This window comes from Emys orbicularis, chromosome 7 (genome assembly GCF_028017835.1).
Source record: "Emys orbicularis isolate rEmyOrb1 chromosome 7, rEmyOrb1.hap1, whole genome shotgun sequence".
Classification (NCBI taxonomy): domain Eukaryota; kingdom Metazoa; phylum Chordata; order Testudines; family Emydidae; genus Emys; species Emys orbicularis.
In genome coordinates, this window is record NC_088689.1 from 122,943,811 (window position 1) to 123,087,290 (window position 143,480).

At 41.8% G+C, this 143,480-nt stretch overlaps 5 protein-coding genes across 7 annotated transcripts; 4 read left to right on the plus strand and 1 right to left on the minus strand.

Moving 5' to 3' along the window:
* Positions 1-6,111: 6,111 nt before the first annotated feature.
* Positions 6,112-14,340, plus strand: LMOD3 (leiomodin 3). 2 transcript variants are annotated; one of them, XM_065408419.1, is made up of 3 exons: positions 6,112-6,496; positions 9,029-10,323; positions 14,314-14,340. In XM_065408419.1, the coding sequence occupies exons 1-3, from the start codon at positions 6,112-6,114 to the stop codon at positions 14,338-14,340; spliced, it is 1,707 nt and encodes a 568-aa protein (XP_065264491.1). The 2 variants fall into 2 exon arrangements, with proteins under 2 accessions (XP_065264491.1, XP_065264490.1); XM_065408418.1 differs by having other exon boundaries at positions 6,112-6,402; positions 8,869-10,323.
* Positions 14,341-18,774: 4,434 nt separating this feature from the next.
* ARL6IP5 (ADP ribosylation factor like GTPase 6 interacting protein 5) lies at positions 18,775-34,239 on the minus strand. Its single transcript, XM_065407160.1, has 3 exons — positions 34,033-34,239; positions 21,126-21,343; positions 18,775-20,730 (listed from the first exon to the last, which is right to left on the minus strand). Exons 1-3 carry the CDS (start codon positions 34,206-34,208, stop codon positions 20,558-20,560), a joined length of 567 nt encoding a protein of 188 aa, XP_065263232.1. The 5' UTR covers positions 34,209-34,239; the 3' UTR covers positions 18,775-20,557.
* A 1,134-nt stretch (positions 34,240-35,373) lies between these two features.
* On the plus strand, positions 35,374-61,190 carry UBA3 (ubiquitin like modifier activating enzyme 3). The gene is made up of 18 exons (XM_065407384.1): positions 35,374-35,405; positions 35,520-35,561; positions 38,854-38,974; positions 40,835-40,915; positions 43,392-43,474; positions 45,216-45,296; positions 47,251-47,294; positions 47,577-47,641; positions 53,873-54,028; positions 54,154-54,256; positions 56,034-56,147; positions 56,428-56,481; positions 56,970-57,006; positions 57,082-57,163; positions 58,427-58,527; positions 58,662-58,725; positions 58,816-58,870; positions 59,754-61,190. The coding sequence occupies exons 1-18, from the start codon at positions 35,386-35,388 to the stop codon at positions 59,840-59,842; spliced, it is 1,392 nt and encodes a 463-aa protein (XP_065263456.1). The 5' UTR covers positions 35,374-35,385; the 3' UTR covers positions 59,843-61,190.
* A 914-nt stretch (positions 61,191-62,104) lies between these two features.
* On the plus strand, positions 62,105-98,951 carry TMF1 (TATA element modulatory factor 1). 2 transcript variants are annotated; one of them, XR_010561537.1, is made up of 17 exons: positions 62,105-62,270; positions 66,673-67,916; positions 70,877-70,980; positions 72,082-72,208; positions 78,248-78,353; positions 81,907-82,049; positions 85,257-85,423; positions 85,630-85,786; positions 86,430-86,522; positions 89,248-89,404; positions 90,390-90,582; positions 92,462-92,531; positions 92,616-92,708; positions 94,117-94,236; positions 94,937-95,083; positions 95,189-95,405; positions 96,130-96,186. XR_010561537.1 is itself a non-coding variant. In XM_065407848.1 (17 exons), the coding sequence occupies exons 1-17, from the start codon at positions 62,129-62,131 to the stop codon at positions 98,233-98,235; spliced, it is 3,333 nt and encodes a 1,110-aa protein (XP_065263920.1). In that variant the 5' UTR covers positions 62,105-62,128; the 3' UTR covers positions 98,236-98,951. The 2 variants fall into 2 exon arrangements, 1 of the variants encoding a protein (XP_065263920.1); XM_065407848.1 differs by lacking the exon at positions 95,189-95,405 and adding an exon at positions 98,092-98,951 and having other exon boundaries at positions 96,130-96,255.
* A 10,461-nt stretch (positions 98,952-109,412) lies between these two features.
* On the plus strand, positions 109,413-134,049 carry EOGT (EGF domain specific O-linked N-acetylglucosamine transferase). The gene is made up of 15 exons (XM_065408345.1): positions 109,413-109,622; positions 112,778-112,878; positions 114,265-114,373; positions 115,166-115,260; positions 117,108-117,212; positions 118,826-118,932; positions 120,273-120,376; positions 124,826-124,918; positions 126,167-126,238; positions 126,415-126,501; positions 127,956-128,024; positions 131,237-131,298; positions 132,447-132,566; positions 133,424-133,526; positions 133,903-134,049. The coding sequence occupies exons 1-15, from the start codon at positions 109,413-109,415 to the stop codon at positions 134,047-134,049; spliced, it is 1,584 nt and encodes a 527-aa protein (XP_065264417.1).
* The last annotated feature ends 9,431 nt before the right edge of the window (positions 134,050-143,480 follow it).

Genomic DNA, 143,480 nt, shown 5'->3' on the forward strand with positions numbered 1-143,480 from the left:
TCCATGGCTCAGATGAGACTGTTGGATCGAAACACAATGGCAGTTATCTTGGCATTCTAGAGCTAATTGCTAAGTTCGACCCTTTCTTAGCTCAGCACATCAATGAACTTGCAAATCGTGGAAAAGGCCATACATCATATCTATCAAAAACTATTTGTGATGAATTAATTGCACTGCTGGCAAAGAAGATGCTATCAGATCAAAGATATGGGATATTTTTCAGCATCCATCGACTCAACACCGGAGGTGTCCCAAGTAGATCAGCTGACTGTCATATTGCGTTATGTGCTACCCAGCCGACCAGTTGAGCATTTCATTACCTTCATAAACATCACCAGCCACACAGGGGAGAAACTTGCCTGTTACCTTTAGTGTACTGACAAATTTTTCGCCTAACATTTCAAGTTCCGAAGTCAGTGAAGGGATCAAATGTCTGTGTCAGAAGTAATTTTTTTGCAATATGTCATTCATACTGAGGCCTTTTCCCTCCCATTAGCCTTACGCCCTTCATAACTTTTATCCCGCCCTGGCTGCAGATCAGGGAAATATAAGAGGATGACTAACACTTTATTTACCGTCAAGAAATCAGCCGGAGATTTGCAACTGGTGACCGGATAACTTCCGTGACGCAAACAGCATTGTTTAAGAGAATCCCATGACAACTCCAGAACACAGATGATTTATTTGATAACATCAGGAAACCATTTACAGACTACATTATAGACAGTGTTTGCTGGGTTTAGAACTTGTAGACTAGACACATTGACATGTGGGTCTGATGTTGTGCTCACTGAGGCATAATAAATTATAAGGCTGCCTCTTGAAATACCAAAGGGGTGACAAGATCCCTTGTATTCGTAGCCTCTTTTTATTTTATTTTTCCTTTGCCTTTTGTTTCTTGATACTTTTACTTTTTGTCATTTCTACTCATGTCACTGAACTAGTTCAGGGATTATATTGGATTTAAGGCCATTTAACGGAGATTAACAGGTAGTCAAACATTCTGCATGACACGTTTGTCATTGTTATAAAATTCACCAAAGACTTAGGGCCGAATGAATTAAATTGGGGTTACACCATTGACTTTAACAGGACCTGGATTTGGTGCTTAATGTGAAATATGCCTGAAGGGCACAAATTGCTTGGAGATTGGATGTGAGTGAAGCGTACACTGATCTGGCATTCAGTGGTTGTGGAAACATGCATGGGGGACAGGTATCATAGGCCAGGGGAGGCTAAGCCTCCCCTAACCCAGGTCGTGGCCCCGCCCACACTCTGCATTGAGCCCCTGCCCTGGCTCCCCCTCTCCCTAGAAGCCGGCGGGGGCTCAGCTTGGGCCAGCAGCCTGGAGCTCGGGGCTTGGGCCAGCCGGCGGCATGGAGGGCTTGGCAACTGGGGCTGCCATCTGGAGGCCCGGGGTGGTTTGGCCGAGGCTCCTCTGGCCATGGTGGGGGGGCCTATGGGCTCTGGCAGGTGAGGGTGGTGGTGGATGGGGCCTCAGGTGGAAGCAGCTACAGGAATGTTTAAGATAAAGCATGGGGCATATATTCTACCCAGCATCTGGAAGGAAGGGTTTCTGGAAGGCAAGGTTCATGGCACAAGCTATCAGACCTGGAGGGAGGCGATAAGCGCTGTTGCCTTGCTAAGAAAGCAAGGTCTGGATCATGGGAGAAGGCCATGTTCCCAAGGAGCACACTGCCCAAAGTGGCCCAGGACTGTGCAGCCATTTTTCACCAGTGAAATACAATCACTCACCCGCCTCTTGGAGTGCCCCAGAGAGGCAGGATGGATGGGTGTGGGGAAGTAGCTGCCTTGCCCTCTGCACAAGTTGGGGGCGCGGAGACAGGGACCACGGGGAAGCCTGGAGAAGCCAGCAGGGATAAGAGAAGTGGAGGGAGCAGAGGAACTTGTTTGGGGAGTGGCACAGTGGCAGGTCAGCCCGAGCAGGAACTTCTCCATCCGGCCCTTACTTCCTGTTAACCTTTCTGCTCCCATCCCCCAGCCTGCTCCCTTCAGTTCCCCACTCTCCCGGTTTGCGTGTGTCTCCCTTCTGCTCCTCACCCTCCTGCCCGAGTCACAGGAACAGCCAGCTGGCAGTGGGGGCACTGAGAGCAGAGGAGATGCAGTCTCCCTGCCCTCTGTGTTGCTGCCCTGTGCACAATGGCTGGGAAGAGTATTACAGGAAAAGTCCTCTCCACTCCCCGCATCCCTGCTCTGGGCTGGAGAATCCCAAAGGGCTGCAGGAATGTGTGCGGGGAGGGGCAAATGCAGTGAGTGTCAAAACTTGCCCAGTGCCTGGCACTTGGCAGCCTCGCCAGAGATCACTCTGCCAACAGGGTCCAGAACTGAAGTCGAACGTGAGAGCACTCGGTCCGGCTTTAGGACTTGGATTGTTGTTGAGTTTCCAGGAGAACCAGGAACATTGTGAAGTGAGAGAACCCCTGGAATAAAACCATGGGAAAGTTAGGGTATGTCTACACTGGCACTTGGTCGGCAAAACTTTTGTCGTTCAGGGGTGTTAAAAAATACCGCACACCCCGAACGACAAAAGTTTTACCGACGAAAAGTGCCAGGTGTGAACAGCGCTTTGTCGGCAGGAGTGCTCTGCTGCTCATGGGGGGTGGAAGTTTTTTGTCGGCAGGAGAGCTCTCTCCTGCTGACAAACAGTAGCTACACTACTACTACAAGCTACACTTGCGTCTGATGAAGTGGGCATTCACCCACGAAAGCTTATGCTCCAATACCTCTGTTAGTCTTAAAGGTGCCACAGGACCCTCAGTAGCTACACTGTGTGCCTTTTAGCGAGCGGCACATCTGTAGGGGCACAGCTGTGTCGCTAAAAGCCTCATAGTATAGCCATAGCCTTAAAGTAGTGCTGTGCCTTGGAGCGTCAACTCTGGAGTCAACTGAAGCTGTTGGGGCTGCCCTGGCCTCCTCTTTACCTCATAAATGAGTAAATGCCACTCATTACATTTTTTTATTAAAGCTAATGTTAAAAAAAAATTATATAATACATAGGTTAAGAAAAGAGTGTCTGTACATCTGGGTATAGTGCTTAGATTAGCCATAAATACAAAGTCAGTTTTTTAAAAGTCATATGATACATAGAGTACATAATCAGCAATAACCCAAATTTAGGTGAATAGATTTAACAATACAGTTTAGATATTAGAATCTGAATACCGGGGTACATCACTCATGAAAAGTTGTGCAGAGAGTTGGTTGTGGAAAGCAAAATATATCAATGAGTGGAGATTGTCCCTCAGTAATTGAGAATTAGGTTGGTTGTCCATTTAGAAAATATAATCCATGAGGAAAGTATTTCAGTTACTTTCCTGACTGCGCTTCTCATCGGCACTCCAGCTCATCCCTCCTGATACTGCCAATGTCCAGTGATGTGTTCTATGTAGATGTCCCTCGACCACCTGATGGCATCTGACACCATGAGTTGCCGCATCAGCCGAGCGTAGCATTGACCGATTCCGTATTCTCTCAGCACGCGCTCGTTACTGGGATCCCATGTGCCCAAGGCTCCAACGATCAGCGCGTGTGTCTGAACCTGGTAACCCTTTGCTCTCAAGGTTTCAGCCAGAGGGGCGTATTTCTCCACCTTTCGAGCTCGGGCATCGTGGAAGGCCGGGGTCCTGTTCTCGAAGGGCACTGTGACGTCCACCATGATGATCTTCTTCCGGTCCTCGTCGGTGATGACGATGTCCGGTTGCAGTTGGCTGTCGGTTCCGGGGATGGCAGAGTTAACGGCAACCTTCCCCATGGGTGGCAGGATGGCTCTGGCCAGGCGATCTTGGATGGCGTTGTGTCGTAGCTGCCAAGCTCTCGAATGGGGCTTGCAGCTACATAGGACATGGGGTAGCATATCGTTGGCGTAGCCACACTTCCTGCATCGCTTGTCCCAATTCCCGTGCCAGACGGCTCTTCTACACTCACTAAATGCCAAATTAGTCTAAGTCACACGACTTACTCCCATTGTCTATCTTACGCTACTGTGTACGTCGCTGCCAAATTTATCCCAGAGATTCCCAAGGAGGTTTCACCCACTTATTCCAGGCTGCCGGTGGCCCACCCTAATCATATGATGGAAAAAATAAAACTTTTCAAGATAGACAGTTAGTTGAAAATAATTCCTAACCAGGTTCCCATGTCCAGAGGCAGAGCCCAGATTCTGACCTGACATATCTTGTGTGAGCACACTGCAGTCCAGAAGGCTGGCAGAGATTCTGATCTAAGATGGTTTGATAGTGAATTGGAAGGAGACAGGAAATGGTGGTAATAATTGAGGATTTCCCAGTCATTCACGGATACTTGGTAACAAGGAAATTCAGTGGAATGTTGTTGTTTTCTTTTGGTGCACTATTGCCTAGACGGATGCAAATACAGTACTTATTAGGTCTCAGAAAACTAATTATAGTCATAGATATGCAGCAGATTAGTGCACTGCTTCTTAGCTGTGAACCTCTTGTGAGACAGGTTAACTTCTACCAATATATTGTGTATTACAGACCCAGCTAGCTCCTTACACATGCACAGTAGAATGTTAAATAGGGTCTTATTTTTGGATCTGTAATCTCAGTGCATTGTAAAATACCTATAATCACAAGTAATGCTCTATATTTAATAAGCAGGAACAGTATACACAAGATACTCTTTCTGGGGGGAAAAAATTTGAGAACATTTGTCTACTGGGATACAAACCCAGAAAGACAAAAGTCTCTTTAGCTTTCTTCAACACACAAGGTGTAGGGGAAATCTAAATCAAGACTAAAGCTTCATGATGGTGTTCAATATATGTGGTAAATAGGCCCAATAGTTTGTTTTAAACTTGCACGACATCCCTAGTTGTAAACAATAACCACAATATCCTAACATTAGCCACTGGGTGTGAAAATGATATGGTAAACTCAAGGAGAAACACTACTGGTGAATTTCACCCATGACTACACAAGGACTTATGTCCCACTCCTAGGATGAGGCTTATTATGTGGTAAAGAGGCCTTATGAATAAAGAATTTACAGAGGTAACATTCACTACATACCTGGTTCTTTAGATTCAGGTTGTTATTAGTACCTAGGATCCCTTGTCATGGCCCAGGACCCTGGTAGTAGTAACAAGTGCACCTTATTATGATATATGGACCATGGTCCATCTCATCCAGTTTGCTGTCTCCAGCAGTGGCCTGTACCAGAGTTTCAGGGGAAGTGTACAGAACAGGGCATTTATGGAGTGATCCATCCCTGTCTTCTACTCCTGGCTTCTGGTAGTCAGAGGTTCAGTGTTGCCCTAAGCATGGGGTTGACCTTGATGAACCTATCCTCCATGAAATTATCCAGTTTTTTTTAACCCAATTATATTTTTGGCCATCACGATATCCCACGGCAATGAGTTCCACTGGTTAGTTGTGCGTTCTGTGAAAAAATACTTCCTCTTGTTTGTATTAAACTTGCTGGCTATTCATTTCATTGGGACGCTTGGTTTTTGTATTGTGTGAAAAGATAAATAATACTTCTCTATTCACTTTCTCCACACTACACGATTTTATAGACTTCTATCATATCCCCTCTTCGTTGTCTCTTTTCTAAACTGAACACCCCTAATCTTTTTCGTTTCTTGTCACATGGGAGCACTTCCATACCTTTAATTGTCTTTGTTGCCCTTCTCTGAACCTTTTCCAGTTCCAAGAAAACTTGTGTGTTGGCTCTCTGCACAAATGTGAATTTAATCCTGTATATATAGCAGATTTATCAATATGATGAGATTTAAAAGTCATCCTCTGAAGGGAATCCTCTAGAAAACTATCATCTTCTCTATTACTCAATGAGAGACATACCGGCTGTACTGAAATGTCAGAAGGGTTTGCACAGCTGACAAGTTGCTGAAAACGGAGCATGGCAGCATCTCCATAAATTCTCTTTATCCAGCCAAGTGCAGCAGCTTAATATAGACTTAGTAAAAGCTTTAGTTCCACTGTCTCTCTCACACACTGAGATCCAGCACTGCCACGGGCCACGACAAAAACATGAATGTGGGGATTTAACAGCGTGTAATACCATTAGTAGCACAGCGTTTTATAAATTGTTTTCTGCAGGTTTAAAAAAATGTCTGAATTCAGCCAAAATTCTGACCAGGAAGTCAGAATCGAGGACATTGATGAAGATGAAATCTTAGGAAACTTATCCCCTGAAGAGCTGAGGGAGCTCCAATGTGAAATGGAAGTCATGGCTCCAGATCCAAGAGTCCCAGTTGGAATGATACAGAAAGATCAGACTGAAAAACCTCCAACGGGAAACTTTGACCACAGATCTCTTGTTGATTACCTGTATTGGCAGAAGGCATCAAGACGCATGCTAGAGGATGAGAGAGTTCCCGTCAACCTCTTGCCATCTGAGGTAATAAGCGAGAATCACAACTGTTTATTATGCATCTGCTATAAGACTTATTGTAAGAGTATATTGCCAAAGATCAGGGCCTTCATAACAATAGGTTTGATGCTTTTGTCTTCCTCTCTGTCAGTTCCTTCTACAAATTAAAGCACAGTATAGTGTATGAATTTAAACTCAGTCAAATCTTGTTTCAAAATTCTCTATAACTATAGGATGTAACTTGAAAGATTACCCCAAGGTTTTTATTTTTACTTTTTGCCCTAAATTGTTAACTAAATTTTCAAATGTAAGAAAATGACGTTTTTATTTCATCAAAACCTCTGACTGAAAAAAACACCATATGAAAGCAAATCACAAAATAGAAGTCAAGCTTTTTATTTTGCCATAATATATATAAGAATATATATATTGGCTAGTGTGATTTTCCCTTATAACCTTAATATAATTAGAAGGGCTTAATAAACTCTAAAATTAGATCATAATAATAGTAATAATTAATATAACAATGTCACATTGAAAATGTTTGTCTTTTGGACTATGAGTTACAGTCACTAGTGACTATGAGCCCAAACTTCATGGGCCAAATACTCAGCAGATGTAAATCAGCCAAGTTAATGGAACTGGGGATCCAGTTGTATGTCTTATGGTGGGCTCTGATTCAAGAGTCCAATCCTATTCAGCAATGCACTTAAGCACATTCCTAAGTCCCCTTGACTTAAAGTTAAGCACGTACTTAAATATTTTGCTGAATTGGGGCCATAGTCTTTATGCAGGCCAAACTCCCACTGAATACAAGGGGAGATGTGCCAGCGTAAATACATCTGCATTAGGACCTGTAGGAATTTTAAATGACTCAAGGGAGAAACAGTGTGCGACTTTTTACCATCAGTCCAACCTTATATAATATGGTTGTATTCTAGTATGTCAGTACTGTATATCCCTGAATTCCAGTAAAATTTGTAGTGTCCCAGTAGCTGTTTACAAAGAAGATAAGCTGTCACTTGATCATTGTTGGCCTTTAACAGGTTCATATATAAATGTGCTTCCTTTTATACTTTGGGATGTTGAAAGTTGTTGGGGTTTCTTTAACCTCTATTGTACAAAATCTAGATGGGCCTGGATATAGTTTGGATCCAGATTTGAACTATTCCAAAGTTGGGAGTTGTGTGGTTCATTCCCAGTTCTGTGTCAAGTGAAATCCATACGAAAACTCCGAGGGCTTCATTAATACAGCAAACAGATGTGATTTATTTATATTTCAGCATCCCCTCCTTTGTCACTTCAGAACTTGACAAATAGCAACCTCCACTGGTACAAAGGAGAAGTGCAGTTAAGTGTCACTGTGGTCCCAATCCTGGTCTCAGTGGGGCAGGACCACCACCACCATCTGCATCCCTTACTCTTGTACATACAAAGGGCCTGATCCTGCATTCCTTATTTATAGATAAACTCTCACTGGAGTCCATGGGAGTTTTTGCTTGCTAATAGCAAGCTGCAGACAAAGTAAAATGGGTCCTAAGTAGTAAAATCCAGTTCTTACCCATCATGAGGAAGGGACAAGAAAATTAAATTGTACCTGAAATAGACCTTCAGGGAAAGTGGCTAACCTTCCTGGCAGGAACAGAGCAGATGCCAATATGATGTTATTACTGATGCTAAGAGCACAGCCCTTGCATCAAGCAGTGTTCAGAAACCACTTTCCCGCTGCAGAACACAAAAGCAATTGAACTAATATTCACCTACATCCTCAGTGATGCCCCCTTAATGCTAATGCTCTACACAAAAGCCCAAACTCCTAAGGCTTGAACACTAATACAGGGCCGCCCGGGGGGAGGGGGGCCAAGTGGAGCAATTTGCCCCGGGCCCCTCAGGGGCCCCCACGAGAATATAGCATTCTATAATATTGCAACTTTTTTTTATGGACGGGGCCCCCAAAATTGCTTTGCCCCAGGCCCCCTGAATCCTCTGGGTGGCCCTGCACTAATCATTCTACCCGTTACTATGATGTTCTCCTCTTTGATCTTCATTAGACTGAGCCACAGAGCCAATAGCTAGAAATGTATCTCCAGTTTTTTGCTACATGAAAAACAAAGGTTTCCTAGAAATGCGATAGACAACCCATTGTTATATCAGAGACAATTAGGGCTGATCTACCATTGATGTCAATAGAAAGATTTCTCATGACATCAATAGACTTTAGATCAGGAATGTGAAAGAAGTTATTGGCATTCTTGGAAAGTTTATATGAGAGATTGCTGTATAACAGTATTTAAGTAAGGAATTATTGTTCATTCACACTTAGGCCAGAAGTACAATGAACATTGTTTCTTTTTTCTAAAAGCATTCTCTTATATATGATGTGAGGAAAAACAGATATGTTAAATCCATTTGCTATATTTTTATTTCAGCGCATAATAAATGTCACAAAACCATTTTAAATTATTTCAGCTATTAGCATTTTGTCTTCTTTAGAGAAACGTTGCAGAGAAGTTTGAAGAAAATACTGGGGATATGGACAATATTGCTAAGCAAAAAATGGCACAAGATACTACAGAAGCAGACCGAAAAGAAACATATTACAAAAACGAACATGTCGAACAGGCCAAGCCTGGTTCAGCTCAACAATCGGGAGAAACAAATGAAGAGAGAAGCTATAAAGAGACAGAAGATGAGGAAGATGATGAGGAGGACGAGGAGGAAGATGATGATGACGAGGAGGAAGATGATGATGATGACGAGGAGGAGGAGGATGACGATGATGAAGAGGAGGAGGAGGAAGATGATGAAGAAGAATCAAGAATGAAGAAGCCATATGGAGACAAAAACAGCAACAGTGATCAGGTAACTAAGAAGCCATGTACAAAATCAGGGGAAAATCCAGAAAACCAAGAAAACCATGAGAAGAAAGTATCAAAACTACAAATTCCAAAGAAGTTAGCTGTAGATACTAGTTTTATTAAGTTAAGTGCAAGACCTTCAGGAAACCAAACCAATTTAGATGAGAGCTTGCAGAAGGTCCGGAAAAATGATCCAGATGTGAAGGAACTCAACCTGAACAACATTGAAAACATCCCAAAGGAAATGCTGGTGGACTTTGTGAATGCCATGAAAAAAAACAAGCATGTAAAAACATTTAGTTTAGCCAATGTGGGAGCTGATGATAATGTAGCTTTTGCTGTGGCCAACATGTTACGTGAAAACAGGAGCATCACTACTCTAAATATTGATTCAAATTTTATTTCAGGCAAGGGAATCGTTGCTATAATGAGATGTCTGCAGTATAATGAGACGTTAACCGAACTGCGTTTTCACAATCAGAGGAACATGTTGGGCCATCAAGCTGAAATGGAAATTGCCAGGCTTCTGAAAGCCAACCCTAAGCTGCTGAAGATGGGCTATCACTTTGAACTTCCAGGCCCCAGAATGGTTGTTACCAATCTGCTCAGCAGAAATCTTGACAGACAAAGGCAAAAAAGGCAGGAGGAGCAAAAACAGCAGCAATTAAAACAGCAGAGAGAGTTAATAGCCATGTTAGAAAATGGACTAGGGTTGCCTCCTGGGATGTGGGAAATGCTAGGGGGACCAATGCCTGATTCAAGGATGTATAGCTCAATACAAGCCCCCAAGCCGCCACCTGTCCCTAAAACTATGCCCATGAGCAGGAAAAATGAACATGCAAGAAAGCCAGACCCTGAAGAACAGAGCAGTGAGGAACCTGCCTCCTTCAAAACGGTCAAACTCAAGAGAACTCAGCGCAAGCCCACTATACCAGAATACGTGGAACCAGCTGAAAAAACAAGTATCAAAGATGTGATCAAGACTCTTAAACCAGTTCCAAAAAAACGACCACCTCCTCTGGTTCAGATAACCCCAAGAGAAAAGCTCTTAAATGACATTCGTCAGAGTAACGTCGCTTATCTTAAACCGGTAAGTGTTTATGAAACAGAATGGTAGCAACAGGGAAATATTTCCATCTCTGTAATTTAATGCAAATCAAATCTAATATTCTATTTTAAGGGCTTCCACAAAAGCATCTACAAAAATTGTGGGCATATTCATTTTCAGGCATATAAACATGTTTATTGTATGCAAGTTGGCATTTTTGTGAACAGATTTTGAGCATTAGTCACGTGTTCTATATGCACAAATGCAGACTTTTGCACAGGCAAATTAATACAACTGCAAATTTTGCAGGTGCAATTATTAATGCCTGGTGAAGATTTGGCTGCTATGCTTTCTGGATAGATTCATCATCATTTTAAAATTAAGTACATTTATGTTATGGAATTTTGATAAAGGGTTTGTTAGTTGCCTCCTGGGCCATTGTGAGCTGTTAGATGAATTCAGACTTTAATTCACACGTTACATTGCAATAATGACCAACCACAGTTTTACTTCAAATGTGGTGAATATTAAGCCCAACTTACAGTCCTTATATAGGAAAAGCTCCCACTGAGTGTTCTTTGAACAAGGATGGCAAGACCCACACCATTATCTGCCCATAGAGTGAGATTTCATGCCTAATTTCAGCTCATAACTAGACAAATCATAAGCCCCTCTAAATAGCAGTCAGTGAAATGGTACCACTGACGCAAAGTCCTAAAGGGAGATTTCAAACCTCTGTATGCCCACAATCATAAAGGTAAAAGAAAAGGACTCAACTCAATAGATAAGCAAAAAAATTAGAAGTGTAAGTGTAAGTGTGTGTGTGTGTGTGTGTGTGTGTGTGTGTAAATCTGTTTCTTTTAGGGTGCAAATAGTTGCAGGAATGATTTATTACTAATCCTCCAAACATTATACAGGGTCCTTAACAATTTATGGTCAATCCTATGAGGTTCTGAGCCCCATAATAATACTTATCTAGCACTTTTCATCCATAGAACTCAAAGCCCCTTACAAAGTGAGTATCATTATCCCCATTTCACAGATGGGGAAAGTGAGGCACAGGGAGATGAAGTGACTTGCCCAAAGATTACCCAGCAAACCAGTGGAAAGGCCAGGAACTGAACCTAGGTCTACTTAGTCACCTGTTCAGTGCCCTCGCCTTAACATAAGAACATAATAATGGCCATACTGGGTCAGACGAAAGGTCCATCTAGCCCAGTATCCTATCTTCCGACAGTGGCCAATACCAGGTGCCCCAAAGGGAATGAACAGAACAGGTAGTCATCAAGTGATCCGTCTCCTGTCACCCATTCCCAACTTCTGGCAAACAGGCTAGGGACACCATCCCTGGCCATCCTGGCTAATAGCTATTGATGGACCTATCCTCCATGAATTTATCTTGTTCTTTTTTGAACCCTGTTATAGTCTTGGCCTTCACAACATCCTCTGGCAAGGAGTTCCACAGGTTGACTGTGCATTGTGTGAAGAAATACTTCCTTTTAAACCTGCTGCCTATTAATTTCATTTGGTGGCCCCTAGTTCTTGTGTTATGAGAAGGAGTAAATAACACTTCCTTATTTACTTTCTCCACACCAGTCATTATTTTATAGCCCTCTATCATATCCCCCCTTAGTCGTCTCTTTTCCAAGCTGAAAAGTTCCAGTCATATTAATCTCTCCTCATACAGCAGCCGTTCCATACTCCTAATCATTTTTGTTGCCCTTTTCTGAACCTTTTCCAAGTCCAATATATCTTTTCTGAGATGTGGCGAACACATCTGCACGCAGTATTCAAGATGTGGGCGTACCATGGATTTATATAGAGACAATATGATATTTTCTATCTTATTATCTATCCCTTTCTTAATGATTCCCAACATTCTGTTAGCTTATTTTGACTGCCGCTGCACATTGAGTGGATGTTTTCAGATAACTATCCCCAATGACTCCAAGATCTCTTTCTTGAGTGGTCACAGCTGATTTAGAGCCCATCATTTGATATGTATAGTTGGGATTATGTTTTCCAATGTGCATTACTTTGCATTTATCAACATTGAATTTCATCTTCTATTTTGTTGCCCAGTCACCCAGTTTTGAGAGATCCTTTTGTAGCTCTTTGCAGTCTGCCTGGGATTTAACTATCTTAAGTAGTTTTGTATCATCTGCAAATTTTGCCACCTCACTGTTTACCTCTTTTTCCAGATCATTTATGAATACGTTGACTAGAACTGGGCCCAGTACAGACCCCTGGGGGACACCACTATTTACCTCTCTCCATTCTGAAAACTGACCATTTATTCCTAGCCTTAGTCCCCTGCCTTCCCATAACTCCCTCTCCAAATGACACAGAGAACAGGGGCTCAGTAACTTACAAGACGAGACATAAATGAACTCCCATCGATATGATTTGGAGTTATGGAGGCTCAGCATCTCACTCACTGAAGCCTTTAATGCACACCTGTAGGGAAAGTTCTTATGGGGCTTTTACCACTCAGAAGATCTCATGAGAGACTGTGCTCTTGTTTTAGTGGGGAGAGGAGTAAATTTGTTTGTTTGTTTTACTGCAACTCTTCCTTACTTTGTTTGAGATTATCATGATATTACAAATGGTGTGTTTCACTCTATGCATCTGAAGAAGTGAGCTGTAGCCCACGAAAGCTTATGCTGAAATAAATTTGTTAGTCTCTAAGGTGCCACAAGTACTCCTGTTCTTTTTGTGTGACTATAGTGACTGGACTTGGTCCTGTTCCCATTTAAGTCAATGGCAAAATTCTTGGCAACAATCAGAGTAGGATCTGGGTCTGTTATGCATTTTTACAAAATATGGGGCAAAATTATGAAAAGGACTAATGATTTTGGATGCTTCCATTTTTGTGTGTCCAACTTGAAATACTTTAAGGGGTCTGATTTTCAGAAAGTGGTGAGCCCTCAACCTCGGAAAACCAGGCCTCTTTCAGAAGACTCAGATTGGGCACTCAAAATCATGGCCATAGTGTTTAACATTCTGTTCTTCTAGGATCTAATAGTGACCCCGTAGCTCTTACGAAAGTGATCAGGCCCATTAAATTCTGTGAAAATCATCATCCAAATGGAATTGCTTGTGTGATTAAGGAATACTCCCATGAGCAAGAGTGTGGAGGATCCAGTCTAAAAAGTAAATTGCCAAAAGATGCCATTCCAATTTCTCAAGTAATTGACACCTGCTTCATAACTTCCTTTGAATTTTTTTCAATGTATTAATTTTTTTAAATTACAGGCCATATTTTGGTCCCATTTACATTTGTACAAACTCACGATATTCAGTGGAATTACACAGGCATAACTGAGACAAGAATTTGGCCTGACATGTTAAAGAAGATGAGCGGTCTTAAAATGACACCTGCCTGTAAATTCAAAGTTAATGCTGCCACGATGTCCCTAACTCACATCACTGGGGTATTTTTATTATTATTACTACTACTACAGTGGCAAGGATTATTTAAAGACTAATTTAGCTGCAAAGAAAGACAGTCTTCAGGACTTCTGACCTTTTACATTGGTGTATAAGTGTTGTATCTTGGATCCGGTCATGCTGTCTAGTACGGCTCACAATGGATTAGAAGTAAAATATCCGCAGTGGACAGGTCACTGGACTTGCATTCAAGGCACATAGACGCTGCCAGTGACTCACTGTGTGATCTTGGCACATCACTTAAACCCTCTCCAGAGTCTCTCTTTCCCCATCTGTCATATGTGGGATAAGAATGCCTCCTCACCTTGTAGAGCACTATGAAATCTATGGGATCTCTATCTGGGCTAAGTGGTGTTATTGATGGCTACTTGATTTATCAAGCAATAACCAACAGCTCTGTGAATTCTAAGAGACAACAATGTGCCAAGAATGTCTTAACCATTATAGCCATAGAATTTCCTGTTACATTTTCAGTACTTTGATGTTACTGTCTAATTATAATAAGCACACTTATTTTTGGAGAAAAGAGGGCAAAGCCAGTTTTTCCTGCTATTAACGTGTCTTCTTATTGGTCTTGTACAGGTGCCAGTGCCAAAAGAGCTAGAGTAAAACACCAGATTCCCCTGAAGGAAACAACTTGAAATAAAGACTATTCAAGTTTCACTTACAATTGTTTCAAAGGATGCTTTCTTCAGAAGCTAAGTGGTAGATACGAACATGTGGGAACAATGCTTGTAATATGCATCTGTTTATACGATGATGAAAAAGGGTGGAATGGAACAAGTCAATGCTAAAAGGATTTCCATCAGCTATCAAGTAACAATGATGCCCTGGTATAATCTCTGTCTGCCAGTTGGATTCTAGTCTCCAGTTTGTCCAGAGGTATTTGCCCAGCAGCTGCAACAACTTAACAGGTTTTACAGATTCAGTCAGTGAACTCTATTGCTTATATGGTACTTTCTGCTGTTAAATTCTCCTGCAACACATAGTGTCCTATTGTGACTTTCCTTCTTTACACACACAACTTTCTTTTTTCACACTGCTGTATGCCACTGCTTTTTTTATTAAGTACACATGTGATTTCTATCTACACAACTTATATTTTCAGTCCAGAAATTATTTTCGTTTTTAGACTGAGGAAACAAACAAACAAAAGAGCAAAAATGCCCTGTCTAGGAGAGAGCACAGTGTGCATTTCTTCCAAAACAAACTGCAGTAGTTCTGAGAACAAAATGGCTGCCATCTCTGCAAACAGGCAGAGTTCTTAGAAACTTAAAGGCACAGTACACAAGAAAAAAAAGAAAGTCATAACAGTTTCAAACTTCATACTCCATAGAATGTGTTCTGGCAAGTATTCTATCTGGTTAGCATTTAAAACATGAAGCCATGAGCTGTTTTGGGAGCTGTGTGATCATTATTCCCCTGGCAGATTCTCTCTGTCCTTGCTATAACCCTGAACTGTTTTGCCACCCGCATGCTTCAGACCACACATTGCAGTCACCTTCTGAGAATAGAACTGGACTGTTTCAGATGTCCCTCAATACTACTGATGAACTGGCCAGAGTTGCTGCTACTGAGTATTGTTGGGCCCTTGCCCTTTTCCCTCTGCTTGGGTCTCAAACTGCCTGCCAGTTTGAGGAAGGAACTGAATGTCTCGCTTGTATGGCGATGGCAGTGCAGAGCTCTAGCTGGAGGTAACGGCACTTGCCCATCCTTGCACCAGTTAATGGTTTTGAAATATTCTGATGGGGAAAAATGCTTTAAATGGTCAAAGTGACAAGCCTTGATTCTGTACCATCCAAACCCAGCCCAAGCACCCACAGAATGTGCCCAGGAAAGGAGAGGTTATTTCTGGTGTTGGGGAAAGTCTCTATCCCAAAGCGTGTGAAATCCTCCTCAGTTCCTCTTATCTTTAATGAATCTCTTTTCTGGATGCTTTCCCTTTGCTACCAGGCATGCTGTTGTCTTCCCCCTACTTCAGTCTGTTCGTACCAGTCTATCCCCTCACACTGCTTGATTCCTATCTGCCAACTCTCCTTTTGCTCCCCACAAAACTTCACTCCACGCAAACCAGCCTCACCAAGTCCATTAATGGCCTACTCTGCGTCTAATAGCTAAGACACAAGGCTGTGTCTTGCTCTTTTTTCCCTTCTTGGTCTGCCTATTACTGCTGCTCAGTTCCTTCTCTTCTTGTCTGAATGTCCTTGGCCATCCCAATAATCTGACCTCTTCTTTCTGCAGCTCCTTTGGTTGCGCCTCATCCTTCCCTTCTCACTCAATATGATCACCAAGGCTCTAAAAAATCTTCTGCCAGCCAGCTCGCATTTCTCTTACACGATCAATGCTTCCTTCCCAAACCTCTTTTCTCCCACTCACAGCTTCATATCCTACTGCTCCCACATAGGGAACAGTTGCCTTCTTCATGCCAATCAACCCTCTCCTTTCAAATCCACCCTTCCACCTTTGTTCACGTCCCCTCCCTGTACCTTAACTGAGCTGCTGTCTGATTCCCTTTAAGGCTCTTTGAGGGTGGGGGACATGCATGCAGGGAACTTGATTTACTGTTTGTAAGGTACTGTATGAATTTACAGCACACTAAGGAATTTTTTAAACTATGATTCAACATTGCTTGTGCAAATGTTGAGAGGAAAACATAGTTTTACTGTATTTCTCATGTACAGCTGTCAAATGAAGAGAATAACCTAGGTGGGATGTGCCAGTGTTGTAGTCTCTCTCTTTCAATTGAAAGACTAGCAGAAAAAGAAGCATGGTCAGGCAGAGGTGGGAAGAGCCAAAGCAGCTTTGAGCCACTCTTATTCAGCCCCATTCCCAGAGGCGATTCAGGACTCACCCTAAACTGAGCAGCTTTTCAAGGGTCCGTCTGGAGGGAAGCGTGTGCCTTGACCATAACTCCTAGTGCTTAGGTATCGTTGCCAGCCAGAGAGGGTGTGAGGGATGGCAGAGCTGGTGGAGTGACCCTATGCCATCAGCCGATCCCTACATGAAGGGAATGCTCCCAGAGCCCGTTAAGCTGATTTTATGGCTGATCATTCTAGTGAATCAGACCCATAATGGTCATGTAAAATTTTCAGTGCGCTCCTACTGTCTACACTGTGTAGTAACAAAGAGGGGGAAGCAAATGAGCGATAGGAGCCGCTCTGCACTCTCACAACCGGGAAGGGTGTCTAAGTGTTTGGAAGAAAATATGGCAACCCCATCCCTTCCTCTGAGGGAAGGCAAAGCAAGCAAAAGCCCATCACTACTTTATGTATAATCATAGGTGGGACCATATGCTAATATGGCACACAGACCACACTCAGGCAGGAACTGGCAGCATAGATGAAAGATGCAGAAGGGAACTATATGGAGAAGAGACTGGAACATGCTATTCTCAGTGGCATCAGCACAACCCTTGCCTGTGATTGCAAGACAGTTCAGAGGGTGTGTGGCTAAAGGAAAGGTAGGTGGAGTCTAGGAAAGTGCCACACAAAAATGGTGCCTTCTGAAAAGGCACAAAGGCTGTTCAGAGCCATCAGATCCTACTGTAAGAGAGAGATGGGATCTTTTCCTACTGCACATTCCTCACCCCTTCAGAAAGAATGCAAAAGCAAACACCAGGAGGCATACAGCACTACCCCCATTCAAGCCCTGCTCCACTGGAGGACTGGTTTGTTTCAGCGTAGGGACTCACTTACCATTAAAGTTTATCCAGACTGGACTGAGCCTCATGGTATGAAGATCATCTAGTAGCACCTTGTAGGTTTCTGTAGTTAGTGTGGTCATGTCTGGTGTCATGCCAGTCACAGGGTTCAGGTCTGAATGGTGGTTTTGGGGATGCGTATCACATCACCATCCTTTTTCTTCAATGAGTTACATCCATTACCACATCTACTACTTGTTGTCTCCTACCTCAACCCTAATGAGATTGCACTACTTTTTCCACCACTTATACCTCTGCGGACTCCTTATTTTCAATAGGGTTGGAAAAAGGGAACTGAGCTTATCTCCCACACTTTTCTGATAGCCACTTATAGTTCCTGCCAACCATATTTGGGTGGGGTATAGCTTCTTCTAAAAATCCAACAATGCATGCCCCACTCTTGCCTTGTGTCCTCCTTTAAGGGCCTAATGGCTTCTGCTAAGGCCAGAAATAGAATCAAACTTTGATAAGGGGTTGCTCTAGGCTTTGTGCCCCACCCCCTACAAAACCCAGTAGCAGATATTAACTGGAATTATTGTTATTGTAAAGGTACAGCCTGTTATCTTGTATAGGAAGGTGTCCCCATTTGCTTCAATTTCCTTTGAGGACATAGCAGTTTACCTCTTTCTCTATTGCAGAAGCTTTTGTTCAGACGACAAAAAAAAAAAAAAAATCAAATCAGGCTTCCCCCCTCTGACACAGAGTACTGATTTACTCCCACTTGGTTTGGAGTTTTGCGGAGGGTTTTTTGTTGTTTAAGTTGAGAGGTGAAGGCAGAAATCTTCTACTTTAGATGTGGCTTGAAGGGAGAATTTTAGTTTGGTGGGGCTAGAAACTGAAAATTATTCACAGAAGGTAGCTGTGTTCTGGTAACTGGTCTGTACATGCACTTTGGAGTTTTTGTGCAATTTGGCACGCTACAAAGCTGGGTTTTCTTTGTTTGTTAAACCAAATTTTCCAGTGTTCAGATGTCTGACTTTAAAAAACAAACAACAAAAAACCCAAACCCTACCCCGCCCAGTTTGGTAAGCATACCATTTTTCAAAGTAGTCCAAGAAGCAGCCCTCCCTACCCTCCTCCACCCAGAAAACCACTCACCCAAAAGGATACAGATATCCAATGACTCACTATGGCATGTTCCAAATCCATTCCCTTTCTAAAAGGAAAGAAGACCCACAGTGCATTGTGTTGTGCTTTTGTTATATGTAAAGTAGTGACCATAGTTCAAAAAACAAAAAAGTTTGTCACTTAAGCTGCATCGTGTTATTGTAGAGTAGTGTGATCTTGATTAAAGCTCACTTTTCTGCATTAGGATTAGTTTAAAAAGAAATAAATGCACTCAGTTTTATCAATTGTTAAAGTTTATTCTTCATAACTCATTTTTAAAATTCTACAGTGTAACCATATATTCATGAAGTCATAGGCTAGTATCTCTTCTGTAAGTGTAGCAAGAACTACTCATCAAAAGCTAAGACAAGGTACTACAATAAAGGAGCAGGGCATTGCTTCTTACCCTGGAATATACACGTAAAGACAAACTTCCAATAAATACTGATCACTCTGGAACATTTGCATGGAATGAGGTGTTCAGACTCCTAAACAATTCATTTTGAAGAGACACCGTATGTGTGCACACGCACATGTCTATATACATGAACTTTGAAGAGGTTTTTGGGTATCTGCTATACCTGCCATGTAAATCAAGTCAGTTACAGATAAATACTTCATAAAAAGGAGGAGAGATGCAAGAGTGCTAGTTACACACTATGTTAATCTGCATACGTTTTTCCATGCATATGGTTTAGGTAGCACAGACTGCAGTCAAGCTGAAGTTTACTGAAGAGATTTGTAACAAGAGCTCTTGAAAGTAATTGCTTACATGAATTTGGAAATGGTTCTAAGAATATGCAATTTATTGTTTTTATTTATAAGTCTGAAATCTAGTCTTATTTCCCCTGAACAGAGCCACAAGTGGAATAAGTTAGCAAAATGTATGTTTTAGCCAGTGTCGTCTTTAAACTGGAAGAGAGTCAGACCACAATTTGGACAATGAGGCAAGTCCTAAAATCTCAAGTGACAGTTTTGTTTTTCAAAAAACAGAACTCCAAATAAGAGAGTGTCCTAGCTATTCTTACAGTCCAGTTTTGTTTTTTTAAGCATAAAAAAAAAAAAAAAGAAATCAACCACAAAACCCCACACCTTATAAGTGTGAAATCGTGGCTCTCTTGAAGTCAATGGCAAAACAAAAAACAAAACAAAAAACAAAAAACAAAAAACCACCCAACTTCCATGGACTTCAAGAGAGCCACGATTTCACAGAGACATTTAAGGCTCATAATAACCTTCAGAGACACATGTGCCTCTCCTATGGAATTCAGTCGAATTTGCATAGGTGTATTGCGGGCAGAGCTGGACAAGGGTGCTATATAGTTTACATATGTTGCCCATTTAGACTTTGATCTCCTGCTATAAGAAAATATTACATTTTGTGAACAGACTAGGAGTGTGTGAAGTGACTTGTGCGCTCTAGTCAATGTATTCTTTCCATTTGCTACTTCAGATAAGATGGCTTGAATATAACCCACTTGAAAAGGTAAGTTAAGATGACACCCCCCTAGAGGGTCTTTTAGGGAAGTCGGGGGAGGGGGAGGAAATGAAAAAAAAAAAAAAAAAAAGTATTGGCAGAGCATTCAGCCAATCCTGACTTTGACAGATTTTTGTCTGGTGACATTGTTAGCCAACCAGTAGAGCACTAAACAGTCCCCCCACCCCATACCATCCCTCTAATGAAGTGCATTATAAATACTTAGACATGACACTGGCTACCAAGAACAGGTTCAGAGGCTGCAATTCATGTTTGTTTCTCCCCCACCTCCCCTGCCAGAAAACAAGTGCTTTAAACCATTACACACATATGCACTAACAGGAAGACATTTTATCATATTATAGAAAGGTGACTCTCTCCTCCCCAGTCTTAGAGGAGCCCTGAATAACTTTGTATACCTGTATCTTGCCATTGTCAATCTGTACAGTACGTGCATCTCACAGACAAATTGAAAGCAAGCTTTGACAAGAGTAAATAGCAACTAAATTCCTGCAACAGATAAGAGCCATATTATGTGCCCCTTATTCCTTCACTTTAGCGATGTAATCAGCCAGTTTGTTGATGTTCTCTTCCTGCTGATCAAGGGCATCAAGTACTATGCCCATAGGGGTCTTCTTCAAACCTATTACTTCCATTTTATTCTCCAGCTTGTTCTTTATGCTCCGAAGCCTCAGAGACGCATGGATAAATATCACTAAGAACAGAAATACATGTTTGTTAACTGACATGCCCCCATTTAATACCTAGCTCTTTAGTGCCCCTCATCTGGCACTTTGAAGGACTCTGTAAATGAGCTGACATCCAAAAGTAGGAAGTCTAACACGTATGTACTGATATGGTCTGCTTAAGAAAACAAGTAAGTATATGTCCTACCTCCAATATAGTTTATTGTTCTTAAAAGGAAAACTATAGATTCCTTCAAGTTTCACTTGCTAGCAGCCTTGAAAGTCAGTTGTAGAAGATTTGTTTTGGGACAATTTTTAAAACCTCAAATTTCATATATTAAGTGAAGCCAAATGTTAATTCAGAGTGAAGAGACTTGAGCTTTTAGTTCTAGCCCTGGGAAGTGGGGAGAAAAGCTATACTTACACAGTAGAGGAAATGTTATCCCAAATATGAACACCATGACACCTCCAAAATAGGATATCAAGAAGTAACTAGACAGCAGGATGGCTACCACAAACACAGTTGGGTACTGCTTCTTGAACTTGCGAAGGATGTCTTTGTTGTGTGATGCCCACACAAAACCTGTGAACACCAGCACTACTACGGTGCCACCAAGGATCATGTTCAGTGGGCTCAGAAATCTAGGGAGAAAGGGAAGGAAAAGTGTTTGAGCAACATCTTCATTTTATAACATAGGAGTTACACATTCAATTTGAGTGTCTCACTATTACACGAGTAGGAAGATAGAGACAGTTGACAAGGCTTATGCTTCAGTGCCTCAAAACCCTTATCAGCCAGCTTCTGGCATTCACATGTCGTGCTTTGTTAGCCACAACGTTGTCATGCAGAGACCGTAAGCCACTGGTAAGTGAAGCACTGAATTAGTATTGTTCTCATGTGTATTTACACACACTATTCTCCCCTGCCCTGGTTTTTGGAGGAGTTCAGTACTCATGAAAGCAAGGAACTCACATCTGGCTAAAGAGTCCTGACAGGAATCACCCTCAGCACATTTAAACACGACCACCCATTTCACTCCTGGGCCTTTCCTGAGCAGCATCTGACAGTCATGCCAGATTGTATGATGGCCTGGTGCTGGTCTTCTCCATTTGTGGCTTAAAACTGGATCTAACCTAGTCTTCAGGAGGTGAGAACGCTAGTGATTACCCACTGTACTGCCTTGAGCTTCAGATAAGGTTCGGGCCAGGATGTTTCATTTACATTTCCCCCCCCACTATATTCTGCAGAATGGTACTTTAGAATACAAATAGAAATCAAATCTTCAGAAATAGTAAATGTAAGAGAGAAGAGATGCAGAGATATCACACGAGTCAAAAATCAGGACAGTCTGTATCCCTATGTAGGGCACTTACTTTCATCAGCGTGACAGGTGCAAACTGCAGGTAGAAGGTGTGTCTCAGGGTCAGAAGGAACTAGGGTCTAGGACAGAGTTGATGGACCTATGCTCCATGAGCCATTTATACTTTTGGCCTTCACCACATCCCCTGGGAATGAGTTCCACAGGTTGGCTGTGCATTGCGTGAAGAAGAAGTACTTCCTTGTGTTTGTTTTAAGCCCATCGTTAAGAACAGTTCTGTTCTTATGACCAAGATGATCCCGATTTGCCACTGTCAAAGGGGGTTCGACCCTACTATAGGGATTCCAGTATTTCAGGCTATAGTTCATCTCAGACATAACCAGATGCAACACTAAAGCTAAGTGAGCTGCTCACACTTACATCAGCAGTAAGCTTGGCTCATCCCCTTGGACCACTGCTGTAGCATATGGTAGCATTTATAGTCTGTCCTTAACATCCAACAAAAACGAAGAGCCGTTTCATACACATTATCTAGTTACACTGGCAGCATTTGTATCCACTACTCTGACACAGGGTTCTGTAGGAAAGGGGAAAACTAATCACTTTTGTTTGAAACAACTCGCCTCCAGTTTCCTCTGTAGATCAGCTGTCCCAACAAGGATGGGACAACTGGATTGAAAATAAAAACCCAAGTTAGCTACCCACCTGCTCCGGTTATTCATGTCTGAGCTCCAGCATGGCACACAGGAACTCTGATAGGGCAGGCCTGTTTGCAATATTTGAGTCATTTGTCTTGCAGTCAGCCACAGACTATATTTAGTTTAAAACAGTCTCTTAAGCTTCCAGGCTGGAAAAAGTGACCAGCGTTACTCCAGGCAGAAGTTATTTTAAATCTGTGCTCTGCTGCAGCAGGATTTCTGATCGGACTACACTAGTAATGCTAATATATGTTTCAGAACCACAGTGCTTGTATTTTTTTTTAATTTTTTTTTTTTTTTTTTTTAAGTCTAAATACACTTCCTTTCCCCCTCCACCAGGGGAATTAACCTTGTTAACTCCTATTAAACAGAGCAGGTCATTTCTCATAGTTCGCCAGTAGCCTGTCACTAGATTTGGGTGCAGAAGATAGAGCCTTGTCCCTAGTTAAACATTTGTAGCAAAGTTGATATATTCCACTTCAACATTCACAGGCTTTTATTTATTTTTCCACTTTAGGAGTTGGGGGTTTGTATAAATCACTTCTGCCCAAACATTAAATGGAAGAATATTTTTCTCCCTATTGACAGGTAGTTCATACCAAATCTCTACTTTAAAAAACATGTCAAGTTGTATTCTAGGGAGTTTGTACAGTTGAACTTCCTCAGCTACAGAGGCACAGCTGCCAGTGATCCCACAAGACAGCTTTCCCAAGGAAAGAGTTAATCTGAAGTACATGCTTTCTGAAGTGGGATGAATTGCAAAGAGTACAAAGAAGCTGTGAGTGTAAGTATCAAATGAGATCATTCCGAACCACATAAAGGCAGATTAGTAGTAATGCTGTCCAAAGAACATGAATATTCATGTTGTGAGCCATGTGGTTCAGATTCCCCAACACTACTGAATTCAATTTGGATGTTCTGTTTTATGCCATTGTCCCCTATAACATCACTGAAAGCCATTTGCATTATGCAGTACTGCTTCCTGCTCCCAAGTGCTACAACAGGATCATGCTCACAAGAAATAAAGGCCATCAGAGAGAAGGAGTCAAATGGTGGCATATTTCACAAAGGCTGCATTCTGCTACCTGAGCGCGTAAATCAGACTTGTGATCACTTTCTAAATATCTGCTATATTTAATGCACACCCTGATTTAAGCAAGGATGGAACAAATGATCAGGACAATCCTAGTTTTCCAGGTAGAATATTTTGCCTCTGAACTTGTGAACAGTTAGGTTTTCACCTTAGTCCAAAATATCAGAGTAAGTGACGGAGGGTCCTGTTACAGATCGTGTATGCAAACAGAGTGCAGTGGAACTGCAGTTAAACCTAGGTATTGAGTTTTGGAGCATAGGTTTGAGTTCTTTGCAGCATTTATCCAATACCAGTGATTGGTTAATATGTATTCTTTGAGATTACTTCCTCCCAACCCAAAGTAGAATAATTAGTTAAGTAGATTGTGAACTTCAGAATTGCTTTCCGAAGGGCCAGATTTTTCTCTTTTACATCATTGTAAACCGAAGCATCTCCTCTGATGTCAGGGCTATCTAAGAAAATCATCAGAATCTGTCTCCGGGATGAGCTACACCTGTCTGTCTGTCGAATGGAAGCAGCATGCTAGAGGAGTATCACACCCTAACACTCACTTGCGCAGCCCATGCGCTGCTGAATGCTAGGGAGTGAATTAGGGCCCAGTACAGCAGTTCATTGTTAAGGTAACGAGAGAGAGAGAGACACACACACACACTAGAGCACCCAGTATTGCATGCTTTTGTGCTTGTATCTAAGAATAGGAGTTATATTGACCCACATGCAATCTCTTAAAACTGTGTCCTGGAAGTTCCCCTTCAACAGCACAGTAAGTACCGTTGTGGCCTTGCTTATATCTGAGCACAGTCTGATAGTGACTTCCCAGCCCTCATGTTTGAAGCCTAGATTGAAGTCTTTCAAAACTTGTAAGGAGATACTTATCTAGTCTCTGCATCTCATCACTTTCTAAATACCGTTCTCCTTCAGAGGTTTATTAGGCATCTGATAGGACAGCAGCACTGTGGCAATGAGTTTTAGGTTGCTCAGACAGCTTGAACAACAAAAGCTTGGGAAGAAGGCAACAACTAATTTCTCTGTGGGAAACAAGAACTAAGTCAGGAATAATAGTGTCAAGAGGAAGCATAAAGAGCCCAGAACCAACAGCATGCCAAGTGGATGCTGTATTGCTTTCTGGGATGAAGGAGGAGTGAGCCAGAGGTCTCGGTCCGGCAGAGAATGGAACAAATCAGTAGGGAAAAGCCAGCCATCTAGAGATGGAATTTCTCTGTAGTCTCATGATTACAGCAAGTACCCCTCTGCCTCCTTTCTGAGACACCATTTGCTTTCATGCAAAGGTACAGTAAGACAATGCAAGAAAAAGGTCCATTCCCAGATCGGTTAATATTTGTGCCGTCAGGCTGGTAGGCCTGATTGGGTGAAGGGCAAGGAAGGAAGTCAAGCACTATTCCGAGGGAGCACCGGGGGGGGCTCTGTCTGCCTCTCAGAACTTGCTGGATTACTATGAAGCGTGGCCTTATTGAATCCAGACCTATAGGTGGAAAGTTTGTAGTTACAGTGGTGTTGGAGGAGCTGCCCAGCTACTTGCAGCTCCTCCAAGACACATCTGACCAGTGAGATGATGTTAAGAGGAGGTACTGAGTTGTTGAAATCTGAATTCTAAGACAGATGGCTTGCAGTTACCATCACAGGCTACAGGTTAGGTTTTCCTAAGGCTACACATATAATCCAAGGTCTGTTTATATTTTAGAGACACCATGCTACCTCTCATCTTGGTAGCACATTTTCCATAATGGCCTGGTCGAGGGTGTGAATCAACATACAAAAAAAGTGAAGGTGATGAGTTGCATGGAGAGGGGATAGCCCAGCTGGCTCGTTTTTCAGCAGCTAAGAATTCAAATAGTCCTTTTGTACGAAGAGCTGGCACTAGGCATAAGCAGATTAAGCAATTGCTTAGGGCCCCCCCATTAATTATTAGTATGTGTTGGGGGGCAAAAATATTCCTGCTGACAGCCCCCAATGGGCTAGCACCAGCACGGTTTGTAAATGAAGGATGGCAGACAGTGCTCCAGTGAGTTTGCTCTTTTACATGACTCTAGGCAGAGGACAGTTCAAGAGGTGGCACTCTGTCAAGCTATTAAAGTAGGGATGCTTTAAGAACAGAGCTAGATTGAGCCTGTGCTTTATTTAGCAGCTGTCACATCTGTCAGCTTGTTTTGCTTTGCATGTGACCTTACTTCAGGAAAGTCTCTATTAAAACACTGGCAGAACCTTTGTTTCTTATTGTGTAGCAGAGCTTTTTGCTGACTGCCTCGTGACTGACTAGGCTCACCCTCAACACAATATATTCATTTAGAGGGAATACATATCAAAGATATGCACCCTTTCTCTAGAGGCCCAAGAAAGTTATGCCGGAGTTCCCCCCCACGCCCACATTCCAGTAAATGAGCAGGCATAGTGTTGCTTTACTCACTTATAAGTTATTTCAAGAGAGCACAGATCAAATTCTGCCCTCAGTTACATCTATGCAATCTCACTGAAGCCAGTACAGTTTGCATAGGTTTAACTGATGGCAGAATTTAGTCCTGTACATTTAAGCAAGTGGGACTGCCAGGTGTTCGACTGGAACGCCCGGTCAAAAAAGGGACCCTGGCAGCTCGTCCTTAAAAGTCCAGTCGACAGCGCAGCAGGGCCGGCAGGCTCCCTGCCTGCCTTGACTCCACGTGGCTCCCAGAAGCAGCGGCATGTACCCCCTCTGGCTCCTTAGGTGTAGGGGCAGCTAGGGGTCTCCATGAGCTGCCCCTGCCCCAAGCACCGGCTCTGCAGCTCCCATTGGCAGGAACCGCAGCTAATGGGAACTGCAGGGGTGGCGCCTGAGGCTGGGGCAGCATGCGGCTGCTTGAGGTAAGCGCTGCCCAGAGCCTGCACCCCTAGCCTCCCTTCCCCCCCCAACCCGCTGCCCCAGCCCTGATCTCCCTCCTGAAAAGAAGAGAAGAGGAGAATGCAGGTAAAAATCACAACGTGAGGCTGTAGGTAAGCAGACTATTAAGCCATATCAGAACAGAGAGGTAAGGTGGGTGAGGTAATATCTTTTCTTGGACCAGCTTCTGTTGGTGAGCAAGACATGTTTTCAAGCTACACAGAGCTCTTTGTTGGGTCTGGGAATTTGGGAAATGTACTAAGATGAAAACAAATATTCTAACTTCTTATGCTAAAGTATGTGCTGTTTGATCTTGTATTTAGCTGTGACACTTAATACATTTCTCAGATCTGACGAAGAGCTCTATGTAGCTGGAAAACTTGTCTCTCACACAAACAGAAGCTGGTCCACTAAAAAAAGATATTACCTTACCCACCTTCTCTAATATCCTGGAACCCACACAGCTACTACAACAGAACAGACAGCTGTTGACTTACACTGCAGATGGGGGGCTCTGGAATCCCCAGCTCATTTTACACTACCAAATTTTATAACAATTTTTACATGGTGTGAAGGCTCTAGTAGCTAAAATTTAAGTCTTTGATGTGCATGACAAAGGAGTTCCAAAATACTGTGCAAGTTTAACTGAATACGCAGTGATTTGACTTTTACTAAAGCAGCATCAGTAAGGCATAGAAACCTATTAGGCAAGATTTCTTTCTCCTGCCAGAGTGGGAGTCTCCCACTAGGATGCAGGGATGATCTAGGTCAGGGGTCGGCAACCTTTCAGAAGTCTTCATTTATTCACTCAAATTTAAGGTTTTGAGTGCCAGTAATACATTTTAACGTTTTTAAGAGTCTTTCTACAAGTCTATAATAGATTACATACAACAATAGTTTATGCAAGTAAATAGGGTTTTAAAATGTTTAAGAAGCTTCATTTAAAAATTAAATTAAAATGCAGAGCTCACCGGACTGGTGGCCAGGACCCGGGCAGTGAGAGTGCCACTGAAAATCAGCTCGCGTGCTGCCTTTGGCATGCGTGCCATAGGTTGCCTACCCCTGGTCTAGGTATATTTGGTTCTCCCTCAGCGCACAGGGATGGAAGAAATGACCTCTTTGGAGGTCCCTTCCCAGCCCTATATTTCTATGACTCTGATCAGAATAAAACTAACACCGTACAATCTTCATGATAGGACAGATCTATAGTTGAATGTTTAAGAAGATATTTTTAGATCTTTGGGGGGGGGGGGTTAGGTGCTGTACAAACAGACCAAAAAACAATGGGGCCCTGTAACTCCTGCTGAAATACAAATTAATAACAAAGGCACAAAGGACAGTTAAGCACCCAATTCCTATTGATTTTTGGAGCCCTAATCAGATATTAAATATCTTAGAATAGCTACAAGGCTTCAGTGGGAGAGAGATTCTTAATATGGAGCTATATTGCTGTGTAAGTCCAGCCTTGAAAAAAAATCAAGTTACTGTATACAATGTGTTTTAACACAAAGCAGCACAGCACTGTGATTCATTCCCACTGGCACTTTTATTGTATACGTAAGCAACTACAATAGCCAAGAAATGTTAGCTTCTAGTTGCTGGATTCACAGTTTTCTACTTAGTCCTGGGGGGGCCTCACACATGAAGGATTCCCCCCGCCCCCCCCCCGCCCCATGCAGTGTTGTTGTAGCCATGTTGGTCCCAGGATTTTTCTTTTTAAATGTCACACAGGAAGTGTGCACATAATAGGCTGATTACTTAGTGGCCTTTATACTTTGCCATCTGGGACTACTACACAGAGGGATAGCTTTTATGGGGTAAGATTAGTGTTCATATGGTATAGTACCATATGAAGGTTCTCTATTCAACTAGGGGGAAGCTATACAGAGGTAATATTGCAATTTTACACTGTGTGCTCAGCATAAGGGATACAATAGATGCAGCTCCTTATCCCAGGTAGAGGTATCCTGTACTTACTTGAGGTTTCAGAGTGGTAGCCGTGTTAGTCGGTATCAGCAAAAACAACAAGGAGTCCTTGTGGCACCTTAGAGACTAACAAATTTATTTGGGCATAAGCTTTCGTGGGCTATAACCCACTTCATCAGATGCATGGAGTGAAAAATAAAGTAGGAAGGTATAAATATACAGCACATGAAAAGATGGGAGTTGCCTTACCAAGTGGTAACGAGGCCAATTCAATCAGGGTGAATGTGGCCCATTCCCAACAGTTGACAAGTTGGAGTGTAAAAAGCAAGAGTGTCCTGTGGCACCTTTAAGACTAACAGATTCTATTGGAGCTTATGCTCCAATTCAAGGAGTGAATATCAACAGAGGGAAAATTACTTTTTGTCGTCACCCAGCCACTCCCAGTCTTTATTTAGGCCTAATTTGATGGTGTCCAGTTTGCAAATTAATTCCAGTTCTGCAGTTTCTTGTTGAAGTCTGTGTTTGAAGTTTTTTTGTTGAAGAATGGCCACTTAAGTCTGTTATTGAGTGTCCAGGGAGATTGAAGTGCTCTCCTACTGGTTTTTGAATGTTACAATTCTTGATGTCTGATTTGTGTCCATTTAGTCTTTTGCGTAGAGACTGTCCAGTTTGGCCAATGTACATGGCAGAGGGGCATTGCTGGCACATGACATATATAACATTGGTAGATGTGCAGGTGAACGAGCCCCTTATGGTGTGGCTGATGTGGTTAGTTCCTATGATGGTGTCCCTTGAATAGATATGTGGGCAGAGTTGGCAACGGGGTTTGTTTCAGGGATTGGTTCCTTGGTTAGTGTTTCTGTTGTGTGGTGTGTAGTTGCTGGGGAGTATTTGCTTCAGGTAGTGGGTGTGTCTGTAAGCAAGGACTGGCCTGTCTCCCAAGGTCTGACACTGAGGGATCGTCCTCTAGGATAGGTTGTAGATCCCTGATGATGTGCTGGAGAAGTTTTAGTAGGGGGCTGTAGGTGAGGGCTAATGGCATTCTGTTACTTTCTTGTTGGGCCCGTCCTGTAGTAGGTGGCTTCTGGCTCTGTCAATCGGTTTCTTCACTTGCCCAGATGGGTATTGTAGTTTTAAGAATGCTTGATAGAGATCCTGTAGGTGTTTGTCTCTGTCTGAGGGATTGGAGCAAATGCCGTTGTATCTTAGGGCTTGGCTTGTATGCCCAAATAAATTTGTTAGTCTCGAAGGTGCCACAAGGACTCCTCATTGTTTTCACTTCAGGCTGGAAATCCAATGAGTTTCCATCTTATTGTCAGATTCAATTTACAACCATAAAAAGAGAAAGAGAGGGTTTTTATGGTTTTACTAGCAATGTGTAAGATATTAGGAATTGCGTAATGCTGATCATGTTGCCCAACACCATCATGACCACAACTGCCAAATTATTCCAGTATAGAGTGTAGAAATCATACAGCCCAGGGTTACAGACACACCCAGCTTGAATGAGATTAGTTAGGCTACTCTAAAACAGAGTTGACCATGGGGCAAATTTAGCCCTGTTGAGTGTAAGAATTTGGCACACTGCAATGGACTTTTTGCAGAATCCTGTTACTGCGGCCTTATAAAAGCTCTTGTGCAAGTTAAACCTCATCTTCAACAGGGTTTTCTAGAAGATGTAGAGCCATGATACAGCACTGGATTGCTGCCCAGTGAACAGTTAAGCATGGAGAATTTAGACAAATGACTAAGTTATGATTTATCAGCAGAGCTTTCTTTAGTTTTCCCACTCAGTGCACTCAGTATTTGAATTGAATTGGTGAAGTCAGCCACAATATGTGCCACATTAAAAAGGGCTGCTTTATGTAATGCACACCCAGAAGTATGGACTTTTGTTTTCCCATTAGGACTTGTTCTTTGCTAAAATGAGAGAGTTTTCCTATTCCATTCAATGGTGGCAGGATCAGCACTCCTAGTATGCAAAGTCTTCACACAGTATGGCACATAACTCAGGAGCAAGATCTCAGACTCCAAATGTGCCTTATCCTGGTGTTTTCACTTCAGGAATTATTTTTGAAAACTAAAACATCAGAACAGTTAATGTTATGGATCTGTCCACCATGCCTGCTGGGGTTTTTATTGGCAGATTCAACACACACACAGCTGGAAGAAGTGGGTAATATTTTTCCCGCCCTCAGTTACAGGTAGATAATCCTTATTCTAGAACAGGGATTCTCAAACTGGGGATCGGGACCCCTCTGGGGATCATGAGGTTATTACATGGGGGGGGGGTCACAAGCCATCAATCTCCACCCCAAATCCCGCTTTGACTCCAGCATTTATAATGGTGTTAAATATATAAAAAAAGTGTTTTTAATTTATAAGGGGGTGGGGGGGGGGTGAGAGAAACGCACTCAGAAACTTGCTATGTGAAAGGGGTCACCAGTACAAAAGTTTGAGAGCCACTGTTCTAGATTGAGGATTTGAGTATTGTATATCTGGTAGGGAAATGATTGAGGAGACCAAACAGGTTCAAGTTGTGGTGGCAACAACAGTTTTATAGTGCTTTTGAGATCCTTGGCTGAAAAGTACATTATGACTAATGGGTTATCTGCCTTTCAGAACTGAACATTAGCTAGCAACCTGAGGTAAAGAACTAACACCTGGCCAAGACACAAAGTTGCACTGATTTACCCAACAGTGAGACATCGCACTAGTCTAAACTAAAACTACTTGTCTATTCTAGACATGCAAGAATGCTGACAGTTAAGGGCAGACTAAAGTGATGTAAGCCAGTGCAACTTGTGTGTTTAAAGCAGCACCAAGTAGCCTGCTCAAGGTGACAGAGCTGGGAAAACAACCCAGGAGTCCTGCCTACCAGTTCCATGTTCTAATCATTTGGCCATACAACACCCCTATACTCCCAGTTACCAGCAGCCTTCAAGCTTAGAGCAGGTAGAAGAAAAAGATATTTTATTCCATGCTGCCAGTTCCATAGCTAGTATGCAAAGTAAAAATATCACCCACTTATGAAGACTACTTCACCTCTCAAAGTTCATTGATGCCAATTGAAAAAGTGTGTTGTTGACTTTCAGGGGGCTTCAGATTAGGCCATATGTGTTAATGGCCTCAAGAAGTCTGACTGGATGTAGGTTCTTTGCTTTAGCAAGTTTTCATACTGGTTTAATGTTTTAAAATGAACTATCTGGCATCTTTACAACATGCTATATAAACAAGATGGTGCCCTGGCTCATAGGCTTAAAGACAGACCTGATTCAGAGAAAACACAATTCACTATTTAAGTTCTCTGGATTCAGATAAGTGTTGCTACTTTACCTGCCTGGACATAATTGCAAATGGTTTGGTTGGTAGATTAAGAGGCCCCCCACCCCCATTATCACTACTTTCTGCATCTGCTTCTAAAACACCTTAACTCAAATCTTACAGCAATACTCTAGAGCAGTGGTTCCCAAACTTTAACCACCTGTGAACCCCTTTCACTAAAATGTCAAGTCTCATGAACCCCCTCCTAAAAATGAATATTTCCAGGGATTTTCTCCCTGACTTGAGTATAAATTATAAAAGCAGTGATCTTGGAAATATAAAATTTGTTTTATTACATTATTTATTATTAATTATTATTATTATTAATCAATCATTGCAGTATTTTTATTACATTATGAAAACGGCAACACTTCCAAGATCTCACTTTCGTAGATTGTATCACTTTGAATAAGCCTGTTATACGACAAGGCTCTTATGTTTCATCAAAGAGTATCAGATGTGAAACAGCATGAAGGTATTTAAGAAGCCAACTCAAAAAGTTCCTCCTACACAAGCATTCAGGTCTTGAAGAGTCCAGGCAAACACCACATATTATAACAAAGCCTAAACTTGTTTTTAAAATTATTATGAAGAACAATACTAGCTGCCTATTTAATTTTAAAAACAGCAAAAAATATCCACCTCCCTTTCCATTTCTTATAAGGAGTCTTGAAGTTTTAATCTCCTCAGTATGATAGATATGCTTGCTTTGATCTGCTTAGCTCTTGGAAGTCCAGGGGCTCCGGGCTGCTGGCCCTGTGGTGCCTGGAGTCTCTAAGGACAGCTATGTCCGCCATTAGGGAATTTTTTCCTGAGAACCCTCTATAACATTTCACAAACCCCTGTTTGGGAACCACTGCTCTAGAGGGAGCCACACCAGATCCCCATTAGAAAGGGGTTAAATTTTTAGTCTCCATACATTCTCCAGGAGCAGAAGCGCTCTATGGTGCAGTTGTGCTCAGAGAGTACACCAATACCCAAATGAGACCCCATGTGCAAAACAATCCTGCTCTTATCATTGGACTTCCGGCACTGATTGCTTCAGGGACTGATCCTGCTCCCCCTCAACAGACCTGGAGCCCTATCCTGACCTCAGACACAACAGACGCAATACCATGACTGAACAAAATTGGTCCCCTGCAGTTTATGAAAACACACACACAAAACCCATCAATAGCCAACCATGCACCCCTTTCACTTTCTAAATTCTAACTTGCCGGATTCTGCCCTATGGCTGGTAAACCTTTAAGCAGAAAGCACATCACTGCAGAGGAAGTGGTTTTATTTTTAAAAAGAAAAGCAGAGTTATGAAGAAAACACCACATCCAGTTCATAAAGTCAGTGTTGTTGTTTAAGACTGAGCAAGACATTAAATTTTTTGATTGGATGTTAAGCTTTAAACTATAGGACTCCAAAACAAGCACACACACACAAACATATACACACACATGCATGCAAACAACAGCAAACAGAGAAAGAGGGAGATTGGGGGGGGGGGGGGGGAGGAGCTGTTTTAGGACTCCTACTACACAACTGTGCTTTCTAAAGGAAGCCACACCAGCAAACCTTCCACTGAGTCACACCCTTTTTTTTTTTTTTTTGGCCAACTATACCAGATGAATAGAACCAACTCTTCTGGTTTAAATTCAGAAACCAAGTTATGTTTGCTGCCTCCCTTAATACAGCCAAGTTCTTGCACAGTCCATTTAGCCTACGCTGCTTATGCAGCTGTAGGCCTAACGGATACTAAAGAACAACAACTGCTGTGACTTGTGCTGCGGCCTGATAACTGTGCGGCCTCCACGGTACAAGAACAGAGCTAGAAGCGCTGCGTGGGTGACACATTGACACGGCCATCAATGTCCTGATCCTAAATCCCACTTTATAACCGCGTCTGCGCCACGCCACAGCCCAGGAAAAAGTTGCCTCGCTCATCTCCAGGACACAGCAACCGGCCTGCCGAACTGAACCCCAGCCCTTGCAAGTCGCGGGTGCAGGAGCCCAAACCCTGAGCTCCCCTCCTGGCAGCGCAGATAGGAGAAGGAGGGGGCGCCCCTTTTGCTACCGACCCCTCCTGCGCAGGAGAGGGGCAGACTCACCCCACGATGGAGATGACCACGGCCGCCAGCAGCAGGTAATTGGTCTGGTAATAGAGCAGGTTGCTGACCACCCGGTTGTTCCATTTGGACACGTCTTTGAAATCCGGCCAGGCGAAGCGCTCGAAGCCGGGGAAGAAGTCGTCCCAGGCTCTCCGGGGTGCTAGTTGCACATCCATCGCTCTCCCATCCGGCTCCGTGCGCTGCGCCGCGGCGCATCAGCTGGGCAGGGTTCAAGAGCTCCCGGCAGCGAATCAGCGCAGCCGGCTGGCTCAGCTGTGCGGGGAGCGACCCCGCGCCGGCCAGGCAAAGCAGCGGTAGGAGGGGTTTATTTTCCTCCTCCTTGCCTCCACTTCCTCCCCTGTGGTATACAGTGGGTGGGTGGCTGGGGCAATGTGAACGAGACGCGATGTGGCAAGCACACGAGAGCGGTGTTTTAAATGCCACCTTTTCAACAAGGATTCTTCCCCTCGGGGTCTTGTTGTTGTTGTTGCAACACTGCCTTTCAAGTTAATCTTAATGAGCCTGCTGTTGAAGGGATGAGATTGCAGCAGCTGGGCGAATCTCGTCAGGGGCAGAGAAGCTCAATAATTTAATAAAATTACATTCATGAGCCTATTGGAGAATTGTTGCAGGCCTTTCACTGCTCATCAAACCCAGGAGAAATCTACAATCCAGTCAGATGATTAAGAGTCTAGGGATTTATTAAGTATCAGAGGGGTAGCTGTGTTAGTCTGAATCTGTAAAAAGCAACAGAGGGTCCTGTGGCACCTTTAAGACTAACAGAAGTATTGGGAGCATAAGCTTTCGTGGGTAAGAACCCCACTTCATGAATTCTAAACGATTCATGTTGCAGAAATGTGCTTGAATTCAATGGGACTCCGAGAATGATGATGGCTAGTTCCTATACCCTTCATTTTGGCAAGGAGGGATGTTTTGTGGCGGCCTGTGCCCTACCGTTTGGCAATGAAGTGAGATGTGCTGGGACTTTGGCTTTGTGGTGAGCTATAGGGGACTATACCCTGCACTGTTGCTAGAGGGATGAGTTCTATAGGGGCAGAGTAAGGTTGTGGGGTCCCTTAGAGGGGGTCCGTTCCCTACGTTATTGCTATGGAGATTAGTTCTACACTCGTCCTGTATTGGAGCCACGTGTCATGCGCACTCCCTCCCTCCCTCCACCACGTAGCCTGTCCGGAGCACGCCGGGTGGGGCGCTCTATCCTCCCAGCCGCTCTCTATGGCCTTCCCCCGTCTTGGCGCTCTAGCTGAGCTGCGCCCATAGAGGCGCTGCGGTGCCGTTGGCCGGCTCGGCCCGTAGCGGTTTGGCAGCGGAGCATTGTGGGAAGCAGAGGGAAATATGGCGGATGGCGAGGAGCCGTAAGTAGCTGTGTGTGTGGTCCCCCCTCCCCTCGGGGCTCGGTGGGCCCCGGGCTCCCTCCCCCCGGGCTCGGTAGCGCGAGACTGACCCTTCTTTTATTCTCTCTCTTTTAGGGAGAAGAAAAGAAGGAGGATAGAGGAGCTGCTGGCGGATGGGTTAGTGTGGGGCCGGGCTGCGGGGCCTAGTGCGGTGACGGGGCCTCGGGGGGTGGGGGCAGCGTAGGGCCGGGCTGCTGGGTTAGCGTCAGGCCTGCCTGGGGGGCTAGTGCGGGGCCCGCCGGGCGGGGTAGGGCAGCTGCTGGCGGGTGGTTAGTGCGAGGCTGGGGAAAGTGGGGGCCGGAGGAAGTTGCTGTGGGATGAGTTAGTGCGAGGTCGGGTAGGGTGCGGTGCCTGGGGGCAGGAGGGTTAGTGTGGGGCAGTTACTGGCAGGTGGGTTATTGGAGGGGGTCGGGATCTGGATACTGGGGCGTTGGGAGCCTGCTGGGCCTGGCGTAGTGAACTAGAGTTGCGGGGGCTGCAGGCCCAAGTTAGCTTCTGTGGGATGGGCTGGTGTGGGGTTGGGGGAACTGGAGCTGTGGGGTGGGAGGAAGCTGCTGTGGGGTGGGGCAGTGCGAGGCAGGCTGGCAGGAGGTGGAGCTATGGGATGGGTTAGTGTGGGCTCCTGGGTGTTAAGGGGCTTGGGAAATGGATTGGAGAAGAGGAATGTCCTGTGGAGAGGGGGCTGGTGCTTGGGGGGCTGGAAGCTTGGCATGAGTATGGCCTGGCAGTGCTGGGAGATGCTATGCTGCTGGGCAGAGGCAGTGGCTGTTTTGGCTGCTGAGAATTAAAGATCCAGGCTACAGAAGAGCTGCCTTTGCTTATTAAAACCCCAGACTCTATGCACCTCCCCTCACTCCCCAAAAAGTAACATGTGGGAACCCTCAAGCTGTATCCTTCCCTCTGCTTGCAACCCTCTCCCTAAAGATCACAAAACAGACCTAGCTACTTAGCCTGGGAGGTAGGCTCACAGGCATTGCATGTGTATGTTTGGGATGGGGTCACAGAGGTTCTTGGGCATATTGGATGCATGCTGATGACAGGGCCCCTCAGAAGCATGGAGCTTTGGGAACTGGGAGGGAGAAGGAAAGAGTGTGGGACCTGGGACACCATAAGGACTGTGATACAGTGACAATTAAAATGACATTGAAAACTAAAAACGAGAAATTGAAACAGTTCATTGAAATACACTGTAAGATCCTTAATAAACATTTAAGTACACAGAGCTAATACCATGGTGCTGTAAAAATGAAGATTTCAAAAATGAATAAAAAACATCTCACTTCAAACAACAGATTTGGCAGGTCTCCAAAATGTCTAACTCAAAACCAAATCTTACTGCCTACAGTTAACTGTAAATTAAGAAAAATGTAGCCCTCTTCTCCTCTCCCCCCCCCCCCCTAAAAAAGTACAGTTGGATAATGGATACATTTAGACTATGAAAAATGCACAGAAAATCAGTTCTTAACTCCACCAAGCACAGCTCTACGCTTATTTCCAGCAGAACTTTTAAATTACAGTACATAGTATACAGATTAATGTTTGTGGTGCAAATAAAATAAGTTAAAAACATCTATGAGATTTGCATTTCTTTAGTAACCATGCATGCTAAGAACCAGTGTACAACAGGAGGATCCATAGATCTAAGAGTCAGAGAGGAGAGTGTGAATTGTACATATTGCAGAAGAAAGTGAAGCAAGTTTCAATTACAAAAGAGATTTTTGTGCTGTAGTACTTTTTATTAAGCCCATCATAAATTAGTAACTGGTGTAACTTCATAGAATTAGATGATTTCAGCCCACTGTCTAAAAATAGTCAAAATATTGACAGCTTGTGAAATATTCAAAGAAATCCAGTTTTAGGGTGGTTTTTAAAAAAAAAAAAAAAAACACTTTAGGTACTACAAGTTTTTGTTCCCAAATTATAGAAAGTCTTTTGCAGGGTTATAGCTTCATTTTAAAAAATGCATCAAATAAAATTACAATGGAGTTAACCCTATTTTCCATGTTTTGAATTTTGAAAAAAGGCTATGCAGTGTCTTGCCGCTATAGCTAGGGTTCCCTCTTTTTTGGCAAGTGAGGAGGAGGGAGACAAATAAATCCTAGCAATTACTGAATTAATCTTATATTGCATGAGAAATATAAACAACATTTGTACTAGAAAACAAACTCCATTTCTTGCATATTCAAAGTTGGGTGTGCATGCTCAAGACTGCAAAACTATTTTTTAATTTACGCAGCTCTTGCTAACACTGAACAGTAATTGTAGAGGCTGAGTTGAACTAAATTTTTAAATAGGAGATGTGTTCTTGCAGGGAAAGATTATTTGTTCCGTGTATAGATTAATTTAAAAGAGACAAGTGATCTTAAATTAAAAGCAATATTGAAGTGAGTATGCCGGTTCTGAAGTATTCCAACAAGTTATTTTGAGATGTAAAATTAAAATTAATTTAATTATGAACTACTAAAAGTGACCTGCAAAGGGAGGAAAAATGGGTTATGGTCTTTTTTTACTTTATGATGTAAAAGTATTCCTTAAAGCTTAAAAGGAAATTAACAATACACCTCTACCTCGATATAACGCTGTCGGGAGCCAAAAAATCTTACCGCGTTATAGGTGAAACCGCGTTATATTGAACTTGCTTTGATCCGCCGGAGGGCGCAGCCCCGCCTCTCCGGAGCACTGCTTTACCGCGTTATATCCGAATTCGTGTTGTATCGGGTCACGTTATATCGGGGTAGAGGTGTACAAATAATTTTAAAAATACTTATATTAGAATTTCAGATTGTCTGCCCTTGAATACCCTATGCTTAACTGTCAGATAGGTGCAATGAAAGTGGCACCTCGTTAATTGAGAAGAAATTACTTTTAGTCTGACAGTTGGCATTTTTGTTAATGCCTTTTTAAAATGCATGGAAGGAAAACTATTAACACTCCACCCCTGCTAAGTGCTAAGAGTGCCTAATATGCCTATCTGACTTATCTAAGAAGTCCGACAAAGAAAAGGAATACAGGAATTGACATTCCTGATATTTCTAAGGAAAAAAACTCCTTCAGGCATTCTTTGTACATCAGACAACAAAAGAGCACACTCACTTTTTCTTTCCAGGTCACCTTTAGCTGATTGTAGGTAATTAGCCAGATTATTTTCAAGTGTCTATTTGTCTTTGACTTTGGTGTGTAGTTAATGGTATTACTCTGTTGTTTCAAAAATACTATCTAGCTGCCACAGTCCTGCAAACGTTTACACATGTGCTTAATCAGAACTGGATTAAAGTTAACAGATGTGGACATGTTTTCAGGATTAGACCATAGTTTGGTTTTCTTTTAGCACAACTGATGGAAAACAAGCTGTAGAGGTGTGGCATTTTCTTTACTGATTTTGCAGCTGAATTTACTATGTTCTGTGCAGAATGGCTGTTGATGGTGGGTGTGGGGACACTGGAGACTGGGAAGGTCGCTGGAACCATGTAAAGAAGTTCCTCGAGCGATCTGGACCATTCACACACCCTGATTTCGAGCCAGGCACTCAAGTGAGAAACATTTATTTTAAATAAAAATGTTTGTAGTGTTGTGTTGCAAACTAATGTGAACACATTTATTGGTGTACCATCCAGCAATGCAAGATAACTAAAAATGCATGTGTGTGTTTAAAGTGAATCAGTTGAATCGTATGATTTTAGAATAAAGTACAGTGTTGTAAATAGACTTCTATATTTTTACACTTCATTATCAGCTACAAGCTTTCTCAGTAATATGTACATAAATTGTATAGTGCATGTGGGCTATTTCCTGAAGTTCCAACTGGAAAATAGTAACTTTCTACTGGTTTTAAATAATTTTGGGTGCAGTAAGGAATTATCTCCCAGATAAACAAGGAATTAAGCTAAACATAAGTAGTCACAGTACAGTAGAACCTCAGAGTTACGAACACCCCGGGAATGAAGGTTGTTCATAACTCTGACATGTTCGTAACTCTGAACAAAATGTTATGGTTCTTTCAAAAGTTTACAACTGAACATTGACTTAATACAGCTTTGAAACTTTAAAATTCAGAAGAAAAAGGCTGCTTTTAGCCATCTTAATTTAAATGAAACAAGCACAGAAACAGTTTCATTACCTTGTCAAATCTTTTTTTAGTTTCCCTTTATTTTTTAGTAGTTTGTTTAACGCAGTACTGTACTGTATTTATGGGTTTTTTGTTTGTTTGTTTTGTTTTTTGTCGTCTCTGCTGCTGCCTGATTGTGTACTTCCAGTTCCAAATGAGATGTATGGTTCTGGTCAGTCCGTAACTCTGGTGTTTGGAATTCCTGAGGTTCTACTGTATTGGGAAGGGAGGATGTTTTTAATGGGAATGAGCAAAACTCCATAATATTTGAAGGTGGGATAACTATTTGAACTGTTGCTATGAGTTCACGTGTCACACTCATATCAATTCTGATATGTATAAGGTAGCCTTGGCAATTACAAAAAATTAAAAAGTAAATAGCAAAATAAGTGAGTCCTTTGATTTATTTTGCTTTTTGCCCACTACTTTTTGTTCCCTCCTCTCTGTATCTCTCCTACTTTTTTCTTTATGGACAGTTTCCTAGTTCCTTTTCACCTGATCATTTCTCGTTGTTTTTCCTACATTGATTTTTCACTCTTTAAAAATTCTTATTTCTTACCCTTTTTCTTCTTTTTCCTACTTTCCATTTTTTATTCTGGATTCTTAGCCTGTGCTTTTGTCGTCTATATTTTAAATGCACTGTAGCTTTATGTTAAAAAACAAAACAAAAACTTTTCTCTAGGTTTTTTTTAAGTGGTTTTTTGTTTTTCATTTATTTTTGTTTTTCTCTCTCCTTTTTTCAGTGCATTTCATTTATTTATTCTTGTTTGTTATCAAGAATATTTGTTTTATTCCTTTTTATTTTTAGTGTACTGTTCCATCAGTTTCCAGTTCAAGCTAAATATCTGGTAGAATAGTCCACAGAGAGCAATTATCCAATGCTGCAAGTATTTCACTACTCTTTAGGCCAGCAATATTTTCTGTGTCTGGGTTTACTTTCATTTTGTATTGTGTGGCAGCAAACTTTTCAGTGGGAGAAAGGCACCATAATATCTTCAAATAAATTATTTTGTGTCTGAAAGGGAAGATGGTGGGCACATTGCTTATTTCACAAGCAAAATAAAATAGGAAAAATGAAGGTAATATTGAAATCAGCAGACATCTTTTACTAAAGTTAGTCAAGGTATAAGAATTGTGTGGACCGAACAACTGGTAAAGTCCAAGATCAAAGAAAAGTTTATTAGGTACTTAGAAGTTGTAAGTTAATCATACGTTTTGTAATGCAATGGGGAAATCTTAGTTTTCTCCTATTCAACATATTAATATCCTTTTTCATTCTTTACAGCCTCTCGACTTTTTGTTAAACACATGTAAAGTTCTAGTTATTGGAGCAGGAGGATTAGGATGTGAACTCCTGAAAAATCTGGTAATTACTTTGATTTTCCTCTTTTTCTTGGAATCCTACTCCTTTCCTCAGGAGATTATTCATTCACTTTGATTGTTTTTGTTCTCTGTCATCTCATCTTTGTGTGCAAGTGTTTGCAAGATGGTAGCTTACGTGTTGTCCTGCCAGTTTCTTTGTTCTGAAAAGCCTATTTCAGGGGTCAGAAGAGGAGCTGTAGTTTCAAGTTAATCTCAAATCAAATTCACTGTAGCAAGTGAAATAGTCAGCTGATATAAAACACAGTTTAAATATGTTAAATAAATACTGATGGTTCAATTTAAAATCTAACTTAATTTTCTTTAGACTTTTGGATGAATTTAAAGTGACAACTGAGCATCATCCAGTGAAACAAGATGAACATGCAGCACTCAGATATCCACTGTTAAATTCTCACTTGCTACTGCTGCCTAAGAACACATGCTTTTACTTTAAAAAAATAGATTTTGATTTCTGTTTAATTAGTACTTTGAATACAGCATTATTAGAGTTAATACATATAATGTGTTCATTTTTGGATATCAAATAATCAATGTTTCATATGTGTGCGAATATTGAATATTATTCCTATAAGAAATTGGAGGACAGGGTTCTTTGTCAGATTCTTCAGATTTTACCTATTCTGCTTGATAGTTGCTCATTTTTGAGAGGCCATGTTGCAGCCAGTATCCTTTCTGGTTTATGGGACTGAACTGAAATCTTCTTGGAACCCATAATTATGGCAGGAGGGTCACTGTTCAGTAACACAAGGCATTTTCTTGCTCTGAGGCAGTGTGCTTGTCTCCATAGCATTTCAATTCTTTTTACTGCAATTCAGACAAGGCTTCTGCGTGATAGTGTCAGGGCACTATCATTAAACTATTGGATCAGCCCCACAATAATTTTGTAGACATTATTGTGCTTTAATACCATTTGTCATTACTGAAGATGGGCTGGCCTAGCAACAGGATTGGGCAGATCCTCAGTGGCAGAGAGATTAAGCCTGCTGCGTTGTCAAATAATGAGGTGATTTTGCACTGCTAGTTGTACTTCAGTACTGACTATAAGTTCTTCATGGTTATTGTCAGCTGTGATTTGAGCACAGACATGGAAAGCCCCCATCTGCATTTTTCTTAACTCAGAAATGGTTGTTAACTCCATTGAAATTGTAAATACTTTTAACTTTCTGCCTGAACATTTTAGAACCATGTAGGTGAGGGATAAAGTAGATTAAGATAGTTCTGCAGAGTTTACTCTTTTGCAAAGTCTGACCTTATTTAAAAAAATTCTGTCCCCTGTGGTTGTGCAGGTACCATTCACACTGTAAATCAGCATATTACCATCTTGTGCTGCAGTCAGAGGGGCTAAAACAAAACAACACCAACTAAGTGTGAATGTCTCCTTCATCTTAATAGTGTTCTAAATTCAAAACGTTTTTTGACCATTTCTAATGTATTTAACCCAGTTTTTCGAAATACCAGTTTTTGTAATAAGTATTTTAACCAGAAAATGACTGCACTTAAATTCAAATTTATTACTTACATTAAATGTATGTAATATGCATTATAATGTCCTGTGACTTATCACATAAGCATTACAACACTAATATTTTAGATACTTTCTCATCGTACTCTTGCAAAACCAATTTTAAAGTGAACTGTCCCTAAAGCATGAAGTGTTAGGCTGTGTCTACACTAGAGACCTTACAGCGGCCCAGTTGTACTGCTGCAGCTGCGCTGCTGTAAGGTCTCCCATGTAATGCTCTATGCTGATGGGAGACAGCTCTCCCGTCGGCATCATTAAACCCGAGTGGCAGTAGCTATGTTGGTGCTTCTGTCAGTAAAACTTACATTGGTCAGGGGTATGTTTTTTCACCCTAGACTGACAAAAGTGCTAGTGTAGACATAGCCAGGGTATTCTGTACTACTAAGGCTATATCTGTGACATCTTGCACTTTTTTTATTAGTCTAACACAGGGGTAGGCAACATGTGCCAAAGGCGACATGCAAGTTGATTTTTAGTGGCACGCACACTGCCCGGGTCCTGGCCACCGGTCCATGGGGCTCTGCATTTTAATTTAATTTTAAATAAATGTTCTTAAACATTTTACAAACCTTATTTACTTTACATACAACAATAGTTTCGTTATATATTATAGACTTATCGAAAGAGACCGTCTAAAAACGTTAAAATGTATTACTGGCACACAAAACCTTAAATTAGAGTGAATAAATGAAGACTCGGCACACCACTTCTGAAAGGTTGCCGACCCCTGGTCTAACACTAGAATTTTTATTGCAGGGAAAAAAGTCAACAGGTTCCATGTTATTTATGTCCATTTGCCAATCTGTGTACAGAGTTGAACACATTTATAGATTCCTTCAGATGCTGGCTTTTTATGAACCCGTTAGCACTTGGAATGTTTTATTGACGAGCTATAAATATCTCACTTCCTCTTATAAGCTTTACTTTATTTCCACAGGCATTGTCTGGTTTTAGACAAATCCATGTTATTGACATGGATACTATAGATGTTTCTAATCTGAATAGGCAATTTTTGTTTCGGTAAGTGATATTTTCATAATTTAAATATTCTTAGATTTCTAAGCAAAAGGCATATGTATTAGATTGTGTGTCTGTTTAGTCCAGTAGAATGTCATCAACATTGCTAACTAACTTTTCATATCAAGAGAATGCTCATTCTTAACTAAACCGGGAGCCTGATTCTGTACTGCCTTGCACCTTTTGTAGTGTCTTGCACCTATGCAAAGTGAATCTAAAATTCTTACTGTTCTGATTTGATAGTGTTTTACAACCAGATTGAACTCAATTTTCACAGGTTTCAATGGCTACAAAAGATGCAAGACAGTGAGTGGAGATTAGAGTCCCTCATCTCTTAAAATATATTGGTTAATATATGCAAGATGATGATTATTGTAAATATTAGCCTCTATAGCAAGCATCTTAATCTTGCCAATTGACAATATTGAATGCTTTCTTAAATACCTTTTTGCAGGCATAGATAAATGTTGAATACTATTTTAAAAAGTATAAAAGTTATTGTTTGGAAGTGTGCCGTCAAGAAAATCCCAACATCCTCTATACATAAAAGTAAATTACTAGAACATGTCCTGTAGAAAAAGTAAATTACTAGAACATGTCCTGTAGAAAACAGTCTTGAATTGGTTGAGGGAGAGACTGGAGCACCTAGGTAGGGAAGTCTTCCATCTCTAATTTCTATGAGGAAATCTGGTGGCTTTCCAAGATTAAAAAATAAAATAAAATCTAATCAATTATGGCCATAGCTGGCATGGTAGAAAATATAGAAAACGTTAATGAGTATAGTGCCTAGAGACTTGCAGTGAGCTTCTCAAATTAATTGTACAATTTGATGAACAAAGTTCTGGTTGAAATATTGTTGTAGTCTTGATCAATGTCTACAGCAAATTAAATGTAACAAATTAAGTTAGCTTTTCTAAATATCTCAGAACCAAGATCTATCCTCGTGTTTTGTCAGTTCTAGAGAGAGAGAGAGAAGCTTTCAAGCTTACACAGATGTCTTCTTCAGGTCAAGGAAATGTACTCAGGCTGCCATAGCTAAATACAAGGTGGAACAGATTGTTTAGCATAAGTAGTGAATACTTCAAGGGACCATTTAAGGTCAAGTGGCCCATTAAGACCCCTCCAGTCATGGGGGGAAATACATTTTGTTAGTTCTGTCCTCAGTTGCTTTTGGTGGGAGTTGCATATGATGAATTGAGAGTAGACTTTGACCCCAGACTTCTGGTTTAATACCTTCTTAAATTTTAAATTGAAATCAAATTATGTATTGTTAAACAGCATACAAAAAGGGGTTTCCTATTGGTTACAAGTATGGTGCTTTTCTTTTTTTAATTAAACAGAATAATTAAAAGCTGTTAACAAGTAATACATAAGTATCAATTCATTGATGCCTAAGGTAATGGAATAAGTATTACTATAGAAGAATTTATACATATTAAAGTATCAGCTTCACAAGTAACACTTTCCTGCCTAATAAAATAAAATATCCACCAGTTTTTCAAATATTTTGTATCAGCAGCTGTTATGAAGATCTTTAAATGTGTTTAGTCTCATATCTGAAGCTTATAAGTAAAAACCATTTAACAAATGACAGGAATACGCCATAATAGTATCTGTTGTTAGATTCTCCTACAGTAATATTTCATCATGTGTAAATAATTTGTAAGACGTGAATTCTCAAAGGTTAATGATTTGCTATTAGAATAAGAATTTTAAAAGCCCCCCCCCCCTTTTTTTTTTGCAGTCCCAAAGATGTTGGACGACCTAAAGCAGAGGTTGCAGCAGAATTTCTAAACAACCGAATTCCTAGTTGTGCTGTTGTACCGTATCCTTTTAGAGAAATAATAGCCATTGAAGTTAATTGTGTTTTTAAGATTGCTGTAGGTGGTCAGGCTATTTAATTTTAAAGAATCTAACTTCACTTCTTTTCATTTGTTCAAAAAGTAACTTACTAATTGGACTGATGGCTTAGGTTCTTTCCCACTGTGGCATTATCTTGTGGAACAGCAGAAGTGTGCATAGGCACAGAATTAATTTTTGGTGTATGTATTATGTTATTCCTTGCAGTATGTAGTAAGAATCTGTGATACCTATAAACCTATTCATCAACTAGAATGAAATATGTTTGAAAAATTTAAAAGGAGCATTACCAGCATGGAACCTCCTGGGCCCACCAGTTATAGATAGATAGCCATGTGTTGTGTTACACCCGCACCTAACTATATCCTTGTGCACTGTGGTCAGGGTGTGTAAAGGGACGCACCTCTACCCACCACTCAGTTTCTTCTGATCTAAATAGGCAGCGAGCTGAAACTTGGCAGAATCCATTGTTACTCCCACCGGCCCCCTTTTTGGAAAGCTTAATGTTTTCTCCAATATTTTCATTATTCAAGTTAAGGTAGTTGAGTCTTTTCTGTGTTGCTGTGGACCTTTTTAGACTACGGCTGCTCTTGGCACTGTGACCAGCACTGCACCAGCATTGACTCTTGGACCTAAAGTGATGTCATCTCTGGCGTCCAGCCTGTCTCTGTGTGCCACAGTTTTATTCACGGTCTGATTTGTCTTGTACAGACTCTTGTCTCCTCTTTTTATCTATCTTCTTTGGTTTTCAACAGGGAATTCTCCCCTGCTCCCTTTTTCATGTATCCCTTACTGTGGTAGGACTCCCAATTCAACCTCATTGCTGTCTGAGATCTGCTCCAGGTTCCCTTCCTTTCACAGCTCTCCTATGCACTTAAGCTCAGATCATGCTCCTCATCACCTTGAGGAATATGAGGGTGAAGGGACTAGACAGCACTCTCCAGAGGGGCCACTATTGTCTTCATAGCCGATGATTTTATGGTCCTAATTTCACTCCAAAAATTTCCAGGAATTGTGAGGCTTCTGATCACTACTTCAATATAAATATTAATAGGGTACTATATAAAGCAGGGGTGGGCAAACTTTTTGGCCCGAGGGCCACATCGGGGTTGCGCAACTGTACGGAGGGCCCGGTAGGGAAGGCTGTTCCTCCCCAAACAGCCTGCCCCCCTCAGAACTCCCAACCCCCCCCCCCCCCCGCTGCTCCTTGTCCCCTGACTGCCCCCTCCCAGGAACCCCGCCCCCTATCCAACCTCCCTGACAGTGCCCCCCCACCCCCAGGATTCCCGCCCCCTATCCAACCGCCCTCTGTTCCTTGTCACCTGACCACCACCACCCCACCCGAGACCCCCCGCCCCTAACTGCCCCCTGGGATTCCACCCCCTTATCCAACCCCCCCCGCTCCCTGTCCCCTGACTGCCCTCCCGACCCCTATCCACATCCCTGCCCCTGACAGGCCCCCCGGGACTCTCACTCCCAACCCTCCCTGTTCCCCATCCCTTGACCACCCCCCCCCAGAACCTCCACCCCATCCTACCGCCCCCTCCTCCCTGACTGCCCCCCAGGACCTCCCACTCCCTTACCCAACCCGTTCCCCGCCCCCTTACCAGCAGCAGGAGCTTGCAGCCGCGACACCCGGCCAGAGCCAGCTGCGCTCCCCATGCTGCCCAGCGGGAGCGGCGGGCCAAAGCGTAGCCCGCATGGCTGCGTGGGAGGGGCCAGGGACTAGGCTCCCTGGCCGGGAGCTCAGGGGCCAGGCGGCCGGCCCGTGGGCCGTAATTTGCCCACATCTGATATAAAGTGATAATGATACATCAGGTCTTTTGATTTACTGATTTTGTGTTTAACCTATATTTGGTTATAATACTATAAAAGTACTAATTACCATAATATAATTCCTTTACTGCATATACATTCAGACATTTTAAAAAAATTCAGGATATGGATGAAACTTTCTATCGACGTAAGTAGCATTTGCAAATGTACAAATTCTCCACTTGTGCTTTGGGAAAGCACTGTAGTTGTTGATGGTTGCCATTTTTTGGTTAAGTCAGTGTTCACTTTTTATTGTTTGTTTCGAGTGAGCAGAAAATACTATTCACTTAAAGCCAGAACTTTTAAAGTGAAACTTTCTTATAAACTACATAGCATAGCTAAGTTAACTTCATTCCTGTTGTGTGAATAAAATGTATTGATTATTTAAAGGAAAACACACTGAAATTTTAAATAACATTTTTTCTTCTAGAATTTCATATTATTGTATGTGGTCTGGACTCTATAATTGCAAGAAGATGGATAAATGGCATGCTGGTAAAGACTTTATTTTAATCTTTCTAAAGTTAATCATTATCATTTGAGTATAGATAGCTAAATTTAAACAGCTTTATGCAAAATAGCAGTATGGAACAAAGGGTGTTAAAATAGAATTGTGAAACTGGTTAAGGTAATGGTAAAGACATATATTTTCCATTATATTTCATATTTGAGTATATTTTCATTTTGATGTATGACGTTAAACCTCTAACTCTTTGTGAATCATGATGAAAGGTATACCGCTCTATTACATTTTGGGAAAAATGTCAGTTTACATGTAAACTATAAATGGATTTTAATGCCACTGAAGCCAGCTCATCCTTTTTTCTTGAGTGGCTTACATGTAACGAGTTCCAGTTCCTGCTGGACAGCTATCTGTATCACAAAATCCACCAGTATAATTGGCACTAGTTTGGCCCTTTTTTTGCTTTCTGAAAGGCCAAGGGTTAAATAAGCATGGAGACTTAACTTTCTCTTTTCACACCTAGAACTGGTCCCTGTAGGCCAGAGTTGAGATACAGTGACAGGCAGCATGGAGAAGTTTGCCTTGCTGCTGCCTGTGCTAATGTGTTCTGTGAATAAACAGAGTTCTGTCTTCCAGGCTGTCAGTCCAACGCTTTTAGTGAGCATTACATTCACTTCAAAACAAATAAAAGCAGGATCTAATTTTAAACTGATGTAAATAAGGGAATTCAGGTTAAACTGTTTTTCCGTTACTACTCACCACTTTATTCCTTGGTGTTGGTGTTTATTCATTGACTCAGTGGGATGAATTAAAGATAGAGCTGCCTCTATTTCTTTGAATTTTCTTGCTCCTGTGAGTTTTTTATATTTATCTTGTATTACTTTGGATCTTATTCTTAAATTCTTTAAAATAAACAGCAAAACCTTCTGACACTTTATTTTGGGGACTATGCACTTAATAGTACATGAGTGAGACATCTGTGATTTTTCCAATGGCATTTTAGTGGTATCAGGTAAAAATAATACACTAAGGGCACATCCTGCTCTTTGTAAACATGACTTATCACAGTTGTGTAGAGCAAGCAGGATTTGGTCCCAAAAAGCGAATTATTTTTTAGTATGGGACTTTCTTGAGTTAAGATAATACTCTGACAGGAGGCAGCAAGGTCTAGTGGACTTGAGCATGGGACTGGGAACCAAGGTTTCCTAAATTTCAGTCCTGCCTCTACCACTGACTTGCTGTGTAACATTTTGATAACTCACTTAATCTCTCCAGGCCTCAGAACAAATTATGGCACTTGGCAAATGTATAACAGTGTGTCTTCAGCCACACCCCTGAGAATTTAGCAAGCTATCCCAGTATGAGTCTAATAGCACCATCTCCAGTACATTATATGAGCCTTTAACAGCACCATTTCATTGCATGTGTAAACCTGAGATGTTTACACCTGCACTAGTTAATCAGTCCTCCCAACACAATTCCACAGTGCTCTTGCTCATCCTTCAGTGATCTCTCTAGACAAGGACTCCTTGGCATTTGTGTCCCATGCTCAGTGCATACTATGGCAATCCTACATGAAGTTTTATACCTGTATATAATGTTCTACATTCACCTGCCATAACAAAACATGAACTTTGTAATCATTCACTTCTGTGCAATCACTGTGTTCTTGTGCTAGCTTCTGCATTTGGTTTGGAAATTCCTTCAGCAACAGTTGTCCTATGATTGTGCAGCTGAGCCAAATGTGTTAGGGCTGTTCTCAATATCTGGAGTGATGAGGGGATCCATTCTGAGCTGATTCTCATTCCAGGGCACTTTTGTTTATGCCACATGTCACAGCATCTGGTCAAGCTTGGAATAAGGCATAATGCAAAGCAGTACTGGGATAAAATTAAGAGCGTGAAAGTGTAGTTCATTTGGATCCAGAACAACACACGGATGTCTATGGAAGGAAGGCAAACCTTTCCCCATCTACAACATGTTAAAACATAGTCTTGGGCCAAGGCATTCATTGAGCCTCCCATGTCATTGGACAATAGAGAGGCATCCTGGTGGGGCAGGAGAAGTGAATTGATCAGCAGAAATTGGACTGGCAGGTCATGAACCTGGACTTTATGGATCTGCTGTTGTAGATCCCAGCTAACAGTGTTGGAATAGAAGAAGGAGCAGACTCTCCAGGTAAGGTGTAGTGTTTACTTATAACTTAACTGTATGCTTGAGTTGAGAGAAATGAGGTCCATATGTTAGTGATTCATTGCTTTTGTGTGGAAGGATGCTGCGGCCATTGAGGCTGGAAGTCTTCAATCTTTCCACATCCATGGGGAGCAAGTGAGCAGAGTATTGAGCCCCTCCTATGAGTGCTGTTTGGCCAAAAGATCGATATTTTTCTTCCCCCCAAAATGTGATGGCGCATGCTGCCCTTCACAGTCCCCTCCCCCACCATCATTCTCGTAGCCAGATCCTACCTTTCTGTTCTTTCTGCTGGTAGAGAGACAAGTTGGTTGAGGTAATATCTTTTATTGGCCCAAGTATTTGGTTTAATAAGATATTACCTCACCTACCTTGTCTCTCTAATATCCTGGGACCAACATGGCTACAACAACTCCATCTTGTGTTGTCAGACTGGCGACCTTTAAGCATAGAAATTCCAGTGACCCCATGCTTCCCGTTGAGTACTGTGCCCCATATAATAGCACTAAAGCAGCATGAAAAAGATATTAAAATGTAAAAGTTTCAAATACCCATTGATGGTATTAAAGCCAAATCCACTTACTGTACTTTGTAGCTAGTAGACATCAGTGACCTGAGTGGATCAGTCGAATCTCTGTCCAATAGGACCAAATCATGTAACTAGTGCTGATAACAGTTTATTATAGCTACAGTCTTTCTCCAGTCTCTGGGTGTTAGAGTAGTGAAATGCTTGGTTGTTCACTCCTGTAGCTCAGCAATGAGGTTGTTAGCAAACTAGCCTTTCATGACCCCTCCCTAATCCAGGGTCTCGGCACTGATAACTTGAAAAACGAATCCAAATTGTATTGTGGTAACCTAGGGCCTTTGATTTCAGGATATACAGAACCACAGTATTCACCAGTGTATTTAACAGTAAATGTGTGTAAGACCTTATGCTAAACTGAACACCCCCTTATTCTCCTCACAAAAGTGGCAAAAGTTACCTCTATTCTTGCAAAAAGGACACTTATTTCAAATTTTAGTTCTCCCTATTTTAGTGGTGGGCAGCTGCCAGTGAGACAGATTAAGAGAAATTAAATATCCCTGTTAACCCTGCTGCTTTTCATCCCCCCCCCCCAAGTTGCTATTAGAAGGGGGAGGAGACAGCATATGTTAGCAAGAACAAAGGAGTGTAATGTTAAGATCAGCTCAACAACCTTCATAAGAAGAGATCAAGGATTGATAGCTTCCCTGAGTTACAGAGGGGGGAAGCTTGATTGCTGGAGCCCAAGAAGAGGAGATGACAGAAGAAGTGAGCTTGACAAATTTAGCTGTTTATTGAGAACAGCTTAGAATGTGGAAATCTGACAGTGTAGGAGGTGAAGGATTAGAGACTGCAAAACTATATGGAACATGAAAAGGAAATAAGCTGGCTGGATATAGCATTCCATGGCAGTGCAGCAGATGATGGGGAATTAGGGTGAGCCTTTTTAAAAAATGAATGCCTGACATTCTCAGCCTGACTGTGTCTACCACCAGGCTTGTTCCAGCAGAGACCCCTCTAGCAGTGATGCCTTCATGAGTGTTCCCCTTGCCCTGGAATACCTACTCTGTTTCTCACTTCCTGGCTTGCCTTCCAACAGGACAGCTGTGACAGCCTAGACCTCAGCCAATCTCCAGCATCACCATCTGAAGTTCTATTACCTGCCCACTTCCTTCTTCCCACCCCCTATTTGTTGTTGTGATGTCTGACCTTGGGCACTGTGAAGACACATGATTGTTGTCTTTCCCCTTGCACATGTTCAGTTTTTTATAGTTGAATAAAACTTGTTTTAAAATATATATTGTGTGAGATGATTTTGTTTCATGTACAAGTGATTTAGTGGAGTTGAATCCCCTCTCAAGCTCACCATCAAAAAGCATTGATTAACTGTTACTAGTGTAAGAAGTAAATTGACTGTGATTATAACGATCAGCATTGTCATTCCCATTTGCTTCACTTGCAAAATACTAGCGGAGGGCATCCCTAATATTAGCACGTTGCTTACTGGCAGCGTTTGTGATATCCTTAACCAAAGCATCTGGGTCTGGCTGGTGAAATGCCGAATCTGCATCTGCCTGCTCTATCCACTCACTAGTGAACATTTCCCTTTTGCTTTCATAAATGCAAAATAAGTGAGCAGATGACCTTATCAGTAGCAGTGTAATTTCTCTTCAGAAGGTGTCTCCATCTTGCCTTAAGGCTGCAGCCATTCTGGCTTTGCTGAACCAACTAGTTGAAGTAACACCTGTCACTGTGTAGTAATCATGGGGCAGACACAATTATGGTATGGTGTAGGGCAAAAAGAGTGCATTTTTGTACATTCCAGAGCAGTCTAGAATTCTTGAAAATTAGCTCAATCATGTATTTTGTCAGGCCAGCCTAACGCTGAACAGTATGTTTGTATGATCCACCAGGGCTTGTGTTCCCATGAGGCCAGTAGCTTTTTTCAGTCAATATCTACATTGCTTGAGTGAGCACAGAATGGTGCCATCTACAGCTCTAATGCAGTTAGTGAAAGCTATCTCAAGAAATTATTTTGGGGGACATTTATGTTGATCACATTCCTCTGTAAAACTGATCTTCTGTGATGCACACCTCCAGCACACAGGCCCCCTTTTGTGGACTTTCCAAATCCCACATGTCCCAGTGAGCAATGGTTGCCCACAGTTGTCAGCTTCCACAAGGAAAGTGGATTTCTCTTTGAGTGGATTGGAACTTGTGTGTTGGTATGAGTTCTTGTGAGAGAGAGAAACACACACACAAGTCTCCTTCATTAAAGGTGTTCTAGCCACTGTTCCTCATCGCTGGTTTCTTGCACAACCCTGTTTCACAAGTGATTGGACATGTCATGGTCCAAAAATATTTCTCAGTCAATAAAAGATGGCAGCCACCTGAGCTAGGCATGAATGTGGATGCAATGTGTCTGAAACTGATTTTTCCACTACGAATACCACTCCTGAAAATGTCCATGTCGTCTGAGAGGATACCGAGGTTACATACGTGATTCTTGCATGTATTTAACGGCTTCAGCAGGATTCTTGAATAGATGCTGGACATTGTACTGTTGATGGATGTTTGGCTTGTGAGGAGTTGGAAAATAGGGAGCTGAGCAACAACTAGTCAACTGATAAAATTGAATTATGTGAATGTGCAGTGTATTCTTCGATGTCTGCAGTATAGACTTCTAAGCAGAGTGTGGTTCCTTGTAAACATAGGTGACAAAACTGGAACTGTTGTAGGTGAAAGCCTGTTTGTGTCCATAGTTGTAGCCATTTTCTTTATTAAACACCACTTGCTTAAAAAGGCCTGTGATTCTATGGATCTTGACAATAACGGAGAGAATTCAGTGTGTGGGCATACTATACTTAATCAAATCAGATTGAATTGTGAACACACACACTGAACTCTTTCAGAAACAAACAATACTGGAAATGCTTAGCTGTTATGTTTCATCTTGAAATGGCTCAGTCACCTCCCATATGTAAGCTTTCTGTGTCTGTTTCCTCATCTGTATGATAAGGTGATAAGTTATGTACCTACCTCCGCATATGTTTTGGGAGGTTGGGCTGGCTAATGTTTTATTGTGCTTTGCAGATGTAAAGTGCTAAGTATTTAGGCATAATACAGTTTATGGGACTTATAAGGAAGGAATCTTGGTCTGCATATTCCCTTGACATCTGTACAGTATACAGTACATATTGTGAAATATTTATATCTAAGCATAAACAACAGGCTAGTTTGTATTTTGGTCAGATCTAATGGTGGGTGCATTATTTTTTATTATTTTTTATTTCTGCAGGTTTAATAACATTGCTGTTCTACTTGACTGTAGGAACAACATTCCATGATAAATGAATTTGAGGTTTAAGTCTTATGTATCTAATAACAAATATGAAAGTGGGAGGATGTATAGATTATTATAACTACAATACCGAATATTTTTTAGCATGCCATGTTGTATTATATCTTTAAGTAATAGATGATTTCAAAGGAACTTTTTGGATCTGGTATAATTTTTTATGCAACTTGTACAAACTTGTAATTTTAACAGATGTCATTTTTAAACTATGAAGATGGCATGTTAGATCCAAGTTCCATCATACCTTTGATAGATGGAGGAACAGAAGGCTTTAAAGGAAACGCTCGTGTGATTATTCCTGGAATGACAGCTTGTATTGAATGCACACTTGAACTTTATCCACCTCAGGTAACTAAAATCATTGATTTTTTTTTTTCCTCTGTGTGTTCCATTTCTGCCACTTCTCCATTCTCCTTCCTCTCCTCTCCATCACAGAATATATGTTAAATCATTTTATGATCTTTCCTCATCAGATCAATTTCCCCATGTGTACTATTGCATCTATGCCCAGGCTGCCAGAACATTGTATTGAATATGTCAGGATATTGCAATGGCCCAAGGAACATCCTTTTGGAGGTAATCAGTGCACTGCATTTTATTTTATTTTTTTTAAATCAATGCACTAATGTGACTTTTAAATAATCAAAATACTTGCTGCAAAGTAAGAGGTGTAAAATCATACTTTAATTCAGTAAACAGTTTGTTTTAATTTTGCACTTTATCTTGCCAACAACCACTGGCCAAACTTCACTCTTGGATTAAAATCCTGTGTGTCAGTTTTCAGCCTGAAGCAAATATTTTACAACTGCATTAGAAAGAAAATAATAGACTGATCATGTTGAATAAACAGTTATTGATCTCTTGTTCATCACACATTGCTTATTCTCTTTTTTACTAATCCACAACTGCCATCAGCAGAAAAAAGAACAGACATGATTGTTAGAAGCCAGTAATGAAACTGTCTATTGCTAATGTAGAAATACACAGATGTATAATTTCGGACTGAATGTCTGTTGTGTGAATGGTTCCATTGAGAAAGGCCCTTTTATTATGCTGAATAATTGATACAGTACTGATTCATGTTATGGTAGCTTGTTATGGTTTTCACTGCTTATTACAGTAATAGTAAACTTAGTTTGTGACAGTGGTTTACTGACTTTGAATGGTTATTTAGATTATTTTAATGAGTTTAATACTATATCACTGTCAAAGTATCTCATAATTTTTAAAACTGGTTTTTATTTGCCATTCATAATAAACCCTTGAAAGCTTAAATATTTTTGCTGAACTTTTGTTTCCCTTGTGTAGACCTATAACTTTGCTGCTATGTTTGATTATGATTGCTGATATTTGCATACTACTTGAGGGGGGGAAAAAAGTATTGAGACTTTCAGGGAGTGTGAAGAGAGATGCAAATCTTGCAAAGTCCATGTAATTATTTAAGAAAAAAAGTAGTTCTAATATTTGGTTTAATAATCTTAACATCGCCCTTAAAAATATATGGTCTCAACTCTTGAGAACGTGCAGGGTTTTTTTCCCCCCAGCAACAAAACTGTACATTTAAAGTTAGTTATACTTAAAAATTAATATTGGGGAGTATGAAAATGCACACTTAAGGTTAGTTAACATTAACTCTGTCCCTTGGCCGCTATCCACAAAATAAACAAAAATCAGATAATCTTATCTTCATGTAGTGCCCATCATTGAGAAGCAATCTAATGTAACTACCGGACGTTTGTTAATTGATTATTATACCTTTTCTCTTTTAAGCTAAATGATAGATATTTTTAACTTAATAACGTTTTAATCCTGGAAGTTTCCTTTAGGAGTTTAAAAAGGCATTGAGCAAATCTCAAATATTAAACTCTCCAGAACTTGTTAGCTTTGGAGGGATCTTCCTTTTTTTCCCTGGCGGGAATTGGCCATATAGAATGGACTGTATTGGAGAGATTTCTCTCCAGGCCAGTAAATGGATTCCTTATCCTCCCCAGACCAGCTCCCTCTTCCCACATAGGTTTTTTCCCCCTTTCTGTTCACTCCAGCCTTCCCTGTTCTATTCTTCCCCCACCCCACAATGTAGTTCCCTGCCCATGACTCCCATATGCACCCTGTCATGGCCATCCATGTCATGACCTTGCAGATTCTATAAATTATGCATCGGGGCTCATAAAATGTATGGAAATCAGTTTTAACAACTAAATTGTTTTGCCAACACCACCTCCAAAACCGTGCTAATTCTCACCAAGACTAGTGGATTAAAACAAATATAGAATTTGTAGACAAAAAAAGTAGATGTTTAAGAGCCATTATGAATTTCGATAAACTTGTCTGTATATCTTTAATTTTACTATAGAGAGTGTTCCTTTGGATGGAGATGATCCTGATCATATACAATGGATTTACCAACAATCTTTAGAAAGAGCATCACAGTTCAATATTAAGGGTGTTACATACAGACTTACTCAAGGTAAGAGAGAGCAGTAGTTGGCATTTCGTTGAGTGTGTGTGGACAGTAACCTCTTGCAAATGGCAACAATAAATACCAAGAAAAATACCAAGGTACTTCAACAGCATTTAGATACAACAGTGATAGGCGCTATAGAAATGCACAATATAGGAAAGTGTGTAAAGTGATTTAGGGTATAATGTGCTGCAGTCAAAACAACCACAAATTTTGGGTAACATAGTCCTTTATATGGGGAAACTATTTTGGAAAAGGCTTAATGCTGTATGTTTTGTCTTTGTAGGGGTTGTTAAGCGGATCATTCCAGCTGTAGCTTCTACAAATGCAGTCATTGCAGGTACAGTAATGCCGAAAGGAAAATCTTTGGCTTTCATTAGAAGGTTCCCAGGCATCTGAGTACAAGTTTCCCTTACTTTGCCCATCCATTTGGGGTAGTGAGCTTTTTCATGAGGTAGCAGTTAAAGACTAGAGGGTGAGAGTGGGTAGTGTAGGGGTTTTCTAGTTAGCTAACTTTTCCTTTTATTATCCCATTTTCTCTACATGGCAGCTACACACGATCTTGCATAATTCTGAGTACTTTCTGTGACTTGAGAGTAAGCAAAAGTTTTGGAGGTTGCACTGACACCTCAAAAATGTAGAGATAAAAAGTACAGTGCAGATCTCCAAGACTGTCTCAGATGAGTACCAAGTCCACCACATATTAGTGTGTAGTACTACCACCTAAGTCTCTGAGAAACCTTTCAATCTGTTCAATCAATTTCGATTGTGTGGTTGTGTATATTTTGAGATTGAGAACAAAGCAACTGTTTTTTTTTCCTTTTTCAGCTGTATGCGCCACTGAAGTTTTTAAAATAGCAACAAGGTAATTTGTTGTTTTTTAATATAAATATTTTCAACAAACTTATTTGTATAAACACTAACACATTTCTCATTGCAGTGCATACATTCCTCTTAATAACTACTTGGTGTTCAATGATGTAGATGGATTATACACATACACATTTGAAGCTGAAAGAAAGGTTAGTCCTATTACAGAAGAACCTCTTGGGCTGGCTGGGTTGTTTCCTGATTTTTATAGCACCTGTTGCAACAGCAGCTTATGTGCTGAACTTAAAATTCAATGTCTGGTCCCCACCACTGTAGTATCTAAATATCTCCCAAGTTCTATGTAAAACTAGAAGTAACAGTATGTCTGACTTCTTTCCCATGGAGGAGTAGCCTGATGAGTATACAGGATATTTTTGCGGGGGAGGGTTGGCCTCGTAGGCAGTGATGTGCTAGATCCACAGAGAGCAGCTAGACTATTCAGCTTTCAAGGGGAATAAATGAAGGTCAGTTGTTGCTGATCTGGGGGTACATCAGATGTCTGGGATATGGCAAGTGTACTAGACAACCCTGGGCACTGTGCTGTTACTGTGGGAAGAAATCTTTCCATTGGTCCTCCAGATGTTACTCTGCTGGTGCCAAGCAGCCAGGCAACAACTGCATTAGAAAGAGGAGCATTTGATAGTTGGGGTAGGCCTGGGATCCACCTATCACACACCAAATTACCAATGCCCATCATAAAATAAATACAAAATACTGATGCTTTATTTAAGATATATTTATATCTGTTGGGCCAAAATTTCTCAGTGACTGGGGGAAGAAGTTCCACATGCAGGAAGTATTCTCCACCAGCTATTTATGTTAGCGTTGTTGCTGCATCCAGTGTTTAAAGTAGCAATCCCTGTCTAGAAAGGTGAGCCAGGTGACTAAATCCCTAACTCTGGCAATTGCTTTTGCTAATATAGCTGGAGGAAAACAGTAGCTGAGCCTGGAAAGCAGGATCAAGGAAATATTAACCCTCTGACATCAAGAATCATAATTCACAGAACAAAGTACATAGCCTTAAGGACACAACAGCAACTGTTGGCATTAAGAGGTTAGGACAACATAGTTAATTCAGTAACATACAGGATTAACCCTAAACTTTAAACCAAACAGAATACAGATTGACTGTACCTTTTTATATATATTGTTGTATGTTAGTGACTAACAACCTGATTCAAAGCCCTTTGAAGTTGATGAAAAGGTTCCCATTGACTTCACAGAGTATTGGATTGGGTACTTAATCTTCACAGAAGTATTAATTTTGCTAGATCCACGCGTTTATAAATTTTGCAAATAATTGTAATAGCGAAGATCTACATTTTAAATCATTACTGGTACTGATATAAGTATATTTGAAAAAGTCTATTAGTATAAGCTTGATTACTACACTTTTTTTTTTTTTTTTTTGGTAGGAGAATTGTCCCGCCTGCAGCCAACTCCCTCAAAATATAGAGTTCCCTCCATCAGCAAAACTGCAGGAGGTCTTGGATTATTTGACAAATAATGCTTCATTGTAAGTGTGCAACTATTCTGATTTCTTTGATTAGTTTTTAGAAATTTGAAGTTTGCAGCATGTTAAAATTTGATTTTTCAAACTGCATTTTATCCTGATAGCTCTCATATTTTACTTTCATGTTTTTCATACAGGCAAATGAAATCTCCAGCAATCACAGCAACTGTGTATGGGGGGAATAAAACACTCTATTTACAGGTGATCAGTACCTGCTTGCTTTTGCTTAGTTAACTCATTTTCATTTAAGTTTGGCTTGGTTTAATTTAAAAAAAATGTTTTATTTTACAGACGGTAGCTTCAATTGAAGAACGAACAAGGCCAAATCTTTCTAAGACACTGAAAGGTATTGCCTAATTGAGTCACGCAGAATATCAAGACATACATATAAATCAGAGATATGATTACTCAGTTTTAGTGCTGTTTTGTTTAATGCCTCTGTAGAACATATTGCACATTTTGCAATAATAGGAGAACTTTAAGCAACAAATCTTTAAAATTACATATAAATTAAATAAAATTAGTATCTGATGAAGTCATTTTAAGATATGTGCAAATATGCAGATTGTTGGATTGTCATAAAACTAATGGATTTGATTTATTTGTATCTGGGATTATTATTCCCCATTCCTCTCTCCTAATTGGGATTTTTTTGGAGGAGGAACTGTAGGGATTACCTACTACAGAACAGGATTTTCAGTGCAGTTAGCTGTCTGCTTCTATGGAAAGAAAAACTAAATTGCAGAAGACAGAGGAAGTAGAGAATTTTTCTCGGTTACCCCCTCTCCTTACATTCCCTCCACTCTTCCTGTTCTGCTGCTCTTCATTTTCTATTCTCTTCTAATTCACAAACACGGATACCTTAAACCTATAAGAGGGTAATAACCCACCTCCTCACTCACTAATTCCTGCAGTAGAATATGGTTAACTCCTTTTCATACAGTCAGCCTTGTCCTTAAAATTATTTTGGGGATGAGCACTAACTCCTTTAATAGCATTCATTATTTGGGCAGATGTCATTAGAAAAAAATATTTGAGTCAGCAAAGGATGCTGTGAAACTTACTTTTTCTTTGTTGTTGACAAATATCTTCTGCTAGTCATCTTCTTGGTTGAATTAACACTGAGGTTGTTATAGCTAATGAATTACATATAACTGAATTCTGATAGTGTTGTTTAAGCCTTTGTAGAACTGTAACTCTTTTTTTTTTTTTTTTTTTCCCTATTTCAGAGTTGGGGCTCGTGGATGGTCAGGAACTTGCAGTTGCTGATATAACTACACCACAGACTATGTTGTTCAAGCTTCATTTTACTACTTAATTTAAGCCTCATTAATCTTCACATACAGTGAGAGAATTCTGCACACCATGTAAAACATGTTGTGCTCTATGTGGATGTTCAGAGTAACCTAAAATGTCCCTTTTAAGTACTAGCCTTGCTGGAAGTTAGATTATCCCAGGTGAATCACTCTTATTTTAGAACTGTCCTTAGAAGCCAATATTTGGTGGATGGTATTTGTATAAATACTCATTAATGTACAGAACTTGATGTATAGTGATAATTTTTTTTCGGTTTATGTGTTGATGTTAAAATAATGCCAACACTCCTTCCTACACTTGGACATTTTATGGTGGTCAAAGGAGTTGTTCTCTGCTTGCATTTGAACACCCACATCTACAAAAGAATATCCTTTAAGGAGAACCACGATGATTTTAAATTAAATTTTAGAACCCATATACATTTGCTGAATCTTATATTAAAACCTGTGGGCAGTAGAGTAAAATAAGCATTGTATGTTTCCTCCTTTATTTAATATTCATTTTTATTGACCTGCTAAACAGATATTAAGTATTGCAGAGGGTTAAATCACTTTGTTTACAAAATATGGAAAGACAATGTAATTAAATTAAATGAACATCTGTGCATGAAAACAAAGTATTTTTCATGTTTATATTTGCAGTGGATTAGCGGTTACTATGCACAGTAGTTCAGTCAAAAGCCCACTGATGTTCAGGATTGGTGAGTTATGTTTGGTTATCATTGATGCTCTCAAGGTATTTATTAATAAAAATATAAAGATAAATTGTTCTGTAGTATGTCAATGGGAATTCGGGACAATATGTGACCATAAGAAAGAGAGACAAAAACATAAGATTACGTGGTATCACTTTGTCAGTTAAAAGAGCTGTTTCTGTTACCATAACAGGGACAAAAGGTGGGTGAGAGAGAGAGAGAGTGTCATTTGTGCACAGATTAACTCAAATGGATCTGAAATCTGTTATTTTATTTGATACATACCTCCCTTTCTCTTCTTAAAACATTTTCTCCCATCCCAGCTTTTAGAGATGTATAAGTAGAAAGAACTTGAAGACCATACACACTGAAAACAGTGACATGGCTGAAATATTTTTAAATATGGCACTTAGATGAAAAAAATTCATAAATCTTTACCAGTTTTGACAAGGTGTAGTCAAAAGAGAGAAAAAACTATTTTTAGCCATTTGAGTAAATTACTTCCAATAGTACTTGTCATTCTTAGAACTGACACTGTCCAAAAATTGACACACCTTTCTAAATAAGGAGTAGGCCCAGCTTCCCTGCTTTTGATTCTTGTAGTGAATAGACAAAGGCCGATTGCCCTCATATTAAAAAATGTCCTTTCTGTACTCTCGATCAAAATAATCAAATGTCCCGTCTCAATTTTCCTGGCCCTTTGGAGCTGTATTGCCAATTCCAAGCATTCAAAAATCAGCAGTCAGGCTGCAAAAACCATGTTTTGTTGGTTTGTTTTTGTTTTTAATTCTTTTGGCATTTTGTACCTGTGCATACACTGGGTTCAGATATTTATTTTCTCCTCTCTCTCGCTCTCCTCTCCCCGCAATCATCTGTGCTAGAAATTTGCCCTTTTTAAAAAATGAAAGGGAGAGTAATCACGCCTGTAGGAAGGCGGCTGGAAGAAATACACCTAAGGGTGCAATCAGTATCTTGGGATCCTCGCTGCTACCTGCCCCGTCCTTGCATCTGCAATTGCCCAGTCATTGCATGGGGCCAGGTCCTGGAAGATAGGGTGACCAGACAGCCAGTGTGAAAAATCAGGACACTTTATTTCCCAGTGCGGGAGATGGGGGAATAATTGCATCTATAAGACAAAGCCCATCATCGCGGGCGCTGTGGTGGTTCGTCCTGCCAGGGACCAAGGCGGAACTGAGCCAAAAATCAGGAGTGGAGATGTCTCGCGTGAGAGCAAGGCCGCGACCTTGCCGTCCGCCATGACACATACCCAGGCGGAAGTCACGCGAGCTGCGGGAGGTAGTGTTGTGCCGCGGTAACTATGGCGGCGGGGGCGGCAAGACTAGCAGTCACATGACCACCCGCAGGCTGACGCGCCGAGTGAGCCTGCGCTGGGTTTGTTGACGAGTTTGCGACGTGGAGGCGTGCGACGTGCGCATGTGCGGGGCCCTCCCTCGGGCTGGGGGAGGCGGTGGTGCGGGCCTTATTCCCGTGGCTGTTGCGACCCGCGCCCTCCCGCGGATCCAGGGGCCCGCGCGCTGCGTTCCCCGCCTGGCCGCGGAGGCCCCGGGCTCCGGGATCGAGCCGGGCGGGGGAATGAGCTGGTTCAACGCCTCCCAGCTCTCGAGCTTCGCCAAGCAGGCGCTGTCGCAGGCCCAGAAATCCATCGACCGGGTGCTGGACATCCAGGCCGAGGAGAGCTCCTGGGCCGAGGCCGTCATCCCCGACCGCGGCGACGGTAGGTGTGCGAGCGGCCGCGCCCCTCACCGGGGCGTCTGAACTGCGCCCTGGGGTCCCCGCGCTGTTCCCTGGTCCCCCGCTGTGTTGTGCCCCTCACCGGGGTGTCTGAACTGCGCCCTGGGGTCCCCTGCTGTGTTGTGCCCCTCACCGGGGTGTCTGAACTGCGCCCTGGGGTCCCCCCCGCTGTCTCCTGGTCCCCCGCTGTGCTGTGCCCCTCACCGGGGTGTCTGAACTGCGCCCTGGGGTCCCCCGCTGTGCTGTGCCCCTCACCGGGGTGTCTGAACTGCGCCCTGGGGTCCCCCCGCTGTGCTGTGCCCCTCACCGGGGCGTCTGAACTGCGCCCTGGGGTCCCCGCGCTGTCCCCTGGCCCCCCGCTGTGCTGTGCCCCTCACCAGGGTGTCTGAACTGCGCCCTGGGGTCCCCTGCTGTGTTGTGCCCCTCACCGGGGCGTCTGAACTGCGCCCTGGGGTCCCCGCGCTGTCCCCTGGCCCCCCGCTGTGCTGTGCCCCTCACCAGGGTGTCTGAACTGCGCCCTGGGGTCCCCTGCTGTGTTGTGCCCCTCACCGGGGTGTCTGAACTGCTCCTGGGGTCCCCCCGCTGTCCCCTGGTACCCCGCTGTGCTGTGCCCCTCACCAGGGTGTCTGAACTGCGCCCTGGGGTCCCCCCGCTGTGCTGTGCCCCTCACCGTGGTGTCTGAACTGCGCCCTGGGGCCGCCCCACTGTCCCCTGGTCCCCCGCTGTGCTGTGCCCCTCACCAGGGTGTCTGAACTGCGCCCTGGGGTCCCCTGCTGTGTTGTGCCCCTCACCGGGGTGTCTGAACTGCGCCCTGGGGTCCCCCCGCTGTCCCCTGGTCCCCCGCTGTGCTGTGCCCCTCACCAGGGTGTCTGAACTGCGCCCTGGAGTCCCCCGCTGTGCTGTGCCCCTCACCGGGGTGTCTGAACTGCGCTCTGGGGTCCCCCCCGCTGTGCTGTGCCCCTCACCGGGGTGTCTGAACTGCACCCTGGGGTCCCCCCACTGTCCCCTGGTCCCCCGCTGTGCTGTGCCCCTCACCGGGGCATCTGAACTGCACCCTGGGATCCCCCCGCTGTCCCCTGGTTCCCCCTGGTGCTGTAGGAGACAGAAAATGAGGTGATCTCTGCTCTGAGGTGCTTACAGTCTAGGCCAGTGGTTTTCAACCTGTGGTCCGTGGACCCCTGGGGGTCTGCAAGCTATGTCTAAGGGGTCTGTCATTACCATAGAACAGTGGTTTTCAATCTTAGACTATGTCTAAGATTTCCAAAAGGGTCTGCACTTCCATTCAAAATTTTTCGGGAATGGGGAAAAAAAAAGTTGAAAACCACTGATCTAGGCAGCAGCACAGAGGCCGGTGCTGTGTGGAGGCCAGGTTCTGCCCACCAATGTTACACACATAGTGAGTGATGTTTGAGGACAGAATGTGATCCTCTGGCAGAACCATCTGCTGTCATATTTATTGTAGAGGTGCTGAGGAGGCTGCCTTGAAAACAAATATTTTTCTGCCTCTTTCACAACTTATTCTGTATTTGTTAACACTTTACAATTATATAGCCCCATTGAAGGTATTCAAAGCTCTTTGCAAACAATTACTTAAGTTTCCTAATATGTTTACAATATTACAGGTGAAGGGAAATGAGGCACAAAGAAGCCTAGCGCTTTCCCCAAAGGTGTAAAATGAGGAATTGCTGGAACTGATATTGGTCCTTTTTCCTCTGCTCTAGTTGATGACTGACAGTAATACTCCCAATTTTGAATAATGTTAATATGCTTATGCCTTGAGGATAAACTTTTAATTCATCTACTCAAGAAACTTGTTAATTCATTGTTGCTCAATGAGGATGACAGGTGTGAAGAGAGAAATGTCTAAGTAATATGATTTCTCCACCACTCGTTTGTCTAATTCTGATACAGGCATCTCTGCCTCTACTATCAGTGTCTACTGCATCAATCCCTCTCCAAGTTCATAGAAATTCAGTGGAGTTTCATGCGGAAGTTAATGTATTTTGTGGCAGAATAAACTACTGCAACTTCCTGCTTGCAAATGTTTATTAAACAAATTAGATTGTAGAAAGTTTGCCATAGTCTAAATATGATGAGGTGATGTCTGTTATTTATATAAGGTACAGCATTAATACAGAACTTGAAAGAAAAATTCATCTTAAATTATAGTATTGAGTTTCTTTCTAGGCTATACTTTCAAGGTGAAGAAGTCCTGATATGTGACACTATTTTAAAATTAGGGATGCAGGATAAAGAGACTCAGGAAGCTGAAATGATAGCCAATCAATGTCCTTAGTACAAATGTTGTGTATATCTTGAGCATAATATAGCAGTAAAATGGAGATAACAGTATGTTTACCAGGCAGAGTAAACTTGAATCTCTAATAAAGGACAGTTGGAGAACATTTTCCAGGGTGATAGTGAAGTATAAACAAAGTTTAATATATAAGCATTTCTAGTAAAAAGCAGTAGCCACCTGTCAGATGGCTTCAGTGTCATATAAGTTAAATATTGGGGGTTTTGTGTGAACAACGGTTATACAAAACTCAATCCCTGCTTCTTTTAGTATTATACCAAATCATTTTAAAATGTCAGTTGTATTTAAGTTTTTGTGATAACAATATGAAATTCATAAGGACATCAGTAAAGGTAATTCAGAAGTCATGAGCAAACTCTGTGTGGACCAGATAAAAACACATTTTAGTGATTTCAGCTTATTTTTAAAAATAAGTATATGCATTGTCAAACTGTTGCCAGACTTTCAGATGTGCTGAATCACATGAGTTTCACACGAAAGGCAGTAAGAGTTTTTAGTGCTCAGCACTTATGGCAATGAAGCCATTAGTGTCTTACCCAAACTTTAAATATTGATGTTACTAAGTATGATGTAATCAATAATGTATTAGTGCATCAATTGCTATTGAGTGTTATAACTTAGAGATTTGGTATTAGTTTACTAATGCATGCCTTAACGAAATATTTGTTGGGACAAATCTCTTTTTACATAAGTCTGAAATAAGTAGTGAGATACCCAGTGCTTTGACTACATGCGGGAAATATCTTGGAAATTATTCTTGAACCCCAAACGTTTTCTGTTCCATATTGTCCTGTCAGTTACTGCATTTACGACACTACTAAAATTTGACAATGAAATTCTTCACATCCTACCCAACATATACTATATATGGAGATATACCTATCTCATAGAACTGGAAGGGACCCCGAAAGGTCATTGAATCCAGCCCCCTGCCTTCACTAGCAGGACCAAGTACTGATTTTGCCCCAGATCCCTAAGTGGCCCCCTCAAGGATTGAACTCACAACCCTGGGTTTAGCAGGCCAATGCTCAAACCACTGAGCTATCCCCCCCAGAACAAAACCGTCCAGAGGTTAATATGAGAGATGAGGCTGGGAGGGAAAGTCCAAAGTCCAAGGCAAACAGTTGCAGTACCCTGTTTGCTGCTGTGGGACAGGACTGAGGAGCAGAGTGAAGCTAACTGGATTGTTAGTTTTACTGTTGCCCCACAAGGCTGGGCATAGCAACCGTGAAAACAAAGGAATGTCTTGGTTTTAGCCTGTTTGAGAAGATTAGGAACAGCCCCCAAGGCACTGAAGTTGTTTGTCAGCTGCCTCAAAAAGTTTGTTCCACTGGTTTGTGTTTGGAAGTTTATTGTCAAGCCATAAAGGCTAGAACCTTTTAGTCCTAAATTCTTCAAAAATTGAAAGCTGAGACTGTCTCAGTTGTTAGAATTAGTTTTCCACTTGTCAGTGACAGGTAATTTTTTTTAAACCCTGATAATTGCAATTTGCTCTTTTCTGATCTGCCTAATACTCTAAACTTCAGAGTGTCCAGATCACTGTGACTAGCATACTCTCACTACAGTAAGCCGGTTATATTCCCTGTCCACTGTCCCCTTCACTAGTTTCCTTTCCATCTTGGAAATTGTCCTTTATGATTTTCAAAACTCTGTATGGACCTATTTCACTCTCTCTCTAATACTCATATGCACCTTTTTCAGCTGCTTCTCAGATCTTGGTATAACTCCTCTCTGCCTTCCTATCCCCCACTGACGTTTCACAGTTCCTGGGAAGAAGAAAAGTCATTTTCATCTGTGTTGCTCTACCTTTCTGGAGTTCCTTCTGTACATTGAATCATTATGGCTCCTTTAAACTTTGACAATTACTTGTAAAATGTAAGGTTGCAATAACAATAAAAGGTACTATGGCTATCTATATATCTTCTTTCATGCTGTATGTTCAACATCATATAACTTTCTTTGTTCATTTTCTGTATTGTTGCATCTCACAATGCCATTACTGCAAAACCGTAACTTTTATATTTTAGACGTTTTTCATATGGCTGATTTTCTTTACTTCTTATTTTAGGAACAAATTCCCTTACAAGTGGAGGATGGGATACTTCTACCTGGGGATTAAACTCAAATATAGAACCTCAAAGTCAGCCAATATCCTCACCAACAGCAATCACCAAACCAGTTAGGAGGACAGTGGTGGATGAATCTGAGAATTTCTTCAGTGCCTTTCTCTCTCCACCAGATATTCAGAGTATACAGCAGAATCCAGTGGTGTCTAAACCTCCAACCAAATCACAGCGACCCAAAGAAGAAGTGAAAAGCACTTTAAAGGACTCTCTATGCAGCAGTCAGCCAGAAATGCTAGTAGAAACTGAGACAGAAGCAAAAGATTCCTCTGCATCTGTGCTAGTGGACTTGAAAAACCTTGATGTTCCCCAGGAAAAACTAGAAGAAAGTTCTGCACTTGAAACTGATGCTAAGCATGAAGAGAATACAAACAAAGGCACTGATGATAAGGTGGCCACTCCAGATCTCAAAGTACCTGAAGTTGTTGTTAATGTGAAATCTAATGCAGGAAATGATGTATCAGGAAGTGCTCCTGACAGCCCTGCACAATCTCTTACTGCAGAGACAAAGGACATAGGTTTGGAAAGTAAGGAACAAAAAAATGAGGACAGACAAAGCAACACACCTTCACCTCCTATTAGCACTTTCTCCTCGGGGACATCCACAACTAGTGATATTGAAGTTTTGGACCATGAAAGTGTAATAAGTGAGAGCTCGGTAAGTTCAAGACAAGAGGCTACAGATTCAAAATCAAGTCTTCATCTGATGCAAACTTCCTTTCAGCTCTTATCAACATCTGCCTGTGCTGAGTATAATCGTTTAGATGACTTTCAGAAACTGACTGAGAGTTGCAGCTCCTCTGATGCTTTTGAAAGAATTGACTCATTTAGTGTGCAGTCGTTAGATAGCCGAAGCGTAAGTGAAATCAATTCAGATGATGAATTATCAGGCAGAGGTTGTGCTTCAGCATCTCTCACAGTCAGCCCTTTAACACCAAAGACTGAGATGGTTGATCTCATGAAAAATAAATCTAAAGAAGAATTGAATGAGACACTTGTACACGCAGAGGAAACTGAAATGGAGGAAAGTGGGAGAAGTGCGACCCCTGTTAACTCTGAGCAACCAGATGTTTTGGTTGCTGCAGTACAAACAGATGAAGGACAAACGGTCAAAGTGGAGGTTGTGATGCAGCAGCAAGGTGCTGAAAAGTTGCCTAAAGTGAATTGTGAAAAGGAAGAGCTTTGCAAGGTAACTATAGAATATGTTACGCAAACACACAACATGCATTCTGTGGGCTGAATTCATCCCAGTTATAAGTGAGTGAAGCTGCACTGATCTTGACCCCTAGTCATTGACTTATACCTGGACCAAATAAGTCCATACTGCATCATTCTGTACTACTGGAAAATTCTTTGATCCTGCGATGTAAGGCTCCATCTGTTCAGAATCTCAGTGAAATCATTAGAGCTCCACATGGGTGCAAGCATCAGTCTGTGTGGACCTGGCTGCAAGACTGGGGCCTTAATGGGTATGTCTACACCGCAGCTGGGAGCGAGCCTCCCAGCCTAGGTAGACGTTCATGCTAGTGGGGCTTGAGTTGGCATGCTAAAAACAATAGCATGGACATTGTGGCTGGGGTTCTCAAATCAATCTGTCCCCTACGCTTGGGAGCCTGAGATACAGCGTCCATACTGCTATTTTCAGTGCATTGTCTTGAGGCCTACTAACAAGAATCTGGCTCAGGCTAGGTCTACACTACAGACTTATCAGTATAACTACATCACTCGGGTGTGAAAAATACAGTCCTGAGTGACGTAGTTATACTGACCTAACCCCTTGTGTAGACAGTGCTATATTGATGGGAGAGCTTCTCCCACTAACATAGCTACCACCTCTTGGGGAGGTGGACTAGTTATGCTGATGGGAAAAGCTCTCCTGTTGTCATAGTAGCAGCGTCACTAAAGTGCTACAGCGCACCAGTGCAGCTGTAGTGCTGTACGTGTAGACAAGCCCTCAATAAGTATTTTTGTCAAGTGTACATACTTGTAGCTGTTTTGTTGTAAATTGGACTGATTATGAGATAAACAGTGAAAGGAGCCCATTGAAAATTTTATGATGTAAAATTATCAGGAATTATCAGTAACCGTTAACATTTCAACAGTAGTCAAACAATTTGCAGATATAGATATGTAAGCTGTGTAAAACTGATTACATGTAGAATCAGCTTGAAAATATTTTTAATACACTTTCATAGGCTTGTATACTTTGGCTTTGTAATATATAGATTTAGCGTTAACTCGTTTTCAGAAATGAGAAACAACTTTGATTAATCAGAAATCATGCTGAAAACATTTTTTCAGCATTATACAGTAGCTTAATTTACACAATACATCAGCATTATTTCAATTGTAAAGACCTCTCCTCATAGGTGCGGGAACTACGGGGGTGGGGGTGCTGTAGCACCCCCAGATTTTACACAGGGCTCCACTCTCGGCCCCGCACGTGTGTTCCCGGCACTCCGCATCCACCCCCAGTTGTGGACCCAGCCTCTGCTCCCTTACCCCTATCCGTGTTCCCCCCTCCCGGAGCCACAGCCTTGCTCCCGGCCCCAGCTCTAGGGGGCAGGGGTTACAAGGTAAAAAGTTTGGTGACAGTTTTTTGCTGACTTTCATCATCCCCACTATAAAAAAAAAAATGTTCCAGTGCCACTGCCTCTCCTAGAGAAGTGTTACACCTGAAAGATGCAAATGACCTAGTTTTTGTCACTAGTAGATGCTTTAGAAAGACTAGGTAAACTAGGTTTTTAAGGCCAAGAAGAGAAACGGGTTAGTGAGTATTGACTAAAATAAGTATAAATTGGATAGCTAACTTAATTATACAGAAAGGAGAAATGTAGAGAGGAAGCGTGGTCCAGCAGATAGGGTACTGGACTGGAACTTCAGAGACTTGGGTTCTATTCCCTGTTCTTCCACTAACCTGCTGGGTGACCTTGTGCAAGGCATTTTCCTTCTTTGTGCCTCTTTCCCCTCCCAGCCTTTGGCTATTTTAAATTGTCAGTTCATCCAGGATAATCTGTTTCTGCAGTGCCTAGCACAATTGGGCCCCAGTCTTGGTTTGGGCCTGTAAGCATAGCAGTAATATTACTATTAATAATAGCAATGGGAAAAGAGTGTCTCTGAGTTTATGAAACACCTTTAGTTAATCCACTTTTGAAAGAGAATTAATAAGCTTGTTCCTTTTAATGTCTGTGTAAAATTGTACAGAATTATGAGGTAAATGTCGCAGAAAAGTGTACAGTCATGGGCTATTACATAATTATGTTTAATTAGATAATTGTATAATTATTGAATAGGGAAGACTTTTTTTGGTTTAGAAACCTGTTATTCATGAAATATAGCAGATTTTTCAGTTATATGCCCTAATTAGATTGTGATACATGTTTGATGCACATACTTTACCTGTTATTGGTAGTTTGTAGACTCCATTTGCATTTTGTCATGCCTCTTCTGTGGTAAAGCGCCACAAAACAGTGGAATGAGAAGTATAAAGGAGTTTTTAATCATGCACATTTATTTATTAAAAATCTAGAAAGTAAAGAGCCTTGTTTTTCTTGTTTCTTAACTTCATGCTGATAAATGTCTTGAGTTTCTGTTTAGTACTTATGGCCAGTAGTTGTAAAACAAAACTTCTGCTCCCTATTGTAAAAACTTAAAACAGCTGTTACAAATGAAGCATTTTGGAAGCAATTACTCTTGCACTTACATAACATCTTTATCTCTTAGAAACATGAAAAAGATTCAAAATTAAGTTGTCAGATGCCACAGTTGTAATCTCTGTCATCTGCAAGTGTATCTGACAAAATAAGCAAATAGGAAGATAGTGGAGACTATGGGCCCTATTTAGCACTCTTTACTCAGACAGAACTACCATTGAACTACTACTGAATTTAATGGGAATTTTAGCTGAGCCAGGAATTCCCTTTGTTAAAAGTTTAGAAAACTAAATAGATTCAAAACGTCCAGATTCTGTTTCTGGTATAATTAGATTTAAAAGCTTACCATGAGGCTTGCCATTCTTCATTGACTTTAAAATAAAAGTTCCTAAAAGTATCAAAAGAATTCCAACCTCAAAACCCAGTTAAAGGAAAAAAAACATGCTATTTCCATCATTTAACTGTTTTTGATCTTCATGTCTAAAATTTTATTCAGATGATTGATTTGTTGACTGAGAAGCTGGAGAAGAGGGAAACACAATTATTAAGTGTTAGTAAAGAGAAGGCAGGCCTGGAAGAAGCTTTCGATAACCTGAAAGAGTAAGTATAAAAATAGCGACAGTTCTGAATGTAAGCGTTCTGCTTATAAGTGCTAAATTGTGACTTATTGCAACAAAAATGGGGGCTACTTAGGTGTGTGATACAATAAAACAAATATTTTTTATTAGTGTTCAAACATCTGTTTATTTGTGAAATCAGCCTGCTATTAGTGTGAAGTAGTCATGATTTTTTGTTCGTTTATTAAATAACTTAATAAACAATCAGTTGTCTTTTACATAGTAAAAAGAACAGGAGTACTTGTGGCACCTTAGAGACTAACAAATGTATTTGAGCATAAGCTTTCGTGGGCTACAGCCTACTTCATCGGATGCATGTAGTGGAAAATACAGTAGGAAGATAGATATATACACACACACACACACACACACACACAGAGAACATGAAACAATGGGTGTTACTATACACACTATAAGGAGAGTGATCAGTTAAGGTGAGCTTTTATCAGCAGGAGAGAAAAAAAACAAAAAAACTGTTTGTAGTGGTAATGAAAATGGCCCATTTCCAGCAATTGACAAGGAGATATGGGGGTGGGGGGGAAATAAGCATGGGGAAATAGTTTTACTTTGTGTAATGGCCCATCCACTCCGTCTTTCTTCAAGCCTAATTTAATGGTGTCCAATTTGCAAATTAATTCCAATTCAGCAGTCTCTCGTTGGAGTCTGTTTTTGAAGTTTTTTTGTTGTAATATTGCGACTTTTAGGTCTGTAATCGAGTGGCCAGGGAGATTGAAGTGTTCTCCAACTGGTTTTTGAATTTTATAATTCTTGACGTCTGATTTGTGTCCATTTATTCTTTTACGTAGAGTTACATAGTGTAACTCTTGTTGTACCAATGCTGTATGTTTACCCATTCATTAGCAGAGCTTGATTAGTGGATAATGTGTTTTAGATGAAATCATTGAAGTGCCAACCTTATTTTACACTATTTAACTAAATCGGTGAAGATCTTCTAAAGACCTGTGTTTCTGATGAGTTTCAATGTTTTGTGTCTTGCTAGTTAAAGTTTATTATGAGAGCTTGTTGAATGCAGTTTGAAATGTCAACATAACCATTGGACTATTCTAAAATGTCTTAAATCTAGTGAAATGTTTAGAGTGAAAGAAGAGAGCAGTAGCATTTCATCTCTTAAAGAGGAGTTTACTCAGCGAATAGCAGATGCTGAAAAGAAGGTCCAGCTAGCATGCAAAGAGAGGGATGCAGCTAAAAAGGTAATCAGCTTCCTAGCTGAATTAGTATTTATAACACTAAATAGTCTCAGCTTCCCTTAGGAGCAAATCATAGAAATTGAGGTTGGGAAAACATGATATTTACAGGAGCCACTGTGAAGTAACTTGGATATCAATATAAAGGTTTTGGGTTTTTTGTGTGTGGTGTTGTGGGGGGATGGGCTCCACAAGACCTGATAGAGATGTTTTCATGATTTTATTTAAAAAAAAAAAAAGGGGGGGGGGGGGTTGGGATTTAAACATTCACTGTTCAAACACTAAAGCATTTTGCTTAGGGTGGTCTGTTCATAGTCATTCTGCAAAAACAGCATAATTAAAAAATATTCTTAAAAATTTCAGATTTAAAAAAATGCTTTATTATTAAACACAGTTGTTTTGTCAATGCCCCTCTAAATGTGTGTTGGAGCAGTTGGGGTTGTACTTCTTTTTAGGAGGAAGTAGAATCCCACGTTATCTGATATTCACTTGCATGAATTAAATAGTTCTGGGTTTTTTTGCTACATCACAGAGGTTTAAAATAGGATTAGGTAAAGGCAAAAGAAAATTCTGATTGAAAAGAGAAAATAGGGGTATTCATAGATTCCAAGTCCAGAAGGGACCACTGTGATCATCTAGTCTAACCTCCTGCTTAATAGGTTATAGAACTTAACCTATTAACTTAATAGTCTATAGAACTCCCCAAAAATAATAGGGGTGTCAGTGAACTTAAAAAATATACACTTAAGGCTAGTTATCACCTTCTGCATCTTTGAGTTCACACAGTTATTGATTGCCTAGTTCTTGCAGAATAATTTGTTTTCATTCTTTTAACTGCTGGTTTATTCTAAAATACAAAATCTAAAGCAGTAGTTCTCAATCTGAGGTCCACGGACCCCTGGTAGTCTGCAAACTATGTCTAAGGCCTTGTCTACACTACGAGAGTACTTCGATTTTAGTTAATTCGACTATGTGGAATCGATATTACTAAGTCGAACGTGTGTGTCCACACTAAGGACAGTAATTCGACTTTGTGAGACCACACTAACGGGGCAAGCGTCGACATTGGAAGCGGTGCACTGTGGGCAGCTATCCCACAGTTCCCGCAGTCCCCCCTGCCCATTGGAATTCTGGGTCGAGCCCCAAATGCCTTCTGGGTAAAAAAATGTGTCGAGGGTGCTTTTGGGCGCCTGTCGTCATCCGTCCGTCACTCAAGCCCTCCCTCCCTCCCTCCCTGAAAGCGCCGGCGGGAAATCAGTTCGCGCACTTTTCTGATTACTGACAGCGCGGACGCCACAGCAGTGCGAGCATGGATCCCGCTGCGACCATCGCTGCAGTTGTGGCAGTTCTCAACGCCTCGCAGCTTCTCCTCCACCTGTACCAGAGGCAGCTGCAGATCAATCATGAGAGGAGGCTACGGCACTACCGTGACGGCATGAAGTCGGACACTAGCTCCGACCTCTCTGAGAACATGAGACCCAGCGCCCAGGACATCTCGCTGTCACTGGGTCTTGTTGATACTGTTGAACGGCGATTCTGGGCCCGTGAAACCAGCACGGAATGGTGGGACCGCATAGTGCTGCAGGTCTGGGATGAATCCCAGTGGCTGCGCAACTTTCGCATGCGGAAGGGGACTTTCCTCGAACTGTGTGAGTTGCTGTCCCCTTCCCTGAAGCGAAAGGACACCCGGATGCGGGCAGCCCTGACTGTCCAGAAGCGAGTGGCCATAGCCCTCTGGAAGCTCGCAACGCCAGACAGCTACCGGTCCGTCGCTAACCAGTTTGGCGTGGGCAAGTCTACCGTGGGGGTTGCTGTTATGCAAGTAGCCAGGGCAATCGTCAAGCTACTGCTATCTAAGGTAGTGACCCTGGGAAACGTGGAGCTCATCAGAGATGGCTTTGCCGAGATGGGATTCCCAAACTGCGGTGGGGCTATAGATGGGACTCACATCCCTATCCTGGCACCGGACCACCAGGCTAGCCAGTACATCAACCGGAAGGGCTACTTTTCCATGGTGCTGCAAGCACTGGTGGACCATCGGGGACGTTTTACCAATATCTACGTTGGATGGCCTGGCAAGGTTCATGACGCTAGGGTGTTCAGGAACTCTGGTCTGTGTAGACGGCTGCAGGAAGGTCTTTACTTCCCGGACCACAAAGTAACTGTTGGGGATGTGGAGATGTCTACAGTCATCCTCGGGGACCCTGCATACCCGCTAATGCCCTGGCTCATGAAGCCCTACACTGGCGCGCTGGACTCAGGGAAAGAACTATTCAACTACCGGCTCAGCAAGTGCAGAATGGTGGTGGAGTGTGCTTTTGGCCGTCTCAAGGGGAGATGGAGAAGCCTACTCACTCGCTGTGATCTCAGCGAGACCAATATCCCGATTGTGATAGCTGCTTGCTGTGTGCTCCACAATTTGTGTGAGAGCAAGGGGGAGACCTATATGTCGGGGTGGGAGGTTGAGGCAAATAGCCTGGCTTCTGATTACGTCCAGCCAGACAGCAGGGCGATTAGAAGATCACAGCGGGACGCGCTGTGCATTAGGGAGGCTTTGAAAGCCAGGTTCCTGACTGAACAGGGTCTCCAGTGACTTTTTACTTTGTGGACACAGATGCTGAACCTGCCCCCGTTTCTTTACCCAGTTACTGTTGACTATCCTTCCAAGTTACATACCCCCTTCCCCACCTTCCCAACAAATAAAATCTGTTCTGTTCTGTTAATGAACAAGGTTCTCTTTTTTACTGTTTTCGCGGGAATGTTTTAAACCGGGGACGCAGACTGTGGCGGGGGGCGGGCTTAGTGTTTTGATGCAAATGATGCTTCTAAAGTCCGGGAATGACAGGCTCCGCAGTGCTGGATTGGTTGTTTCAACGCAGCCTGCCAGCAGTCCTGGGCGGGACTGGATGTATGTGTCGGCCAAGTGACTTTCTGGCAGGGGGCGGAGGGTAACAGGTCCCCTGCTGCGTGGCTCTGTGATCCAGGATAAGGACCGCGGCATAGGATCTCTAACTGCCCTCCCCCGACACAAAGTCACAGATCAACCCCCTCGCACCCCAGAACAAGAAAACCGCCTCCCAGACTGACCAGGGTAACTGGTGACTGTGCTGTGTATGTGTCCTGATGCTGGACCTGCCCCCGCCTCTGTAGCCTGCTACAGGTGACTGTCCTGTCCAAGTAACAAACCCCTTCCCCCCCTTCAGACAGAATCCCCTCCAAAAGACACTCTCGGAAACAGTACTTAACAGAAACAGATGTTTTATTATGAACCGCACATGAAAGGGGGGGGGGGGGGGGGGAGGAAACTTGGACATGGGCTAGTGTGAGATGGGTAGGAAAGGACTTTTCAAACTTTGGAACGAGAGCCTTCCATTGCTGCAGCAGTGTGCAGTGGCCGACTGACAGTTTTAACGGACCTTGCCGCCCCTCCTTCTTTGTACTTTTGGTGAGGGGGGTGTGGGACTTGGTGGCGGGGGAGGGCGGTTAGAGATAGACAGCAGCAGTGCTCTGTCCTCCTGCCTCCGGTCTTGCAGAATATCCACTAGGCGCCGGAGCGTCTCCGTTTGCTCCCTCATTAGTCCAAGCAGGGTTTGAGTAGCCTGCTGGTCCTCCTGGCGCCACCTCTCCTCCCGTTCCATGACTGCTCTGTGCATTTGTGACAAGTTCTCCCTCCACTGTGTCGTCTGGGCTGCCTGCTCTCGTGAGCACTCCATAAGTTCATAAAACATGTCTTCACGAGTTTTTCTCTTCCTTCTTCTAATCTGCGCTAGCCTCTGGGAGTGTGATGCCAGGCTGGGTTGGGAGACAGTCGCAGATGTGTCTGTGGGAATGGGAAAAAGGGAGTAAATTCCTGAGACAGATAAATGAAGTTGCTAACAAAGAGCATAGTCTTTCTCTGTGAACAACACCATGCACTGCACCTTTCACATGCGCACTCAGGACAAGGTCGAATTTTCGGCCCTCGCCTTATGTGTCTGGGGTCCTGCAGTTGCGATCAGAGAAGCGTTGCAGGACACCTCTACTTCTGCTGCAGGAAAACATGGTAAGCCGTAGACTTGTGGCAGCTTAAACATGTAATAGTAGCACTGGGCTCCTTTCGCACTGAATGCAAGGCCACTCTCTGCTGGCAGCAATCAGGGAAGCATGAGCTCTACCCCTGTCCCACCACCTCGCGGCTGTCCCCGGGAAAGATCCCTGTATGCTGCCCCTCTGCCGCCTCCACAGCGTGGCTGTAAAGCAGTCCCAATACTAACATTCCCCTCCCTAATTTAAAGCAGGGCGTCATGTGTGACATAACACTCATGAGGATCTCGGAGACCGAGAGGGGAAGGATGCTGCGTGAAAGCATGCAGAGGCCTGGGCCGTATGCCGCCATGCTGTGCCGCGCACTGATCCCCGACTACCTGATGGACTCATGGCGTGGGAACGTGTGTTACCACGGGGGACCAAACAAGATCGCCCTGCCGTTGAACCTCGTGCGCATGCTGGAGCGGTACCTGCAGGAGAGCTATGCCGAGCTATCCCAGGAGGACTGTCTGTCCATTCCCGGGCACATTGACCGCCTTTTCCTTTAAGTTCAGCATTACGGACTACAGAGTGGAGCGTCCTGTGGTGGACTAATCATGAATATCCGGACAGTACTTGATTTTCTATACATAGTTAGGAGTAAATAGTTCACTAAGCCAACTAAATCATGAACAACAAATTACTAATATAGTTAATATTCCTGTTTTGTTATAAATAAAAGTTTCTATGTTTAAATGAGTGACTGAAAAGCCCATTCTTAACAATATAAATATTCCACTTATGTTAAAATGAAATGTTTAGATGTTTAAAGCACTCACTGCTTGATCCTTCCCCTGATTCGGTGTCCGGGGTAAGGGCTGTGGACGGTTGGTAGGGGATCTCGGTAAGGGTGATGAAGAGCTCCTGGCTGTCGTTGAAATCAGCGGTGCAAGCGCTGTCGACTGCCTCGTCCTCCTCATCTCCTTCCTCATCTTCCCCGTCACCTAACATTTCCGAGGAGGAACCGGCCGTGGACAATATCCCATCCTCGGAGTCCACGGTCACTGGTGGGGTAGTGGTGGCGGCCGCACCTAGGATGGAATGCAGTGCCTCGTAGAAACGTGATGTGTGGGGCTGTGATCCGGAGCGTCGGTTTGCCTCTTTGGTTTTTTGGTAGCCTTGTCTCAGCTCCTTGATTTTCACGCGGCACTGCGTTGCATCCCGGCTGTATCCTCTCTCTGCCATGGCTTTAGAGATCTTCTCGTAGATCTTTGCATTCCTTCTTTTGGAGCGCAGCTCTGAAAGCACGGACTCATCGCCCCACACAGCGATGAGATCCAAGACTTCCCGATCAGTCCATGCTGGGGCCCTCTTTCTATTAGATTGCACGGCCAACTCTGCTGGAGAGCTCTGCATCGTTGCCAGTGCTGCTGAGCTCTCCACGCTGTCCAAACAGAAAATGAGATTCAAACTGGCCAGACAGGAAAAGGAATTCAAATTTTCCCGGGGCTTTTCCTGTGTGGCTGGTCAGAGCATCCGAGCTCGAAGTGCTGTCCAGAGCGTCAACAGAGTGGTGCACTGTGGGATAGCTCCCGGAGCTATTACCGTCGATTTCCATCCACACCTAGCCTAATTCGATATTGCCATTTCGAATTTAGCGCTACTCCTCTCGTTTTCGAGGATTACAGAAGTCGAATTTAAAAGAGCTCTATTTCGAACTAAGTAGCTTCCTGGTGTGGACGGGTGCAGGGTTAATTCGATGTAACGGCGCTAAATTCGATATAAGCTCCTAGTGTAGACCAGGCCTAAGATTTCGAAAGGGGTCTGCACTTCCATTCGCAATTTTTTAGGGGTTTGCAAACAAAAAAAGGTTGAAAACCACTGGTCTAAAGTCTTTTTAGGAATCTGAGAAACTATGCTATATTTGGGGCCATATCTATTTTTCCAGTGGATAAAAGCTCCATGTAATTTAACATATGTATTTTTAAAAAAGGCTAACATTATTTGTAAATAGTACTAAGAATATTTCCTCCTTTTTAGGAAGTAAAGAATGTTAAAGAAGAATTGGCAACTAGACTAAATTGTAATGAAACAGCTGAACTATTGAAGGAGAAGGATGAACAAATCAAAGAACTAATGCAAGAAGGTAAAGTTGGTAAACGTGTTATAGTAAAGATATTTTAAAAGTGTCTTCTAATGCATTTTGTCTTATTTTAGATACATGAAAATGTCATGGTATTTCAAATAACTTCTACATGTGGAAAATGTTTAAGCAATGAGTCTCACTCCTATCCATACTTTTTTAAACATCAAAGTGTGGGTATAGTGAACCCCAAATTTGATGGAAGAACTTGGGAATTTCCATCCCCTGTCTCCACTTTCTGATTTGACAGAGAACTCTGGGTGTAGAAGCCTTGTACAGGTAGATATCGTAAATATTTTGCTCTGTCACAAACAAAGTTAGATCAGCAGCACGGGCACATTCATCTACATTAGGAAAATGTGGTTTGTCACAGCAGGTGTCAAATTCTCTATCCTCGAGATCACCTGAAATGTCTAGTACGTTTTGCTTGAATGCGTGTTGGCCTCTGTCAGGTTCACTGTCAGTCTTTCACAGCCCTTGATGAGGTCCAAAGAAGCCATTTTTAGTGACTTGGGGCAAGACACACAAAAGGTAGGCTGAATGGAGCTGCTTGTAAAGAGCCATTTGCAATGCTGGTGAAGTGCCTTCTCCTGAAAAGTTCCTGGCCTTCTGCCAGGAACCACCTCTTGCTGTTGCTGGCAGCATGCATGTAGTTACTCACCTGTCCCCACCTGCCAGTGTGGATTGATTTAGATTAGTGGTTTAAATCACAAATTTTAATCATGATTTAAATCAGTAAGCAGGAAACCTTGATTTAAATAATTGATTTAAATATTGTTTTGCATTTCTACTTTTTAGTTCGTTTCTTAAAGTTTAATTCTCGTTAGTTGGTGCAACTATTAAAACTTGTTGAATTGCAACCAGATGCAGCCTTTTCACTAAATCTGGTGAAGCCAGGAGGATCCACTATGTCTGTACACATTTATTTAAGCAGTTATATAGCTTAACGTGTTTATTCAGATTCTTACTTTTTACTTTTTTTATTGTTAGAAAATGGTGAACGATGCATTTCTTCTTTAATAGGTGATTTTTTTTACTTGGGATTTATGTCAAGCTGCATTTGGATTGAAACTGGAATTAAATTAAATGAATATAAACAACATTTTAAAACCATTTTTATTGATTAAATGAAATTACCTTACTGTGCTCAGTGCATAAGAAGGAAAAACAGGTTTATCAAAACATGTTTTGAATTTAAAACTGATTTATTGAACAAACAAGTATTAACTGTAGATAGTGAAGTGATAGGAAACAATTTTTCAACATGGGCCAGATTCTCAGAGGTATTTGGGTGCCCGAAGATGCATGTAGGTGCTTAGTGGGATTCTCAAAATTACCTAAGCAGGTTAGGTGGGAGTTGGGCTGTGTCTATGCTAGGAATGCCGGTTTATTATACCAAGTATAAGTATACCAAGGCCAAGTGCTCCTAGTGTGGATGCAGCTATACCAGCAAAGCTGGGCTTCGTAGTGGTATAGTAAAACCACCCCCCATGAACGAAAAAAGCAATACTGACATAGCTACGTCTACTTCTGCCGTCATAGCTGTGTTGGTCAGGGATCACACCTCTTCACACCCCTGACCATAGCTATTCTGACGGCAGAATTCCCTAGTGTAGACAGGTGTTGGTTTTCCATTGTATCTCCAAGTTTCCTCCATTCATATGTTGACTGTTCATGATAGTTTGTTCATAGCAACCCTGACACATTTCTGCAGTATGCACTGACTCCTTCCGATTGGGAGTGATGTGTAGTTTGTATATCAGTGAATTTATTTTATGTATCCATAACATGGCGAAACAGTGATAATTCATATCAAAGTGTGGCCTAGCGGATAGAATATAGGACTGTGACTTGGGACTCTTTGAGTTCAAATCCTGGCTGTGTTGACTTTGGGCGTCAAATGACTTGCTTACATGCCTCAGTTATTAACCTATCTGTTTAATGGGAGTTCCTGCTTACCACATAGAGGGTATATTAATGATTATGAAATACTATTAGGTGTTAAGTATTCGTTCACATGAATTGTATGCTGACTTCATGTAAAAAAAACAACAACCCACTAAACTAAAAAAATTGTATTTTATAGAGTTAGGGACTAAGGCCTGAGCTACACTACAGAGTTAGGTTGATGTAAGGCAACTTAACGTCAATCTAACTCTCTAAGGGCAGGTCTTCACTACCCGCTGGATCGGCAGGTAGTGATAGATCTATCGGGGGTCGATTTATTGCATCTAGTGTAGACACGATAAAATTGATCCCCGATCGCGCTGAGGCGGAAGCGAAGTCGACAGGGGAGCGGCAGCGGTCAACTCGCCGCCGTCCTCACGGCCAGGTATGTTGACCTAAGATACGCCGACTTCAGCTACGCTATTTGCGTAGCTGAAGTTGTGTATCTTAGGTTGACCCTCCTGCTAGTGTAGACCTGGGCTAAGTGTCTACACTAAAATGTTGCTCCTGCTGATATAACTCGCCCACTACACCAACTTAACTCCACTTCCACAAGAGGGGTAGAGTCAATGTAGATGTAGTTAGGTCAACACATTGTCAGTGTAGACACTGTTGCTGCCTTTCAGAAGCTGTCCCACCCTGACAGTTAAATTGGTGCAAGTGCTCCTGGTGAGCATGCGCACCGCTGACGGAGGGAGGGTAGTATGGACATGCAAAAGCGATTTAATTACTGTGGTGGCTGTATGTCGTCATAACTTAGGTCAGCATAATTTTGCACTGTACACATACCTTAAGAGGGAAGTTTTCAGGCATTGTGACATCACTAGGCTTGTTCCAATGGGATTGGAGGAATGACGGCTATATATTTAAGATGACCAGAATCCACTGACAATAAAAAATGTTATAAGGCTGCCATGTCAGTAGCAGTGTAAAAATACTATAGGTTGAAGTGATTGGGAGAGAAGAAAATAAGCAGCTTTAGCACTGATTCACTGTTAGCTTAATATTGGAATAATTGATGATTTATGTTGATTCCAGTGTCGTCTTACAGTAAATACTATAGTCCGGCGGCAGTTGCATTAATTATCCTTAATATAGCACAGGGTAAGCATGTAGATACTATGGCAATAGGTGCTATACAGTGCCCTAATGTTTGAAATTAAGCACTATAGAGGAGTCAATGTAAAATCATATTTCTTGGTGATACTGCTACTCCTTAGAGCAGGGGTCGGCAACCTTTCAGAAGTGCTGTGCTGAGTCTTCATTTATTCACTCTAAGGTTTCGTGTGCCAGTAATACATTTTAACATTTTTAGAAAGTCTTTTTCTATAAGTCTATAATATAAATAAACTATTGTTGTATGTGAAGTAAACAAGGTTTTTAAACTGTTTAAGAAGCTTCATTTAAAATTAAATTAAAATGCAGAGCCCCCCGGACCGGTGGCCAGGACCCAGGCATGTGAGTGCCACTGAAAATCAGCTCGCGTGCCGCCTTCGGCACCTGTGCCATAGGTTGCCTACCCCTGCCTTAGAGAAAACAAATCTTGCACTACATTGGATGATGGAAGGGCATGCTAATATTTAACTTCATACACATTTTTCTTTTAAAGGAGAAAAGCTTTCAAAACAGCAGCTACACAATTCCAACATCATTAAGAAGTTAAGAATGAAGGAGAAGGAAAATGAAAATACTAATACAAAACAGAGCAAAAAGATTAAGGAGTTAGAAGAGGAGTTGCAGCATTTAAAACAGGTTAGATATATTTACAGTCACATTCTGTAAATCACGTTATTCTGATATTGGTTCCTTTAACTCTGACTATACAAGATAGTCTTTTTGAGGGGTTTCATAATAGCTTTTGTTCCTTTGTACTTCATTGTGGTTTGGAGATTGCGGTCCCTCTTCTGATTCTCAGTAGTTTGGGGCATGTGGTTTCTGGATGCTTTCACTCAGTACATTAACTATTCTTCATCATTTGTTTCTAATTCTATAGTTCCTCATTGTTTGCACTCTTTCTCAGTCTTCCTTTGGGGGTAACTTTATGTGGCTGTAGTTAGGTTTTTTTATACAGTCAATTATGGATATCTTTCTAGAAAATTTTTACTTAAAATAACTATATTTTTTATTAGTGTTTCACTATTGCATTAGTTGAGGTGTTGAAATACCTCAGTGGTTGCAGATGTTGTCCTGAATGAACAATGCCCATCTGAAATACCGGCTTACTAGGGTCAGACTTAGTTTATTTTATTGTGATTTTCTGTGAAAGTTCAGGACACAAATGTCACTTCATGCTGTCAAAGGCTTAATAGCCTCTTGGCTGCCATAACAGTAGCTAGTTTAACCTTGGTGATCAGATGTGGAATTCCCAGTTTAGCTTTCCAGACCTAGGTTTATGGCACTCCTGTGAAGGGCTCTTTTTAGTATGTCATGTGCGTTACAGACATTATTGATTCTCATACCTTGGAGTGGAGATATATTAGAGCAACCAGAGAAGTTTTGATGATATTATTTTAGTTCTTTGTCGATGTTGCTGTCAAGCATTCCTGCGGTGGCTCAATAGCATGATTACCAACCTCAGGGCTGACTGTCAGGAAACAGGGCACAAACCCCAAACTGGCTGAGAGCTGTAAACTTAGATTTAATCAACCAAGTATAAAGTGTAAACTCCTCAGGCAGTGTAACAGCCTAATCACGGAGTCACAGACATTCCCCTGGGATACTCTGATCTATCTTGTCACTTAGTCAAGCTTGTCTTAGTGATTGATGGTCCCTTACATCAAAAATTATAAGAATGTTCAGGTAACTCCAAGTCCCAAAGGGCCAGTCACTTACCCCACCTCAGTTGCACCTTAGAGCTCACATCAATCCTTTAATAAACTGTCTAAAGATTTATTAACTAGGAAAAGGAAATAACAGTTATTTTCAAGGTTAAAGCAGGTAAACAAATGGTTCGTCTGAAATTTCAAATGGTAATAGAAGCATCTATAATAAGCAAGCTCTGTATGTCCTTTATGGCTAACCCAAGCCAAGCACTTAGGATCTTTTGCTTATGCTTAGTAATCCTTGCTCTTCAAAGTCCAAGCAGCATAAAAGATACAGTTTCCCCTCCTTAGGGCTTTTTATTCCTTTCTCCCTTCTGCTTCAAGTTGCAAATTCAGCTGTTGGGAAGAATTCAGATGCACGTCTCCTCTTCATGGGGTGGAGAGAAACAATCCACAAAGCCTTTTGTCTTCTGATGTTCCACAGTGGTACATCTGGTGTTGGATTGGCCGGCTTCTGTTGGAGACTAAGGCTATGTCTACACTACAGGCATAGCCTTACCGCTGCAGGTCTGCCGCTGTAAGATCTCCTGTGTATGCCGGCGAGAGAGCTCTCCCGCCGGCATAATTAAACCACCCCCAACGAGCAGCAGTAGCTATGTCAGTGGGAGACGCTCTCCTGCCGACATAGTGCTGTCTACACTGGCACTTCTGTTGGCCCAGGGGTGTTTCTCCCCACGCCCCAACCATAGGCACTGACTCCGTGGGTGCTTCGGGGCAGGAGCACCGATGTGGAAAAAAATGGTTGGTGCTCAATACCCACTGGCAGCCCCAGTGCTTCCCACCTGCCGCAGATCAACTGTTTAGCAGGAGGCGCTCAGGGGGCGAGGAAGGGCGAGGTGCCCTCGAGGTAGGGGGTGGGCAAGAGCGGGAAGAGGTGGGGAAGGTGTGGAGAGGGGACGTGGCCTGGGGTGGAGCAGGGGTCAAGCACAAATCCTCCACCCCCACCCCCCCCGGAAAGGAAAGGACAAAGTCAGCACCTGTGCCCCTAACCATCAAAAGTTTTATGAACAAAAGTGCTAGTGTAGACAAAGCCTAGTATTTCACACATGTTAATGCTTCTGTCCTGTCTGGTAATTTACTGTTACAGAGCAAACACGTAAGTATTACCTTATAACGTTGGATACAGGTATTATAAGTGAGATTAATGCAGGCAGCAACTTACAAGAATTTCATAAAGTCTAAATACAAAACACATTTTTATAACTATAATACTTATATTAACAGTACTAACGCACAGGTGAGCCAGACTGGTTCCAACTATGTATTTATCAGTGTTCAGCTGAGACCTGGGAGCCTTGGCATGTGCTGGCACCTGGTCTGCCAGTGTCACAGTTGCCACCTAATCAACGGTGGTAGTCATGGGCGGTGGGTTGGGGAGGCTGAGCCTCCCTAAACACTCAGGCATGGCTCCGCCCCTAGGGCCCCGCTTTGGCAGTGCCACTTGGCTCCAGGGGCTGTGGAGGCTGCAGCGGCACCACCGTGTGCTCTCCCTCCCGGCGCTCCAGGGCTGGGGTGGGCTGCGGGCACTAGCCAGCCTGGGGTGGGGGCTGGCGGTGGGGGAGCTCTGGGTTCTGAGGCGCACGGAAGGGGTGGAGCCTCTGGCGGAAGGGGCGGGACTGGAGGATGGCCTCCCCCAGCCAGAGGTTCACGAGCCGCCCATGGTGGTAGTTTCCTTATCTCAGTAGGTATCCCAGCATCATACACCTCTCCCTTTTTTCTTCAACTTTAGTTAAAGCTCCTTTCCAGGAATCTTACATTCTAGGCTTTCACTCATCAAAGGTAATTTTAAGACTATTCGGTGGTCTTAGTAAGTCTTATTCAGGCTCTTGATATTTCACTCTCACTAAAACTTACGTTAGTGCTCAGCAGGGCTTTCTGTTGGCCCTGAACTTGATTGCCACAAGTTGCCTATGCCCATGCCTAGAAGTAGATGTCACTATAGAGGTCTATGTCTTTATTGACTCATAGGTATGCTGTAACCATTCAAGTGCAAAATGTTGTAGTCTTAATTGGAGCTGGCGTTTCACGTTTTAATGGAATTTAACTCAGGAAGACTTTATAAAATGCTCCATCTTAAATTTGGAAGAGGTTTTTCAGTTATTTTGGTAGATTTATAAAAATTTTTTCACTCTAATAGGTGCTTGATGGCAAGGAGGAGGTTGAAAAGCAGCATCGAGAGAACATTAAACAACTGAACAGTGTGGTAGAGCGACAAGAGAAGGATCTCAGCAGACTTCAGGTCGACATGGAAGAGCTTGAAGAACGGAACCGAAGTGTTCAAGCAGCACTTGATAGCGCATACAAGTAAGCAGATACTTGCATGCGAAAATCAAGAAATTTACATTTAAAACTCCTGTGTGTGGTGCCTGAGAAATGTTTATAATATGTAGTAAAAAATTACTTGGTAAGTCATCTTGACATGGTATAAACTGTGAGGATCACTGTAGTTTTTCTACTTAATTTGAATTTTATGATATAAAATTCCAGTGCCTTTCATTCTTGGTTTGTAGGGAACTTGCTGATCTTCACAAAGCTAATGCTACAAAGGATAGTGAAGCACAAGAAGCAGCATTAAGTCGTGAAATGAAAGCTAAGGAAGAACTTGGATTAGCTCTGGAGAAGGCCCAAGATGAGGCCCGCCAGCAGCAAGAGGCTTTAGCAATTCAGGTGAGCTTTAAGCATGGGGATTAAAGCTTTCTCTTCTAATTTGAGTGTGTACTTTGGGCTAGTGGATGGTGTGCTCTATTGAAGGCTTTGTGCAAGCTGGATGTCAAAATTCTCCTCCATTCTTCCAAAAAAAATAATCTTTTGACAAAAACAGCTTGGAAAAAATACTTAACAAATCTAGCATGACTGTTTTGTAAGCTAGTAAATAGAAAATAGTGTGAACACCAGATAAGTCATAAATTCAATTAAAGATGGATCAAAACATAGGAGGAGAAAAGTCATGTCGCACTAAACCGCTTGTCCAAAGTCATAATTCTAAATGTGTTTATCTTGTCTAAATTCGTAATTATAATTTTGGTGGTAAGCCATGGTTCATGCTTGTGCCATTCTTATTGTGATGCTAAGTGTTACTTCCTTGAACTGGACACTGTATAACTAGTCAGTGTGTGGGTAAGCTAGTGAAACTATTATGCACATGCTGTGTGTGGGTATGCATAGCTGACTTGTAAAACTCATAAACTGGAGCCCCTGTACAACATTCACTGATGCAAATACGCGTGGCTGTAGCAGTGACAAGTGGAAACTAAAATTCTTCATTAGGAATTAATGAAATATAGTAATTGTCTGATTCCTGCTGATACAGGTGGCAGACTTGAGACTGGCACTTCAACGAGCCGAGCAGCAAGCAGCAAGAAAGGAGGACTATTTGCGCCAAGAAATCCATGAACTACAACAGGTGCAGTAACAATTGTTTCATTGATATTTCTAGCTGCTCCATGTTTATTTGGTTCAAAATAAAAAATGCAAGGATTATACTGAGATAGAAAAGGTGGGTGAGACAATACCTTTTATTGGACCAACTTCGGTTGGCAGTGGCGGTGCTAACCCATTGGGGGCCCTAAGAAGGAATGTCTCTCTCCCTCCCTCTCCCCACACAATGCATACTAAAAAAAGCAAATAGAGGGCCCCCTTGAGCTGTTCGGGGCCCTAAGCAAGTGCTTAATCTTCTTATGCCTGTTTGTTGGTGAGAGAGACAAGCTTTCGAGTCACACAGAGCTCTTCTTCAGGTCTGGGAAAGGAACTCCCAGTGTCTCAGCAAAATGCACGGTGGAACAAATTGTTTAGCATATGTAGTTAGCATATATTGTAAGGGACCATTCAAGGTAGAGCGGCCCCTTTCCACCTCTGTTGTCATAGGACAAAAAGAGAGGATTAGTGGGTAATAGATTGTTGTAACAAGCCATAAATCCAGTGTCTCTTCTGAACCCCCACTTCTGGCCTTCAAACAACCCCCCCATCCTCTCCAAGCTCCTCATCAGAAGCAAGCGCCCTACAGACCAAGACACAACAACTCAAAGTGGTACCAGACCCTGCCAGACCAACAGATGGAAAACCTGCAGACATCTCTCCACTGCTACAATGATCAATATCCCCCATAACACACCTTTCAAGATCCATGGATCCTACACATGCCTATCACGAGTGGTATACCTTGTTCAGTGCAGTAAATGCCCCAATAATAACTATGTGGGTGAAACCAGACAATCACTGCACTCTCAAATAAACTCACAAAGGAAAGTGATACAAGACAAAACTACTTTATCACCTGTGGGATGTACACTTTTCACAAATCGATCACTCTATATCTGACCTATCAGACCTCATCCCTCGAAGGAAACCTGCACAGCACTTTCAAAAGATGAGCCTGGGAGCTTAAATTCATTACTCTGTGAGACACTAAATGTGAGCCAAGACACTGAATATATGACAGGTTTCAGAGTAGCAGCCGTGTTAGTCTCTAAGGTGCCACAAGTACTCCTGTTATTTTTACTGAATATATGGTTTATTAAAAGAATCTGTAACCCACTAACCCCTCTGTCCTATGGCTGCAGAGGTGTTAACGAGCCACTCTACCTTGAATGGTCCCTTAGGATATGTGCTAACTACATATGCTAAACAAACCATTCCAGCTTACATTTTGTTGTGACCCTGGGAGTGACTTGCCCCCAACCTGAAGAAGGACTCTGTGTGGCTCGAAAACTTGTCTCTCACCAACAGAAATTGATCCAATAAAAGATATTAATCTCCCCTCAACTTGTGTCTTTAACATCCTGGGACCGATACGGCTACAACTACACTACATACATAGGATTATGCTAAATCATTTGGGGAGGGACTTCTAAAAGCAGAATACAAAATGCTAAAATGACTTCAAAGTTCATAGGCCACAAGATAGTTGTTTGGGTTGATACTTTTTAGGCCACGTCTAGTGCAGAAGAACATTAGGAACAAATGTTAGGAAAAACCTTTGGTTGTTCTTTGATTTCAAACAATATATTTCTTTGAAAACCATTATGCCAGCTTTTTAAGCATGATGGGATCTTTTTAGTATGAAGCAAAATTTAGCCATTAAGATTGTGATTATGCTGTAAAACTTCCAGCAAATGGACACTTAAATCCCTTCCTACCTTCCTTGGAAGAGTGGATTACTTCTTCATCCTTTCCTTTTAGGAATAGCCCAGAGCAGGGGTCGGCAACGTTCAGCACGCGGCTCGCCAGGGTAAGCACCCTGGCGGGCCGGGCCAGTTTTATTTACCTGCTGACGCGGCAGGTTCGGCCGATCGCGGCCCCCACTGGCCGCGGTTCGCCGTCCCGGGCCAATGGGGGCGGCGAGAAGCGGCGCGGGCAAGCGATGTGCTGGCCGCGGCTTCTCGCCGCCCCCATTGGCCCGGGACGGCGAACCGCGGCCAGTGGGGGCCGCGATCGGCCGAACCTGCCGCGTCAGCAGGTAAATAAAACTGGCCCGGCCCGCCAGGGTGCTTACCCTGGTGAGCCGTGTGCCGAACGTTGCCGACCCCTGGCCCAGAGATTAGTCTAAATGTGACATCTTCCTGGGGCCTGTGGAGAGAGTATTGCCAAATGAATATGTTAGCATCAGGAGGGAAATGTGGGCTTGATAGCAGATCCTGTTGAGGTGTGAAGTGGTTAGTAGAGGCAAAACTCAAAACTTGAACTTTTGAGCCCCAGAATGGAGTCCTCTTCTTTCTTCTCAAGTAATGGCATTTTTAAAATTGAAACCATAATATGCTGTCAGCTCAGAAGTAGGGCCTGCTAGATGAGATTTGTCTTCTGCTTAATACTGGAAACTCCAGTTATACTAACACAACACTACCATCAGAAAAAGGGTCCTTGACAATTAAATCATCTTCTACTGTTTGAATTTAAACACCAGACCTGTTTCCTAATGACTTGTCTAAAAATGTCACTCCAGCTCTTGATGATGTATTATTCTCCTCTAACTTTACTAAAACCAAAAAAAAAAAAAAAAAGTGCAGTTTAAAAAGTAGTTATTGTAGAACATATAAGGATTGCAGTTACATTTTTAGCTGAATTTTGTGGTAAAATTTAAACTGGTCATGCCGTGTTAAGGTTTAATGGCATTTAACTAATTCATAATTCAGAGACTCCAAGAAGCAGAGAATCGGAACCAAGAACTGAGTCAAAGTGTTACATCTGCCACCAGGCCACTTCTTCGGCAGATCGAAAATCTGCAAGCAACACTGGGAGCACAAACCTCCTCATGGGAAAAGTTAGAGAAGAACCTTTCTGACAGACTTGGTAAGTCTAGCTTGTAGACTTTAATGTACAGTGTGAATGTGGGGGAGACACTAGATGGCGGTAATGTAATGAGAAGGGCATAGACTTGTGTCTAAAGCATAAGACTGCGAGTTGGGAAATCTGGGTTCAAATGTGTATCTGTAATATAGGATGATACTTAGGTGTGTTGCCAGGGTGCTGTGCGGCGTGATTTACTGAATTTGTAAAAGACTTGAGATTGTATGGTGGTAGTGATTTATATACGTGAAAAGCACTGTATGTGTATATATAGCATTTTAAAAAGGGAGTGGGCCTGGGAGAGGGGCGGGAATGGAAATGAATCAACATCTTGAATTGTCAGATGTGGTTTTTGGATTCCATGACCTGAGGCTCAGGTAGTATAATTTACTGTGACACTATCCAAGGCTGTAAAACAAATACATTTCAGCTGGGTTGAGGGTTGTAATGAAAAACTATTGCCCCTTGGATGAACAAAATTACAATGGAATAAAATGTCCAAAGCCACAGATAGAGTATGTAAATGTTTCCTGGAGCTTACTGTTTCAGTCCTTTAATTGTTTACTCCTTAAGACTAGACTCTCAAATCCTCCTTGCCCGGCAATCCTCCCTACCTCCAATTGCATGTTCTTGTTTGAGGGCAGGCATACTGCCACCAACCAGTTCTCAAACAGTACTGTATCTACTAGTCCTGCTATTACGTGCTTCTGATGGCTAATGCCAAGATGTAATTGCTTACCACATTTTGAATGCTGTTGAAAAGACTACATTTCTCTTGAAGCCTGGAAATAGTACAAGAATAAACCTTTACAATGTTAGATGCAATTCAGATATTTTTCAAAATGTTTGGCAAATTTGCCAACATTTCAGTTAGACACCTAAATAATTGTCTTAAGTTATGGATGACTGACTATTTTGGCATAAAAGTCAGCTAATGGTTGGGGTTTTTTTATAATGGATTGTGTATTTACTCTTTCTTGTGAATTAGGTGAATCTCAAGCCCTCCTGGCAGCAGCAGCTGAGAGAGAACGTGCTGCTACAGAAGAACTTCTTTCCAATAAAATCCAAGTGTCTTCCACTGAATCACAGAATAGCCTCTTGAGGCAGGAAAACAGTCGCCTTCAGGCTCAGCTAGAAGCAGAGAGAGCCAGACTCAAGAAACTGGAAAATGAAAACAATAGGTGAATTGGGTCAAGTTCTTGGCTTATATGTTTCTTTAGTATGTTCCTTTCATTTCCATAGGAATCTATCAGGTTTTTGTGTTTGAATAGGAAGACTTGCTCATTTGTATTAATTTGATAACTACCATATAAAATACTGATGGGTGTTGCTGGACAAATTTTATGAAGAAAGACAAATACAGAGATACTTTTTGTTTATCTGATACCTACTACTTTCAGGTCACTTCAGCTCTTCTGGGCTGTCCTTGTACCCTTAGGGTTCCTAATGGCACGTCTTATGCATTGAGCCTTAAATCTCTCACCTCACCCATGACCAGTCACTCTCACCTACTTTATTTGCTTTTGACAAGAATATTAGATAATGTTCATGGGTGGCAGGTACCATAGGCTTGGGGAGGCTATGCTTCCCAAACAGTCAGATGTGGCTTTGCCTCCAGGGCCCCCCCCCCCCCCCCCCCGCCCTCCTGCTTCCCACGCTCTGCATGTGGAGCTCCAGTCCCCTAGCCAGTACTGGCCATAGCTAGGGCTGCGTTCACGCATGCTGCCCACCCTCCCGGTGCTCTGGGCCTGGGGCCGGTGGCTGCGGTTGGGGGAGGGGTGCAGAAGGAGCGGGGCTGAGGGCTAGCCTCCCCCAGCCGGCAGTTCACATGCCACCCATGATGATGATCTCTTTGGCCCTACTCTTGTAAGCTGCTTTGTGCAGTTGCAGTCTGTGAGCCTGCATGCTGGCATAAGGGTCCATCTGCACAGAGCAGCTTGCAGGATTGGGACATTAGAAAGCATCCAACATCTTCTTCCAAAAGAAATTAAATCAAATAATTATCAAGTGCTAAGAAGTTGAACTGTGGCAACGACTATTTTCTTAAACAAATTCCCGCTTTTAATAATAGAAAAACAAGAAAACCTGTTCCTTGAAGACTAATGCTTTTTGGTGGCTCCCTGCCACCACCTTCTGAATGTCTGCCCTGATGCATTTCCACCAACATCCAATCCAGGCCTCCCACCTCTGCCTCAGCACAGAAACTATTGTAGAAGCAAACCTGAAGTCAGTAGCAGAAACATTAACTATGAATTACCCTTGTGAAATTCTTCCTCTTAACTATGTCTCTGACAAACTGTGTGTTTGTTTCCTTTTCAATCCCCTGGGCTATTCCTGGGGGGAGGTGTGCTTTCCTGCATTGGGATTCCAGTTCATATCAGGAAATTCCTTTTTCAGCATCCTGGTGGTACATTGGGAGGATCAAAATACTTTGTTGATCTTTCAGTAGACTTCATCCTGTCTAGTCAACTGCAGTTTCTTCTCAGGCAATCTACCAGTCCTAAGAAATTCTGATACCTGGGATAGTTTTGTCTTCTGGGTTTCATTGTGTTAATTTGAGAAGTCATATGCCGACTTCTGTAGTATGCTTACACTATTTTTGTATGAGAAATAGATAAGTTATTGAAAGTTGCTTTAATTTTAATGTAAGTGTTATTGGTTCATGCAATGATAGACCAAGTATCCAGAATATTAAAGCAGCATGCACACAACTAACGACGCTTAAGAAGATATTACATGGAAATATAAGTAGTAGTTCAACAGGGGTTCTTAAGATTAGCAAACATTCAAGTAGCCACATACTGCTTACAAGTCAGTGTGAGGGTATTTTTCTAACACCATAGAGAAATAGTTGTAGTTCTCCATTTGGTAATACAGATCAATTCTGTTCCTGATGCTGCTCGATATTACGCTTAGATATATATTTGTATAGAAAACAAATATTGTGCATTATGCTTTTGTCAGTTTCAGTACATTATTTTTCTTTGTGTGAACCTCAAATAGAAACATGAAGAGTAGATTGTCTTTAATAAAATTACATTACCTTTCTTTTCAATATAGGTATGAGGTTGAATTAGAAAACCTGAAAGAGGAGTATGTGAAAACTCTTGATGAAGCAAAGAAAGAAAAGGTATTGGTTAATTTGATATTGTATTGCTTCATCATAAAATTCTGAGTTTGCAAGGGATTAAAAATCCACATTTCCTCCTTCTAGACACTGTTAGCTACTCAGTTAGAAATGGAGAAAATGAAAGTTGAACAAGAAAAAAAGAAAGCAATTTTTGTACAAGAAACAGCAAAGGAAAAGGTATTGAAATTTGCTTTAATGTTAATTCATGTATTTTCAAAATCTTATTGGGTCACAGGATGACCGAGCAAGTCTCGAACGCTAAAATGTCTCATAAACAACAAACAAGAATTACAAGGATCTAGCATGGTACTACCATGAAACTAAGTATCTGGGACTTCTCCACATCTTTCTTTTCCTTTGAATTCAATGCTGGTGTGAAAGGCACTGTATTGACAGTCCTAAATAATTCCTGTACTTAGCCACAGAATAAATGAAACATGGACAGTGGCAGCATAGCTTGATCCACACTGTTGCACCAGTGTGCCTTTGTCCTTACCTTGAGGGGCATGACATTGTGTCTGGGGACACTGAAAAACTGTTCCCTCTGCTGAGACTACCAGAAAGGTGTTGGTTAATTCCAGTTGTGATGTGTCTGTGTGGTATGGATACTGGTCTATAGGCCCGGACTCCACTTTGTTTAGCATAGGTTACCAAATCCCCATCAGTTGGCAACAGCTTTCAGTCACTACCAGTCAGCAGTTGATATTCTAACACAGCTCTGTCCTCACTGTTAATCTCCTAGTTGCTGCAGTTCTGAAATCAAAGTCCTGTTCAAAGCTATTTACTTCAGCCTTCTGAAGTCAGCATGTCTTCAGTTGCTGACTCAGAGGAAATCAGCTTATTTAGAAAAACTCATCAGTAACAGAATTTAGCCTCAGAGATCCTGAAATTGGGCATTGTAACACTTTTTAAAAAATCTCTTCACTGTCCTTCATCCAGGGAAGAACCTACTTTTTTGTTCAGGGTGTCATTCCTGTGAGGCACATGAGGTCAGCAAAACACTTAATTGTCTCTAGGGCTCACATACTTTTGTGGTCTTAGGTCAGCATTATGCGGTGTGGCTACTGAAAGAACACTTCCCTTTGCAGTAGGTAGTAACTTCTGTTTCTGCATACCCAGGAAAGCCTAAGGCAATGGTGGGAAACCTGCGGCCCGTCAGGGTAATCTGCTGGTGGGCTGCTAGACAGTTCGTTTGCATTGACCATCTGCAGGCACGGCCGCCCGCAGCTCCCAGTGGCCGTGATTCGCCGTTTCCGGCCAATGGGAGCTGCGGGCTGGTCAATGTGAACAAACTGTCCCACGGCCCGCCAGCGGATTACCTTGACGGGCCGCAGGTTTCCCACCATTGACTTAGGCTTTTCTAAGGAGTTGAACTTGGGATAGATGTACTAGTGACACTTTTAAATCCACTTCATTGTTTAAACTTCAGTTAATATACGGAAAAAATGAATTTGTGCTCTACATTTGGGAGTGAAAAAAGAGACCCCCTTATATGCGAAAAGGTCTGTTTATCATCGTCCTCTGCCTCAACAATCTTTGTTCCTTGTATTCACTTTCTCTTAACTAGCTGTTGTATTTTTCAAAGGAGCGTAAGTCATTTACCTTATCAGCAATGGAAACTGTTTCGAGTACTCCAACACTGTCACGCTCAAGCTCTGTAAGTGGAGTTGATATGGCGGGGCTTCAGGCATCCTTCCTCTCTCAGGTAATGTATCATTTATCAATTGATCAACCATTTTGCTACCTTGTGTGTGTTTGTAATGAATCGTGTTGGTGTCTTCAAATAGTTTTATTGGCATGTTAATTTTATCTAGCTAATAACTGCATTGAAAAAAGTGATTTCAGCTATTCTGATTTCTTAAACATACCTACGAAATGTCTAGGTTTGCATAGCATTTGAAGGAGGGTGCCTGAGAGTACGTTTAAAAAAAATGTAGTACAGTAATGTGGAGAATATAAACTTCAAGTGCTATTCATGTAATTCATTCCAAGGTGCTTTATAAAATAAGTGGACACTATATCTAAAGTTGACTTGACTGACTGTTAATCCAGTGATTCTAGTTTTAGTGCACCGCTCACTCATGAGACACTGCCACTGTCTTGATGCAATCTGTGCAAAGGCTGTTGCTTCTGATAATTTATCTGGGAGAATAAAGATATCTATGCTAGCCAAATGGAAGTGGTAAAGGTGACATGACAGCAAGCAAATAAGGAGTTATCTTAAACTTTGTTTAGCTATTCAAAATGAGCTTTTGTTTGGAAGGAATATATTTGAAGCATTGAAACTTTTGACTCTAATGATGGCGGTCTTCCTTTGCTGTTCATATTGAATCAGTAGGCTCTTGCTTCTAGTGCTAAAGTCTCTCAGTGTCTGATCTTACAGTTGGTTAACTTTTTATTTGTAGGATGATCCTCATGATCATTCATTTGGGTCAATGTCTACAAGTGGGAGCAACCTTTATGATGCTGTAAGGATGGGAGCAGGGTCAAGTATAATTGAAAACCTGCAGTCGCAGTTAAAACTGAAGGAAGGAGAGATTTCTCACCTACAGGTACTGTGAGAATCACTTTAACGTTTATTGTGTGTGTCATAAGTAGAAAGATGAACGTGATTTTACTTTACTGGCTTTGTTTTACAAAGTTTATTTTACTGATAGCTGTGTAGGGTCTGGATGTGCAAACAATGGTTTTGTCTTGCACTGATGTAGGGACACTCCTCCCTACCCATCCCCCGGGCAGTTCTGTTAAAGTCATGATGGGCCATCACAAGAGATGTAAGCATTCATTACCTAGGTTTTGGATGAGGTGGATCAAGTAGACTCTACCTGGCTATCTCAACATTGATCAGGGTTCCAGGGAAAGGTGAAGAAAAAGGTGAGGCGTTTGTGTTGAATGGTGTTGCATAGGGTACTTAATTGAAGATGTTTTAAAGGCAGTATATCAAAATTCCTCCCCCGTCTATCTCTGTTTACCTGATTTGATTGCTTCTAATTTCTGCTGATCTAGGAGTGAAAATCCCCAAGACTTAACTGAAGTTTAAGCGTAAGGAATACTAATGTGACCTTATGTGTCATGCAGGTTGGAAAATAAAGAAACCACTTAAACATGTAGTTGTGTGTCGTAAACCTGTCTTAAACTTGAATAACATGTTTTTCCATGTTTAAGGTGTATGCACTCAGTTTAGCAAATTTAACCTTGAGCTTCAATTTTTATGTATGAAAGAGCTCTTTAAATTGACACCTTACCCCACAGCAAATACTGTCTTACCTATACTATATTATTTTCTTACTTTATAAATCTGACATTCACTTGGTACTGTCTATATCAGTGATACTCAGACTGAGGCTTGCAAGCTGCAAGTGGATCTTTAATGTGTCTCCTGTGGCTCTTTGCAGCACTCTCTCTCTTTTGGGTAATGTTGATCGCTATTTTGATTCCTGAACCATTGAGTTTTGAGTATCACTGGTCTGTATAATAAATTGACTTCCAAGATCAATCATTCTGATTTTTTTTTTTTTTTTAAATGAAAAACAAAGTTAGTAACTCAGTAGGTCACTCTCGGCACAAAGCTCTAACTGTTAAATGCCTGTTACCTTAGCTGGAAATTGGAAACCTTGAAAGAACTCGATCAATAATGGCAGAAGAGCTAGTTAAATTAACAAATCAAAATGATGAATTTGAAGAAAAGGTGAAGGAGATACCAAAACTACGTGCACAGCTAAGGGTAGGTGGCTTTCATTTATATAAATCAGGTGAGAGATTGACAAGTGATTTATGAAAACTCTTTTTACTAAGTTAATCATGCATAAATAGATCTGTAACTCTGTAGGTGCCCATAGTGATACTTAATTCAAAATCTCTTTTCCTTAAAGTTGAAAATGTGGTAAGAATCACACAAAGTGTACATTGAATTATTAAAAGTTAGGCAGTGGAAAAATAACTCAGGAATACAATTTGACTTGAAAATTAAGTGCTCTTTTTACAGTAAAACTAATAAATTGTTTTGTAACTTTATAAGATGCAGTTTAGAGACGGATGGATTTTGTCAGCAGGCTTTGCTGTATTGCATGGCAATTATCAGTTACTTCACAAATTGATTTTCAAATTGTTATGCTAGTAAACATACAGTTCAATGAGTGTGCATACCTATAAAAGAATCCATGTTCAGAGTCAGGAATTGTGATATGCAGAGATACACAGCCATATTTTCAGAATTATGCTCACTGTCAGGAATACTAAAATATGCCACATCATCAGTGTAACTGCATGTGTAAATGACCACTTCATAGGCATATAGTCACTTGCACACAGAGTTGTCATAATTGTATGCATAATTGTATATACAAATTCGGTGTGCATATTTTTGTGCTCGGAGCATTCCGAACATCTGGCCTGGAGCTCATAATTTTTGAGTGAATTGGAAGCCTTGAGAGTCAGCATATGGAATACTCCAATTCTTATGAGTTTAGCAAAACATAACCTATCACAGAAAAGGTTTATGATCCCGTCTGATCATGATACTGGTGGAATTAATAAAATAAATATTGCAGATTTTAATCCACTCTTATTACTTAACTTCCTGGGTCTTTTTTTTTTTTCTCTTTTTTTTAAAAGAGAAATAACACATGCAAATCTTTTGAATTGCAATTATCTCATTCTGGAAAAGTATTCATTCTTTTTTTATATGTGCAGCATGTTAAATTTTCAAACCAGAAAGTTTTTGACGCTGAGCTTCTTCCTACAACAAAATCTAGTGATGGTTTGCTGAATGTTCTCTCCTTGACTCATCTTAAGTTATGAACATTAACAATTGCACAACTTTCAGACTGCTTTGTACTACGCAAAAATGAAGGGAAAATGCTTCTGAAACTGTTTTAAGCTTTCATGTGTACAAGTGCTTGTAAAATCTGGGGTGTGAGAGAGAGAGAGTTAAAATAGAATATTATAATTTAAAGTGACCTGAGTCATGAAGTAGATGCCCTTTCATTAGATGATGATTTGTGGATCTTTCCAGATTATTTTACTTTAAAATTCATATAGAAACTACAGCTGCCAACCTGCTGAATGGAATGCTATGAGCAGCCAACCTCTGTGTTTAAGCCTTCAGTTATATTTCAAGATCTTAGTGGTCTTCTGTAAAACCCATAGAGGTCTGGGGCCTGTTATCTGATATATCAGGGAAAACTTGCAAAAAGTGCCTATTTTCTATAGAGACTTCGGCATTAAAGCCAGAGTCATTTATGAAAATTTTACCCCCTCACCCTATACCCTACCACAGCAGCTGAAACTGACTTGAAGATTTATGCTATTGCTCTTTGTAGTTAAAAATCCTGCCTTTGGAATTTGCTTCCTTTCACGGTTCCCAAGAGCATACATTTAGCAATATTCAGGACACGATGCAGTATGTGTTCATATGGGGTTAGCATTAGTTTAACTTTTCAGTTTTTTTAATACTTAAAGCACTATAGGCAATGTGTTAGACAAAGAATGAAAACAGATATGTGGCATTGCTTTTAAATTGGGGAAATGGCCAAATAACCAAAAGCCCATGTTATTCTAGGATTTGGATCAAAGATACAATACTATTCTTCAGATGTATGGAGAGAAAGCAGAAGAGGCCGAAGAACTTCGACTGGATCTTGAAGATGTGAAAAATATGTACAAGACTCAAATAGATGAACTTTTAAAACAAAGACACAACTAATTCCTGCTGAAACTGTAACTTTCCAACAATGACTTTAAACTGTAAAGAGTGGTGTTTATGTAAATGCAGAATTCAAATGCCTTGTAAAAAAATGTACTATAAAAATGGGATTATATTGTAGAGTTCTTATGTGGGGAAAAAAATCATTATGCTTTAACAGTGTCTAGTACTGTTGGCAGTTAAATTATTTGTGCATTATTTAAAATGTGTTTAAATAAAATCATCCTTCTCTCTATTTAAGTTTAACCAAAAGGTGGACCATTATGTACAGACAGTAGCACAGAGATTATTTGGCTCATGTAATATTACCTAACCGTACAGCACTGGAAGGTGTAAGGATACTGTAGCATGAGGCTTTATTAGAACAGCCCCTGATAATTTTCAGATTACTGTTTTACACACTTTCATGGGTACAGATCAGAGTTTGTTGGATGATTTTTTTAATATCCTGAACATTTTTTCTATAATTTGATAGTACAAATAATATTTTTTTTAACATGACTATAAATAGCAGTGACTTGCTGTGTGATACTAAAGGGGGTAGATATTTCAGGCTTAGCTTTTTTTAAGTGAAAATTTCTGATTTGTACTTTGGAGATCTTGAACATACAAGAGTAACAATTTCATGTTCGTAGACAAAATTTTATCTTCATATAACATCTTTTATCTTCGCTCCCCAAAGCAAGGAGATTGACTCACTACTTACTACTCTTGTTCTTTAACCTGCTGCTCCATCTTGAATACTCCTTGTGCTGCATTCCTGAAGCATAATGGGGCCATTTAGAGACAGTTTTGCCTGTAACTCTAAATGGAACTAACTTCAACTGCAATAAGCAAGACAATTCTTTTGGTTCTTGTAGTTTTGGGTGCTGCTTTTTAACAGTACTATTTAACAAAAAAAAAAACCCAACAAAAACAGATATATAAAATTCTCTTGACACAAAATAATTGCTGCTGCTCTTCTGTAGCCATTCTTGGTCTGTCTATATACATTTTTTAAAAGTGGATTCTGATGTAGTATTTTTAAGATAGCCTGCAATGGTTAGAAAAGATTTCCCATTTAGGAAAGGCATTAGCTAGGAATCAGATAACATCCACATAGCTTAGTGTACAAAGAGCTACATTTGGGGTCATGTGTCAGAGGGAACTTCTGAATCAGACCCTTGGGAGTGCTGAGAATTAGCTTGCCTTCTTCCTCTTTGCATTCCAGACAGCAAATAGTTGATTACATCTCAGATTTGTAGCAGTGATGGATACTTATAGTGTGAACTATGCAACATATGAAATTCACTGCTTATCATACCACTGCCTGCAATCTGAGAGATTTCTCTCTCTTCCTGTTAAGTTACAAATGCATATTAAGTGTCAGAGAATAGTCCCTAATGTGTTAAAGCTCAGCATTAGTTGGACTTAATGGGACATCGAGACTTGACTGAGGCTTGGTCTACACTAGAAACTTATTGATTATAACTACGTCGCTTAGGGGTGTGGAAAATCCACACCTCTGAGCAACACAGTTATACTGACCTACCTCCCTGGGAGGGCTTTTCCTGTTGACATAGCTACTGCCTCTTGGGGAGGTGAATTACCTACGCGACGGGAAAAGCCCTCCTGTTGGCATAGGTCGCGTCTTCACTGAAGTTTTACAGTGGTGCAGCTTTTTAAGTGTAGACAAGCCCTGAGGAATCAACCTCTTCTAGAGAGATACTTCTGTAGTAGGGCTTTCCTTCTCAGGGTCTGCCTGCATTAGGTATTTCTGCATTGATGTAGCTACACACGTATAAAACGACGTTTGCGCTGGTGCAATTTACACTTTCAAATGGATAACACCTCTAGATTGGAAATTTGCACTGCAACAAAAAATCTCCAATGTTAGCAGCAAGGTTTAGAGTGAAATATTCAGAGGATTCTAATAAAGCAATAGAGAATTGTAAGGACGCTAAAAGTTATAAAGGCCTGCATCTGTTACAGTAACTTTTACACAATTTAAAATAGCTGTTTTGGTAAAATAAAGGAACTTGTATTCTTGTGGGTAGTGAATCCTTATAGTTTGTTTATTTCATCTTGGAAACTAATATAGTTCTTATATTAAAAGACAAACTAAGATTTTGCTTTCTTAAAATGACATTAAATTGCTGGTAAATACAAAATATAGACTAAAAATGTTATCTAGGCTTATTTTGCAGAAGGTGAATCATCTACAGGTTGGTTAAATCATTTTAAATTCTGAGGTGTAAATATTTAAAAATTGAGCCATTTGTAATGGAACCAATGTTCTAGTAGAGTTAAACTTAGTTTAGGGCACCAATTAAGAATGGTTTTCATATAGCAGTTTCCCATTACAAATGAGGAAACACTCATCTAGTAAAAAGAATGAATAAGTATCTAAAAATGAAGATAAACTAATAGTGATTTATTCTTAGTAGACAAGTCAAGGACTACTCCCGAGAGAGACGCATCTAGCTTGGCATTTTTATTTCACATATGATTGCAGGTGCTTTTCTAAGAGAACATTCCATGCTTAAAATATGAGGGGGTAATTTTCAGTCAAAAGAGCTGATATAGCAACTGCTCTATTCACTAACTGCAAATATTTTCCAGATGTTCTTTTCAGTATTGAAGAGCTTGAATAAATGGGAAAAAGTAGTGTACGTTCTACACTCACTGTTTCTTCATTGGTTTTAGCTATAAAGTGATATGTCATGTACTTCAGGCCCAGAATTTAAGTTTTACAAAACTTGACAGAGATTTTATAAATACTTAGAATTCAGTGAAAAGATGGCTTTTTGCTTGGATTCAGCCATTCTCCTGCAGTGAAACCATTTGCTATAATAGTGCAGTAAAATCAGAAAATGAAACAGTCTAATATACTTTAATCATCAAAGCCTTGTGAAACATAAAAAGTAAATAACATACATGGTGAAAAGTAATATTTTCACCACTACATTTTAAAAGTTCTTTGTTTTAATCATCTTGGGTGAAACATTGATACAGTTGTTTCTTTAAAACATTTTAATATGCCAGTGTCCCTTAGATGCAATGCTGTTGTTGAGATTGTCTGTCTAAGAGAAATATTTTTGGGGGAAAGGGGATTATAAAAAGATTTTGGAAAGGTCTAACTTCTATTCAAATTAATAGATCAAAATATTACCCAAAGAATAACTATTTTGTCTGTATCTGTTAGTCTCCAGTAATAAGTACTATATGAGTGTGAAGAATTACCATTTCAAGACTTGTGCAAAGTAAATTTTTCAAATGGGGCCTGTTCTGTAGCCCACTGAAGACAATGGAAAGACTCCTATTGGCTTCGGATTAGCCCCATGGTTGTATAACAGGGAGAAATTAAGGTTTAGTCCAACACTCATTTATTTTAATGAGCATTGCACTGCATCCTTAATAAACAATCAGAGTAGATGTTCCAAATGCTATCTACCTGTATGTGTGTAATAATTTTTATTTTCACTACAGAAAAGTTAATTTGTCCTGTTATGAGACTGTTTTTGTTATGGTTATGTATGTTTTGTAAAGGGCTACAACTATCTTGAATATAAGACAGAAAATGGATTAATTTACTATGAAAATTGAATATTTGAATTCTGATTGTAAAATAATGTAAATAACCTGTATAAAAAAGGGGCTGGGTAAAATAAAAATTGAAGCTAATAGTGTGTTCCTAGTTTTCTGTAATGAAGACTGAAAACTAATTGAAGGTAGGTGATTCTTTGCAAATATCAGCATGGCAGCCTGCAAAGAAAATATCTTAGATAATTTAAATAAGCAGCCCTCAAAAAATGAACATTGAATTGAACCAGGGTTTCTGAACACTGGTAGATCTTGCAATTTTTGTTTGTGCACCAATATCTAGGCACAATAGGATGGCTTACCAAATGTAATTCTGAATTTTAATGCTGTTATAGGATTAAGACAATGTAGGATTTGGACTAACTTCCCTTTAGGCTGTAAATGTAAAATATCAAATAGCCTATTAAAATTAATGGGACTTAAATTTGTGCTTAAGTGCTTTGCTGAATAGAGATGGGAAGACCGGTGGTCTTGGGGGAGCTGGATTCAGTTCCCTGCGGTGCCACAGATTTCCTGTGTGACCCTGAACAAATCACTTAATGGTTTTGCCTCGGTATCTCATCTGTAAAATGGGGATAATAGCACTTTCCTACCTCACAGGGGTCTTGCAATGATATATTAGAAAGATTTGAGGTGCTCAGCTCCTATGGGAATTTTTGTTTCCTCTAAACTTATAGAAACTTTTTAATTTTAAGAATAACTGAAATGTACTAACATCAATAAATTGAACTGTGCACCAACATTGGGTGGGTCAGTATTAAATAATGTTACTGTAGGTGACAGTCTTAGAATGTTAACCGTAGTCCTTTCGTTCCAAAAGTCCCTTTTCTCGCCTTTGTCCTTCCAAACTGAAGCACGGCATCAGAGAGATCCAAAGACTGGCCAATAGCATTTTCAAGTAATAAAATAGCAAGTGATGTCATTCTCTCGTCAGCCATTGTCAATCAAAGATATGTTTTAATTAGCCTGAGCTTTGAAAAGCTGTGCTCACCACTCACTAGTGTGAACGGCAGTGTGAGCAGAATCCCCAAAGCTATCCACACATTAGGAAAAGTGTCCTTCAGCTCTGCATCGTGAATGAATGGGAGAACTTGGAGTGGAGAGTGCTTCCCATATTGCAAAATGTAACGGATGTTGTCCAATTCAACATGGAGGTCTTTATCATTGACATCTGAACATTCCCCATGCGTCAGCCTCCGGTGAAGATCCACACAATTGTTAAAGAGTGTTTTCCTGTCTGCGGGCAGCTTACTAAGGTCATACAAAAAAAAACCTAGGTCTTTTCGTGGTGCTTTATTTGTCCAAACCTTTCTTTGATGGACACTTGAGCAGTGGCAAGCAAGCAAGCAAAAAACCTCCCTCTTGAATTTTTCTTCTCAGCTTCCCATCACTTCATCTCTGCCCTCCTAACCAACTGGTCTCCTCTTCTGATGAATACAAGTTTCCTTGAAGACAGGCTCAACTCCTAAGTTTTCCGCCATTTTTTTGGTAGCAACATTCTATTTTCCCTTTTGTTGCTAACAACAAAAACAGCACCCCAAACTTGGCGCCCCCTAAGCCCGGCACCCCAGGCAGTTGCCTGCTCCAAAATCCAGCCCTACCCTGCGGTAATTAGAATGGCTTTTGAAAATAAAAAGGTTGCATTTTGGCCACTGAGATGCTGTGCATATTAAAGTTAATGGGAGTTTGCCCTTTGACTAAAGCAGAAGCTGTAGCTAAGTAGGGAAATAAGTTCAAGATTGAAGGAAATAAAACAATGGCTATGTTTCCTGTTAGGCCATGATAGGAAGGGCCCTTTTCCGGTACATACTGAAAAGACCACCCTTATCCTAAGTACACCAAGAGGATAGTTCTGTTATAGTACTTCATTTATGTTCTGCTTTGTACATAGGTAACAGGAAGATAATTGGTCTGAAATATAAACAGATTTTTAAAAGCATTTAACATTTATATTGCAGTAGCACCTAGCTGTCAAGGAGGTCAGGACCCCCGTGGACTAGATGCTATGCAAACATGGTAAAGAGCTAAAACAGAAGACATCATGGGTAGATGAGACAAATGAGAAGGTGTATAGTTACTTGACATTTATCAAAAATAACAAAGTAAACCTTAAGCACGGGTGCAGATACCTGGGGAAGAGCTCCAGCTCCCTTCAAAATTTAGGGATTGCATTAATAAATAAGACAGAGTCTGGAACAGCAGCTTATTTATCTCACTTTATTTAAAGGTGCACAAATTTAGTCATGGAACAAAAGTATTCATTAAAGTGCTATTCAATAAATATTTTAAACTCTAAGCTCTCCCCTCTTCCCACCGCCACCCCCAAAAAAGTTGCTTATGCTCCTATTCTCCAATGCATCAGTCTGATCATTACAACTGAAAACAAGATCCAAGAGCTGATAAAGTGTACAGAAAAAGCCTGTTTTATGTATTGCACTTTGTATTGGTACAGCTATGCTGGTTAGGGTTGTGGATTTATACTGACAGTTATACCTGCACAACTACTAATGTCCAACAGAGGGTCCTGTGGCACCTTTAAGACTAACAGAAGTATTGGGAGCATAAGCTTTCGTGGGTAAGAACCTCACTTCTTGTCTTGCATCTGAAGAAGTGAGGTTCTTATCCACGAAAGCTTATGCTCCCAATACTTCTGTTAGCCTTAAAGGTGCCCCAGGACCCTCTGTTGCTTTTTACAGATTCAGACTAACAGGGCTACCCCTCTCATACTTAACTATTAACGTGGCTGCAGTTAGAGCAGAGGTGGGCAAACTATGGCCTGTGGGACCGTCCTGCCCCGCCCTTGAGCTCCCGGCCGGGGAGGCTAGTCCCTGGTTCCTCCCCCACCGTCCCCCCGCAGCTGCAGCGCTCTGGCCCGCCGCTCTTGCCAGGCAGCACGGGCAGCGTGGCTGGCTCCGGCGGGGCTGCGAGCTCCTGCTGCTCCGGGCAGTATGGTAAGGGGGGGGGGCTGGATAAGGGGCAGGGGGTCCCAGGAATCAGGGGACAGGGAGCAGGGGGTGGTTGGATGGGGTGGAGGTTCGGGGGGCAGTCAGGAGACTGGGAATGGGCGGTTGGTAGGTGTGGGAGTCCAGGGGGGGCCTGTCTGGGGGCGGGGGTGTGGATAGGGGTCGAGGCAGTCAGGGGATGGGGAGTGGGGGAAGGGGAGGGTTGGATAGGGGGTGTGGTCCTGGGGGGCAGTTAGGAGCGGGGGTGTGGATAGGGGTCAGGGCAGTCGGGACGGGGGAGTGGGAATCCTGGGGGAGGCCTGTCTGGGGGTGGGGATATGGATAGGAGTCGGGGCAGGGAGCAGGGGGGGTTGGATAGGGGGTGGGGATCCGGGGGGCAGTTAGGGGCCGGGGTCCCAGGAGTGGGTGGTCAGGGGACAAGGAGCAGGGGGGGTGGATGGGTCAGGGGTGGGAAGTGTGAGGGAGCGGATAGGGGGCGGGGGCCAGGCTGTTTGGGGAGGCACAGCCTTCCCTACCCGGCCCTCCATACAGTTTTGCAATGCCGATGTGGCTCTGGGGCCAAAAAGTTTGCCCACCCCTGAGTTAGAGTGATATTAAGGTACCTTATTCAAGTACAGTTTATTCCCTTTCTCATAAGTAGTAATAGGCATCCTTCAGTCTCGAGTAGGGTGACCAGATGTCCTGATTTTATAGGGACAGTCCTGATTTTTGGGTCTTTTTCTTATATAGGTTCCTATTACTCCCCACCCCCGGTCCCAATTTTTCACATTTGCTATCTGGTCACCCTAGTCTCTAGAGACCATGGGCATGCGTCCTGAGAGGTAAAGAATTTACTCCGTTGATTTTACGGCAGATGCGAAGGAGAGAGACAATCTCTACCACATCCATCACATTTAGAGGTGATGTTCCAACCCTTCGGCCTCTGCCTTCTGCCAGCTCTTTTCTCCTCTGTTAAACTGGACTGCTTCCTCTCGTAACTCCCCGGACCTTTTTAAAACTCTTGTTTCCAAAGGCTGCTGTCTTGAGAGCGATGTAGAACTGCATGCCCAGGGGAGTGTGTTAGTGATTTAACGCTGCAGAGGGTATAGTTAGTGGTACCATTTACGGTTTGGACAAGGCCTTGCTAACCGCAACCAGGCCCAGGGGGTGTCCCAGGACACTCAAGCATCAACATTAACAAGTGAAGTGGCCATGTCCTTCAAAAGCATAAGCCCTGCCCGTGCCTGGTCAGTAAAAGGGCGGCCAAGCTGCGGGTGACAGCAGCCGGAGCCGGCGGGGCCCATCTCGGCAGTGTCACACACACACACACACACACACACACGCGCCGCAGGTACAGGATTCGGAGTCACTCCGATTTGCTAGGCGAGACTCGGGCTCCCCGGGAGCGGCCGCGTCGGGCTTAGACTCAATCCACGGGGGCCCCGATCCTGCAGGCTGCCCCGCGGGCAGGGCCTGGGTTGGGTGGGATGCCAGGCGGTTAGAGGCCTGGGTGAGGGGCGGCTCCACCTCGGGCCCGTCCGGCCTCCTCGCCGCCCCTCCCCGGGGCTGGTTTCCGGTGAGCTAAGCCAGCCGGGCAGGGCTCCGCCCTCCGGTTCCCGTGCGGCGCCGGCTGCGGCAGGGAGCCCAGGGGGAGCGGCCGGGCTGGGCAGCGGCACCATCCAGCTCCAGGTGGGAGAGCCGGGGGAGGGTTTGGGGGCGTCCCACTGCCCCGGGGGTTGCTCGGTGCTCCCCCCCGGGGGCCTGCTGCTGGGGGGGGGGGGTCTGCTCGGTGCTCCCCCCCGGGGGCCTGCTGCTGTTCGGGGTTCCCCCCGGGGGCCTGCTGCTGGGGGGGGGTCTGCTCGGTGCTCCCCCCCGGGGGCCTGCTGCTGGGGGGGGTCTGCTCGGTGCTCCCCCCCGGGGGCCTGCTGCTGCGGGGGGGGTCTGCTCGGTGCTCCCCCCCGGGGGCCTGCTGCTGCGGGGGGGGGGGGCTGCTCGGTGCTCCCCCCGGGGGCCTGCTGCTGGGGGGGGGGGCTGCTCGGTGCACCCCTGGGCTGGTACCTGCTGCTGGGGGTGGGGCTGCTCGGTGCACCCCTTCCCGGGGCTGGTGCCTGCTGCTTGGGGATGGGAGGGGGTTGCTCGGTGTTCTCCTCCCCCCCCCCCCAGGGGCTGGTACCTGCTGCTGGGGGGAGGCTGCTTGGTGTGTACCCCCCGGAGTTGGTGTCTGCTGGGAGAGGGCTGCTCGGTGTACCCTGGTGCCTGTCTCCCGGGATGGGCGGGAGGCACAGGGTGGCTGATTTGGGGCATTGCTTCGTGCCTCTTTCACTGCGTGCTGCCTGTTGCACGGGCTGGCTGGGTGCTGCTCTCCCACCTTCGCTCCTCCCTGGCTGCAGGCTGGATGCACGCACAGGCTCAATACCTTCCCCTCCCCGGGCCCCTTACTGGAAGTGTGTGTGTGTGTAAGAGGAACTGGCTCAACTTGGGGGTCTGGCACTTGGTATTTCCCTCTCAGAGTTTGGGGAGGATGTTATTGAACTTGTATTGGCTATGGTATGTTTGTAGGGTCTCTGCAGAGCATTAACCCCCACAGCTAGTCCCCCCTTCAGAAGCAAAGCTGGAGAATCCTCTTCCATTCTCCCTGTCCCACACTGGCATGGACCTGCCCTGGTGTCAAAGAAAGGGCTGTAAGTGGCATTCCAGGTCATTGTTCATCCAGCTCTAGGGGGAGGAGGGATTAAAGCAGTTTGAGGGTGTAAACCTTGACTCAGTTAAAGCATCAACTAGTGTGACCGGCTACTTGAATTTCCTCTGCCTCTGGGTGCCTCTGGGTTTGTGGCGGTGGAGAGGAAGTACTATTTTTGCACACACTAGCTTCCCATTACTTTCCTGGATGTCAAATTTGTCCTAAAGGCAGTCAGGTTCTATGAATGTCTAAGGCACTTGGCACCTTGCAAAACTGCCCATTGGTGCCTTAGCTCAGGACATGTAACCTGTACTCTGTGAAAGGCTCCCTGAATTTATATTCCCTATGCATTTATCTGCCTGAAAAGACTCACTGAGTTTGCATGGAGCCCTGCTAACCACATTTTCCACTTCTGATATCTTGAATTTAGCAACAGGTAACTTCAAAATTCTATTCCTCGTGTCTTGTCTGGTTACAGAGTCCCAAACCCCTCTGTGCTGAAAGACCGGCCTCATTTTTAAGAGCAGCATTTAATTTTGCCTCACAGTTAACTAATGTGCTTGTTACAGAATGTCGCTGTTCAACTGCAAGCAGTTGCAATCTACATTTTGTCATTCATTCGTGAGCATGAGTTACTGTAATCACAAATTATGATTGTAGGAGCAAATTCCAGGCTCAGAATTGAATGTCCCTCAAAATGTAGTTGTATTGATCCATTGGAGACTTGTAACTATAGAAGAGGGAGCTGTAGTTAGAGAGTTCATCTCCGATGTAGAGAGTAGGGAGCTGGTTTTGTGTTTGAAGATCTCTGAGGAGGAAAAGGGTGCTCGTACTAACGCTGACTGTTGGTTTTCTGAAGACCCTTAGATAACCATGGTAATGAATTCTGTAGGAAAGGCGAAGATTGCCTAACTGAAAGCTTGTCAGCAATAGGAGTATGACTCGGAGAGGCTGGGGAAGGCAATGTTTAAAGCTATAGATTGGGCTGTGTGCACAGTTTGAACAGCTACAGGTGTATGATTAAAAATGTACTGACAGTTCTGCTTATTGAATAGTCTCAAGGTCCGTGATTTTGTATGTGAGATCTTCTATGCAAAATGTATTTAATTCTTCCCTGTAGCCAGAAAATCTAGAGCAGTTCTCCTTGAATAGCTAGGTAAGGCTGACTGCATCATAGGAATATTGCTAATAGCTTTAGTGGTTTACAGATACATTTATTTTAAGACCAGAAGGGACCATTATATCATCTAGTCTGACCTTCTGTGTAGCATAGGCCACAGAATTTCCTCCAGTTACTCCTGTATTGAGCCTAATAACTTGTTTGTCCATTAAAGTGTATCTTCTAGAAATGCATCCACTCTTGAGCTGAAGACTGGATATATGTATATTACATTGTTATAATATACTCCTTGAAAAAAAACAAACGTATAGTGTTAATAAAGCATAACCAGACTGATGCATTCAGAAACTTAGATGCCATATTGCGATTGCTTGTAATGTTTCAGAGATTTTATATACTGCCATTCAACTGGCTGATGCATTCCCACTTTGTGCAAGGAAACCATTAGTATTTTCCAACGTCCCTATTTTTTTAAAAGTTTATTATTTATAATCTCAAAAAATGTAGGCAGTTTTGTAAAACAAGTTCTTCCTACAGTCCAGATACCATATAGTCTATATATAGTTTCCTGATTTGGACACTCAGGATTCCTTGGGACTCGGTGAAAGGCAACACACCCATTTCACATTGAATTTGAGTTGGCAATGCTTAATAACCCCTCGTGACTAATGATTCATTTTTCAGACAATTCAGAGACTGTACGAATTAATCTCAGTGCAAGTTTGCCCTGCCTGGGAAAAAGCTACATGGTCCAAGACAAAATACTGAAAGTGTATTAATTTGACAGAATATTGACCAATAGATATGTTACATTACTGTCTTTCCTTCTTAACTGCAGGACTAGTTGGCTGCCATGCTAATGTTGCTTGCGTTTGGAGTGCTGCTTCAAGAAATCCTGGCTAATGCCCAAGATGAAAATCTTACTGAAATCAAAAACATTCCAGAAGTGTCATTATATAGCTACAAAAGTATCAATGTACCAGAAGAGCATATTCCATACTTTCTGCACAACAATCGGCATATTGCCACAGTCTGTAAGCAGGACTCTCATTGCCCATATAAAGTAGGTATTTCTATGTTTACTCAAATGTAATTTTGGGGTTGCTTATTCTTAGAATCATAGAAGTTAAAGATGGTAATAAGTTGGTCTATTTGTCAATGTGTTGGTCATCTCTGGGATTAGAACAGCTCTTCCTTAAAACTACTAAGCAGTGCTCGTTCTTGACTCCCATACTGTCACAAGAATGGGGGGAGGGAGGGATTTGATATATAAAGAGTTTTTTGTTAATTACTGTGATGGTCTGTATTCACCCCTTGCACACTATTATAATAATCTTTGTACAACTATGCCTTGTGAGGTATCATTTGAAAACTCATAACTCGCTGGTCAATATTGTCCTGAGAAAATGTGTGTGGCAACATTGTATGTAAAGTTATAGGATTCCACAGTATGGAATCCTTGCTTCTTATCAAACTGTCTGTACTGAGCCATCTTGATTATCACTTCAAAAGTTTTTTTTCTCTTACTTAATTGGCCTCTCAGAGTTGGTAAGACAACTCCCACCTGTTCATGCTCTCTGTATGTGTGTGTATATATATCTCCTCAATATATGTTTCACTCTATATGCATCCGAAGAAGTGGGTTGTAGCCCACGAAAGCTTATGCTCTAATAAATTTGTTAGTCTCTAAGGTGCCACAAGTACTCCTGTTCTTTTTGCGGATACAGACTAACACGGCTGCTACTCTGAAACACAGTATGGTGTTACTAAGACGGATTCCAAATCTGGGAAGCAGCCAAACCAGTTTCTCAGAGACAAAAAGACAAGATGACACCTCAGCCCAGATGTCAGCAAGGTCAAATGAGCCATCACCTGCTTAAGTGGCTATTCATTGGCAGGAAAAGGGACATGGGCGAGAAATCTACCTCTTAAAAAGAAACAGCTTGGGGTTCCCATCCTCACAGACTTTGTGTCTCCTGAACCTCAGCTGGAGATGCTTCTGGAAGAAGGGAAAGAACTATGTGAAGGGAGGGCAGATGCCCCAAATCATTCCTCCCTTTTTCTGCCCATGGAATCTGTGACACCTGAAGAACAAAGGAAGCAACATTGGATTGGGGGAGGGATCCTGTCTGAAAGTTCAGCCAGTAGGACTGCTTTGAATTCATTCTAGTTAGGTATTAGTTGCGTTTTACATTTATTTTCCTTTTATGCCTCATTAGTTATGTTCACTTAAAATCTATCCTTTTGTGGTTAATAAACTTGTTTTTATCTAAACCAGTGTGTTTGAATTGAAGTGTTTGGGAAACCTCATTTGGGATAACCAGATTTGTGCATATTGTTTTCTGTTCATAAAATGATGGACTATATATGAGCTTGTGTTACCCAGGAGAGAGCTGGGCAGTACAAGATGTACGTTTCTGGGGAAAGTCTGGGACTGGGAGTTTGCTAGTGTAGCTCTGCAGTGTAATTCAAGAGTGGCTGGCTGCAGCACTCAGTATAACTGGGAGTAACTTACAGGCTGTGTGTGAGCAGGAGTGGTAGCTCTCAGAGCGATGCAGTATTAAAGGCACTTTAGCTTAGAGAGCAGAGGTGACACAGCTGTTTATCAGTCCAGATTGTACCCTGGGTCTGTCACAGTGGTGTAGCAAGCAGGGTGTGTGCATAGCTCTTTATTTCAAATGAGGTTTACACTTTAAGCACTGGTATAGCGATTTTAAGTGAGTCTCAGGTCTGGCTGGGAACAGTCAAAGAAAGTTATTTTGTTATTTTCTGTTCGCTTATTTCGGGTAATTGAAATAGAAACAATAAAGCATAAAAATGAGCATCACTGAAACAACTGCAAAGCTACAATTAGCCAAATTGGAGGCAGAAGAAAGGGAGCAAGACAGCGAATACCAGAAATGGCAGGCAGAAATGAGACTGGAAGCTGCCCACAGGCGAGCCATGGAGTTGAGACTACAAGAAACTGAAGCCCATAAAAGAGCCGTGGAGCTAAAAGACAAAGAAGCTGAAGAAGAAGAAGGAGAGGAAATATAATCGGGACCTGATAGAAAAACATGGAAAGATCCCAGAGTTACCAACATCTCTCTCCAATCAAGGAGCCCTCAGCTTGGACAAGTCGTGTCCTGCAGTTGTGTCCTGTGAGACTGCATTGAGGAATACCTTACCACTTTTCAAAAGCTATATGAGGTTCATATATTCCTGAGGACAAGAAAGTCTGATTACAAAACTGTGTGGTAAAGCTTTAAATGTATTTAATGAAATGCCAATTCAGGAAACTTTGAAATATTTTGAATGTAAGAAAGCCGTTTTACAAATGTCAAATTACTCCAGAAGTGTATAGTTTGAAATTTAGAAATCTTAAAAAGAGTGCTGGCATGAGTCATAGTGAATATGCTTATAAGATGTATGACCTCAGGACAAAATGGGTAAAAGGGCAGAGGGCTGAGGAGTATGACTAACTGCTTGATCTCTTTGCTCAGGAACATTCCTTGAATATGACCGAAAGATGTAAGGAGTGGCATGTGGGATAAACCTTTAAAATCTGTATTAGAAATGGCCTCTCTGGCTGATCCCTTTTGAGTAAGCCCAGATGTCCAGTGAGCACAAGCCACAGAAGAAGGGGCAGAAACCCAGTGTAAAGGGGGAATCACTTTTTCCCCCTGGGAAAAAGGAGGGTGGTTGGGAGCCTAAGTACTCACCCCCACCCCAAATTGTTCCCCTCCTAGAAATCCCTATCACAATTACCCTATAGCCAAAAGAGAAACCGGCTTGTTTACACTGAATAGCACGTTCAGACATGTGAAAGAAGCTCTGTATACTAAATACAGTTATTAGAAAGTTTCTAGACTTGCTACCAGGCTGGTGTAGTCTGCTTGTCACCTCCAAACTTATGTCAGGTGTATAGAAATTTCAAGTGCTAAAGCTTTAATCTTACAAGCACTATATACGTGTCCAACTCATGCATATAGTCCTATTGAAGTCCATGGGAATAATACTTGTGCATAAAAGTGTGTGTGTGTTTGCAAGACTGGGGCACAAGATATAAACAGGTAATCTAAACAGTTCCTTGTGATAATGTGGTGTGAGAAAATGTAAAATTGAAAGCTTTTTATGCAAGACTGGTGTTAGCTAACTGTTATTTGGAAGTCAGCTGAAATTTGCTGAAATATAACCTAATAAGCCAACAGTTTTCAATGGGGATCTCCTGTGTTACAGAAATACTTGAAGAATCTAAAATCCTGCTGGGGCTATGAGCGATCCTGCAAGCCAGAATTCAGGTTTGGTTACCCGGTGTGTGATTATGTTGAAACGGGATGGTAAGTTTCCATTTTAAATGTATAGAAAAGTACAGCATGTCCCTAACATACGACACTGATGTTTATTTTGGATATTGAGTTAACTTAGTTGTTTCAAGATATAGTGCAGTGTTTGTTTCTTCATGGAGATGTGCATAACATTGAACTTTTTCAGGAAAAAAAGGTGTTATTTGAAGTACTTCATGTCATGATATTTATGCAGACTGGCTAGTTCAGGGGTTGTCAACCTTTGGCATGCAGCCCATCACGGTAATCCGCTGGCGGGCCGCAAGACATTTTGTTTACATTGACCGTCTGCAGGGCCCTCCCCCCCCCGCAGCTCCTAGTGACCAAGGTTCGCCTTTCCCAGCCAACGGGAGCTGGGTAAACAAAACGTCTCACGGCCCGCCAGTGGATTACCATGATGGGCTGTGTGCCAAAGGTTGCGACCCCTGAGCTAGCTTGTTATAATACAGCCTTAAATTCAAGTACCTTTTTCATAGCTTAAAAAAAGAAAAGAGAACTTGATGTTTTTGTCTGTGTCCAGCTGATATGATTCCTGTTTTGAAACTGAATGGAGATGAAAACAATACACTGGCTGGCTCTTCTCTTCTGGTTTATGTATTAATAACTTCAGCTTGTGAGGGGAGAGAGCCTACTCTATAAGATGGTTGTCAGACTCCTTCTGTGGTTAGGGGAATGGTATTTTCAGTTATGGACCATGTTCTCCACCCAGTCTCTATGATGCACAATCTAAGGACAAAACCTGCAGTTTTGATATCTGTTGAAATTTGGCCTGAGGACGTTGTTTGTCCTTCTCATAGCCCCAGTGCTGGATCCATACAGCGGGGATCATTTTGCAGGATCTGTGCCGTCATAACTAACATTCTTTCCATTTACTTTGTGTCCTTTTTGTGTATCTCTCATTTTTACTGTCCTATTTTTATTCTGTCTAGTCTGAGATTGTCTATTGTAGGAATTAAAAACATAAAATAACCTTCCATTAACCACCAATTGCATTGGTTACAAGAGGCATAGATATTGCTTTTTGTAGCTCTGCTTTCATAAATTGATAGACTCAAAGGCCCTGTTGTGATCACCATAACGCAGGCCATAGAAATCCCCCAAAATAATTCCTTGAGCATATCGTTTAGAAAAACATCCAATCTTGATTTAAAGATTGTCAGTGATGGAGAATCCACCATGACCTTTGGTAAATTGTTCCAATGGCTAATTACTGTCACCTTATTTCCAGTCTAATTTGCCTGGCTAGTTTTGAGATCTCTCAGAAGATGAGGATAAATAAAACTAATTTCTCAGGCATCCTCCTGCTGTTTGAATTAAAGAGCCACTTCAAAAAGCTAAAATGTATTAAATGAAGGTCCTTGAATTTTTTTCATGCATCAGGGCCAATGTCATTGAGACAGCTCAGCAGATCTTCTGGAAACAAGCTGACTTTGGTTATGTTAAAGAGAGGCTGAATGAAATGAAAACCCACTGCAAGCCTATAGCAAAGGTAGGTGTTTTTATATACTTATAAGATAAACAATGCAGTCTTCATAAGTTTTTAAAAATAATGCCACTACATAACCCGATGGTACACCCACACCTGGAATACTGTGTGCAATTCTGGTCGCCCCAACTCAAAAAGATCTTTTAGAATTGGAAAAAGTACAGAGAAGGGCAATAAAAATGTTAGGGGTATGGAACAGCCTCTGTATGATAAGAGATTAAAAAGACTGGGATTGTTCAGCTTGGAAGAGAGATGACTAAGGCAGGGATAAGATAAAGGTCTATAAAATCATGAATAGGGTGGAGAAAGTGAATAGGGAAGTGTTATTTACCCCTTTACATAACACAAAAACCAGAGGTCACCTGATGAAATTAATAGGTAGCACATTTAAAACAAAAAAAGGGAAGTAATTCTTCACACAATGCAGAGTCAACCTGTGGAACTCATTGCCGGGGGATGTTGTGAAGGCCAAAAGTATAACTGGGTTCAAAAAAGAATTAGATAAGTTAATGGAGGATAGGTCCATTAATGGCTATTAGCCAAGAGGGTCAAGGACACATCTCCATGCTGTGGGTGTCCCTAAGCCTCTGACTGCCAGAAGTTGAGAGAGGAGGGTAACAAATGCATCACTCGTAATTGCCCTGTTCTGTTCGTTCCCTCTGAATCATCTGGCACCAGCCACTGTTGGAATACAGGATACTGGGCTAGATGGACTACTGATGTGGCCATTCTTATGTTCTTCTGTTCCTAGTATTATTTTATTTTAATCAATCCCTATTTATTCTTTTTGCACAGGGTGATTCATCTCTGGCCTGCTCACAGTACCTTCAGCATTGTAGAGCGACAAACTTGTACATTGATTTAAGAACCACAAAGCGAAACCATGACAGGTCTGTGAATTGCTTATGTTCCAGCAATACCAGGAAACACCAGGGAAAATACACTTCAAAATGCATATTTCACAAATCTCCCTCTCTGCAGTTATCTAGTGCATTCGTCGTCATGGTACCTGGGTTTCAAAACCTATAGAACCAAAGACTAATTGTGCTAGGTTCTTCCCGCATTTACACTGGTGCAAACCAGACAGCTTACTGGGGAGACTTGGGACCTGATCCCGCAGAGACTTAAGCATGTGCTTTATGCATGGTGAGTAGTCCCCACTGAAGTCAGTGGGATGACTTGTAAAATAATGCAAGTCTTTGCAGGATCTGGACATTGAATATCAATCACAAGGGTAGATTTCAGGAAGGTAAGTTTTGGAGTGTTGCATTTACCATGTATGGCACCACCACTCATTGAAATTCTCAAGGAAAGAAACTGTAGGACACCCACATCTGTTTTTTTTTCTCTTGGGAGCAATTTGATTTTGGGGAATATGTAGATCTCCTTTTTTAAGTAACAAATCTGACCATTGGCAAAAGCAATGTAACCAATTAAGCATGTCTAGAGTGCACATCATTTTAAAGGGATGCAGTTAACTTAAAATCTAGACTAATTTTAAAAAATGAGTTCAAGATAGTTTGTTGCTACACCTACTCTGAGCCCCTGTAATATTTCTTGGGTTCACAATCACATTTTCCTATTTAAAAATGTATATATCTTTCTTGCCTCTATTGCTGTATGAAGTGCTTGGTCACACTTACTAGTAAGGCTACATTTATAAATAGTTTTTAAAAGGGTTAATTTATGATTAAAATGTATTTTAATAAATCATTAGAATCCGACAGATCACTAGATTGCTTTTAACAGTTCCTTACAGCACCTACCGGCATGCTTATAACAAGATTACACATGCTACTCATGTCTGTAACATGCTTTTATCATCTGTTAGTCATTTCTTGGTAAACTGTTTAGTGTCACTTGTTTGTGTAATTACAGTAACACTTAATGTCCATCTCCTGTACTGAGCTCCATGGTGGTGCAGCAATCCACCTACATGGCACTCACTACAGAATTGAGGACTAACTGATTGCACAGGAGGAAACTCTAACTGAATAGGTAGTGTCATTACATGCACAAATTAAAGACATTTAAAAAATTGAGAAAAATTTGGGGATCTTTTCTGTTAATCTTAGGTGTTACTTGTTATCATAGAAAACATTTCCACTCTGAATACATGACTTTAAAAAAAAGTTACTGATGTCCCTTTAACTAGCACAGACATTTAAACCTAATTAAAAGATTTAATGTTAGTAGTTGGAATACCTCCCTATTGATAATCAAGGTGCAGTATTGCTATATTTTTGAACGTTATTTTGAATGGTTAATACTGTGCAATCTGAATTCTTGTAATAGTATGAAATGTATTAATTGGCTCAAGGATATTCTGTGTTGGAGGAATCACCAGTGTTTTTCTGTAGTCTGTGTTATCACTTCCTGGTAAATTTCAACCCCCTTGTACTATATGAAAATAGATGATCATTTGTATTAAGTGATTTTTGTGGGTGAATATAATGCTCAGAAAGTGAAACGAAGGCCCCAGTTCAGCAAGGTACTTAAGTACGTGCTTAACGTTAAGCATGTGAGTAGCCTTATTTAAGTCAGTGGGGCTACTTGTGCCGAAACTTTAGCACCTGTTTAAGTACTTTGCTGAATTGACCTAGCACCTGCATTGGCCTGAGCTGGCCGCTGTGCAGGCTTACCTGTGTACCTCAATACTGATCTGTCTTGGGCTGGGCTCCCAAAGCTCATAAAGCCAGGTACTTTATGTTAATATGTTTTTATTCCTTTGCATCAGATTCAAGGAAGACTTTCTCCAGAAAGGAGAAATCGGAGGTCATTGTGACTTTGACAGTCAAGCCTTCATGGCTGAAGGTCAGCGCAAGAGCCCTCTGCAGTCTTGGTATGGTTTGGAATTGTAGCAGGGTCCAAGTTTTTACTCCTCTTTCTCTGTCTGCCTTTCTCTGGCATCAGCAGTTCTCAGTGAGGCATTTCGTGCTAATGCATTTCATACTGAGAAATACTGACTCTGGGAAATAAGAAATGAATACAAATTGAATCCCACACTCCAGTATGCATAGCAGAACCCGAAGTGGTCATACGTTTGCTGCTGCTGTTTTCAACATTGACATGGGCAAAAGACTGTAAATGTCTCCCAGTGTTAAGTTTGAGTAACTATTGATCCAACAGTTAGTTGGAGAAAAGGCTATTGTCCCGTCTTGACTCAAAAGCAGCACTGTCATTTTGTTCGGGATCCACTTGAAACAGTCTCTGAAACAAACCAAAAATGTGAAAAAGTAATAATGGACTGAGCACGGTGCTGGGAGCCAGAAACCTGGCTTCTGATCTTTGCCTTGCCTTTGCCTAGCTGTGTGTCTGAGTACTGTCACTTAACCTGTCTGCACCTCCGCTATCCCGTCTGTAGAATGAGGCAGTAATGATAATTCTTTGTGTACAGTGGTTTGAGATTTAGGGATGAAAAGCACCATTTCCCGGGTCAGCCAGGTGCTTAAACTTTGAGCATAAGTGCTTTGCTGAATTGGGGCCTACTTGATGTCTGTGCTTTATGCTCCTGTACCTGCAAAAGGGAGTTTGTGCTTGAAATTATGGGCTGGGCTCAGGGACTGTTGCAGGGCATTGTTTTGTGAGGACACTCATCCTTGAGTGAGATAGTGTGGGATACCAAGTGCTGCTGTCACATAGGGTTTGTCTGCACTGCAATTAAAAACCTGTGGCTGGCCCATGCCAGCTGACTCAGGCTCATGGGGCTTGGGCTCTTTTGCTCTGGGACCTCCCACCTTAATTGCGTGGTAGACATACCCACAGTTGCAGGTTAATCTCTAGGGCAGGTGGAACTGGAGACATCAAGTAGGATCTAAGGATTCAGTTTCCCTCCTTGTCCGCTTCCATTTGTTCTTTCTCTGACCTCACTAGAGTTCCCTTGGGTTCCTCTCTCTGGCCATGTTTAACCTCATTGTCCCCACTGTGATCAGTAATCTCAATGCCATCTGAAACTCTGATCCATTTTCAAAAGATGGCTGTCAATATGCAAACCGTTGGTTACCAGCAAAATGAATCCTCCTAATTGGCTTCAGACTTAATCAACCTTGCACCTGCGGGCGTTAATCTCGCCAAAGCATTGTGGTCTGTAGTGAAATGTCTTTTAAATGCAGTTCAATAAGTTGGACAGAAATGTATTCAAATTAACTGCACCCTGGAAATATGGATGGAAGGAAAGACTCTTTTCACAGTTCTCTGCTGGGTTGATTTGTAGATCAAAGATGCTGCTTGCTCCTGAGATCAAAGGCAGAATTTTTAACCTTTTGAAGCTAATGACCTAAAACCCTTCAGTTACAATTAAAAATTATTTTCAATTGTCAAACCTTATCAAACTTTGGCAGCATTATTAGATGAAATTTACATGGTGAACTGTCACTAAACTCTGAATGTGTAATAGGTACTTGTATTCAGGCACATTATCTTAAAAACGCATTACATGTCATTGAATAATTTCAGGTTTGCCGAACTCCAGACATATACTCCACTAAGCTTCAGACCCATAGAAGATGGCAAATGTGACATTATTATTGAAAAGCCAACTTACTTCATGAAATTAGATGCAGGTAACAGATATTATTTTTCTGCTTCATACAGTGTGATAATGTAGTGTCCATTTACATTACGTTTTTAGGGTGTGTGTGTGTGTGTATGAAATTCACTCTGAACGTGTATGTGGTGTTTATAGATCTTTGAAGTAGAATGAGATTATAAGACTTTGTTTTCACTCCCTTTTCATAGTTCAACCAAATCAGTGAGATTGTGACAAAGTGCAAGTTTTGTACTATTAATAGATGCTTAAAACCAACAAAAAAACAGAAAAGTTTCACACCACTTCCATTACACTTTGACTGATGACTGTTTTCATATCTCACTTGCACATTATGGGAATAAACATAATTTATTACTGGCTATATCACTTCAATAATTGCAGCTTCTGCATACATAGGTATGTAACGGTTATGGGGTGATGGGTGGAAGTCATGTACTTCAAGAAAAGAACCCAAGCAAATAACTTTTTATGTAGGTTTGTCACTTTAAAAGTAAAAAGACTTCTTTAAAAGCTATTTTTAAAGACTTTGAACTATGTGAAAATCAGCTGCAAAGTATGTAATATCTTATCTACTTCATTATGGGAGAGCCCTAGTGATTGCTGTCCTGCACCATATCATACTTCATGAGAGGCTTGAAGTATCTTATGAAGGTCTTTCCATCATGAATATTTTAGCATTTCTTCAATTTATTGATCTTAGCTTTAATGTTCTTCATTTTAGAGATTTAACATTAATAGGGGAGAATACTTAGTCTGGTATTTAGACAAATGGATTAGGCTTTTTTTTAAAAAAAAAATAGGAGTGGGTAAAACACTGTGCTCAAGAGTCTGTTTGAAGCATGCTTTGAAGCAGGCGCTAAATGAATAACATCGCGAGAGTAGCATCTTATCCCAAGGTGAAGTTTATGTACCTTTTTTAAGAAGCCTGAAAACATTTTGTTGAAGTCCTAATATTACTGATTGCGATGTGCAGCTAGACATTGCAGTACCATTAATGTGGTAGTGGTTTTAGTATACAACAGGAAATCACAATAGCAAGTGTAACTTCAAAGAAGTTTAATTTGTGGTTTAATTTCTTTCTGCTTTTGGCTGCCCTGCCTATTCCTTGGATTTTTCTTAAAAGATCTGGTTAATTCATAGTTTTCTCATGTGATTCCATCCCTACTGAAGCTCTGCATCTCTAAGGCGTATAATAAGTTCTCAGTCACATAAAGAGTAAAACTAATTTAAAACCCAGACCTTTTCTGTATTTAGTAATTTCCCTGTGAATAATAAACACGAATGTTTGCAAAAATGGGAATGAATAATGTAGTATCCTGCTTTATAGTAAAGAGCTTTTCTTTCTCCTGCCAGGTGTTAATATGTATCATCACTTCTGTGACTTTGTCAATCTTTATATCACTCAGCATATTAACAATTCGTTCAGCACAGATGTCAACATTGTCATGTGGGACACTGTAAGTAGGACTTTCTTTTAAAATATTTGTAGCAGTTTATATCTGCTACAAATATTTATATTTGTAGCAGATATATTGAGCAGCACCCCATGCTTATCTTCTAGCAAAGCAGCAGTTCTGCCCTAGAATGAGCCTTTGCTTATTTATTATACAAACTTGTGCATTGTAATCAAATCACTTGTTGAGACCTGCAAAATGACACATGTGAGTATTTGCATCTTTAAAATATGGAGTCCTAGGGTCTGAAAATCCCACCTGTCCTGCAGAGACTTCTTGCCCGGCAGGGTGAATTCCACTGAGTGACACGCCCTACCTGCCTGCAGGAAGGAGTATCAGGCTCCAGCGCTGAAGGACTGTTTTGTTGAAAAACACCTCATGTGAGCATGGTGGAATTTTGACCAGGGCCGCCCAGAGGAATCAGGGGGCCTGGGGCAAAGCAATTTCGGGGGAGTGGACATAAAAAAAGGCGCCACCCACTGCGGCGCTTGTACTCACTGGGCGGCGCTCTGGGTCTTCGGTGGCAGTTCGGCGGCGGGTTCTTCACTTGCTCTGGGTCTTCGGCGGCACTGGAGGACCCGCCACCGAAGTGCCGCCGAAGACCTGGAGCGCCGCCGGGTGAGTAAAAATCCCAGGGAAGGGATTCTCGGCCAGGGCTCGCGGGGCCCCTGTGGGGCCCGGGGCCTGGGGCAAATTGCCCCACTTGCTCCCCCCCCGGGCGGCCCTGATTTTGACCCACCTCTTGTTCATACCAGTAAAACTGAGACGAAGGGCTTGTCTTCACTGCAAGAGTTAGCTCAAGTTACTCCACTGGAGCGAGCCTCACTCCTGCAAGAGCGACCACGCTGCGAAACACCACTCCAGCTAGGGGAGGGCCGAATTAACCCATCCCTGGACCCCGAGCGCGCACACTTCTGGGCCTGTCTGCTGGCCAATTCAAGAAGATGCTCCCGCACAGCATGGATCTGTTTAACCCTGTCCTGGCCAGCACAGCTGCACTAGTGATCTGTTAACCAAACCACATCCAACGCCTGCACAGATGTTGCTTAATTAAGATCCTGTTTTGAAATACTGTCCTTGGTGCTTAGCATATAGAATGCTACACTGCTACAGCACTGAGAGAACGGTAATCTTAGTCATGCTGGAATTTTAGTAAGTACTTTCTGAGTGTTGCCACTGTATTCCAGCTGTATTGCCAAGTGTTTAGTTTCTCATTGTATATAACAAAATCTTTCTAATTATCTCTACCTTTCACAGTCTGATATTATTTCTTCAGATAAATTTCAAAGTAGAATTTCCCCTAAGAACTTTGGGTTAGATTTAGTTTTATGGAATTTGTAGGTATGAGACAGGGAAATACAGCTGCTTGTATTGTTTTCCCCACAAAAGATATGTGCAACCTGTATTTAAACCCCCCCCCCAAGCAAACACCCTAAATATTGCTGTTTAATGGCTAGCTCATGAACAGTCTTTTTGCAGTCAGTGCTCTTGATCGCCTTCAAATGTGCTACTATGGCATTAAAAAATAAATTAGTCCCACCTAACTACACTACTTCTAATTGAAAATTTTCAGTGGCCCTTGCTGAATTGAAACTGACAATTTGTGTCTGTTAAGCATGGGGAAATTAGTTTATTAACCAGTATTGAGTGATGTAGGACCAGTTTTTTTTTTAATCACTTGGTTGAAAAATTAGCAATAACATTGCAGTCCAGAAATTCCACCTCTCTAGAACATTGTCTCAAACTAATGCAGGATTTAATTTTTAACAACTATTTTCTGCATTCTCTGTATGTTCTAACTCATCTGAATGTTAACCTTCCTAGAATTGCCAAGTCTCAGCAGGGTATATCTCCTTGCTCTTAAACATGAATCCTCCTGGACAAATCAGACAAAAAAACCTGTTTCTAGGTTCTCTAATATATTGGAAGCCAATACATATAAGCATCAGTCTTCCTTCACATGTAGCCTCTGTAAGTTTAATAGGGACATGAAAACATATAATTTATGGTCTTTCTAAGAGATCAGATATATCAAAGCATCATGATGATTTCCTTTTAAAAACAGCCGGGATACGTTTCCTATTGTTCCCATATTACTAGGGTCTTAACATTTTATTACTTCTTACAAATGCATAACACAAAATAAGTGCAATTTTTTATGTCCTGGAACAGATCACTTTTGTTGACACAGATTTTATTACTTCTTGCCACCAGATGATGGCACCAAGAAACTTCTTGATTTGCTGAGAGGTGTCTGTGATTACTGAAAGACAGACTCCAGTTTAGCATTGATTCCCTTTTTTTCTTAACACAATTAGATATGCATGTACTTTTTGGCTACTGTAGAATTGCTGCACTGTCCTTATTAAACAAATGCCGTTAGATGTAGGTGAAGCAAAGCAGAAAATGAACAGGAAATACATGGGGCATCTAATCGGGCATCTATCTGCAGACACCCCACCTTCAGCCACATAAAAAAGTGTAGGGGAATTTATAAACGTCAATCAGTTCTTTTATGGAGAATAGGCAGCGATAGGAGTAGAGCTTTCAGCTTTGAAGATCAGTGCTTTGCTACTGATCTGGAAGTGCAGTTCTTACAACACAAGCTGCTGGAGAATAATATCGAACCTGAAATTCATTAAAACTTCATTGCAGCAGTGGGGGGGAAAAGCAAAGCTGCAAGCTAATGAAATATGCCATCTTTTAGATTCTGTTACATTTCACTGGCTGCCTGCTCTGTCTTGCAATCTTTTTTAGTCTCTTTTAAAACATTGTTTTTATTAAAAATTATTTTCACTTCACATTAAAGACTGACGGACAAAACTGCTGCAACATCCAAAGGAAGTGTACGTGCTGCAAACAGCAGTCTGCTTCCAACTTTCCTGAGGGCATATCTAACTGTAGTCCAAAAGAAAGCACTGATGCCTCTTTGTTCCATACATGTTCGTGATCTATTAATATCTGTGGAGAGAACTTGTGTGGGGGGCGGGGGAAGGGGAGAAGTGTGGTGATTCTGTGGCAGGGTCACCTGCAGGGATTGAACCCAGAACCTTTAGATCTGACAGTATGAGCCTCTACTGCTTGAGCTAAAGGACAGGGTCTGTTAGGATTACAAAGTTAGGCTGACACAGGCCTGTCTACACTGGGGGGAAGAATCGATCTAAGTTACGCAACTTCAGCTACGTGAATAACGTAGCTGAAGTCAGCATACTTAGATCTACTCACCGCAGTGTCTTCACTGCGGTGAGTCGACAGCTGACGCTCTCCCGTCGACTCCACCTGCGCCTCTCGCTCTGGTGGAGTACTGGAGTCAACAGGAGAGCATTTGGCAGTTGATTTATCGCGTCTAGACTAGACACGATAAGTCGACCCCTGCTGGATCGATCGCTGCCCGCTGATCCGGTGGGTAGTATAGACAAGCCCACAGTGATTTATGTTGACCTATTTGTGCATGTGTCTACAACCACCTCCCTGAACACCTAGTCTACATTTCAAAGTTAGGTTGATGTAAGTTCTACTCCGCAGTACGCTGTAAAAATTTCCCAAAAGGCATTGCGCTGGACGGTGGTGTATGGCACACTGGGATACCTACCTGTGGTGTACCAGGGACACAAGGACTCCTGGTGGGTATGTGCAGCACCAACACAAACAGCTAAGTCTGCATGAGCGATATACTAACTTCGGTGACCGTACGCTGACGTAACTTGCATCAAACAAAGTTTGTAGAGTAGATGTGACATTACTGGCTTAAAGCCAGTAGCATGTTTCCATCTTTATATGGTCCAGCCACTAGAAGCATTCTTACCCATTGTGTTATGAGATACTGCAACAAGTCGTTACGGGGAGTGCTGAATTTCATCACAAATTTGCCTGTTATTTCATCCAGCAAATAAAAGTATTTCCATCAAAGGCACACTGGCTGAATCAAGTAGCCACTCTGTGTCACTCAAGCAGGTAGGCATGTGCAGAGGGTGTTTCTAGATCCAGGAGCCTGTCCCAAAATCAAGGTGGATCCGGAGCAGACTTACAATAACGCTTTATTTCAAATGCCTGCTCTGCACATACATTCACAAATGGGTTTGTTAATCTCAGCAGCCCCACTTTACATACCCATCCTCCCCTCTGCTCTGCCACCTCACACCCACTATTAGTTCTTTTGTCTTTGGGGAGAAGAGGGAGTGCTGGACACCTCCCCTTGCTGGCTGGTCTCTCCACCTCTTCAGGTTTGTCTAGCCTAGAATGTATGCCTGTTTTAACATGAGTTGATTCATTGCCAGTTAATCTGAGTTAGTTAACACAGACATTGCAAACTTCTGTGGTTTACTCCAGGCTGTCCTGGTTACTATGGTGATGGGCCCAATATAAGAACCTGAACTAATATATAGAATCCAGATTGTTACATGAGAGCTTTTATTCACTGTGTGTGTATGTGTGTTTTCTCTTTTCTCCTAGAGCTCGTATGGCTATGGTGATTTGTTCAGTGAGACCTGGAAGGCATTTACTGACTATCACATAATACACTTGAAAGCATATGACTCTAAAAGGGTATGGAATTGTATATTAAGCTATAGTGCCATGATGGAGTTTCCCAGCCAAACCAAAAGCCAATATTTCAGAAGAAGGCCTTACCCTGGTTACAAAGCATAGCTAGACTCAAGGTTACCCTACAAATTAAGACCCAGGTTGTAATCCACTTCCCTGAAGTGGTGGCAGCTGTTGTGTAGACAGGGCCATACTTCCGTGGTTCTGTGAGAGGAGATATTTAAAGATTGGGTTTTTTGCTTCAGCAGCACATGTACGCCTGTTTCAAACATTGGAGCACATTATGGAGCTTTTAGCATGTCGTAGCAGGGTTCACACAGTGAGATACTGTGTGGCAAGCTATTGTGCTGTAGATTCACACCCTGGCTTGCCACGCACTAACTTGCCATATAGACAAGCCCTAAGGGTTTTCTTGTGGTATTGTTCGTTCTGAATCTTGTAGTTTTCATTGGGTTATGTCTGTCATCTGTGTCTTAATATAGCTTTTATGTTTGATATTCATGACCTATTATGATATTCCTTCCCTGCCCCCTTCAACCCCGCCTGCAAGATATGAAGACTGTGGGATATAGTCTACTCTTGATTTTTGTTCTCAAAAATCTATCTGCCTTCAGTGGGAGTTCATCTTATCCTCTCTTAAATCCCTCCTTTGAAACCTGCCTCTTCCACAATGCCTCTAGATTGCTGCCATCTGCTTGGGTAGATGGACACCTGTGATTATTGATCCATGAAACTGCAAATATTCCCTTGTCCACCATCCTACCCTACTCCTTTTTTGTCTTTTTCCACCTGTTGACTCTTGTCAAAACCCCAGATTGAGTTCTCTGGAACAGCAACTGTCTTTGGGGATGTCTATACTGCAGTCACAAGGTGTGACTGCAGCTCGAGTAGACACACCTGACTTAGTTTTAATCTAGTTTGCTTAGGTCCCGGAGTAGTGAAACTGCAGCAGCATGCGCTTCATCCCGGGCTAGCCCGGGGTTCCAGGTTGGTCCAGGTCCTGAGCTATTTAGATTACAGTTAGCTCAGTTATGTCTACTCAAGCTGCAGTCCCACCGTGTGATTGCATTATAGACATACCCTTTGTTCTGTTAGTTTGCAAAGTGCCTAATATAATGATGCTACAATCCTTGATTGGTGCATTTAGTTGCTGCCCCAATATAAACAATATCTGCAGTGAGCAAGCTTGAAATGTGCCCCTTTAACTGTATATTCGAGTACAACCATAACTTTAATGATCTTCCCTTACAGGTATGCTTTAAAGAAGCAGTGTTTTCATTATTGCCTCGAATGCGATATGGCTTATTTTACAATACACCACTGGTGAGTCCTTTTTATCCTGTCAATGTGAAAACTAGACATCTATGTTCGGATCAGCATTGGACTTTCTGCAAACAAATGCTGGAAAAACCTAGCTGAGTTATCACAAGTATATAAATTATAATATAAACTGTAAGTGAAGCATCAGATTATAATATAAATTGCCTCTCTGATTTCAGATCTCTGGCTGTCATGGTACAGGATTATTTAGAGCATTTTCCCAGCACGTGTTACACAGATTAAATATCACACAAGAAGGACCCAAGGTATGACTGATACAATCGTGGTATGAAGCTTGCAATTCTTTTCTTTAAGCAATCATAGTTCTTACCCCAGTAAGTAGAAGTAGCTGTGAATGTCCCACATAAAACAGTGACAAATATTACTATTTTTTTGGTCCCTCGCACTGATGTTTTGGGTCCACCTTTTGTTTGCCAATCTGTTTCATATAGTTCTTTTAGCAAATATCTGCGCGTATTTGTAAAAGGCTGCTCCAGAGACCTGTTCCCACTGGAGAACACCTTAGCACACCTCTTCCCCATTTCAGCCCGTCTGTCCCCAAGGACCTGCATTATGACAAATGTTCTTCCAGGCCAGGAGAGCTGGATGTGGCGCTCCTTCTGGAGTGGCTATCAAGTGCTGCCCTTGAACACCTGAGAACACCACAAAGCCACGCATGGTGCACTCCCTCTGCAGAGCCACACAGTCCCTGCTGACCTGGGAGCAGAGAAAGGAACAATCAAATCTGGCTTTCTGATCCCTGCATGGTACCATCAGGCTGGCCCTAGGCTTATCAGTTTTAAAACACTTGTTATTTTTTCAGACCATTACAGTGGCTGCATTGATGGATACAGCAGCTTTTGATTTTCTGAAGTATTTGCCGGAGAGTAGCCTACATGTTGTCACTAAGGGATACACTTTCAAAGCACAAGCATTTAGCTGTGCCTCTCCCACTGACATTAATGGAACTCATGCCGCTAAATCTCTGGGCTCCACTTGGAAAATTTACCCCTAAGGGTTCAACTGATTTTAAAAGGTGAGGGCAGGGGAACTGCTACACAGGCAAAATAACTTTTTTCTGCAGGTCTTGTGCACAAATCATCCTCTGTTACTTTCCTGCTTTCAGATACGCCTGTAATGGCCAATGCAGTGATTCTTTTATACTCAATAAAAGTATACAAGTTTTTAAACCATTCCATTGTTGTTAGGGTCAAGAATTTTGCAAAATATATGACATGTTTATGTATTGGAAATCTCAAATTTTGCTCATTTTGGAGGGCGTTATGTTATGTATATCGGTATAACTACGTCGCTCAGGGGTGTGAAAAAATCCACAAAAGCGACGTAGTTATGCCGATTTAACCCACTGTGTAGACAGTGCTATGTTGACAGGAGATCTTCTCCCATTGATAGCTACCACCTCTTGGGGAGGTGGATGAACTACGCTGACAGGAGAAACTCTCCCATTGGCATAGTAGCATCTTCACTAAAGCACTACAGCGGCGCAGCCCTTTGTCTTTAGCTAGACAAGTTTTCTCTCAGGTATGGAGGCTACTCCTGTATATGACACTTAATTTCTACACAGGCCTGGAGAAGATATTTAATACTCAAGTAATTGTTTCCTTTAAAAATTTCATGGCAGTTTTACTGAGTATTTTTGGTCCCTCAGGCCCTGCAGATGGGTATATAGCATTGCAGTTTCTCTCTTCTGTCTTTTTAGGATGGAAAAATTCGTGTCACAATACTTGCACGCAGTACAGACTACCGGAAAATATTGAACCAGAATGAGGTTGGATTATTTTACTTTCTTTGGTAAAAATTAAAACTTTTTTTTTTTTTTTTAATCTTGTGTATTGTGCATGATGCGTTAGGATTTTCAGATAAAACCAATATATTATCTAATGGTAAATCTTGAACAGGCTCAGTGGTAACACTACATTTAATCTGACAGATGTTCTAGCCCGTATCCATTTCTATATCTCTGCTGCGAGCCTGGTAGCTTTTGTGGATTTCCTTATGGAGATTGGTAGAGGACAGCAAGTAGTGCTGACAGGTCAGAAGTGCCTGCCTTTTTAAAATAAAAAAAAATAAAAATGCTCACAATCGTAGAAAAGTAGGGCTGGAAGAGACCTTGAAACGTCATGTAGTCCAGCCCCCCCTGCACGGAGGCAGGACTAAGTAAGCCTCGATCATCCCAGACAAGTCGTTGTCCAACAGTTCTTAAATCCCTCTGGTGATGGGGATTCCACAAACTCCCTTGGAAGCCTGTTCCAGAGCTTAACTACCCTTAGAGTTAGAAATGTTTTCCTAATATCTAACCTAAATCGCCCTTGGTGCAGATTAAGCCCATTATTTCTTGTCCTACCTTTAGTGGACATGGAGAACAATTGATCACAGTCATCTTTAAACAGACCTTAACCTATTGGAAGACTATCAGGTGCCTCTTCAATCTTTTTCTCAAGAAAAAACATGCCCCCCGCTCCCTTTTTTTTAAATCTTTCCTCATAGATCAGGTTTTCTAAACCTTTGATCATTTTTGTTGCTCTCCTCTGGACTCTGTCCAATTTGTCCACATCTTTCCTAAAGTGTGGTACCCAGAATTGGACACATTGCTCCAGTTGGGACCTTGCCAGTGCCAAACAGAGTGTGACAGTTACCTCCCATGTCTTACGTATGACACCCCAAAATATTAGCCTTCTTTGCAACTGCATCACGTTGTTGACTAATTCAATTTGTGATCTTCAATAATGACCAGATCCTTTTCAGTAGTGCTACCACCTAGCCAGTTATTCCCCATTTTGTAGTTGTGCATTTGATTTTTCCTTCCTAAGTAAAAGATTTTTTTGAATTTCATCTTGTTGAATTCAGACCAATTCTCCAATTTGTCGCGGTTGTTTTGAATTCTAATCCTGTCCTCCAAAGCACTTGCGACCACTCTCATTTTGGGGTCATCTGCAGATTTTATAAGCATACTCTCCACTCCATTATCCAAGTGATTAACAAAAATATTGAATGGTACCAGACCCAGAACTGACCCCTGTGGAACCCCACTAGATATGTTCTTCCAATTTGACAGCAAACCATTGATAACTACTCTTTGAAAATGGTCTTTCAAGCAGCTTCGCACCGACCTTATAGTAAATTTATCTAGACTTCATTTCCCTAGTTTATTTTGAAAATGTTATGTGGAACTGTGTCAAAGCCTGACTAAAATCAAGATCTATCATGTCTAAAGCTTCTTCCCCCTTCCACTATGCCTGTAATGTGATTGTAAAGCTAAATTCTCTTTGGCTGAATGTTATTCTTTAAATTCTCTCTGCGCACCCCACTTAGTTTTTGTTTTTTTTGGCAATGCTGAAAACCAGAAGACTAATGAAATGTTTTATTTTATGTGGACAGACCAAATTGCAGGTGCTCATATCTGAGTATATGTACTTGCACCCTGCATTGCATTTTCAAATCACATAAGAATGTTTGCAATGACATACTCCTATAACAATGACAACATGTAGCATTTATATAGCACTTTTTGTTCCTAGTTCTTAAAGTGCTTTACGAAGGTGGATTAAGCATTATTATCCCCATTTTACAGATGGGGAAACTGAGACGTAGAAATGTTAAGACCACAAGCAAGTCAGTGGCAGAGCCAGGAATAGAACCCAGATCTCCAGATTCCTAGTCCTATGCCCTATCCACTGGACTACATTGTCTCCCTTGTGTTGCCCTATGCAATGTGCTTTCTTATAATGGACACGCCCCGAGACGAGAGAGGTTAGCATCTTTTCTTGACAATACTATTATAGGGGAAAAAACACTCTTGACCCCTCTCTTTCCTCCCTCATCCTGTTTTTTCAAAAGCAGTAATAATGTCCATAAAAGCCCAGAATTGCACCTGTTCTAACCAATGGCAAAATATGTCTACTAAGTAGCTTGTAAAGCTAGTAGTGTCTTTTGTAACCCATTGACCTTACTGTTCACGTTTCCTGTAATAAGTGTGTGAGCTGTACTTGGTTATAAGTACAGAAAACCTTTGTGACTTTCTCCTATAGAGACTGAGTAGCTACTAGGCATTGTGGCAGATGAAGTTTAGAAGGCATCTTTGGTTTCAGGCCTTGAACTAACAAGAGCTGCTGTTACTGTCTGTTGGCTGGCAGGGTAGATTTTAATTGCAGTATGTGGCATTAGGTACCTAAAGCCCTGATTCAGCAAGGTACTAAAGCAAGTGCCTAGCTTTAAGCATGTGAGACGTCCTATTGAGTTCAGTGAGTCTTAACACCTTGCTGAATTGGGGCCTTAATCCCCTTATTGAGCACATGCTAGTTCCTAGCGCAAACTGGAATTCTATTGATGGTAAATAGTCACTCTAGTGTAAAACTGGATTAAGCAAAGACAAGTTGAGGCTCACTGGATTTATACTGGCATGATTGAGCCCAGAATCTGGCTCTGAGAACTAGGAGCTAGATTTTCAAAAGTACCTAAGCATGCAGAGAGGCCCTTGGTGGTGTTTTCCAAAACTCCTAATTAATTTCCCATTGCGTGACGCATCTGTCCTGCCTAGCAGCTTATGGAAATCCCAATAGGTGCCTATCTGCATCTTTTAGGTGCCTAAATCTCCTTTGAAAATCTGTCCCTAAGAGTCCAGTCCTGCCCCCATTCATGACAATGACAAAATAACCACTGGCTTCAGTGATACCGAATCAGGTCTGAAGGGCTCATGTAGAAGATAATTAAATCAGATCTTCTGCAGCTTCAGAGACTATATAGTCCATTTAATCTCTCTGAAAGAAGTAAGATACCTAATTGCAGGTAGGAAGATACGAAGGAAGCTCTGTGCTGGTACCTGGGATGATGAGATTGAGAAAAAAAATACTTTATATAGCAGTGGGAGTATGTGCTGTCATCTCCAATATAATTCCTTGTGGGTGTGTGGAGAAGGTAGAAAACAGCTGGGGAAAGGAAGTAAAACAAGTACCACATTTAATTTTCCTCTTTCCTTCCTAGCTTGTGAATGCTTTGAAAACAGTATCGGCGTTTGAGGTCAAAGTAGTAGATTACAAGTACAAGTACGTATATTGGTAGAAAATCATAATAGCGTCTCGGTTATTGGCTGCGCTTGATTATAATCCAGTAACAAATGGGGGAACTGCGGTCTAGCCCTCACCCGCCCACCTACCAAAAGAGTCCTTCCTATGTTTAACTGCTTTTAGAAAATGAAAGAACCATCCATATAAAGAGTAATCCTGTGAACTGTGAACTAGTTAAACTGTCCCCACCCCCTTTCACAATGTGTGTCAAGGTTTGACAGGCCCCAGACTGAACCCACTGTTAAGAATAATAAACTTTGAAATCTCCTAAAATCATTATGTGCCCACTTCTGTGTTTGCTGATGACCACTGCTAGCTGCACATCTCAGGGGACCTGTGAGGCCTGAGGCCAAAGGTCAATTACCTCCACTCCCCTTCAGTAGGTTATTTTATAACTTCCTTTATCATGTTTGTTTTTGTAATAATTAGATAGTAACCGGTGTCTGACCTGTGTGTAACGGTGCCTAGAGATTGCAGCCCCATTTGCTAGGCATTGCATAGACACATAATAAGGAACAGTCCCTGCCCCAGAGAGCTGACAGTCTAGATAAACAAAACAGACCTCAGGGGTGAAGTGACTTGCCCAAGATCACTCAGCAGGTCGGTGACCGACCCAAGAGGTGAGCCCATCTCCCGACGCCCGGTCTAATCCCCTGCATGCTAGACCTGTGAGTTGAAGCTCAATATCTGCACCCCCCAGCAGGGAGTGGTGCACTTTAATAACATCAATTTTAAAATACTATTTTTTATTTGTTTGACTTGTCTCCTGTATAACTCTTGTTATAAGAAGGTCTAGCCAATAATGTAAGTGTCTGAATGTAACAAATAAATGATCAAAGAATCATTATTGGAACATAATTAAGTGTCATAACCTATCTGAAAAAGCTGTAAGTCTGTAACAGAGTCTTACTAGAATGAAGTTCTGAAATCTCTGATCTTTGTAATTCCATGCTGAATTAGTTCTGGGCTGAATAGTTACAGTTTAGAAGATTGTTTAAAATAGATCAGTGCTTGGAGTGTTCCTTTTTTCAGAATTATCCCTAAGTTATTTTTGCATTATCTGATGTAGCTTATTCATGCTAAGATGGATGAGCATGCTGGAGACCCAAACATTATGTTGTCTGCAGGGACCTTGAATTTTCAGAGCAATTGAAAATCACACACAACTCTGATATATTCATTGGAATGCATGGAGCTGGACTTACCCATTTACTCTTTCTGCCAGACTGGGCTGTTGTCTTTGAACTGTAAGTCTGTTTTTTCTTTTTTAAGCCTATAACTTCAAATGTTCTTTATGTTCATTCCCTTGTTCATATTTTTAGCATTTATAGCAGCAGCTATAGGGCTGCCTGTGTGCTTCCATTATAAAGGCCCTACTTCAGTTGCTCATAACTTTCATTTTTTTGGGCTGAGACATTTTAGGCCTAGTCTCTTGCTAAGGGTAGTTATCTATTTGCAGCAAGAGCAAGGTATGTATGTGTAATCTGTTATATGACAGTCTCACCACCTTAGCCTGTGACTTCAACAGAGCTCATAGCTAAGCAGGGAACAGCCTACTCAGTCATTGGATGGGAAAACTCCAAAGAAAGGAGGGATATTAGTTGAATTCTTCCCTATGGGTCAGTGCGGGAGCAGTACTGTGGAGTATGGGGGGCATGGTGGTGACCAGGTGAGTCAGTTAGATGAGATGGGAAATGGAAGTCCTAACCCTTAAAGATTCAGGAGTAAGGATGTTAGTGCCAGCATCCTGACTTAAATTCCAGCTCAGTTATTTGCATTCTGTCCTACCTACATTTCTCTGATAATACTTTGCAGCAAAAAATATATTTAAGTGGAACTGTTTTTTGACATCCTTGCTTTTAAAAACAAACGACAAACACACTGCATTTTATTAAGAACATTTATTTCCTCCGTGGGCAATCCTGTTTTAAAATCAATGGTTGTAAGTCACAGTAGAATTTGGCCCATTGCCCATGGTCTTTCGGTTTTATACACTGACAACGAACGTGCACACTGTAAACTTTTTCCATCTTGATAGACTGCAGGGCAGTCGTTGTGGGGTAAATATCTGCTATAAAATGACAGTGATGCTGCATGTCCCCAGATACAACTGTGAGGATGAACGCTGCTACCTAGATTTAGCAAGGCTGCGAGGCATTCGTTACATTACCTGGCAAAAAAAGAACAAAGTGTTCCCTCAAGATCAGGTAACGTTTAGTCGTGGGCGGGGGAGGACATCATTATTTCTCATATTTTTAATTGTTTAAAGGTAGATTTGTTTTTACTCCTCTCGATTATTGTACATGAAATATGATTTCTGTGCTTTAGCCCAAATTAACTTCCCTGCTCTGATTAAGGAGTCATTTTATATTAATAGCTGGGGGAGAAATTAAATTAATTGGCCATTAATTCAAGTTGTCAATAACACTGCTGTTACACAGTTACTTACTTGCACTGTTGTTTTAGGGGAGATCAGTGGATTTGGAGATTATAAATTAAAATGGTGATCACTCAGTTTTCTACTTGTTTTTCAAATGAAAGAAGTGCCTTATTTGCTTGCATAAACCTGTTTCATTTTTCCAGGGACACCACCCAACACTGGGAGAACACCCAAAGTTTACTAACTACTCATTTGATGTGGAAGAATTTATGTACCTTGTGCTTTTGGCTGCCGATCATGTATCACAACATTCCAAGTGGCCGTTTAGGGTAAAACATGATGAATTCTAGGCCAAATTTCAGGTTTAAAAATGATTTTAAGCAACATTTCATTAAAATGTGTTAAAATAGATAAAAATCCATGCTGGTATAAAACTTACAAACTTCTAGGAGGAAAAAAATCCCCCCTATTAAAAACACTCCCATAGCTTTTTACTGTATTTTCATATTCTCTCTTCAGTTCTAAATTTTATTCTAGGAGTCTTTTGTTGGTGACGTCTATTTATCAAGATTATTTTTTGCACTAGTTGTTTGCATTGCTAATTCTCACTACTTGACTTTTTTGTATAAAGATTTGTCCATCCATTTCATGTTATATTTGTCTCATGTATAAATTGTCCTCTTGTAGCAAGCTGTGCACAATTGGAGAGAGGAGAGGTGGGTTGTGTGGGGTGTGGAAGGATTAATACAGAACTATTTCTCAAGTTGGTCATGGTATGAATGACGTATGTATTGAAGTGTAATAAGGGAAACAGTTCTCCCGTCCCTCCTCTAGTCTTTGGTCTTGAAGCTTCTATGCTGCAGTACTGTACGTGCAAATAAAATATCTGGGTTTTTAAGATTAAAAACCTAAACCTTCCAAAGTTAGCAATAGTTTGTGTTAATCCTGTGGCTCTCCCCACTCCTCCAAAAATTACAATTATAAAAAGCACCAGCTCTGACAAAGGTCCCTGTTTGGGTTAGGTCAGGTCTTATGTAAGAAATCTTTCTTAATCATATATTGAGGTAGTTCAGATAATTCCAGGTATTTCTAATTTTTTCACAAACGCATCTCTTCTGTGGCAGAAAACTTGATAGTCTAAACAGTATTATATATACTCTCTTTGAGGAGGTTTAAAGGAATTGACTGCTTTTTCTGGCAAAAATGATAGGATGATGTAGGCCTCTCAACTAAATTGAGATATAACTAAATCATGAAAGGAACATTGTTGTTCTAGGCAATAAGAGCCTGATCCCCAGGGGGACTGACTTCAATAGGATCAGGCCCCGTGGATGGGCATTTCAAAAGTGCTCTGTTTTGGTCTAACTCAGTTCCCATTAAAGTCAGTTGGAGCTTTGCCATTGACTTCAGCGAAGGCAGAGTTAGGCCCGTGCTGAGTATGTTCGAAAATTCCACTCTAAGGGTGAAATCCTGACCCTGTTGAATTCAGTGGGAACCCTCTCATTGACTTCAGTAACGCCAGGATGATGTGTAAAAGACTCGTATAAATATCTGAAGATTGAGTTCCAGAAGACTAAGGGCAGAGTTCCATGTTATATATACTGTGGATTTTTGAGAATGAATTCCATGACATTCCTGCATTATAATGGTACAGTGTCTCAGTTGCCTGAGGCAGAAGATATATTTGTATGCAAAAGCAAGAACGTGTTACATTAAGTGTAAACACTTGAGTGGTATAATTTTAGATATTATTGACTTCCATTCTGTAACAATCATAGTCAATTTCACAGAGTGTAGGCATATTTACTGTCCTGCCTATAATGGTAAAGATAAATTACTGTAAGTATAACTTGCCTATAGATCTCTCATGACCTTAAACAGTGTATAGGAGAGCTAGAGATCTAAACCAGAATGCATTAAGATATTTGGTTCAGTTCTTAGTGTAGGATATTGGGGAACTGACAGATAAAGCTGTTTCACTTTAAAGGAACTGTATAAGCAAAATTGCACTTCTTGACATGAAAAAATGCCTTTTAAAATACAAATATCTGAGAAATAGTTCTTGCATTTGTGTGTTTTACCTCATTTTTTTTTTAAAAAGAAAAATGTATAAAAGAAATATAAGCTAGTAAATGTGTACTGAAAATTTAAAATATTGTAAGACTAAGAAAAACATTAACTATGAAATGTGCACAGATATATTTGATAAAGCCATAATTTTATATAAAAAGCACAATGCATTGCAAAAAGAAAGAATCACTGTTTTGTCTGGGCTTGAAGAGGAGGTATTTCGTGTGTCTAGCTGTCTATATAGTGCCTTTTCTTATTGTGACAAAGGCCAGGTGACTTGCTGAGCTTTGCCATGATTGGCGAATTTCAATATCTGGTTGTGTCTACACCTAAGTGTTGAAGGGTTGATTGATTGTATACTAATGTGGTTCTGGGTGAATTAATAAATTGTTGGTTGTTAAGAATAAGCAAGTGTCCTGATTTGAGAAACATTGTTCAAGTTAAAATTGACCTGAAAAGAACCCAGCTTTAAAATTAGTAAGCTAATGTCCTGGACTCGATTAAAAAAAAAAAAGGGGGGGGGGGTAATCCTATTAGATTCCATTATATATTGACTACAGCACTTACCCAGTTGGCAAATTCATAAAAATTGACCCCCTTTCATACTTACATAATTATGACTAGTTTATTCCTGGATGGTGCATGTGCTTGGATTGACAGGTCCAAGGTCTGACCTTTGATGATTGTCAGAGGGCATCCGGGTATACTGCATAAAGCCGTAATCCTGCAAAGGCTTAAGCATATGCTTAACTTTATGCATTTCAAGTAGTGCCTGTGAAGTCAATGGGAATACTCTCAGGGTACAGCTACGCAGCAGCTGGAAAGTGTCATTCTAGCTTGGGTGACATGCACCCATTAATTCCACTCAAACAAGCACTGAAAAGACATAGCCATAAAACCCAAAGGAGGGCAAGGTCTCAAGGAGGAAGGAGTGATAAAGAGTTTGAAGGCTGTGGAAAGATCAAAGAGAATGAGAACAGTAAAGACACCAAGCCTTAGCTAGGAAGAGAGGATGTTTGAGGCCTTGATGAGCATGTTGCTCTGTGGATCCAGGAGTGGGAGGAAAGGAGAAGATGATGTAGACATAAATTGCCCATGCAAGGCGCTATTGTGTCAAGAGTAAAAGGGTGCATGGGTGGATTTCTGAGGATAGGAGAAATTAGATAATGTTTGTGCACAGAGGAAATAGAGCCAGAAGAGAAGGACAAGGTAGGTGCAACTAGGGTGACCAGATGCTAAGTGGAAAATATCGGGACCGCCACGGGGGGGAGGGGGGCACCTTTTTAATTGTTACACTCACCTGTCCGGGTCTTTGGCGGCACTTCGGCGGAGGGTCCTTCAGTCGCTGACGGTCTTCGGCGGCATTTCGGCGGCGGGTAATAAACCTTGCCGCCAAAGACAGAAGCACCCGCCGCCGAAATGCCGCCGAAGACTGTCAGCGACTGAAGGACCCTCCGCCGAAGTGCCGCCGAAGACCCAGACGGATGAGTGTAAAAAAAACGCCTGAAACAAAATATTGGGACAAATGGCATCGTGACTGTACTTCAGTCGGGACGCGGGACAAACTCCTCAAAATCAGGACAGTCCCAATTTTATCGGGACGTCTGGTCACCCTAGGTGCAACAGAGATCAATCACCAAATGGGGAATGAGGTGAAGGGACTGGAAGTGGACAGTAGGTGGCAGACTTCAAAATTGGTGGTAGAATAAAGAACAGGGGAGAGTGCATGGACAATGGTCAGAATGGACCTTGTTGCCCTCCCTAAAAAGGTTGCCTACTGTATTTTGGTAGAATGCGTTGAAATTTTTAAAATGTTTTGTAGAAAGTCTTTTTTTGGTGATGAAAATATACACACCTGTTAAATTTCAGTTTTCCATGTTTTTGGATTAAACAAAACAAAGTAATAGATATTGATTTTTTTCTCTTCTCCCACCCCTTCTTCCTTTTCTCCTCTTTTCAGTGGCAATATGGGGGCAGAGTGTGAGGGTGGAGGGAGGAGAGAGGAAAGGGAGGAAGGAAGGGGAGCACAAATGAGACCCCCCCCCCACAAATGAAACTTAATTTTTTTTAAATGAAATGTATTTTAATTTTTTTCATGAACATCTTTTTTTCAAAACTTGTGGTATGAAAATTATTTTGAAATTTCCCCCTCCCCCAGCTCTCTCTTTAGGCAGTAGAATTAATAAGAACTGTTTGAGACCAGAATATTATAGACCGGGGTGGGCAAACTTTTTGGCCCGAGGCCACATCGGCATTGCGAAACTGTATAGAGGGCCGGGTAGGGAAGGCTGTGCCTCCCCAAACAGCCTGGCCCCTGCCCCCTATCTGCCCCCTCACACTTCCCGCCCCCTGACTGCCCCCCCTCAGAACTCCTGACCCACCTTAACCCCCCCCGCTCCTTGTCCCCTGACCGCCTCCTCCCAGGACCCCCGCCCCTAAGCACCCCCCAGGACCCAACCCCCTATCCAACCCCCCCTGGCTGCCCTGACCCCTATCCACACCCCCGCCCCTAACTGCCCCCTGGGATCACACGCCCTATCCAACCCCCCCTGTCCCCTGACCACCACCCCCAAACCTTCGCCCCATCCAACCATCCCCTGCTCCCTGTCCCCTGCCTGTCCTCCGGGACCTCCTGCCCGTTATACAGCCCCGCCCCCTTGCCATGCTGCTCAGAGCAGCAGGAGCTCACAGCCCCGCTGCCTGGCCGGAGCCAGCCACGCCGCCCGCGCTGCCCGGCAGGAGCGGTGGGACAGAGTGCTGGCGGGGGACGGGGGCTAGCCTCCCTGCTCGGCAGCTATGGGGTCGGGCAGGACGGGCCCGCGCGCTGTAATTTGCCCACCTCTGTTACAGACAAATGATTTAATGAGTTATGAGGGTAGTGTGAAAAGTCACCTGTTTTTGAAGTTGATATGTGTTCTGCCATCATAATATTCCATGATCTTTTGAGGTCAACCTTATATTGCTGTAGAGTACCAGTGATCCAGTTTTAATATTCTGTGATCGTAGATTCCATTCATTTGATTATGTTGTGTTCAAACTGTTTTAATTTTTGAAACCAAGCATAACTCAAAATAATGAATGTTGTAACATTTTTGCTTTAAGCAAGTAGGTGGGTTTTTCAGAGGTCTGCAGTAATCCTGCTGACCTGCCCTCATTATAAATCTATTTTACTTTTGTCCTCAAGCAGACTTTTGATTTCCATATAGTTCCAGAGGAGAGTGCTTGCTTCGGAATGCACTAGATGGCACTAGAACGCTTTCAAATGTCTCATATGATTGTGGCTCTTTAAATGGAATCTCATTATAAATGCAAAGAATTGGCTCAGAGACAAATACAATAAAGCTACTCCTATAGATGATGATTTTGTTTTCCCCTCTTCCTATTTGTAGGGACAAATTGTCTGAAAAAATAATCTGGACAGTCTTCAGATTTAAGTGTGGGGTTTCTCAGATGCTGTAACATCTGAATTTTTTTCATTTCTTGATGCCTTTATGAAAAAACTTAGCTGGGCTTAGAAAACAATTTTCAATGAACTTGCCAGCATTCCTTTATTTTCTTGTGAAAGGGCATTTAGTACTAAACCATCACTTTTTAGCACTTAACACATTTCCTGTTCGGCTTGGAGGCCTAATTTCCATTTACGCCACAGCATTACCTAGGTTGCATGTTCCATTATGTATCATCAGCTACATAATTATCTCTACCACTTAGTTCGGTAGGGGTTGTGCTTGATGAATGTGCACTTGGCGTGGTTGGGTTTAGAAATGAGGGCCGACTGACACTCACAAATCAGAGTGAAAACACTGCAGGATGGAACTCTCGCCAGTGTGGTGGTTTTATTATGAGGCAGCGGTAACTGAGTGGATTCATATTTGAAGAAAGATACTTGGATGGATTTCTGCTCTTTTTCAGAGAAGCTTGGGAATAGGTAACCTGCAGTAGGAAGGAAAAGAATTAAAGTAAAATTAACATATGCACCTTGACCCTTTAAGGTGCTGAATACCTCCTGGGAGGTGCGGAATGTTCACAACTCCCACTTATTGTTTATAAAAGTCATTGGAAGCTGAGATATCTCAGCACTTGGTAAAATTACGCTCAGAACTTTCTTTAGCTGAACGAAATAAAAATAATGAAAGACAAGGGAGTAATTATTTTAATCAAAGGTAAGATGGGCCAAAACAAAAGGTAGGTGGCTTTCATAATATGGTGTCAGTATTGTTAGGAGGTAGATGTTATGGCCAAAACGTTCACAGTTAGGGTGACATCAGGCACCTGCACTGAGATTTCCAAAAACAGCCTATGGGAGTGAGGCATTCAAATCGGAATGAAATTCAAAACCTATTCCCTTGTCAGTAACACAAATGCTACACCTCAGGGATATATGCAGAAAGCATGGAGGGATCACCAATATGCAGAGAGAGCAGTCTGCACTTATAAGTAAAAGACAGAGTACAGTTTAAAAAAAAAAAAAAAATCCAGCACATTTTGCATAGTATTCATGAAGAAATTTAGAATGTCAGTCACTTTTCATCCAATGAGGACAGTAACTTTAATATTGTCCTTTCTTGGCTGCTGTAGTCCAACAGGTATTTGGATGCAACACACTGACTGGAAGGGGATTTATTGCCAGCCCTCCCACTGTCTACTTAGTCAGTAGCAACAGGAGGCAGTTTATTTGGGGGGCTACCTAGCTGGTCATTGATTTGAGTTATTTAGTTTGGATGCTGAATGCTGCGGGCCAGAGTTCTTTCCTAAGATGTGCTTGCTCCTTGATGATCATAGCTCTGAGCTTTTGGGGGGCAGGTTAAGTGCATTGTTGGCTAATTTATAGGGGGCAAGGAGATCAAACATTGTCTGCTGCAGGGAAGGTCATTTTCCCAGGGCACAGTGGCAGCAGTATATTTTTGTGTGTAAGGTACGCTCCTCAAGACACTCCGGGAGTTATTGTTTTCTCCTGGTGATTACAGGAGTTAGATCTGAAAGGGGCGGAACTTGGCATGAAATGGGGAGGCTACCTTGAGCAGATTCTCACCAGGTGTATATCATGATATTTCCACTGATATCCATGGAACTGCACCTACCTATCAAGTGAGGGTCTAGCCTTGATTATTAATCCCATTTGTATTTGGGTTTGATTAACATTCATTTGCGGCTTTGGTGGAGGCCTTAGGTGGGGGGGTCCCTGTTTTGGGGCCTAAAGATAATTGCAGGATGGATTTAATTATCTGTAATGTTGAAACTTACTAATAAAGATGCAGCCTCCTTTTCCTGCACTGTGCTGCTGCCCACGGATTCATTTCATGGGGCTTATCCGTGAACAGAGAACTACCATCTGGTAGGAGATAAAGGAGCAAGGTGTGTGCATGACAATGATTGTCATTGGACATCATTCATTATTCCATCAAGAATGTAGCGTGTCGGTCAATGAAAAGGCATGTTTATTGAGTTGACTGCTCTGAATTGTTTTTTTTTTCACCACTTACCATGCCAAAGCCCTGATAATATAATGAAATATGCCTTTTACCTCTCATTTCATCTTTGTCAAACTGACCGTACATTCTCAGTTTGTCATAATTGAAAGAACTTGAGCAGCATAAAAAAAATAACAAACAATTACACCTGTGGAAGGGTCTGAGACAGAGAGTCAGGACAGATGTTGCTAAATGAAGGTGTCGAAGCCCAGATGAAAACGTTATGTTGAAGAACGTTGGCGAAAGGGTGAATCCCACGCTCACTCAGAGCTGGGGAAAGCGTGTAGTGATTTCACCTCCCTAGCTACCTTTACATGAAGAGTTGTATTCAGCCTCTCTTATCATTTATTTATCATGGTGTCAAGTTACTCTAAAGTATTCCATCTTCCCTTTCTGCCCTCTAACATATACATCCTTTGATGCATCATAATTCATTATTTAAGAAGCATGGATTCTACTTGACTTTTTAAAGCTATTTCCCCCCCTGTAGCTTAATGTTGTTGGGTAATTTGCATGATTATGTCAAAAACATTTCAACAGGTGACAAGTGGTGATGGTTAGTAAATCCCTCTTTCTTGAATTCCTCAACCCAGTTCCCGTCCCCCCACCCCCACATCACCTGATGGTAATGAGGCATCAGCGTAGGCTTTTGAGAACTTTTTTAAAAGATGTGGAGGAAGGGCAGTGGGCCTTGCATGAGGCTACCTCCGGTGCTGAAATATGGTCAGCAGAGCACCTAAATATGTGCTTAACTTTATGTAGGAGTGCAAGTGCTTTGTTGAATAGGGATTGACTTACACACATGCTGAATCAGAGCCCAAATGTTCCTCTACAAGAGAAAGGATGGAACGGGTTAGTGGTGAATGCACAAGAGTGGGAATCAGGAGACCTGGGTTCTATATTACTGGCTCTGTTGGAGACTTTCTTGGTCAAAATCAAACCCTGCACCTTTGGTCAAATTAAACCTTTCTGTGCCTTTGTTTCTCAATCTGTGAAATGGGGAAGACTTACCACAGGAGTGGTTTGAAGCAAAATGCATTCATGTTTGTAAAGTGCAGTGAAATCCTGTGATGGAATGCATTGTCGGAGTACAGAGTAATCTCTGATGTTGTTAATTACTAATTTGGATAATAGCTGTCAACAGAAAAAATTGCCCCTGAAAAATGCATCAGCACATCTTGAGGACTGAGAGCAGTGCCATAATTTGAATTGTGGTGAGTAATCTGTTTGTTCAGTGGGTATAGTGCTTGAATGAATGCCAAATGCGGGCATTTGTTTTGTGTTTTTTCTTGAAGCTTTACATGAAAACTCTGTGGGACGTGTGTGTAACAGGTTATGGTATCTTCAAAGTGGATCTTAATTGTTCACCCTATGTCTTTTTTCTGACGAGAGAACTGCAGAATATTAAAGATTTCATTAAAATACTGCTAAGTAAACCAAGAGTAACACACATGCTCCAAATCTCCTTCCAATGCCCTTGGTTACAATATTGCCTTTGATATTATTCAGCATTTTTAACATTCAACCCTGTGGAAAAAAAAAATTGGGAACACTAGACCTTTTAATTCATGCTTCAAAGAAAACATTTCTGAATGTTATGTAATAAATCAGTCATTACTTACTAAGTAACCTTAACGCTTTCTTTTTGAAATCAAGAATCCAGGAGAGAAATAGGGATTTTAAAACATTGACAGCTTTCTGGGCATTTGATGTAAAGCGTGTTTTATTGATCAGATTTCAAACAGTATTTGATATTAGTGCCATGCAATGACATCAAATCAGAATGTTGTTCTCTCCTTAGAAACAACAGTAGAAAATACAAAATCCCCGTATGTCCCAGAAGCTTGATCTTTCTACAGAAGAGACTTATGGTAGTATTTGAGCATTTCTCGAATTCCACTGACTCAGCTGCCCACCAGACAACATCTTTTCCTTAGTTTTTTCTGTAATGCAAACATTAGATAATGATTTTCTTTTTTTAGGGCTTTTGTGGATAGCCCCATCTTGATAGACCAGTGTTTACTTGTTCAGGATCTCTTTCTCTCTCTATTATCTAGCTACACATCTACACTGTTTGCATAACCAATATTCTTCACCTTCTCAAATTAGCCAGTTTTTTTCAATACAAAAATCTGCTTTGAAATGTCATAGAGCCATGAAGTTTAAGGCCAGAAGGGACCAGTAAATCATCTAGTCTGGGATCTGTATATCAGAGGCCATCAACATCACCTAGTGCACTA

What these genes read in the sequence shown, in the direction of transcription:
- LMOD3 (XM_065408418.1), top strand. Translation starts at nt 6,112, where the DNA reads ATGTCTGAATTCAGCCAAAATTCTGACCAGGAAGTCAGAATCGAGGAC. An exon ending in TCAACCTCTTGCCATCTGAG is followed by an intron (nt 6,403 to 8,868) that starts GTAATAAGCGAG and finishes TGTCTTCTTTAG; the next exon opens with AGAAACGTTGCAGAGAAGTT. An exon ending in ACGTCGCTTATCTTAAACCG is followed by an intron (nt 10,324 to 14,313) that starts GTAAGTGTTTAT and finishes GGTCTTGTACAG; the next exon opens with GTGCCAGTGCCAAAAGAGCT.
- ARL6IP5 (XM_065407160.1), bottom strand. Translation starts at nt 34,208, where the DNA reads ATGGATGTGCAACTAGCACCCCGGAGAGCCTGGGACGACTTCTTCCCC. An exon ending in GTGGTCATCTCCATCGTGGG is followed by an intron (nt 21,344 to 34,032) that starts GTGAGTCTGCCC and finishes CTTTCTCCCTAG; the next exon opens with ATTTCTGAGCCCACTGAACA. An exon ending in GATAACATTTCCTCTACTGT is followed by an intron (nt 20,731 to 21,125) that starts GTAAGTATAGCT and finishes TTCTGTTCTTAG; the next exon opens with TGATATTTATCCATGCGTCT.
- UBA3 (XM_065407384.1), top strand. Translation starts at nt 35,386, where the DNA reads ATGGCGGATGGCGAGGAGCC. An exon ending in ATGGCGGATGGCGAGGAGCC is followed by an intron (nt 35,406 to 35,519) that starts GTAAGTAGCTGT and finishes TCTCTCTTTTAG; the next exon opens with GGAGAAGAAAAGAAGGAGGA. An exon ending in GTGAACTCCTGAAAAATCTG is followed by an intron (nt 40,916 to 43,391) that starts GTAATTACTTTG and finishes TTATTTCCACAG; the next exon opens with GCATTGTCTGGTTTTAGACA.
- TMF1 (XM_065407848.1), top strand. Translation starts at nt 62,129, where the DNA reads ATGAGCTGGTTCAACGCCTCCCAGCTCTCGAGCTTCGCCAAGCAGGCG. An exon ending in CATCCCCGACCGCGGCGACG is followed by an intron (nt 62,271 to 66,672) that starts GTAGGTGTGCGA and finishes TTCTTATTTTAG; the next exon opens with GAACAAATTCCCTTACAAGT. An exon ending in AGAGGGATGCAGCTAAAAAG is followed by an intron (nt 72,209 to 78,247) that starts GTAATCAGCTTC and finishes CCTCCTTTTTAG; the next exon opens with GAAGTAAAGAATGTTAAAGA.
- EOGT (XM_065408345.1), top strand. Translation starts at nt 109,413, where the DNA reads ATGCTAATGTTGCTTGCGTTTGGAGTGCTGCTTCAAGAAATCCTGGCT. An exon ending in CTTCATGAAATTAGATGCAG is followed by an intron (nt 118,933 to 120,272) that starts GTAACAGATATT and finishes TTCTCCTGCCAG; the next exon opens with GTGTTAATATGTATCATCAC. An exon ending in TGGGCTGTTGTCTTTGAACT is followed by an intron (nt 132,567 to 133,423) that starts GTAAGTCTGTTT and finishes GCATGTCCCCAG; the next exon opens with ATACAACTGTGAGGATGAAC.